This window comes from Candoia aspera, chromosome 2, assembly GCF_035149785.1.
Source record: "Candoia aspera isolate rCanAsp1 chromosome 2, rCanAsp1.hap2, whole genome shotgun sequence".
Lineage (NCBI taxonomy): Eukaryota > Metazoa > Chordata > Lepidosauria > Squamata > Boidae > Candoia > Candoia aspera.
This window is the reverse complement of record NC_086154.1, coordinates 113,402,614-113,520,775: the sequence shown is the minus strand read 5'-3', so window position 1 is coordinate 113,520,775 and position 118,162 is coordinate 113,402,614. Positions and strand designations below refer to the sequence as shown.

Genomic DNA, 118,162 nt, shown 5'->3' with positions numbered 1-118,162 from the left:
TAATATAAAAGATATATAGCTCACTGGATACCAGTGGGGTAAGAAAAGGTTGTTCAGAATGGTGAAAATAGGTTTCAGAAGAAATCTAAATAAGATTGAGGGGAAGGGGGATGAAAGGAACAGATAAAAGTGAAATGTACATATTGTCAGATTAAATACTAAAATCTCCCCATGAGTAGCAGATGCTTGGTTTCACATAGCTGATTTTCAAAACAGACATTTCAAAGATGACTATATGAATTAGTTAAAAATAATTCAATCAGTAAAATACAGGAATTTTAAATGTGTGAGCCTAACAGTCATTTTGGTAGTAAAATATACAAAATAGAGTGATTCCCCTAGCATAGCACCAGGGGCTACAAATTGCCTATAAAATAGGTAAGTGCGGATCTCCATCTGCATTAACCAACCTCTCTTTCCCATGCAAACTATTCTTATAAGCAAGAACATAATGGTTCATGCATGCACTCCCCTTCCTCCTTTCAGCAGAAGCAGTAAAAAAAAAAACAGGATGGAGAAGGAGTAATCAAACTGGGAAGGGAAAGGAAAAAGGAAACAAAGTTGCATGGGGATGAGCAGCAGGTATCAGGCAGAAGAAAAGAGATTCTCCTAAGTAGCAGTTTAATCTTTCAGCCAAGCTTCAAAGGCACCCAGCATTTTTTCTGCATCTCAGTTCCTTTCTGCATCTCAATGCCTTTCTCCTCAGTAGCATCTTTTATAATGACCAGCAAATATATGACTTCTGTCCCCCAACCAATTCAGTAAAACCTTCGTCATCTGGTAAATATGGTACTTTCAAGAAGATGTATGATGCGGCTAAGAGGACAGTCTTTCCCCAAAGAAACACCCTCTTGGCACCTCAGGCAATGCACTACAGTCCCCCAACCAGATTCAGTACAACTGCCATCAACCCTAGTCTGCCAAGAATATGGTGGTGGAGGGGTTATAGAAATCAGAGACCAACACCAAGAGAACCAGCTTAGGGAAGGGAAAGCTACATGATGGTCCAAGGAAAGATGCATGAAAATATTATGATTGAGGCCATGAGAGCCTCAATTCCATGAGAACCATTAAGAGACACACAAGACATTATGGAAGGAGATAAGCTTTGCTTTGAACTCACCTTCCATGAGTTTGGTTCTGATTAAAGGACCTTGTCCTGTTTGATTACTTTGGTAATAACTCATCCAGGCTTTTTACATGATGTAAAGATATCCCCAGGTTTACCTGGGACTCAGCAGAGATCTCAGTCGACCACAGCTGCCTGTGTAGGAGATGCATTTGCAATTTTCAGTCACTGGGCAGCTCCATGTTCTGTGGGGCAAACACAGATGCTCCACACACACCAGGATTTGTATAGCAAATCTGTAAAGTGTGGTTAATACAACTATAGTTTTAAATACCACAGTAGCATGAATGAGCAACTTTTCAGATGATTGTTAAAGATATCCACACTACAAATGTGTTTGTTGTGGAATGTACACATAGGTAGTGTTTGCTGTATAAAGTGGAGCTGCCTGCACTTACAGTTCTTAGGTTCACATACAGGGCCCCCCAGAAATCCCAGTCACATAAAATAGGTGATCTGATTTCATCATCATCATCATCATGTGTTGAAATAAACCATTTAGTGAGAGGGATAAGTTCTATAGCTTAAGGAATGCTGTCAAGTAGAACCAGTAGTATCTGCAGAATAATTAGAAGTGACAGAGCTGCTCAGAGAAGAGACATCGCCAGGAATGGAGGTCAGCAAGAAGATGAGAAAGCGAAAAGGCTTTCCCCCCAACATTTCAAAAGCAATATTCAGTAGTTACCTAGTATTGCTTTTGAATGGAATAGAGTGCAAGGTCTACTTGTTGTTGTTGTTGTTATTGTGAGTTGCCGGCAAGTCGTTTACGACTCATGGTGACCCTATGTATAACAGAACAAAATGTTGTTTGGTCTTGCGCCACATGCCTCGCTGTTCCAATGTTTGCACGAGAGATAGAAATTAAATTGCTGTAATGGTAAAGCAATTGCTTAAATACAGTAAAATAAATTCTAAGAAAAATCTAAATAAAACCAGTGATCTAAGCTTCTAGCCCAAGAGTTAATCTGGTTTCTCTGGGGAGAGGGGATCTTTTTCTATATTTTAAAGCAATGAATTTGTTTAATGACAAGGGAAGTGCTGGACTGAACTGGTTCAGGCAGTGGAACTTTCCAAGGAAGAGTTCAAGAGTCTATTTCACAAAAGAAAAGGAGGTCTAGGTCTAAGTTTAAAAGAAAGATTATAAAAAATTATAGTCCTTTATACACAATGTATGCTTTTAAGATGCTAGAGGTACTCCCCATTCTTACATACAGAAATCAAGGTCCATGTTATAACTTTGCTTATGTATCATTCTGTTATGCAAGGATATATTTCCCTTTGCTATCCAACTATCCACTATAACACTTAGGGAAAAAATTGGATCTGTAGTACCAATGTGCTGACTAGTACCAAGATGAACTTCTGTGTCTTTGGTAATTTCCCTTGATGAGTCTTGAATGGCTCCCTAGAAGTAAAACAGGATTCCAAGAAGAGGTTACTTATATTCATCCTGAAAAGAGTCCTGAATAATTCCTAGAAAAAAGTAAATAGAAGCATATTTATACTAGCTACATAAAGTAAAGCTGTATGAATTATGCTAGAGATGGGTAAAAGAATGCAGTCCTTTTTCTGCATCAGTCTATTTATAAACCTGTGTCTGTAGACCTTGGAACTCAATATAAAAAGGTAGGTGAGGTTTATTAATAATGTACCGCTGTCCGAAAAAATAAAAACTTTACAAAATAGTTGTAAGAACCCAATATCATCCTGGAAGAAGGCAATGGCAAATAGTTTATGTAATGCTGCCAGAAAACCTGAAGGGATGCAGTTACTTGAATTTGAGCTCAGCTTAAGGATCTCTCCCTCTCTCTCTCTCTCTCTCTCTCTCAAGTGACTTTATAGAGAGCAAGAGTTGCCCCCCTGGACAGTTACTATTGTTAAGTTCCTTCTCACCCAAACCAGATCTTAATATCTTGATGTCACTTATCATTTATGTTTAGAGAGAGCTGAATCAAATTTGTAAGAAGGAGCTTCACATTATACTGGTTTTCATTTTGATCTTTTTTTTTTACTATCTAATTCATTTTGCAAGAGCTTAATCTTACCAAAGCTCACTTAACCTTTCCTTTGTGCTCATCTAAAATAGCCCTCTATGCTTGAGATTAAATTCTTATGAGTACTCCCTAGGTGGATATCCATCTGAAACAACAGAGGTAGGTTCTCATAACAACACTGATCTAGATAATTGCATTAAAATCAGTATCTAGGATCTATGTCAAGGGCTCTATTTCTATAATTTTCAAGAGACTTTTCTACAATTACTGTATATCACATTTGCTTTTATCTAATATATGTTCAAGACATGTTCCACTGAAAGAAGAAGGACAGTACTAGAACAATTCCAATTTGTAGACATCTGGAATGTATTAATTCCAATGTGCTAATAGAGAAGCCAGAGGGGGAATCCATCAACTGATAGTTACTTTTCAGCAATTCAAGGGAATCAGCTCACTGCCAGGGGCTTTCCTGTGTCTTGACTGATTAATTAATTTAGGAATTTCCAGATGAGAGACTGGTGGCCAGGTGGGAATACAGGTTGAAGTAAGAAGCTGATGGGGGAGGATTTAATATCTCAGAACCCTTCTGTTTAGGTCTTGGCTAACCCTAATCCTTATACTGTAATTGAAATGTAGAGACTGGTATGAAAGAGAGAACAAGGGAAGGTGGGTCTTATGGGAGAGGGGTGTTCTGAGCTCCACTCATGGAAGGGGACTTCATCCAAAGTATGGTTCAGTACTTGAAATGCTCAGGTGGATCAATATTTTCTATATGAGCCAATAAAACTAATAAGTTAAAATATAATTCCCATACAGGTAGTCCTCACTTAACAATTGTTCATTTAGTGATGGTTTGGACTTATGACAGTGCTGAAGAAACTGACTTATGACAGGTCCTCACACTTACAACCATCGCAGTGTCCCCCCCAGTCATTGATCACAATTTGGGAGCTTAGCAATCAGTTCACATTTATGACTGTCACAGCATCCCATGGTACGTGACCACCATTCCCGGACAGGTTCTGGCAAGCAAAATCAATGGGGAACTGCATGATCTGCTTAACAACCATGTGGGTCACTTAACACCTGTGGTGATTTGTTTAATGACCGCTGCAAAAAAGGTCATAAAATTGGGTTGGATTTGCTTAATGACTGCTTCACTTAGCAACCAAAATTCTGGCCCCAATTGTGATTGTTAAGTGAGGACTACCTATAGTTATTTTAGCATTTTGGATTTCTTCATACACTCCCATTCATTGGCCCACTGACTAAAATGGATTTAAAAAATAAGAGAGAAAAAAGTATTTAGGGTACTTCCATACTTCCATTTACTAAGCCTCAAAAAGAGCCTGTTTGGTGTAGTAGTTAGGGTATCAGGCTAGAAACCAGGAAATTGTGAGTTCTGCTCCTCCCTTAGGCACAAAGCCAGGTGGGTGACCTTGGGCCAGTCCCTCACTCTCAGGCCTAGGAAGGAGGCCTGGGCAAACCACTTCCAAAAACCTTGCCAAGAAAACTGCAGGGACCTGCCCAGGCAGTCACAAGGAGTCAAGACTGACTAGAAGGCACAAGGAAAAAAAACCCACCCTCAGAAACAGTCTGAAGACCCTTGACTATCTTCAGTCCTACAGATCTCACAGTTCTGGGAACAAACAGCAAAAATAATTGCCCCAGCCCAAATTGCTGCAGGTCCTGCAATAATAAAAATATGTTCCCCATAAAAATTCTGCATCCCACCCTAAGTTCTTGCTTCATGTTGCATGAATGTGTCTGGTATGCAAATTAAAAATCCCAGCAGTTCCTATGCTGGGAGCTCATAAGATGTTAAGCTATCTTTTCCTTGAGACAGTTGAAGCCCAGGAGCCAGGAGATGTGGTAAGATTCTTTCAAATGGGAAAAGCACCTCAAAGATTGAGTCACACCATTTAAAAGCGTTAGTTTTGAATATACCACATCTGAGTTCCCTTTTCCCTAACAAACCATATGGCTCTAGAGCTAGAGCTGTACAAAAATTCGGTCCAGGATTTTTGTACAGAAACGTCTTTAGAATTATTCAGGAGAAGACAAGCAGGGGCTCAAATTAACAGTTTGCCCCAGCCTCTCAGAGTCTTCAAAATGGATCTAAGAGGGGCATCTTAATTTAAAAATTAATTGAACCCAGTTCCAGAGTTCATAGAAATCTTTATTCCCATGACTGCCCTGTAGAGAAGAGAATCTCACTCAGGGAATAATAATGCCCACCATTTGTCAAGCAGAACTTTTCCTTCTGTTCTCACTAGAAGTGGCTTTGTGGGACTCGTAGGCCCTGTTAGGCTTGTGACAAGAATGACTATGTTTATGTGCTGGTGCCAAGTGCCTTTGTTGATCAGCTTGTGGAAAAACACTGGCTGGCAGCAATGGACAAATTGGTGCTCATCAATAGTGCATTACCTCCTCCAGAGTCATGGGACTCAAGAGTGACTGAAAGGCCATGGAGCTAAAATTGAAGAAATTTTAGAAGATTTGCAAATTAGGAAGAAAGAGAAAGGGGTGTTAGCCAAAGAAACCCATAAATTAAGGGCACCGCTTTCTGAAGCTATTACTACTTCCTCTTTCTCTGTCTTTCTTGGCAATAACTACCTTTTCTTCTTCTTTTTCCTCACGAAATGATTTATTGAACTTTGGGATTTGTTTCTGTACATGCTTAGCTCAAAACATTTTGCTGCCTCCACTCCAGAAGTTCCTTAGATGGCAGCTGAATTTCCTTTTTACCCTGGCAATGGGCAAGCCACATCTCCTTTAGATGAGGGCTTAGGGAATGCAGGCCAGGCTGCACAACATGACTGATACAGCTCAGTCCTCTAACTGGTTGCTATTGCTCTCTGCCCTCTAATATCTGTAGCCCAACCAATCTTACCTCAGGGGGAATGATGTTCCAAAGAGCAGGTGCCATGGCAGAAAAGGCTCTCCTCCTGGGTCCTGCCAGACAAAGCTCCTTAGCAGATGGGACCTGCAAGTTGCCCCTTCCGATGGGATGGGTAGATGTAACTGGGGAGAGGCAGTTCCTCAGACAACCAGGCCCCATGCCATGTAGAGCTTTAAAGGTCTTTAACCACATATGACATGGCCATTTGGAAGGTAATGCCAAGAATTTCCTGGTAGTCCAACTCAGTCTGAGGTACTGATGGTTCTTCTCTTCTTCTCACCTACTATACACTTCGGATAAATGTCATGGCAGCTTGGAAATGGTGAGAGGGATACTGGGATTACACAGTTGATCAATACTATATGGGAATTAACAAATCAATGAGTTTACTCACAGGAGAATGCCTCTTCAGATGAGTCTAATCTGTACTGAATTGGTAAAGTGTTTATCCCACAGTCTGATTGCTCCTTTTCTAATTTTTCAGTAATATATTTTATCAGATTCTGAAAATATCTGCATCCTCTTCTGAGCATCTCCTAGTACTGCCCCAGTATTATTCTAGACTATGGATTTTCAAGGAAGTTTGCCACAGTCACATAATCAAAAGCCTTTTTCCTTCCTTGTCTTCCATCCTTTTTCTCCATCCGAAAAGTACAACAACAATCTATGGTTTAATGTTATGGCCTGGTTCATAAAACAGGCTAAGATAATAGCTGAGTCCCCATAACATACTGAACCAGAATTAACTAGCCCCATTTTACCCTAGACTAGTATATTGTATGAATCCAACCACAAATTATTTTTCTGAGGTATATACTCAAGGGAATCATGTTTAAAAAGTCCAACATAACAGAGAGACAGACAGAACTTCATATTAAATGTATGGGCTTGACTCCAATCCTGTGTGCATTTACCTGGGAGTAAGTTGTATTGACTACATCCTTTGCAGCCAAAGGTGGCAGACATCTATACAGTCGGTAAAAACAAGACCTCGAGCTGACTGTAGTTCCGATCACGAACAATTTAGGATCAGACTAAAGAGATTAGGGAAGACCCACAGATCAGCTAGATATGAGCTCACTAATATTCCTAAGGAATATGCAGTGGAGGTGAAGAATAGATTTAAGGGACTGGACTTAGTAGATAGGGTTCCGGAAGAACTATGGACAGAAGTTTGCAACATTGTTCAGGAGGCGGCAACAAAATACATCCTAAAGAAAGAGAAAACCAAGAAGGCAAAATGGCTGTCTGCTGAGACACTAGAAGTAGCCCAAGAAAGAAGGAAAGCAAAAGGCAACAGTGATAGGGGGAGATATGCCCAATTAAATGCAAAATTCCAGAGGTTAGCCAGAAGAGATAAGGAATTATTTTTAAACAAGCAATGCGCGGAAGTGGAAGAAGACAATAGAATAGGAAGGACAAGAGACCTCTTCCAGAAAATTAGAAACATCAGAGGTAAATTCCAGGCCACAATGGGTATGATCAAAAACAAAGATGGCAAGGACCTAACAGAAGAAGAAGAGATCAAGAAAAAGTGGCAAGAATATACAGAAGACCTGTATAGGAAGGATAACAATATTGGGGATAGCTTTGATGGTGTGGTCAGTGAGCTAGAGCCAGACATCCTGAAGAGTGAGGTTGAATGGGCCTTGAGAAGAAGCATTGCTAATAACAAGGCAGCAGGAGATGCCAGTATCCGAGCTGAACTGTTTAAAATCTTGCAAGATGATGCTGTCAAGGCGATGCATGCCAAGTGACAGCAAATTTGGAAAACACAAGAATGGCCATCAGATCGGAAAAAATCAACATATTCCCATACCAAAAAGGGAAACACTAAAGAATGCTCAAACTATCAAACAGTAGCACTTATTTCACATGCCAGTAAGGTAATGCTCAAGATCCTGCAAGGTAGACTTCAGCAGTTCATGGAGCGAGAATTGCCAGATGTACAAGCTGGGTTTAGAAAAGGCAGAGGAACTAGGGACCAAATTGCCAATATCCGCTGGATAATGGAAAAAGCCAGGGAGTTTCAGAAAAACATCTATTTCTGTTTTATTGACTATTCTAAAGCCTTTGACTGTGTGGACCATAACAAACTGTGGCAAGTACTTGGTGATATGGGGATGCCAAGTCATCTTGTCTGCCTCCTGAGGAATCTGTATAATGACCAAGTAGCAACAGTAAGAACAGACCACGGAACAACGGACTGTTTTAAGATTGGGAAAGGAGTACGGCAGGGCTGTATACTCTCACCCTACCTATTCAATTTGTACACAGAACACATCATGCTATGAGCTGGCCTGGATGAATCCAAGGCTGGGGTTAAGATCACTGGAAGAAACATTAACAATCTCAGATATGCAGATGATACCACTTTGATGGCTGAAAGAGAGGAGGAACTAAGGAGCCTCATGACGAAGGTGAAAGAAGAAAGTGCAAAAGCTGGCTTGCAGCTAAACCTCAGAAAAACCAAGATTATGGCAACCAGCTCGATTGATAACTGGCAAATAGAGGGAGAAAACGTAGAGGCAGTGAAAGACTTTGTATTGCTAGGTGCGAAGATTACTGCAGATGCTCACTGCAGCCAGGAAATCAGAAGACGCTTAATCCTTGGGAGGAGAGCAATGACAAATCTCGATAAAATAGTTAAGAGCAGAGACCTCACACTGACAACAAAGGTCCGCATAGTTAAAGCAATGGTGTTCCCCGTAGTAACACATGGCTGCGAGAGCTGGACCATAAGGAAGGCTGAGAGAAGGAAGATAGATGCTTTGGAACTGTGGTGTTGGAGGAAAATTCTGAGAGTGCCTTGGACTGCAAGAAGATCCAACCAGTCCATACTCCAGGAAATAAAGCCAGACTGCTCACTTGTTGGAATGATATTAAAGGCAAAATTGAAGTACTTTGGCCACATAATGAGAAGACAGGACACCCTGGAGAAGCTGCTGATGCTAGGGAGAGTGGAGGGCAAAAGGAAGAGGGGCCGACCAAGGGCAAGGTGGATGGATGATATCTTAGAGGTGAGGGACTCGTCCCTGGGGGAGCTGGGGGTGTTGACTGACAGGAAGCTCTGGCATGGGCTGGTCCATGAAGTCACGAAGAGTCGGAAGCGACTGAACGAATAAACAACAACAACTACTTTATCTGTACTCGGTTGACACTAGCAGAATGCTTTAAAAAAATATTGAGCAAACCAGCTTTTGCAGTCTCATCTGTCACCTTCAACAAGAGATTCTTTAAAGCTTTCCTTGCTTCCAGCCACCAAAGAGGTTTTATCAGCATACTTGAAGTTAACATTTCTTGCAACAATTTTAATTCCAACTTCTTCCAGTCCAACATTTTTCATATGTTCTGCATATACGTTAAATGGAAAGGATGACAGAACACAACCTTGACACATTTGTTTCCCAGTTTTGAACTAATTTGTTACTCTAAGTTTTCATCACTACTGCTCTGAAAAACTATAGGTGCTACACAGTTCTGTATTCCTCCTTTTCTAGAGTTGAGGAAATCATGACCTACAAATAACAGAGCATGGAGTCTTCTCAGTATTAACTACTTGCCCCTCATACTTTTGTAATAAGTTTCTATGAATAATGTAAACAGTTTTGGAGAATTGTGCGTGCCGCAGTTCAACAGAGTTCTGGAGGGATGACTGTTGATACCTGTTAATGGAGCAGCAGTTTCTGCTGGAGTATTAATAAATTCTTTATCTTACATTTAACCAGCATATCAATGTAAATATAAAAGATAACATTAAAATGCCATAATTTTAGGACAAATAACTAAGCCTTTCAGTACAGGTAGTCGTCGTTTAGCAACTGCCTCGTTTAGCAACCATTCGCAGTTACGATGGTGATGAAAAAGTAACTTTATGAGCAATCCTTGCATTTATGAACTTCACAGGTCTGTAAAACAAAGGAAAGGTGTCATAAGGTCATAAGCATAGTCATGGTTTCACTTAGCAGCCACTTTGCTTATCGACTGAGTTGCTGGTCCCAATTGTAGTCGCTAAACGAGGACTATCTATATTAGCACCTCACAAGTTTTTACCATTGCTGTGAAGATATAATAATATACGGTCTTCTGACACATATTTCTATGTATTTGATACAAATGTCCAAGACATTCCCCTTTTTTTTAAAAAAAAAGAAAAAGACAAGCGCTATTAATACAGTATCGGTGTAATTCCATCTTTCCCAACCTGGTGATTTGGGGATAATGGGAAATGTAGTCCAACTCATCTGGAAGGCCCCAGGCTGAGGAAGGCTGCTGAAATAATTACGAGCTACATAATGGTAGCCACAATGAATCTTCTTTAAAAATTGCTGTTTGCTATACTTTATTTATTCAGCAGTTTAATGTGAAGATATCCAAAGAACAGGCCTTTTGAACATTGTTGTGTCTCCCTGCTCTGGACATAACAATGTTCAAAAGGATGTCTTCAAATTAAATTGCTGATAAGAAATATTTGCAGAGGATTGTATCTATTTTGTCAGCCTAATCAGTGATGCACAACCTGAGGTCCTGGTGGTGTTGTGACCTCAGTAAGGCTTGGATGTGGTTCCCTGAGATTCCAAAAGGTAATCAAATTGTAATGTTAAAGTGGCATAAAGAGAAAATGATTAAACACAAGACTTAAAAGGAATTACAATGATTATGTTTCGTTTTCATTCCATTCAAAACCAAGTGAAATCAAATTAAACTGAAGTTTTGCCCCAGTCCCACCTGTTCTTTTTTGGAGTGTGATCCGAGCACCTCATTTTAAAGGACATGTCCTGTCCTTGCTAGGAGAAATTACACATCCCAAGAGGTGCCCCCTTGGTTTTGAGGGCTACAGGGTGGGAAGTCCTGGGGACCTGATTGTTAGAAATGTTGGAGAAAGCTAGGCAAGTCCTTGTTCATGTACATGGGATTATTCTGTTAGTTAAAACTGCCCTTTCAGGAGGGACCACAGAGCTGGGGAAATCCATTAAGGAGATGGAACATTGAGGTAATCAGGTGAGTAATCCTAATTAAGGTTGGAATGTTGTGGTTTCTCACCTTCTTATGGTGCAATTCCATTATTAGGACTGCCTTCAGGCTGTATTGTGAGCAGGTAAATGAGGCTTCTATTCTTTGATTTACAGGGGGCTTTGTCTGGAGGCAAGCAGGGTCAGTTTGGGTCTGATAGGATTAGGCAAAGAAAGGAGCTGGGTTTGACCTTGGTCACATCTGAAAGACAGGGAAGAAGGGGGTGCAGCCTCCATTTTGTTTGTTACATCTATTATCTCCATCACAGACAGACAGCTCTAAGCAAGATCCAGAAATCAAAAAGCATCCTAGAAGAAATCGACCACAAACCACTTCTGTACTGTTGTCAAGAGGACTTCATAGTTCAACTCAGAAGACTTTACATCTTAAAAAAAATGGCTAGGGAAACAAAGAAGTCTTGACCTGGCATGAAAATAGTCACCAAGTCGATGCCAGTCCCACTCCTTTTTCTTTCAGTTACCCACTGCCATCTCATCAAATAGTGCTTGATTACTGTTGGTTTTTAGTGACTTTTGGATTCCCTGCTCTGTGGAGGCTGCCAGGCACAGCAGGTGACCTTGGGTAGCAATAACAGGTTGGCTTTATGTGTGCTCCTATTTCCATGCTAATCATCTCCCCAGCCTTGAACCACCTTCATTCCCATATAGCAGCCCCAGGCCTTGAAGAGGGACTGCTGGGAGCAGACATTTTTATCCAGGCTGTAGTGCAGCAATGAAGATAAGGTGTACTTAGAGAATTCCATCAACTTTTTAGAATTGCTAGAAGGCTGTAGCCCAGCACAAACAAAGATCAGAGGTTTTAATTCCCAGCATATCTAGGAAGGCTCGGACAAAACTTCTACTTGCAATCCTGGAGATCCACTTAGTCAGTGTAGAGACTCCTGGGCTAAACTGATTAATGGTCTGTCTTGATAGAAGGCAGCTTTCTAAGAACGATGCAGAGCCCTTCATGGAATCTAGCAGGCAAAAAGGGGATCAGGAGAAGGAGAGAAACTTAACAGCAGTTTACTTAACCTGTTGTCCTCTAGATAGGGATTTTGGAGAGTCCTTGGACTGGAGAGATCCAGATTCAAGTACCCATATAGTTTACTAGATGACTTGGAACCATTTGCTTTCTCAGCTCAGTCTATTTCACACAATTGTTGCTATGTAGATAAATGTAGAGGAAGTTCCATATTGATACTATCTTAGTCTCTCAGAAAAAAAAAAAAATCAGTAGCCATATGTAACTTGCTTCTGAATCCCATATTTTTTTTATAAAGCTCTATTAATTTTTTCAACATACACATAAAATACATAAAAACTAAAAAGAATGAAACAAAGAATACTACAAGTTAAAAGAAAACTAAAAAAGTGCGAAAATACAGAAAAGAGTATCACATGGTGGCTTCCCACTTTCTACAACAAAGATTTATATATAACTCATTATCAATCACTTATTCTAATTTAAACTAAGATAAACATTATTTCTATAAAGCATTTCCATCTCTAAAACAAACTACCTCTCCGTCTTAAAAAAATAGAAAACTTTTTCTAACATAATTATTCACCTAATAAGCAAATACTCAAACATTATCCTACTTCACTAAAATTTTACTCCTCTCTGCCTACTAAAATAACAAAAAATAAATTATCTACATTTGGTTAATGACCTTTTACCCATGGTAAAATCATTGTCCCCAACACAAAAACATCAGTCTAAACCTTTAAAAGACCATCCTGATAAACACATTTAAACAATTATCTGACTTCAAAATAGACTAAGGCATTTACATATCTCAGTATTACACACAAAGCTTTCCCCTTACAAGTCTCAAATTCAGCAGCCAGCCTTGATCCTTGGTTTCAATTTTCCAGGAACACAGCCCATTGTATCTCTCCCTTTGCTCCCGAAACTCTTCTTTCTTCAGAATCAAAGTTAACTTTCCACACTCCCATTTTTCTCCCTTCACTTTTTGACTTGGAAATGTTAATCCTCATTTTCTTTTTTAAAGAAGGAGCACTATTCTCAAAGTAGTTTTCACTCTTGTCTTCTTTTTCAGGTTGTTGGTAGGCTTTAGACTCCGCAAGTTATAGGAGACGATCCAGGGCTTGGTGACGTCAAGACAGAGTTCTTTAAATATCGCTTTCATTTCTTCCATGTCTCGCCCCAGTGTGTTATCAGGAGAAAAAAGATGTAAACAAAAGCAATTCTCACAGGAAAGCAGAGGCAGATAGCTCAACATTCAACTCCACAGATTCAACGAAGTAGATCTTTTATAATCCTCAAAACATTAAGAAAATGGCAACAAAACAGCAAAAATCTTTAAATCCCAATATTAGAATTTAAATTTTAAAAAGGCCAACTTTCCAAATTAGTAAATTCCAAAAATAATGAAAATCACCAAGAGTTTTGCATTTCTTTGTTGCAAAAGGCCTCTCTTTGGTAACAAATTAAAAAAAAACACCTTGGTGTTTTAGAAATGGGGTGGGAAGATTTGGTATCCGTTTTATGGCTTTGGTGCAGCTCCGAACGTGATGATATCCGTGCCTCCCAACATTCTCAATCATGGATTGATTGCAGGGAATTTGTTCCACGACCTCCACACAAGAAAATGCTGTCCGGAGAACAAAAGGGATGATTTCCTGAATTCTCCTTACCTGGATAATTCTTCAGGCTGCGGGGACCCAGCCCGCAGTCAGAAAACGCTGTGCCGTCGGTGCTGCTTAAAAAAGCAGTACTGCTCAGTCTGCCATTCCCCACAGGAATCCCTGAATCCCATATTTTGTCCCTAACTGTAAATATGTAATCCTACAGCTCTAAATGGCACTAACTTAAGCAACTTGCACATCCCTGATTGCTTTTCCACTCATTCTCCAAGTCAATCACCATCTCATTAATTAAGTAAAATTACATCTGCACTGCTTTCCATATAACTCAGGGATAGCTTGGGCAAAGGGAACAGTAATTCTCAATCATTTATCCGAGAATTCAAATCATAAGTGATTAGAAAGCAACAGGCAGCCTATACTAGATGACCTTGAAGACCTTTTGATTCTGAAATAGGCAGCTATGAACATTGCTGGTTTATTGAAGATACTTTTCTGCCTGAGATAAAGGTCATGATACAATCCTCTTCATTTCCACCTAGAGAAACCAACTAGATGGCAGTTGAATCTTATTTCAACAATGATGGTGGGGACAGCATCTTCTCCTGCCTCTGAGGGGACTGCCCTAGTTGGTGGAGAGGAAGAGGGCAGGACTCCAAATCACACATAAGCCACCTTCACATGATACACTTAACTTCACATGATACATAGTTACATTATGATACATGGCTTGGTTAACTGAACCATGGTTACTGTAAGAGGTTGTGGGAAAGTGGGGCCTGAGGCATTTGAAGGTTTATCTCAGAAGAGGCAACTCTGTCCAGATGTGAGGGACATGGGGAAAAAGCACTTTGAAGCACTGAGGCTGGGAATTTATTCCTATAATTTTCAAGAGTCAGTTTTTACCCTAGATTAGCATTAAAGATACCTTCCAGAAATCAATGTTGTGCTTGTTTCCTTGGTTTTTCCAGCTACGTGGGGCTTGAGAATTATTAAATTAACACAATTTTTAGGATATCATGACACACAACAGTAAGTTAATCACACAGGCTTACCCAGCATGTTAGGATAAAATACGATTCACTAGCTTGTAATTCAAGATGCCATGCAGATGCAGGTATAATGTGCAATCTGAGCAAACATGTCCTCCCCCTAACGATGGGATGACTTTGGCCAATGAGTTTACACTCTTTTCCGTGAATGAGGAGGGATGAAACATAGGACCAGACCCCCACTTACAGCAGATACTGCTTGTTTAAATCAGCTGCTTCTTGTTATTTGACCACATGGTGGGACTTTTAACCAGTAACCTGTTTCTAAAAGGAAGTGGAGGAGAGACGTCAGTTTCCACTTCCAGACTATCAGGGGTCATCAGTGGGTAAGAGAAGTGGCAAGAAACCCTCCTTTGTGCTTTCAGCATAAAAAATGCTCAACAGGATGGAGTGGCCAATTCACCCCATGTTGCAATGATCTCTGCCTCCACCTTATTCAGAGAGAATTGTCAGCCTCAGAAATTTAGAAATGTTTTGCATCTAACACAGAATTTCAAACTGATTTGATCAAAAATAATCAAAGCGGAAGGAGCAGGACAGAAGGTTCCAGACACTTTTGGTACTAACCTGCTGGGCTAGCAATTCTGCAGTTGGAAATACCAGTTCCCATATAGTCTCTTCTCTAATGTACCATAGTTAGCTTCCCCTGCTCTATTTTGTATAACTCCCACTGTATCTGACAAAAATCATTTTTAATAATAATTTTATAAAAGATAATGTTATACAGATAAAACTAATACAATCTCTATAGTATGAAAATATATAAAAAGGAAAAAAGTAAAAAATTAGAAAAAGGAAAAAGAAGGAAAAAAGGAAAAAGAAAAAAGAAGAAGAAAACCACTGTCTATGATCAAACTTGTGGTTCTGAAGGTTCTCGATCTTTAAAAAGCAGTAGGAAAAAAATAAATAAATAAAATCCAAAGGGATTAAGAAGTGTGGTTTGGTCAAACCTTGAGTCCATAAAGGCTACATTGACAGCTATGAGCTCAGTGGAATTCCGTGACTCCCAGCTGTTTGCAAGCAACCTCAAAAATATCAGTTTCTGCCATCTACTCACAAAAAAACACACACAAAAAACAGCTGTCTGGGGTACATATGGGTGATCTCAAGATCCCTCCTTTCTCCAGAGAGATTTCGGTATTACAGATTCAGCATCCAGCTGCTGTTTCCGCCATAATGTCTTCTGTCCATGGGATGTCAGTTCCCCATTTCCTCACCGGAAGTCTCCACACCAGAAGTCTCCACAAAAATAATTTCTTTGAATCATGTTTATACCTTTCAATGCATATAACATTAGATGCACATAAAAACCGAGAGGGAAGGAGACAATACTCACAAATCTACTCCCAACAAAACTTCTGAGATGACTGTACAGGTTGTCCTTGCTTAACGACTGCAATTGGGACCAGGATTTCAACCACTAAGTGATGTGGTTGTTAAGTGAGGCATCACATGACCGGACCTGATTTTATGACCATTTCTACTGTGGTCATTAAGCAAATCACCATGGTCATTAAGCGAATCACATGATCATTAAGTGAATCATGTGGCCATTAAATGAATCATGGCAGTCATTAAGCAAATCAATGGTTCCCTATTGATTTGGCTTGTCAGAAGCCAGCTAGGAAGGTTGCAAATCACAATCACATGAGTTCAGGACACAGCTACCAGTTGTAAATGCGAGCCGGTTGCCAAGCACCCAAATGGTGATCGCGTGACCGCACGGGTGGTGCAATGGTCATAACTTTGAGGACAGGTAGTAAGTAACTGTTTTTAACCCCACCATATGTCCGAACCATCATTAAACGAATGGTTGTTAAGCAAAGACTACCTGTATATCACAATTGTGGTACTCTTTCAAAGAGCACTTGCTTGGACATTGTCGTTGTACCAATAATCCAACTTGCTCTTAGTGCAGTACCTGAATACTTCTAGTTTCTCTGTAATAAAACTTTTGTTTTGTTGCAAGAACAGCAACATTCTCAGTCTAATTAAAATAATGGAAAAGTACTACAGTGTTTAAAAGGGAAAAAGTCACACTGAATTTTAGTGACTAGTCGAATGCCTCAAAAGACATTTTCTGAGAAAATAACAACTTGCCATTATCAAAACATATGATAGTGGGTTACCCATTGTATTTGGAATTTTCATCATTAATTGGTGGTCAGCATAGAAGCCATGGTCTACACAGAAGATTTCTAGATGCTCTTATAATTATTTAGCTGAAGTCTAGCATGTAGCCATCAATTACAATAATCAGCACAGAAGTCTCAGATTTGGGCATGTTAATAATGTGTTTGATTCTCAATGGCTAGAGTGACTAAGAAGGAAGAGATTCAGCATCTATCCCCATGGTATCCATATGGGGAGAACGAAGTACTGAGAGATCAACCTGCTTTCATTCCTAACAATTGCTTGTATCTTTCAATCCTATGTGACTCTGCTTCATGGACAGATCATTTCCTGGTCAGTTTTAGGCTAATGCTGGTATAAATCTCTGGAGGTGTGGAAGATGAGTTAAAATGGCCTGACACAAGAGCCTGATGGATTCAGCTGACTTCCTAAATGGGTTTGGGAAATTCCCCACATTATCTGTTGGTGATACTGTCAGTCCTGGTTGATCTGCAGAATATGGAGTTGGTACAATGCTTTTAAGTGCCCCGTCTTCTCTTTCAAAGTAGCTTAGTTTGTTAGGGAGCTTAGCTGCAGATCATGGGGCAGATTGGAGATAGCTGGAGTAGAAGTGGAAGAACTGTCAGGAGAGATCAGACTGACTGACTGAGGCTGATCTGAAGGTCCACTTGAATATCTATGCCAAGGCAATGAAGGCATCCAAGAATACTTACTTTTCTGACTCCAAAATGTTTGTACAGAACTGTCTGGTGTTGCTTTCTCCATTGTGTGACAACTTTTCTATCAAGGCAACTTGGATGAATGGTTAGAAAATATGACTATCAAATATGCAGATGACAAAAAGATGGGGGTAATTGCAAACGTCTTAGAGGACAGTATCAAGATTCATGAAGATCTTGATCAACCAGTAAGAATTTCAGCAAGAACAAATACAAATATGAATTTTTGGGTAGGAAAAAAATCAAACTACAGGATTGGGGAGGGGGTAGGAGCCATACTAGGCAGCAGTACATGCAAAAAGGATTTGTGTGTCTTGGAGGATCAGAAGCTGAACATAAGCCAAATGTTGTGAAACAGCTGCAAAAAAAGCAAACACAGTCCTAAGCTGCACCTATAGTAACTAGATCAAGGTAAGTCAACATTCTCCTTTATTTCGATATGTCAATGAAGATTCTCAGTCATCCAGGTGGGATTGTCTGTAGGTTGAGTCATAGCAACTGGATTTCTTTCTTTTTGGTTGAAACATTTTGCTGCTTGTCCAAGCAGCTTCGTCAGCCTGGGCAAAGGTTGGTAAGGGGACCCCATATATGTCTTCCAGGGTGGCTGCATTGTCCCTACACCTGAATGGCTGTTAATTGTGCCATGGAGGTGTGGATTGTCTTTGGGATGTCTTATTCCCAAATCCCTCACTCATCCCCAAGTGGATCGTTAAGTGTGGCCTTCCTGGTGAACTTGTGAAGTGGTCTTAATCTTCCTGGGGACTAATGAAAGAGCAGCATGAAAAATGGGGGACAAATTGTGTCTGAGGCCTCCGCCTCTGTTGAGGGAAGGATTTTCCACTTTGGCATGAATGAATTCCTTAACCCCTCTCTCAAACCACATATCTTCTCTGTCCAAAATGTGAACATTGTTGTCCTCAAATGAGTGTCCTTTTCCTTTTAGATGAAGGTAAACTGCTGATTCTGGTCCTGTGGTGTTGCTCCTCCTGTGTTGGACCATCCTCTTGTGTAAAGGCTGTCTGGTTTCTCCAATGTAGAGCTCAGGACACTCCTCACTGCACTGGATTGCATATACTACATTGATTCTAGATAGATTATCCTTTATTCTGAATTGGTCTCACTGTAACTAGAATATGAGACACCTAATTTTAGGAAAGACATTGACAACTAGAGGATTTCTAGAGGACAGTGGTGATAAGGGACCTGGAAAGGAAAAAAAGTATGAGGAACAATTGGAGGTGTTGAATATCTGGAGCCTGGAGCATACTGCAGAGATACGTAATAGCTTTCTTTAAGTAGTTATAGAAGATAGGACATTGCTGTAGAACACAGGACAAGAAATAATAGGTTTAAATTACAAGGAAGTAGATTTCAGGTGGACCTCAAGAATAATTTCTTAATAGTGAGAGCTGTTCAACTATGGAATAGACTGGAGGTAGAGGACTTTCCTGTGAGGTTAGATGGCTACATGCCAGAAATGCTGCACTAATGGATTCCTGAATTGAACAGGAGTTGGGCTAGATGATCTCCGAGGTCTCTCCCAACCCTTATATTCTATGTTGGAAGGAAGAAGCTGGAACATTTGGTGTTACTTATGAACAATTTGTATTCTTTGCAATGGTGTCAGGTGCATCTCAGCTTGAACTCCTCCAGCACTGAGGAGTCACTTAGGAATGTAACCTTGGCAACATTTTCCTGTTGAGATTCTTTTCAGCTTGTAGAAGTTGAGGATGTGGTCAGGGTGTATGGAGAGATGAAGACTGCCACCTGCTTACTCAACTTTTGCCCCTTCTGGCTGATTACATTTCCCAGGACAGGACATGATTGAGGGAATCGATGCCTCCTTATGGGAGGGATGTTTTCTCCTTGCCTAAGAGGCAATAATAAGACCATTACTGAAGATGCCCTTCCTTGACCAAGGAGATTCATACAATTATAGCTTGGTCTCAAATGTTTAAGTTCTGAAAAAGTTGAAAAAATAGTAGCCTTATGGCTCCAACTTGGATACATTTTTCCTGGACCTTTGTCTGGGGTATGCACTGAAACTGGTTAGAGGTGGCAATGGAATTTGCAAAAATGGGATTCAAGAGCTATATGCACTTCCAAGGCCTCAAGTTACCTCTACATGTTATGAAGTCTAGTATGAGTATAGGTAGTCCCCAATGCAATTAGAACTGATTGAGAATGTATTCATCACCTCAAGAAATTGAAAACTTTATTGTATATTGTGTGTTGTGTTTCATATCACTTATGACTTATGAAGGGGAAACATCATGAATAGGAGGAAATTCCTTATATGATAAAGAAGGACCCAGAAAGTTCAGAAGCAGAAGGTAACTGGGGAATGAGATTTCTACTAGAAATAGCAGGCTAAGGGCTTTCCCCTACTTGCATCTTAAGACTTGAATCAGGATATTTATTCTGCCATGTCCCTATGACATTGCCTTCAGTTTGTCCTCAGCCCAGATATGATACTGTGTTAAAGCAGAGTTTTTCTCTTTAGATGATAGCAACCAATGGCCATTTCAGACTGAGCACAACCTGCCATGCATTGCCCACCCCCCAGACTAATGGTTTAGTGTGGTCTTGACAGCTCCTGAAAGTTGTGGGTTTGACAAATGGCAAAATGTGGGGTCTAGCTATCTGTTAAAACATCTGCTGATCACAGGGGATAGGTAGTGGGGACAGCAAATTTTATATCAATAAAATATGTAAGCAGCTTATAGAATTTTGTTACAAATTAATAAAGTTATTGCTGAATGTCTCAGGCCTTTTTAAAAAAGAAGAGAGATCAGTTTGACAAGGTGCCTTTATAAAGGTCTGGCTGCTAATACTGAAAACAGCTGGAACTTCTGTGTGTGCTTTTTGTGTGTGATGAGAAGTAGGAATAACACTTTGTAATATGCTGCATCCATCTAAGGGCAATTCTTAGCAACCCTCACAAACTAATACAGCAGCTTCTACAAAGGAACCAAAATCTACAAGATGGTGGTAGGTGCAGCATTGTGATCCAAGCCCCACCCATTTTGTATCTTTGTCTTGGATTGCAACAGTGAACTCACCATCCTGCAAATTTTGATACACATACACTCTTTGGGTATTCCTGAGCTAATATAAAGCTTGTGATACAAGTGGTACAGAGTGGTGGTGCAAAAAACTGAACCTTCTTGCTCAACTTTTCCCACCTTGGTAAAATAATATTTAAAGGGCTGATCTGTTTTTCTACAATTAGAAGGACAAAATATTGAATTAGAAATCTTCAGTAATCTAGATCAATTTTCTTTAAATTGGTGCTTTCCAGATGCACTGGATTTGACTCCCACAATTCCCAAACAGCACAGTCTTGGAGAGAAGGTGAGGTTAGATTTGTACTACAAATGTCAAGACCCTAACAGAATTATGTGTTCTTTTCTGATATGTCAAATTGTGGCCAATTTTAATAAGTGGATCCTAGAACATTCCATAGACCACTGAAAGCTTGAGAATGAACTGAAGCTATGTTGTTTTCTCATCTTTAAATTGGAGCACTTTTGGCTTAGTGAGAAAATCATGAATCTTTTTTTGGTCTGATAACACTGCTTCCAGGAAACATAATATGAGTGGACATGTCCCCCCCCCAACTATTTTCCTGGCCATCAAAGCACCAACACCCATGTTCTATTCATACACTGAAGCTGAGCAAGCCTCACTTGCCCTTCTCATCTTAGAAAAAGTGAACAGAGAGTGAAATGAAGCTGCTACCTCTCAAGATGTACCTCAGGGGGAAAGACATGGGACAAGTGAAAATATATTTGGGAGCTAATCTCCTACTTCGTCTCCATTCTCTGAAAGGGTGCAGCACTGGGACGAGAGAGAAACGTCAAAAAGGGCACCTACAGGCCAGATGAGGCCAGAAATTCCCCATATTTCCAGCCACAATGGAAGAAGATTCCTCCTAAAACTGAGCAATGAGTGCCAAGCCCCAAAGCTTTACTGAGTCAGGCAGTAGTAAACAGCCTTGAAATTTGAAATTCACAAACCATCCCCATAATTTATTACCATTCGCTCTCATTCCCCAAGGCAGAAACAACCTATCAGCAAACATCAACCCAAAAAGAAGGGGCCCCTGGCACTTAGAGAGCAAGAAAATGTAAAATGCAAAAGAATCTGGGATAAGCAGCAGCAATGAGGTGTTGTGAGTAACTCTAGCTCTGCCAGCCACTGCTCATTGCCTCTGATTGAGGTGAACTAAAATTCCAGATTCAGGCTGTGAAGCGGCAGGGAAGGCAGAAATTAAATAAATCTGACATTTTTAATAACAATTTCAAGCAACTGGCTGCCAGTGGCAGCCTCTTTCTATGGAAATGTGCAGCCTGAGGTAGATTTACCACTTTTGGGCTGCATTATTTGCATTTAATGAAAAATCTTTTCAAAAATTCTCACTTTACCATAGCATCAAGGCCCCAAGGAGTCTCATATTTCAGAGAAATTAATTCAAAAATGGTAACAAGCTCAAGATTAAAAACAAACAAAAGTTTCTGGGCATATGAGCTATTTTGTTAGTTTAAAGTGAAAGGGGGGTCTAAAGAAAGCAGTCAGTGTGCAGAGATATTGGTCCAGGAAAGGAGAACAGGATCCTGGACTGGGTCAGTTCTCTTGTACAGATGGACAGCAAGAGTTTGAGATTAAATAAATGGCTACATGTCCCATTTTACAGGGGGAAAAATCCATTTATAAGCATTCTCAAGCTGAAGAGCTGCCAGCCAACATGATAAAGAACCAAAAGAAGGAACAGTAGGGGTTTTGAAGTAACCTATCAACAGTATCTGGACAGCAGTCTAAACAAGCATGCAGATCACTTGTCAATTTTCCCCTACTATAGGGAAATGTACTGTATTTCTATTTAAATTATACTAATTATTTGCCTCTATAAATATGTATGCATAAAACAGAATGTGCAAAACTTGTCATTTTATGCCCTATTTTAAGCATTTGCTTTTACTGGACCTCTAGATTTTAGGGATGGTTAAGTATAGGAAGTTCTGCCTTGTCAGCTGTGAAATTCCATTTTAAGAGAGTATATAAACAATTAACACATAGTGCCCAGCGCAAAAAATAGATCCCTTTACTTAAAGATGTTTTCATAGCCATTAGAGGAAAGCCTGCACGTAAACTCAAGGCTAATTCCAGAACTTGTCCAATCAAAAGCTTTTACATTTGAGTTTCCCCTCCCCAAAAATGGAGAAACAGTCAAGGAGGAATTAAGTACCTCTGTTCCTGCTGTGATTAAATATAGTCCCTCCAGCTGCATTTCAGTAAAAAAAATCTTGCCAGGGACAACTTTGGCATCTCATTCCATTTAGTTCGCAGATGTAGTTTATCCCATCTCCTGCTCCCACAGTACAACAAATTCTAGCTATTTTTGAGTAATCTCACCATTAATGCAATTCCAAGGTTGCCCTCAGAAACTCCTGTCTTCATTTTATAAACTAAATATTCTGTACTGTGACATGTATCTTCACTGCTGTCAGTTTTAACAGCTAACATTGTGTGGAGGGGTCATCTAGTGCTCTAGAGAATGTATGCAAAGGTAAGATTATGTGTTTCATAATCACTATATAGGAGACGTATCCTACACTGCAACTGAAAGGAGTGTTAATATGTTTTCTACTACAGATTAAGGTTACTATGGTAACTAGGGTGAAGAGGTTGAATTTAATTGTCCCCTTTTCATGTGTTAATGGTTGCATTGCCTAAGGGGAGGAACTTGCCTGGACTTGTTTTAGTTTCAGTTTCCCTTCTGTGTAGGCTTGCAGAGAATATGCAGCTGAGAGAAATCTCTCCTCTCAGCAAACAGCCTTTAAATATGTTTGTTTTCTGTAAATAAAATTATTTTTATAGAAATGCCTGGTGTGTGACTTTTCTGATCTCTCCTGGGCCAAAGGCTTTCTAGCACTCTGCCAACAGGTTATGGGCCCAGTAAGCAGCCCAGTAAACCCAGTAAAACCCAGAGAGAATAGAGAGATCAGCTCCACATCTCATGCACAATTTAAAGGCAGATAGCAAAGACCTGTGAAGATTTTCTTTGGAGCCGCCTGGAGATTTTCCAGCAACTGCTGGTCTACAGGACAAAGAAGCCAGCTGAGGTGACTTGCAAAAGAAGGAAGAAGCCATGGCTACCTCCCAGCCCTCAGCGATGCCTCTGGAGCTCCTATCAGAGACCAACTATTTGAATTGGGCCCTGAAGATGGAGATGTATCTTCACAGAGAGAATCTTTGGCTGCCAATTGGTGAGCAAAACCCCCAAAATCCCAGTGCTGAATGGCTGAGACAGGATGAGCAGGCTAGAGCCACCATTATCCTGGGAGTTGAGGACAATCAGCTAGTCCACGTGCGAGGTATGCAGTCTGCAAAGCAACTTTGGGATGCTTTGAGAGACTTGTATGTAAAGGCAACAGCAGGGAGTAAAGTTACCCTGACAAAAAAAAGCTGTATAAAGCCTACCTTGCAGAAGGAGATAGCCTTCCTGAGCACCTGCATTATATTCAGCAGCTGTTTGTTGAGTTGCAGGAGAGAGGAATGGAATTTACACCTCTCACAAAATCCTATATCTTCCTGTCCTCACTGAATGAAACGTGGGACACGCTGATTTGTACCCTGGAGGCTATGCCTGAAGCAGACCTCACCCCATCGTATGTTACACAGCGCTTACTCGCTGAATGGGAGAAGAGAGAGGAAAGATTCCCCACCCCATCTCTTCTGGAAAGCTGCAGTACCAGAAAACAAGGGAAAAGAAGGGAACAGAAGCTGAGGCCACAGCACTAGACAGCCAGCAATGCTTCACTTGTGGTTTAGCTGGACATTTGCAGAAAGACTGTGCCTTGAGACCCAAGAGTAGAAAGGCAGAGAAGAAGAACACAAGGGCAACACAGAAGAAGGCTCTTCAGACAACCCAAATTGCACAGGTTACTGAGAAGGGTAATTCTGATATATGGGTGTTAGATTCTGGGGCCAATTGTCATTTATGTAATTGTAAAAGCTCTTTTGTGTCACTGTCTAAAACTGAAAGACAAAGTGTATCTTTGGCTGATGGGTCTGTGACCAAAATTATGGGACAAGGTGACTTGTATTTATCCTGCTTGGGAGAAACTGTAAAAGGTGTGTTGTATGTGCCAAATTTACAATCAAACCTTTTATCTGTGGCACAATTGGCTGCAACAGGGTATGTCATAACATTTAAGAAAAATGGTTGTGAGATACGTAAAAATGGAAAATTGTGTGCTACTGGTATATTAAAAGACTCCTTGTACATTGTGCAAAATGCAAGGAAGCCAAGCTGCAAGGCTGCGGTTGGCAACACACCATATCATGACCAATGTGTACACCTGATGTACAAATTTGGTCATGCTAATTTCAAGTATATAGCACAAATGCCACAGCTGACCTGAAGATAAAATGCTGCAACAAATACTTAGACTGTGTAGTTTGCAAAGAATGCAAAACACTAAAAGCTCCTGTGAGTAAGCACAGTGACAGAGTTACAACTAGACCTTTGGAAATTGTACACTCTGACATTATTGGTCCTTTTGCTCCAAGTCTTGGACAAGCAAGGTATGCAATGACCATCACTGATGATTTCTCAAGATACACATTTATCTACATCTTAAAACATAAAGATGAGGCATTTGAGAAATTTAAAGGTTTTGTGACATGGGCAAATAGAAAATTCCCTAGGCCTGTATCTGCACTCCAATGTGATAGAGGAGGAGAGTGCCTTTCTCATAAATTCAAAAGGTTCCTAGCGGAAAAGGGGATAGAACAAATTCTTTCTAACCCTTACACCCCTTAGCAAAATGGTGGTGTTGAAGCAAAGGGCAGAGCTTTGCAAAATGCGATGGAATGCATGCTTAAAGATTCACATTTATCTTTTAAGTATTGGGGAGAGGCAATATCTACTGCCTGTTATGTACAAAACAGATTGTATAACTCTGTGATTCAGGACACTCCATTCCATTTGTTTTATGGTGTGAAACCAAAGAGTGTTTGGTAGCACTGCATGGGTTCATATTCCAAAACAACAAAGAAGGAAAGGAGGCCCCACAACAAAGAAAGCCATCTTTGTTGGCTATGAACAAAGCCAAAGGAGCTACAGGTTCATAATGGGAGAGAAATTGATAATTAGCAAAAGCACTTCTTTTGCTGAACAAAACTGGGGGAGATTAAATTCTAGCTCTCCAGTTGATCTGACCACAAGAGAACAGCAAGGACTTGCTGATGGTGATCTTTTGCCTGATGAGGACATTAAACCAGAAAAACAAACTGAAGATCTGTCTGATGAGACAGATGCTTCTCAGGAAAGTGATAGGAGTCAAAATTTAAGCCCTGTATTACCTTGCAGATCTCAGAGAAGTAATAAAGGCGTTCCTCCATCACGTTTTCAGGCTGAAACAGTAAAGGCTTTTCACATATTCACAGAACCTGGTTCTTTAGAACAAGTGAATGCTTTACCACCTGAGATTGCACAAAATTGGCATTCTGCTATGCAACAGGAATTAGCATCCTTGAAAGAAAATAAAACATGGAAACTGGTAAATCTACCTCCCAATGAACGCTGTCTAGGTTGTAGGTGGGTTTTCAAACTGAAAAGGGATGCTGATGGCAAAATCCAAAAATAGAAAGCAAGGTTAGTTGCAAAAGGGTTCACTCAAAGGAAAGATTTAGACTTCGACAAGACTTTTGCACCAGTTACTAAAGGTGAATCAATTAGATTACTGTTAAAAATTGCTGCACTCAAAGGAATGTCAGTTCACCACTATGACATTCAAACTGCATTTCTCTATGGTGATTTAGACCACAAATTATACGTGCAGCAACCCCCTGGCTAAGAAAAAGGGGAGAATCTGGTCTGTGAACTGCAGAAGTCAATCTATGGGTCAAAACAAGCTGCTAGATCCTGGAACCAAAAATTTGATGAAAAACTGCAGAATTTTGGTTTTGAAAAAGGAAAAGCAGATCCATGTGTATATATGAAGAAAGACAAACAAGGCTGTATGTATCTGTGCATTTATGCTGATGATTTGCTGCTGTTCACACCAACAGAAAAACAAAGGCTTGATTTTGAAGCCTGCATGAAAAGCCATTTCACATTAAAAAGCCTTGGAACTGTAACAAATTACCTAGGTTTGGAAATACACAGGAAGAAGGATGGTAGCTTTCTGTTAAACCAAAGGGGAGATAATGTTAAAATCTTGTGAATGGAAAGACATACAGAGTTGTCAAAGAAAATTGGTTTGCATCTTATTCTGTAGTATAAAAAAGGGAGTGTTAATATGTTTTCTACTACAGATTAAGGTTACTATGGTAACTAATCATTTTGGCGGGTGAAGAGGTTGAATTTAATTGTCCCCTTTTCATGTGTTAATGGTTGCATTGCCTAAGGGGAGGAACTTGCCTGGACTTGTTTTAGTTTCAGTTTCCCTTCTGTGTAGGCTTGCAGAGAATATGCAGCTGAGAGAAATCTCTCCTCTCAGCAAACAGCCTTTAAATATGTTTGCTTTCTGTAAATAAAATTATTTTTATAGAAATGCCTGGTGTGTGACTTTTCTGATCTCTCCTGGGCCAAAGGCTTTCTAGCACTCTGCCAACAAGGAGTTCCTCAAGCACTGCCTCTCTCAGTAAGCTTGGTTAAGCTTCAACTATTTTTTTTCTCAGTCCTTCTAGCTTTAATCTCAGGCTTCAACTGTAAATGCAAATCATCAACATTTTATTAATATCCATGTCTAAAAATGTACAAGAGAAAGATAGAAAAGAGACTGTTTGGGTGGGAAAAAGCCCAATCCTCATATGTGTCCCCCATTGTGTGTGAGAAAGAAACTTCAGGCAATGAGCTTCATCACAAAGCATTCAATGTTAGCAGTACAAAGCATTTACATACAAGGGACAATAAGCTTCCCCAGGATGTTACCCAGGGTCCATGTGGAGCTTCTGAAAATCAGCTTCAGCCAAAGTGAGATCTCTGAAGATTTACACCATGGTAATTGCTATGGGAGCAGTTAGTACTGCAGCCCTCCTGCTTAGCTATGGGCTTCATCAGACTTATCTGTACACAAAGTAAGGAGAGCATTATCTGAAATTAGAGAAGCCCACTGAACTCTTTCCACAATTACAATCTGAAAAGATTCTGAATGCACCAGATGTAAGGCAGTGTATATGATTACAGTTCTTTCTTTCCAGGTATACCTAGCTGGGAACTATAGTGGCAAGGTTGGCTGCATCCTGTTTCCTGGAAAAGGAGCAACCTCTAGTGGCATCCAGCCAAACTTCAGCAACTGTTGACAAAGAACCCTGAATCCAGAAAGGATGGCTTGATATATTTGAAAATTATCTCTGGCAGGCACAAATTAAAGAGAAGCTTTGAGATGTATAAATTTCAGAAGGTGAGCTGAGAGGATTCCCAATTCCCTAGTTCCCGTAGGTCAGAAATGCCAGAAGATAAAGCCCACATAAGATTGCTAACTTTCATTAAAATGAAAACTGGTTATTGGACAATGCTTAAAACTTCCCAACTAACTAGATAGCAGCATCCACCTGACTCTTCCCTATGGGTTAGCTGATGTACTTAAAGCCAGGAAAATTGTGACCACAGGCCTAATTCAGATGGGCAGCAGTGTCCTATCCTCCAGGAAAAGTTTGCAGCTCCAGAAGAGGATTCTGCTGCACTCTTCCCCATGCTAACTCTCTTGGTCCCTTAGACCTGTCTTCTGTTGGGCTGCTTCCTCCTTTCTTTTCATGACCTCCAGTACAGCCAGTTCCTTTGCTTCTTTCTTCTGATTCCGAGCTTCAAATTCCAGCCTACAACAACCAAGAAATCCATAACTGTATGGAGATTTAATTCCACTGCACTTTTTCAAAATGCTGGGGAACTCTGGTGTGCTCCTATGTCTGCTCTGAGATGTTTCTGAGAATTTTCTTCTACAAATCAGGTGTACTGTATTCAGAAAGCAGCCAAGGGTGCTTCAGATCCAGCAAAGTCCTGGGTGGTACAATGGCCCCAGGAAAAGTATGGCTCTTTACGAAATGGCTGTTCAATACAGAGAAGGTACCCATGCTGATCCAAAGCACCCTTTCCTCTTTCAAACCCAAACATTGAGTAATTAAGTTATGGAAATTACCATGATTTCTTCCTAATTTGTGAAATGTATTCTGGTTGCAATATTGGTTAATTTTAAGGAACTTAGAGTACACTGTGCTAATACAGGCAGCAATGGAATTCTATGATGTCTAGATTAATGTAGACCTGAAACTATAAGAAAATTTTGAGCATTTGCATGATACTGTAAACTACAGACACATCTTCAGAACTGCAGTTGTTTAACTATAGATTGGGGTGGGCAATCCATGGTTTGTGGGCTGCATATTACCTCCAAAATGTATTGTTGCAGCCCTCAAAACCAAGCTGCCAAAATTCAGTAGCAAAACATTCAGAAGTGGCTGCATGGTTTTCTACTGTTTAAGGGTTACTTTAATATGCTTTAATGTTTTATGTAACTATTTAAAGACTGCCCCCACTCCCATCCCCAGCGCAAAGACAATTAGAAAAATGTAACCACACTCACTGCAGCTCTCAGAACTGAGAAACCAAAAAATCCCCCCAAACAAAACAGAACAATTCTGTGTAGGTTTTTCCTTCTTTCTTCTGTAAATTATTATTTTGTGGGTAATATAACAGGCTTAGTGCAGGTTCAGAAAAAGATAGGTTGGGTGAATGAAGAGTTTATAATAGCAGAACCAAGGCCCTATCATACCATATGCAAAATTACTCAGTCACGAGCAACTAACCTGTTCTTAATTATTCTTTTCACTATCAGATCAGTTGTAAGATTGTTGCCACTGTCTACCAGCCGGAAAATACCACGTCTCTTGGGTTCCTGTAGATACAGAGAACAGAACGAATGAAATGAGAGATGAGAACTCTCTTTACAGCAGAGTGATGGCCAGGGGTCACACTTAATACTGGCCATGGGGCTGCAGCTGGCAGAGCAGCGGTGCAAACTGGTGGGTTTAGGAGGATTCCCTTGGATTTGGTGTGTGGGTGGGTGTTATTTTATTTCTTTTATTTTATTTTTGCCAGCTACCTTAAAGACTTTATAGGATTTGTACTATGCTATCTCTGCATGGAGGAAGTTATGCCATCAGTTCTCAGGAACTGTGACTCCAGAATGCCCCATCCAAATCAAGGATGTTCAAGAGCCAAAAATAGCATTAGCGCTTTTGGTGCTACCCCTGCTTTACAGACATTCTCAGGAAGACAGCATTGATTCTTATCAAAACAGGTCAAAAAAGCTCCATGGGTGCATATATAATAGCGTAGAAAGAGTTGATAGGACAACTAGAGTTGGAGAAAGAAAGCAATGAGCAATTCACAATTGGTCACAAAGTTGAAAGCTCAAACTTCACAAACTATAAGCTATGATCCTACTGTCCTTTTGGCCACAGTCATTTAAAAACGCCTGAAAGAAATTTGTTTCCATGTCATGCATTGTGACCTGAGGTCCAGATAAGGAAAAAATAGATTTCTGTAATTCTTACCTCATATGGGTCTGATCCATCCTTGTCAGGTACCACCTCAGTCATCCCATGGCACACAAGATCCACCTACACATAAAGAAAAAGTATCACCACCTCCTTTAGCCCTTCTTAGTCTGGAGTGTAATACTGTATCTTAAGAGGTGATTCATCACATGTATGTTGTGCCACAATACAGCAGGTACAATTCACCTACATGATATAGGCAATATGTCCATTATCGAAGCCATTATATATTGGCAAATGCTCTTAAGTGTGTGTCTTCCCAACTTTCGTCTGGATGCAGTAGCCTCACCTCATATCTACTGTTCAGGTTATAGTTTTTCAGAGCATTGGAGGAAATGTTTCAGATAACCATCCCCAACTTGCTGCCCTGCAGATAGGTTGGATTGCAACATCCAGAATAACCAGGTAGCTTGATTTACAATTGGCTGGAATTGCTGTAGTCCAGCACATATGGAGGCTACCAGGTTGGGAAAGGCTGTTGTAGAACAATCAGGGGCTGCACTATGTTTATTTTTGGTTCTGTCCAGCAGATCATATGTCAAACTAATTTATCTGTTTCTTTAGTTTTCCAAGCAGTACCTGAGAAAAGCTGAAACTGGGTACCAAAATCTCAACTGGAAATGCTATTACAGACATGTCTAAAATTGTTGATGTGATAGCTGGAAAAGCTAGCACAGTATACAGGTAGTCCTTGACTTATGACCAAAATTGCAACCAGAATTTCCATCACTACGTGATGCGTTTGTTAGGCAAAATATCACGTGACCGCGTCACTTAGCGACAGCAATCCTGGCACTCCCCATTGCCATCTTTAAGCAAGTTACACCGGTTGTTAGCCGAGAACCCAACCCAATCCAAGCCATTCTGGGCTTGGTCCCTCCCAGCCCCAACTGCAGTGCAAAGCCACCCTGGAAGCCTCAGCCGCCCTAGCCCAGTCCCAGCTGCAGTTGCCCTTGCCACGCTGCGCTCTACCGCCCCACCTGACCTTTGCTGTCCTCTTGCTCCTGCTGCTGATGAAGCATGCCCAGCCTGCCCCTGGCCTGGCCTGGCATCAAGAAGCCCCTTTGCACCATGCTGCTGGGCCAGGCTGGGCTTTGCACCACGCTACGACTCTGGGGCTTTGCAGGAGGAAGAAGAAACCCTCACAAATGGCCAGCAGTTTCCAACATGAGCTGCAGAGTGCATGCTGTAAGCGCCTGCAGACTCTCCAGGCTGCTTGCCACACCGCAAGGCAGGGGGCAGGGTGGCCCAAAGGGCAGAAATGGGGGGAGATAGGTGGATGGTGGGAGTTGAAGTGCCCCTGCAGTCTAAGTGTGGGCAGGCTGCCAAGCGCCCAAATTTTGATCTTGTGACCATGGGGGTGCTACAATGGCCATAACTTCTCGAAGTCCATTTTTCAGCACCACTGTAACTTCAAACGGTCATAAGTCAAGGACTACCTGTACATGATACACAACATTTATCTCCTTGTTCCAAAAGCAGGTTTTGAATGGTTGTATACTGTTCCTAAATGTTTTTATTAATTTTCGTATTAATGAAATCACAAAGCTTTATTTTAGAGTGATATAGAGAGGTACAGAAACTGGTTCACAATCTTATCTCCTCCCCGCTCTTATGTTTTGCAAAATTACTGAGATTAGAGGTAAGGTCTCAGAAGAAGGTAAAACAGAAGTTACTGCTGTTCCTCCATTGTAATAATTGTCTGAACATCAGTGTGGAGGTGGGGTGGGCAAACTTCTAGTCCTTTTTTGTTGGTGGTGGTATTCCCTTGAGTACCCAGTCTGATGCTAAACAAATAACAGCAGTGCAATTTTCCACATCTGAAGGAAAAATGAGCAACAAAACACTTTTTTAAAAATACCTTCAAACAATGGGAAAAGGTAGAAATTCTGGCCCTGCACCCGCATGTGATATCACAGCACCACTGCTACACACCCCATGGCTCTTGTAGGTTAGAACAAGATTACAAGCAAATGAGACACCGAAAACAGAAAGATAACTTCCCCACCCTGCCTAAGAGCCCCAAGATGCCATTTCCACCATTAAGAGTATGTTATGATCTATATACCTAAAACTACATGTGTGTGTGTGTGTGTGTGTGTATACACACACAGAGAGAAAGAGAGGGGTCAGACATCCTCACCTTGAAATGATCCAGCAGATCGGCAGTGACTGAATAGGGAGCTCCAATCACTACTTCAGAAACATACTAAGGGCAGGGAGGAGAGAAAAAAGCCAGCCATAACTACACAATCCACATGTCTACCAATTATTGTTTTAGTTAGAGAACTCAGCATTGAAAGGTTCCATTAGGTAATGAGAACTTACTTTTTTGGTATGCACTAATAATATAGATCAAAGACATTATGTGTGGTTGACATCACAAAAAACGTGACCTACAAGTTCCACCAAAGAAAAATAGTCTCTCTTTTATGAAATGTCCAGAAATGCTTGGGTAGCTCCTGACCAAGATTTATGCACCATTATCTCCTATTCCCTATTATCCCAGCCTAAGTATTAGCTGCCAAAATATAATGGAACACCAACATATCATTATTTCATTACTTGTTTTACAAAAATTAAGGAGTTTGGAAAACTTTGAAGAACATTAATTTCTTTTCTTGGGAAATAAGTTTTTAAAAATGCATTTGTTTTTACCCTGCAGTTCTTTCATGGAACTTAAGGCAATATTCTTAGGTCGCTAGATCAACGACCAGGCCCAGACCTGCTTCACTTCAGGATGACTGGCTTTATTTGCTGCTTTCACTCCATATCCTAATTAGAAGAGAATGATTCTGGCCAGATACTCACCCTGCAGGCCAAAACGCTGAGGGTTCGCTCATGCACATTCATTATGGGATAGTTCTTGCCCTTATAGAGATTAACTTCCTGCAATTAAATCACAGCAATTAGCATCAGCATGATGAGATACTACATTCCCATCTCCCCAGCAGGTGAAGGTGATTAAATAATCCCCCAACCAGCCACTACAGAACTGACACTCACTTGGTCAAAGTGCAGCCCCGCAATTATGTAAGGTCGCTTTGCCATTTGGTGCACTCTCTCCAGAAAATCCACATGACCTACATCTAATGTATACATTAAGAAAGCAAACCTCCGGCACCGCATGAAGCCAATGAGAAGTAGACATGTCCTTTGCTTTTCACAAGCCTTCTATTTCTTTCCCTAGTAGCTCACAGTGGTTGTAGTTTGCAAGACTTACAATGACCAGTCAAGGCTCATGCTCCGAAATAGTTCTGGAACCGATTGCAGGAATCTTAGCCCAACACGACTGGCAAGTGCATGTCACACTGCAACTTTTAGAATCTGCGTTCTGAGTTTTCTTTTTTTTTAAGTTATGCTTATGCTTGAAATGAATGAACATTTATCCAGCATACTCTAAAGACTGAGGGGTAAGGCACAAAATAGTGGTTGAATAATGAGTAAGTACAAAATGTGGGAAGGCAGAGAGAGAGCCAGATTTATTCTGTGGGGGCTGGGGGGGAGATGGCAGATTCTGCTTAAAGCATGGCTACTGGAGGCTATTATCAGGGGTGAGTCTTCCCACTGGAGGATGTAATACAGCTTGAAAAGAGTAGCATTCCATTTTCTTGAGGAAGGCTATATGTGTCACATTTTTTCAAATTACATTCCTAGATTAAAGTAAAATCTCTTATCACACAAGGTTTTTACAGAGACAGTGGACATGCTTGTGTTATAATTCTTTTGAACTTCGGACAAATCACTAAGAATTCTCAGCTAAAAGTACACTGTACTGTTAGATAAAGAAAAGATATATTAGCCTAAGTTGCTAGTTGGAAGAACTTGGTTTAGCATTTCTAATTCAGTGGTCAAAAAAACCTGAAGAACTGGTTAAGACATGGGGTGTAGGCAGTTCCAGAAAAAGGTGTCAGGACTTCCTAATTTGCTGCAAGTAACTCTTAATTCCATTCCACCCAAAAGGAAACAAATCCAGGATACGAAAGAGATCAAAGGCACCAGCCACATAGATTATGGTATCTCCAGGTTGTGGCTCCTTGCCAGATGCAAATTGGATGATCTTCTGAGATGTTTGCAGAAACTGAGAAACTCCGGTCCAGGGACTATGGCCTTTAGGGCACTGGAAAAAGAAGAACAAGTTCAATATTTTGGCAACTATTGAAGTTATTTGCTCAGTTTTCTTCCAATATAATGCAATTTGAATTAAATATTTTTAAAAAGTTAATTCTAATAACTTCTATATTAACCAGCACTGATAAAGACCCAGAAATTGCCACAAAAAGCTAACAGACCAGTCCAAGTGGATGTATACATTCAGAGATAATAATCATAAAGAATTGGCACCATTTAAAGGAACATAACCATAATACTCTTCAGAGCAAAATTAAAACAAAATTGAAGTCATGACATCTTTGATTACCACCAAATACTCAATTAGATGTACTCAAAATGACTGTTTTTCCTATATTTTTATTTCAAATTCCATTGCCTATTACTTGGTCTTATACATACTTTCTCTTAGTTTACACGTAACTATAGAAAAATTCTACGTTTAGTAAATCATACAATATAAGCAAAAGCATGATGAAAGATTAGACACAATAAATCAGAATTTTTTTATGCTTTTCAATTGAAACAATGAATTCATTTAATCAGAAATTCAAATAATGTTCAGGGTACAAACTGGGCTAGTACTGATCACTGTCTGGCAATATCATTTATTTTTGACCCAAAGGGATCAATATCTATTGCTGCATAGATACTTTAACACTTACTATAGCAGATTAGAAAAGTGGAAGATAACTGTTAAACTCTCTACTTGTATACCATGATTATCCTCTCAAAGCATGACAGTAAAGTTATTCAATACAAGGAGTGGAAAGGCGGAGGATTTCATAGAATTAGAATTATGCTCACTGATGGAAAATATTTTGCAAGAGGACTGATCACAAGTTCCAACTTTGTTTCAAATGAGAAGGTCAACAATTTATTCCTATGTACACTTGATTTATTAATTGTAACCATTAACATTCAGAGAATCTTCATTCAAATTCAAGAGAATCTCTGATGCTAAATAAAACACTTTCTTTTGAAAGCCTTAAGACTCTGGGAGAATTATTTGGAATCTGAACTCTAGGAATCTCATTGGAACTCTTTGTGGCACAGAATTCCTTTTAGGTCTGTTACAACAAGTCAACAAAAATTGACCCTGAACATTCACAGGGGGCACTCTGCTAAAGCTACACTGTATAAGTTGCAAACTTTCTAAATAGTGTCAGAAAGGCTTTGAGCACATGGATACATAGAGATGGTAATATGTATCCATGTGCTTAAAGCCTTTCTGACACTATTTAGAAAGTTTGAAAGACAGCAATACCTAATGAGCAATGTCAATCTTTTTGGTCAAAGGATTTAGAATGATCACTATACCAATACTGCCCTCTGCCTCACCTCTCCCCCCAGCCCCCCCCAGTTCCTCTGTCCCAAGCCCCCCTACCTGTATCTCCTGACCTCTCACAACACAGCTACCTACCCCAAACACCGACAACAAGCACCCACTCTTCACATGTTCATGGACTGACTTTTGAAGTGATTTGTTTTTTACATATATGCCACTGAAATATAGTAATTGATTCTGCATTTTGTTTTGCTATTTTTAATTAATATTTGATAATTTTATAGTCTACATTTTAGAAGATTTTACATATCCATATATACCTCCCTCTTCTTTTGTTCTGACTACTTTATGTATTTTTGTACCAAAAATAATTTAACATATGCACAATAAGTGCCAGGAACTGCTCAGAGTGGAAAGGAAGATTAGCTCCACCGGGTGGCGTTCTTTGGGACTGCTTCTACAGCTTAGTACAACAATCTCATGTACTGCATGCTCATTACAACTCTGATGCCAAAGAGCAACTTATTTGTTATAAGACATATAAAGCTATACAGTTCTTCCAGGCATAATAGTAATTTCTTACATAGTGCTTCTGTATCATAAAGAAGAGGCCAAATATCAAAGATATTTCAAGTATATCTGGATGTCCTATACAGATATTCCTTGAAACCTCTGCAAAGCTTGAAACTAGCTATAATGACACCTGAACTCCTTGATTACAAAACGGCTCTGATATCCATGCTTACAAGTTTGTCCTCTTATAAGCGTCTCTAAATAAAAACAGAAAATAAAATAATTTTTCTTTTAATGATTCAGATATTTCTATAAATACATTTCCATCTATTGGTATCATGAAAATATTTCCATAGATTAGCATCTGCAGGGGAGCAAAGGACAAAACAAGTGTTCCAACACTGCTGTGCAAACTCCACCGCTTTTCAGATCGAACTTCTTTTGCAAGAAAGATTCCCAGAGCAGCTTACATACTACTACTACTACTACTACTACTAATAATAATAATAATCAGACAATCTCTGAACTCAGTTTTACATTCTAAAAAAATAACAGTGAAGAAACAAATACTTTACATGGATAGCTCACCAATATCAGACTACTCTAATCACTCTAAATTTTGGAATAGTTCCGTTAGAATTCTCATATTATCTCTGATTAAGCATAAACTTCATGGAGTGGAGGGCCTATCTGTGACGTGACTGCTGGTGCTGGTTCTTACCTTCCCTAGGTTATCTGCATGCTTCCGATAATCTGTATCTTCAGCCTAAAAGAGAAAAGGAACATATTAATGGTAAATAAATTTCACTGGACCCATTGAGCTAAGGAAGAGAACATATGGAGCTCTAAATTAGGTACGTTGGACTTGCCACTCCTCAAATTTGGTCGCTAATTTTTTTTTTTGCCTTCAGATCAGTGTTGACTCCTGGTGACTATATGGACAAGTCCATGCAGTTTTCTTGGCAGTGTTTTTTCAGAAGTGGTTTGCCATGGCCTCCTTCCCAGGGCTGAGAGAGAGAGTGACTGGCCCAAAGATACCCAGCAGGCTTCTGTGCCTTAGGCAGGATTAGAATTCAGTTTCTCAGTTTCTACACCAAACCGGTTCTCATTAAACATTTTACATCCGCGTAAAAAAAACCTCTCAGTGAAAAAGGTACAGTTGTGCAAAGGTTCGAAAGCATGCTTTTTTCTAACCAGGCCTTGAGCAAAGGGGCTTGACAAGACAGTGTGTACTCTGTCTCCATCCCATCCATCCCTAAAAGGAAGCAAAACTGCCACATTACTTTCGTTCATGTCACTCCAAACCCTCTTAGGGCTACTGGAACTGCCGGATGAGGCCTAAGGAGACACAGAATGCCTCAGCAAAGTGAATTACATTGCCTCCATGCTTCAGTGAGGTGAATTGCATGAAATGCCTGACTGTGGAAAGGACAGATACTTTACACACTTCTAGAAACTAGCTCAGCAATAATTCAGAAGCACAGTGTGGCCCTCCCGCTTCAGCCACAGAGACACACAGACTAAATACAGTATATTCTTAGCCCAATTGTCCATTTAGTAAACTGCTTCAATTTAACACTCTTGTATCAGTATTCATAAATGCCCCTGACCTAAATTAAATCTTGATCCATTTGCCAAGCAATGCAACCTGACCTCCTCTTCCCGAGTTCTACCCTTATCTGATGATCCACATAACAACATTTCTGCTGTAAGTTATTTTCTTTCCTTCTCTGCAGCACATCTGATGTGCATTGTATCCATTTCAAACAGCACTTCCCTAAACGTAAACGTTTACTTTGTTTTTGGCATCTGCTGCCTAAAAGGCCTGTATCAAGCAGCAGTAATCCTGGAACACATCAAAGAATAATTAGAGAGCTTGCAAACTTCCTCAAGATTGATTTGAAAAACTCAAAACCATTACTGCCCTCTGCTCCAAAAGCACTCATACATCAGCAGTTCAGAGTACTGAAGGAAATGAAGCACCTTAAAACTCTCTAAGCCGCTTTTTCACTTACAATGTTGCTGTGATGGGCCTTGGTCATAAGCAACATCCGGCCAACCAGATCGGTGGTGGACACTCCCTGGGTGCGTTTACATTCCCTGCAACAAGACAAGCTTAAGATGAGATAGGAATTTTGCTAACCACTATTCACAATGTTAGCGGATGTTAACTCTAAATGTTCACTCTAAATCTTTTTACTTGTCTGAGGGTATCTTGGCAGACTTTTTTTCTTACTTTTTTTTTAAAGTGTTGAGTTTTTAGCAAGAAATTGACCCATTTCTTTCCTTCCTAATTGTGGGGTTGGTGATACAGAACACTAAACCACTATTTCCCATGTTTCCCTCCTCAACCCCTCCTGTTATATTACTAATAAGTTTCATTGCTTTTGGATTAAATCATTTACAGTTTTCACTTTTTCATCTGATATATGCCATGGCTGCACAAGAGTTAAGGACAAAACCAGATTAATGGGTAAGAGTCTAATATAATTCTATGTCTGAAGCGCAATGGCAGAGTTTTTGAACAGACCACCAGGGAACAATATATACACATTTGAAATTTATAGAGGAAAAGCAAGCCACAGATGCAATGAAAAAATTAACAGGGCATTTCAGGATTTTTGAGCAGAACAACATAAATAGGACTTTACCTGTATCTCCCAGCTTTCTTCACTTCCTCATAAGTATCCTTGCCATCTGCAGTAAGTGTGATGTCATCTATAAAAAAAAAATCACTGCTGATAAATTGGAGCAGATTCCTACAATATGCACTTTAATTATGGCAAAGAGGCGTGCAAGGAAGGTTGTATTTTCTAACAACGAAGAAGGACTTTTGCTAGGGCTTCTCCTCTCGAAGATAATCAGTACAATGGATCAAGCAATGCTGTGGGAAGGCTCAGGCTGCACAGCTGCTGGAAACTTGAATGCAATTCTGCAAGCACTGTTGATCTCCATTTTATTTCTGTTCTCAAAAGCATTGTGCTATTAATCAACCCATACTTTTATGGCTTGATCACATTATATCAGTTGTGCAACTGATAAAAAGTAGTATAGAAAATGAGGATGATATATATTAACAAAGATAGCAAAATGATTTTACTATTTATTTTAACCAGTAAAGCAGACTCTTAGCATAGATAGATATAGATAATTGAATACATTGAGCTCTGAACTCACCCCCATGTACACAGAAGTCACAGTTGTATTTATCCAGGGTTTCCAGTGTTGTGACATAAGGAGCTCCTTGAACAATCTCATCTACCCACTTGATGGCCTTCACCATTTTGTATCTTTCTTCTTGAGTAAAGACAGGGGGACCTTTATGTTTGGATATTTCATCTAAGATTTAGAATAAAAAGAAGAAAGAATAAGAGGTGATTATCAGGCCTGTGTGTATATCCTATGCACCTCTTAATTTCCCACAAATTCCTGCAGAAGGAGTGATAAAAAAAAATCTGGGTAGCCTTTAAAAATTCCATAGTGAGCTTCAATTAAGGCTCACATTTGGCTTGCCCCAGGAAGCAATCTCCGACTCTACAGTACTAAAAGACGGTAAAGATTCTGTAGCTTTGCTGTTCTTCTCCTGATTAGACAAGATACTTCCGATACTTCTGATTACCAATTGCTGGAAAGAGTACCATGATGCTTTGTTTATAATAATTCTAGTGACATTAATTAAAAAAAAACATTTTATGAGGCACATGTACATTCATGTTTATTTAATTATACTGCTCATTCAGAAAGCAGCTTGTGTGAGTACAGATTTTCTTGGCATTGAATTTGAATATTTCAAACACAGAACAAACATAAATACTGATTATTCTAGCAAAATAACATAGCTTACTATTAGGGTTACCATCCAAGAATGAAAAATCTTCCAAACATGTTTTGAGTGCCAGTCTATATGCCAGATTGTCAATTCAGATTTCAATGAGGAGTCATGGTTTTCTGACACATAGATGCAGAAATATCCCAGCTCTTCCCTATAGTCTGGGGATAGAAAATCTGAATCCTTTTGAAAGACAAAGGAGGAACTGGAGGAGGAAAAAAGCTATAGACCAAGGCTGGGGAAAGGACTGGGATTCTGTCTATCTCCTCAGCAGCCCCAGAATTAATTTACTGAAGTCCTCAGAAAGCAAAAAGTCCATTCAAGGGGAATATAAAATAAAATCAAGAGAACAACTGATGGCAGAGGGATATAGTTGTCAATGGTTTTCTTGCTTACAGTTACCAGAAAGATTTAAAGTAGACAAAAGAATCCATGGTATTGAACAATGTAAGACAGAATTTGAAATGGAATTGTATACAAATGATGAACATGTAATTGCTAAAATGTATAAACTTTTATTGAAATTTGAAACAGAAGAACAAGTCAAAGAATGTAAATGGGCTAAAACTTTGATTATAATATACAAATGGAACAGTGGGAAAATATGTGGTTGAAAGGATTGAAATTTACATTGTATTATAATCTTAAGGAGAATTTTTATAAAACAATGTACCATTGGTATATGACATCAGAAAAATTATCCAAAATGTATAAAGGTACTTCATATTTATGTTGGAAATGTGAACAATAAGAAGGGTCATTGTATCATGCTTGGTGGATGTGTAAGGTAAAGGTAAAGGTTTCCCTTGACATTAAGTCCAGTCGTGTCCGACTCTAGGGGACGGTGCTCATCTCCGTTTCAAAGCCAAGAGCCGGCGTTTGTCCGTAGACACTTCCACGGTCATGTGGCCGGCATGACTACACGGAACGCCGTTGCCTGCCCGCCGAAGCGGTACCTATTAATCTACTCACATTTGCATGTTTTCAAACTGCTAGGTTTGGCAGGAGCTGGGACTAGCTACGGGAGCTCACCCCGTCACGCAGATTCGAACCGCCGACTTTCTGACCTTCCGATCGGCAAGTTCAGCAGCTCAGCAGTTTAACCCGCAGTGCCACCGCGTCCCCTGGTGGATGTGTAAAAAAGCTAAAAAATGGTGGGCTCAAATACATATAGTGATTCAGAGGATTTTAAAGATTAACATTCAATTGAAACCAGAACTTTTCCTCCTGGGACTGATGGATAAACAGTTAGAAAAGAGCCATGGAACACTGTTTTTATATATGATAACTGCAGCAAGATTATTGTATTGACTTATTAGAGAAAAGACAGTATCTACATTTACTGGTGACTGGAAGCCCCTTATGGGCTTTTTGTGTAAAAAAGAAAAAAATGTACTTGGTTGGGAGCTGCCCAGAGTTCAATATAAGATGGGCAGCTATATAAATGTCTTAAGTACACAAATAAACTTATGATTTTTGGTTTTATTAGACAGGATATATTATAGAAAGAAGAGAGACATGATGCAACTTTAGAGAGAGAGATGTTAAAATAAAATTGTATTTATAACTGCTGTGAAGAAGATTGGAAGCCACTTCTTTATAACAAAATCAAACTATATTAAAGAAAGAAAAGATAACTTACAGAAATCATTTTCAACTTTAAATGTCCAGAATGCCAGATTTCAGTAGTGAGGGAGATCAGTTAAAGAGCTGTTCAGATTTGTGGAAAAATAGCAGCTTTATTAAAAATAAAAAAAACTTTGATTTCGTTTATGTCTTATAAGATTGGTCTGTCTCCTAAGGGTGAGGGAGCAAGGGGTGAATCCTCTTGCCCCACACCTTTGAACTACATGCAAGGAGGTGCAATATAGAAATTATTTAATGTTTGCATTTTTAATTTTTTTTAAATGGGTAAAATACAGGTAAAAACATTGAGCTAGGAATGTTGCATTGCTTCATCTTTCTTTTACTGTGGTTTGTTGAAGCGTCCTGATTTTTTATTTTATTCTGTACAAGTTTGTTAATTGTGTGTACTTCAGCCTTTATGCATATCCTCCGTTTGTGCATGAGACAATAATTTTAGAATCTTTTTTGATCTATAATGATTAATTTGAACCTTTCAGCCGCATACTTCTGTTAATTGTGGTAGAATGCTTATTTGTAGTAGACTAGTATGTCTTGTGGTCTCCTGGGAGCATTACAACTTCTTAATATTTTTTCTGTTTTACTCACTAGAAAGGCAGCACAGGTTGTGAGAGCCCTATGCCTCTCATACACTGAGGTGAGGGGGTGAATGCCAGTGAAATGCCTCTAGAAGGTAGGCTGTGGCACTGGGAATTACCAAGTTTCCACCTGAAAGCAGGGGTAGGCCCAGGATGTGAAGACCTATACAGCTTCAGGAAGAGAAGTATTGAGACCTCCAGCTTTCTTCTCTATGGGCTCAGCTGTTGTGCTACGTATTATTGAAGTTTAATGGTATAAAGAATGAACTCACACTAGAGGACTGCTAAGATAAGATTGCTCTGAGATTGTTCTAAGATGAAATGTAGTTTGTTTTGATCTGGTTTAGTGTACTGTGTATGCTCCACAATTTGAAAACTATGCTTGATGGCAGTCTTTTGCAGACTCACAAAGCGCCCCAAAAGTCATGCCACTGAAATTTGGTGGCACTTTAAAGACAATCAGCAATGTGATTTTCCATATTGGAAAATAGGTTTAGCATACCAATTTCACTTAAAAACCCAAACTGCCAAAAATGTTTAAAAAGAAAAAAGATTGAAAATTACTAACCCTAACCCTCTGATGATGTTACCATGTCAGTATCATGGTCCATGACCCTCAGCAGCTGAAAAGAAAAATGAAAGCATGGCTCTTGGATCCAAACAGGATGCCTATTCCTGCTTCAATAGTGCAATATGTGAACCCAGTCAATGTGCTTTATTCAACAAATAGTTCAAACTCATAGCTTAGTAAGATATATAAATCCAGCCACCTTCTACAATAAGAATTGGTTTGGAGTATTATTGGGTGTTGTTTATTCGTTTAGTCGCTCCTGACTCTTCGTGACCTCATGGACCAGCCCACGCCAGAACTTCCTGTCGATCGTCAACACCCCCAGCGACAAGTCCGTCACCTCTAGAATATCATCCATCCACCTTGCCCTTGGTCGGCCTCTCTTCCTTTTGCCCTCCACTCTCCCTAGCATCAGCATCTTCTCCAGGGTGTCCTGTCTTCTCATTATGTGGCCAAAGTATTTCAGTTTTGCCTTTAATATCATTCCCTCAAGTGAGCAGTCTGGCTTTATTTCCTGGAGGATGGACTGGTTTGATCTTCTTGCAGTCCAAGGCACTCTCAGAATTTTCCTCCAACACCACAGTTCAAAAGCATCGATCTTCCTTCTTTCAGCCTTCATTATGGTCCAGCTCTCGCAGCCATATGTTACTACTGGAAATACCATTGCTTTAACTATGCGGACCTTTGTTGTCACTGTGATGTCTCTGCTCTTAACTATTTTATCGAGATTTGTCATTGCTCTTCTCCCAAGGATTAAACGCCTTCTGATTTCCTGACTGCAGTCAGCATCTGCAGCAATCTTCGCACCTAGAAATACAAAGTCTTTCACTGCTTCTGCATTTTCTCCCTCTATTTGCCAGTTATCAATCAAGCTGGTTGCCATAATCTTGGTTTTTTGAGGTTTAGCTGCAAGCCAGCTTTTGCACTTTCTTCTTTCACCTTCATCATAAGGCTTCTCAGTTCCTCTTCGCTTTCAGCCACCAAAGTGGTATCATCTGCATATCTGAGATTGTTAATGTTTCTTCCAGCGATTTTAACTCCAGCCTTGGATTCCTCAAGCCCAGCATGTCGCATGATGTTTTCTGCGTACAAGTTGAATAGGTAGGGTGAGAGTATACAGCCCTGCCGTACTCCTTTCCCAATCTTAAACCAGTCCGTTGTTCCGTGGTCTGTTCTTACTGTTGCTACTTGGTCGTTATACAGATTCCTCAGGAGGCAGACAAGATGACTTGGTATCCCCATACCACTAAGAACTTGCCACAATTTGTTATGGTCCACACAGTCAAAGGCTTTAGAATAGTCAATAAAACAGAAATAGATGTTTTTCTGAAACTCCCTGGCTTTTTCCATTATCCAGCGGATATTGGCAATTTGGTCCCTAGTTCCTCTGCCTTTTCTAAACCCAGCTTGTACATCTGGCAATTCTCGCTCCATGAATTGCTGAAGTCTACCTTGCAGGATCTTGAGCATTACCTTACTGGCATGTGAAACGAGTGCCACTTTTCGATAGTTTGAGCATTCTTTAGTGTTTCCCTTTTTTGGTATGGGGATATAAGTTGATTTTTTCCAATCAGATAGCCATTCTTGTGTTTTCCAAATTTGCTGGCATATAGCATGTATTACCTTGACAGCATCATCTTGCAAGATTTTGAACAGTTCAGCTGGGATGCCGTCATCTCCTGCTGCCTTATTATTAGCAATGCTTCTTAAGGCCCATTCAACCTCACTCTTTAGGATATCTGGCTCTAGCTCACTGACCACACCATCAAAGCTATCCCCAATATTGTTATCCTTCCTATACAGGTCTTCCGTATATTCTTGCCACCTTTTCTTGATCTCTTCTTCTTCTGTTAGGTCCTTGCCATCTTTGTTTTTGATCATACCCATTGTGGCCTGGAATTTACCTCTGATGTTTCTAATTTTCTGGAAGAGGTCTCTTGTCCTTCCTATTCTATTGTCTTCTTCCACTTCCACGCATTGCTTGTTTAAAAATAATTCCTTATCTCTTCTGGCTAACCTCTGGAATTTTGCATTTAACTGGGCATATCTCCCCCTATCACTGTTGCCTTTTGCTTTCCTTCTTTCTTGGGCTACTTCTAGTGTCTCTCAGCAGACAGCCATTTTGCCTTCTTGGTTTTCTCTTTCTTTGGGATGTATTTTGTTGCCGCCTCCTGAACAATCTTGCGAACTTCTGTCCAGAGTTCTTCCGGGACCCTATCTACTAAGTCCAGTCCCTTAAATCTATTCTTCACCTCCACTGCATATTCCTTAGGAATATTAGTGAGCTCATATCTAGCTGATCTGTGGGTCTTCCCTAATCTCTTTAGTCTGATCCTAAATTGTGCAATAAGAAGTTCGTGATCTGAACTACGGTCAGCTCCAGGTCTTGTTTTTAGCAACTGTATAGGTGTCCGCCACCTTTGGCTGCAAAGGATGTAGTCAATCTGATTTCGGTGTTGCCCATCTGGTGAAGTCCATGTATAAAGCCTTCTCTTAGGTTGTTGGGAGTGTTTGTTATGCAGAATGAGTTGTCTTGGCAAAATTCTATCAGCCTATGTCCTGCTTCATTTTGTTCTCCCAGGCCGTGCTTACCTGTAATTCCAGGTGTCATTTGACTGCCCACCTTAGCATTCCAGTGTCCCATGATGAAAATAACATCTCTTTTAGGCGTGTTGTCCAGTAGGTGCTGCAGATCCTCATAGAACTGATCTACTTCAGCTTCTTCAGCATCTGTGGTTGGGGCGCATATTTGGATCACTGTGATGTTAGATGGCTTGCCCTGAATTCGAATTGAGATCATTCTATCGTTTTTTGGATTGTATCCAAGCACTGCTTTAGCCACTTTACTATTAATTATGAAGGCTACTCCATTTCTTCTGTGGTCCTCTTGTCCACAGTAGTAGATCTGGTGGTCATTTGATGTGAAGTGGCCCATTCCAGTCCATTTCAGTTCACTGATGCCCAAAATGTCTATCTTTAATCTTGATATCTCACCAATAACCACATCCAATTTGCCCTGGCTCATAGATCTTTCATTCCAGGTTCCAATGGTGTGTTGATCCTTAGAACATCGGATTCGCCGTTCACCACCAGCACCATCGGCTTCTAGCCGTCCTTTCGGCTTTGAGCTAGCTGCGTCATCACGTCTGGGGCTAGTTGAACTCATCCTCTGTTCCTCCCCAGTAGCATTTTGACCATCTTCCGACCTGGGGGTCTCATCTTCCGATGGTATACCGACATATCTCTGGTTGTACAGATTCATTTAGTTTTCACAGCAAGAATACTGGGGTGGGTTGCCATTACCTTCCCCAGGGATCGCATTTAGTCTGACCTCTCTGTCATGACCCTCCCGTCTTGGGTGGCCCTTCACGGTTTAGCTCATGGCGTCATTGAGGTGCTCAAGCTCCAGCACCACGACAAAGTAACGATCCTTTGCTGAAGTTTAAAAAGAAAAAGGATTGAAAATTACTAACCCTAATCCTCTGATGATGTCACCATGTCAGTATCATGGTCCATGACCCTCAGCAGCTGAAAAGAAAAATGAAAGTATGGCTCTTGTATCCAGACAGGATTGGGTATGTTGGTTTAAATACACTTAAAGTAGGGGGAACATATGCCCCCCCATCTTTTTATTTATCTTTATTCTTTTTTCCCCTTCTTCCTTAGGAGGAAGGCAATGGGGTCTCTGTGCCTTTGTCATGTTCTAGCTGGGAGTCACTGATGCCATTTTTTTTTCAATTTTAGTTTTAGTGAATTTTTCCTTTTTTCCTACCTAATTTAAAAGAATATAATTGGGCAAACTTTGGTAAGATATTGGGATGAAAAAACTATTGATTATTTACTGTTATGGGCTCAACTTCAAAGCTATTATTTGGTACTCTTAACTATTGTTCTAACTATTATAGGAGTTTGGTTATTTTTTCCTAGTACATAAGGTGGTTAAACACATATGGGTTCTACTGGGAAGAAAATTAAGGTTTGACTCCAACTCTTACGAAAAATTGACATTGTGGAATAATTCCTATTTAAACGGCTGTAAAAAGAATTTTGGGGGAGAACTTGAGCTGAAAATGGGATTACTAACAAGTTGTAAGTAGGTAACTTCAAAATCCTTGAAGTTTTACCAAAGGAATGTAACTTACCTAATACAGCCAAATAGTACTACAGGTAGTCCTTGGTTAACTATGGCAATTGGGACCAGAATTGCCATTGCTAAGTGGCGTGGTCATAAAACATGATGTCACGTGACTACACTGCTTAGCAACAGCAATTCCAGCATCCCAGTTGCCGTCATTAAGTGAATCATCATGGGTCATTAAGTGAAGATGTCACGTGGTCACTTGTGACCTCCTGCTTCCCCATTGACTTTGCTTGTCAGAAGCCAGCAAATGGTGACCACATGACCGCAGGATGCTGCAACGTAATTGTGAGGCAGGCGCCAAGCATCTGGATTGCGATCACGTGACCACAGGAATGCTGCAATGACCAGAACTCCAAGGAACAGTCATAAGTACCACTTTTTCAGCACCACTGCAAGTTTGAACAGTCGCTGAACAAGTGGTTGTTAAGCGATGACCACCTGTATACACATTTAAAGCACTTTTAGTTTCATTGTTTGGCCCTGATGCCCCAGCAGCTTCTGAAATTCCAGAAGTGCTGATATATTGGAAAAAGCATTTATAGAGACTTAATCAACAATTTAGTATTAGCAAATGCTAACAAAAATAAATTTGAATAATATACAAGAAATATGGAATAGAGTTGAAACAGATTTAAGTATGTTGAACACAATTTAAAAACTCATTTAATTCAGCAAAAAATAATTCTTCAGACTTACTGGACTCCCCAAAGACTTTAAAAAAGCTTGGCTCTTATCCCTTTTATGCTGGAGATGTAATACCTTTGAAGGAACTCTAATACACACATTGTGCTCATGTCCACTGATAATTCCTTACTGGTTATATACTAATACTATGCTGAACCAGGTTCTAGGCAGGAAGTTAATGTTAAAAAATGTCAACGTGTTAAAGTATATTCTGAAAAACTGGATTTAATAATTTATGAAAACCTCTGGAATAACTGTGCCTGGAATGCTGCAAAGGTGATGACTATGTACTCCTGGAAAGGTATTTATGTACCACATTCTAAATTTTGGTTCAGTAAAATATGTCAAAACTCAGCCTTTGAACCAGCTTTGCTTCAACAGAGGCAAGATCAGACCAGACGATACCATATGGTCTAGGTTTAACTTTAACTTTTAATTATAATGATTTCTATAAATACATAATTAAGGCTCTTGAGTATAAAAGTAATAGAATCTCAAAATCTTGGATTCCTTTTTATTCTGTTTTTTATTGATTTCTTCTATATATTTCTTCTTTCACTCTTTTTCTGTTTTCTTTTTTTCTTCACTTCATTTAGATTTTTCCTTTTATTTGTGTAGGATTTTCTATAATAGTGTTATATAGTGTAAGTTTATATGTAAGTTTGTTACCACATGTTATCAGTTGCAATGTCTTTATAAGATCTAATGAAAAACGTAAAAGAAAAAAAACATTTCAAACAAGAATGAACAACTTTGGAGGACCAAGGATGGCACATGATCTTTGACCGACCTACCAAGGCCAGTTTCTGAAATGTGGACAAACAGGTAGAAAACATGAAGACAATTTTAAAAATTAATTTAAATGAAATGAAATATAGTTATTATTAGTCTTGGTGTATTTAATATTTTTTCCTTCTACCATATTAAAAATAAAATTCATCTCAAACTTCTGGAGAGACCTTTGGAGATATACCCAAGATTTGGTGGAGGCTGCAGGTTTTACACCATCAATCTATCTCCACCTGAAGTTCGACCATACCACTTAAATTCTTGTACTACAGGCCAAGATCCAGATACAGCCCCAGAAACTATGGAATTTTGTAGATTACAGATGACAATGTCTGGCTATATTACCAAATATGTTGGCTAAAGGGAATATGATGCTGTATCACAATTTTAGAAATTATTCTGAGGCATCAAGGCATTTCTTTCTAGCAGAACCTCTGAAAAGAAAAAGGAAAACAGCAATGCAGTTTCCTTACCATCTGTGTGGACTCCCACAATCAGATAATCTCCCATTGCACGAGCTTGTCGCAGCTGGTTGGAGTGTCCATAATGAACCATATCATAGCTACAAGGAAACAAACAAAACAAAACAAAAAATAACAAAGAAACGTCTGTAAAGGGTTTGGCATGTTAACGCTTGTTTTCACCAGATTCCACCATTAGCATGCAGAGAACATCAATCACAGCCCCATTAAACAAAGAGCTTACTCAGCAGTACTACCAACATTGCTTAGTAGAGGTTTCTACAGGAGTGGAAACTTTCCTCAGCTGCCCCTTTTTGTACATTGTCAAGAAGCACATACAAAAGGGGTGGAGCTTGCCTTGCAATGGTGAAGCTCTTTCATCATTTCCCCTCCCTTGCTCCCCTTATCTCACCTGACTACTCACAAGCAGCAAAGCATAAATTTATTTCTGATTATATTACTGGACATTTAACCATTACGTTTTTTTCTGTTGTTCTCATTCCTCTGCACCTCAAATTCTGACTTCAGTTGTAGCATCTATAATAATGTACATTCTACTACTTGGTAAGTGGAAAGTATGTATATTATCAGCGCAGGTAGATACATTTACAGTATTCCCAAAGAGCCACAAGTAAAAAGTCCAAATATGTTTTGATCTTGAAAATCCTTTTCTGACCTGAAAGGAAAAGTAAAATTGTGATAGTTGCAGAAATTCTCATTCCCTCAGCTGCATCAGTAATATATTGAACTGATGTGCCTTCATTGTGTGGGGGGAGGGGCATATGAATATTCAGTCTCCTGATTCAGGGATAACAGGAGATCAGTAAATAAAGAGCAGAGTGAATGGGAAACGGGCCTCACAGGAAAAATTCTTTAAATCCAACCCCCTTTTCAGCTATCAAGAATTCTGAGAAAAGAAAACAAAGAAAAAAAGTCCTTCTAAACTGTTTATAGGATCCAGGTATTAATGTTCCATCCGGAAAAGAAGTTTAATAGAATTTGATCAATATAGTGTTCACAAAATACTTAAGTGTATGTCTTGAAAAAGAACTTTTAAAACTCAATATACATTGGACTCATTCCTTATAATTTTATGTTCATAACACTCTTTCTGGCAATTTTACCTGATTTGGCTATTGCCTCTTTTTGTTAATATAAATATTGCCTAGTTTTTGCCTCTCTTCTGTTTTCTACCTCTCAAAGGATCTGAGTGTCTTAGCTAAGGATGGAAATGGGTTGGACTTTATATTTTCAAAACTGGGCAAGTAAAATTGATGGCATATTTCTTAAGCCCAACAACCTTTGGGAGATTCCTGGGTACAACAAATCAGAGTTGTATAAGATAGAATCCAATTTACATATCCATAGTCTATTATTCCCAAATTCCATCCAAACCTAACTGATGAAAATGCTGTACATTTTTCAGTTTGTTTTTAAAACTTCCCTATTGAAAGCTCTTGAAACTAGAAGGTTAGTGTATTTTTTGGTCATCTTAAAATTCACCTCAAATAAAATCTGAGTTTCCACAATTACATTTCTATTATAAAATTGAGTTAAACAAACAAACAAACATTTGGTGCAGCTTCTCTGGCTGATAATGATTTGAAAGAGAAAATGAAGGGGAAAAGGTAAAAGCATTCTACAAATAAATATGCCATTAAGGTAATTAATGCTGTACAGGATACCTTATTTTGCTAAGATAACAACAGGTTATCTTTTTTTCAAGCTAAAGAACGAAAGTGTGTAAGTGGAAAGATGGATTACACATTAATAAAATGAGAATACAGTTTCAGGAGAACTTCAGTCTTTCAGGTTTAATTTGGCTATAGCCCAGATGGCAGCAAATGCCAAGCAGTTTCTAATGGGGCACAAAGCTACTGTATCATATTACAATTCAGAATGAGCCATGGTGCCAGCATTCCCAGGGGTTATCTTCCAGGAGTCATATGACTTTAAATCCAGTTTCCATGACAACATCTGGAACAGTTCCAGGTCCATTTGTCCCCTTCCTCTGTAACCCAACTGGGATATTGCTGACATTAGCAGCATTTGCAGTTTAAAAATGCACCAAGAAAAAAAAACTATAGGATGTTGGACTCACTGAGGCACATGGTTATAATAAATAAATACATCTTCTATGAACCCTCATTGCCAAATACAGTATTTTCCCTCATCTTCCTGATACTACTGGTGCTGTTGATTACTTTCTCTTGTCTGATTCCATTTTGTTCATTGATTGGTATGGCCTCAACTAATTTGTTTCCTTTCTAACTTTTTCACCAAAGCTGAAAGGTCTCTTAGACATTAGTCTAGCTTGGCTCAATAAATTATTGCTACATATTTTCACTTCATCTCTGAACTCCACGGGATAATTGAAACATGGGCAAACTGCTTGAATATCCCTAGATTTACCATTATGATTTCATCTTGCTGGCACCTCCAATATATCACTTTTGCCTTCAAACGGCACTCTACTGTTGACTGTTTATAACTTTAACTATTTTCCTTACAGTGTGTTCAGGCAATAAATACTGACTGGCTTGTCTTATTCCTTTTTCCCCTTCACAAAAATCAAGGAAATTCAAGGTCTCATGCTGCTGCTGCTGCAAAACTCCATGGCTGTTGATTCTCTTTATACAGTTGTTGTTTCATGCATTCCAACAGTAGTTATCTGCACAAGCCCAAATGTTATATATTTCTGTCCCTCATATTAAGTGACTCCTGGCAACTACTGGCAAACACGCATGTTGTTTTCATGACAACAGTGCAGAAGTTGTTTACTAGGATTTTTTTATTTTTGACTTTCCAGTCTAGCCTACAGTCTTGAGAATTTCTGGATGGCTCCAATCAAGAATTAACCAGATATGACTCTGTTTAACTTTCTCAAGTTCAGCCAAGACTGGACAGGTGCTGCCACCATTATGCTAATTTGGGTAACAAATGATTATGAGCCTAAGTTTAGCAAAAAATGAATGGCTGTTCAGATGATTCAGTCTGAAATTAGGACTGACAAGATCAGGGTATCCCAAGAAATCATGTTAGGGAATACTGAATACTTCTCTACCAAGGGCTTTATAATGATGCTAAGAAGTCTACATTGCTAGGGTTGTGTTATAAGCTACTATAAAGCAAAACAAACAAACAAACCCTCTACAAATTTGTATAACTACAAAAAGTAGTAGTAATGAGGAAATAATAGAAGTAAATTTGTTTATGCCAGTTAGATTCTTTGTAGTAATTGTGTGCATGAAAAATATTGATATTACTTTCAGAGACAGCCATTATAGAGGAAGCAATTCCAGAGTCCAATGTGATCATGGAGATAACATTGACTGAGTGAACTTAACACAATAGCTATCTCTCTACTGTAGGCAACTACTGAATAATTCAATGAATGATGACCAGGTTCAGCCTTTCCAAATGTGGTACTCTCCACATTTAATTATGACCTTGGTACAATGGAACTTGTCCAACACTCTATGTGGCACTAAACTGGTGAAACTGGCTGAGTTATCTGGACATAAAGCCGGCTACAAATTTAATAAGTAACTGAAGAATATAATAGATAGCTTGTTTAAGTTACTGCTGTACCTTCTATCTAGATGGAAGCAAACAATTCTATTCAAACAGTATTTAAATAAGAGTCAGATTTTGCCTGTTTAGGATTTAAATATCAATCAGGAAAACAACAGAAATAAAAGAAACTCTCAGTTTTCATGCTACAAAAGTAGCTATAGAAGCTTCAATAATATAAAATATGTTGAATTCCAACATTCATGTTCTTGACTTTATGTATGTTGACAGAAAAAAAGTAACAGGAAACAGGCTATTTCTACAAAGTTTTGGGAGAGCAATATTACTTCCTGCAGTGGTTTCAATTATTACACTATCCCTACCCATTTACAAATACAAGTTAGGCCCATTAAATTTTACCCATTGCAATAATAGTTAAGTTAGGCCAGTGGTAATAAACATGAGTAGCTATAAACACATACTGTTTTATAGTTAAACATGGAAGCTTCCCAGAACATTAAATAATCTCAAAGTATGTCATTGTGGGCAACTCATGTTTATAAGCCTATCTAAACTCCAAAGTCCTTTTGACATAGTACAGAGAACACCCAGTCCTTTCATATGGGTTAATTCGTTTATTAAAGGCTGCCTGCTTCAGGAACAAGAAAATCAGAAGACAAAGAGAAATCAACAAGAATGGATTATACACAGCTACCCACCTACCACTGGAACTGCTGCCAAGTGCCTGACTGTGGGATTGGCAGAGTTGAAGTCAGCCCATCTCAAAAACTCAGTTGATGCCTATTGCCTTCCTATTACTTTTTTACTGCTTGCACACACATGCTCAGGTATATTACAAATCTTGTCCTAATAAGCACATCTGGCAGATAGAAATCTCAAGCATCACCCAAGTGAAGCTGTGCCAAAAGACTCCACCAAAAATGCAGAAGAGGTCAAGTGGTGCTTGCCAAAAGTTGCAATTTCAGATGAGCCTGCAGCAAACACTTCCGTGATTCAACACCACACCACACAGCACCATCATAGCTTTGCAGTAAATTTAGCTCTGGTTGGTTCTCCAGATCTTGGCGCACTACAACTCTGACCATACCTCCGGGTGGACTCTGACAGCAAAAGAAACCCAGGCTTACATGAACGAGCACCTAGTGGGAAGGAAATGCTTCCGACCAGAAAGCCTGGCGAGAAGCAGCACACTAGCCAGGAGCCGGGCTGCAGGGAAACAAGAGGAGCCGTTCAACAGGAGGAGGAAGCGTGAGGGGCGTTGCCATGGGGACCTATTTCGGAGCGGCAGCCACTCAACGCCGTGGCGAAGGGACGCCTAGACAGCGGTTACCATAGAAATGCCAAGAGAAACTTCCCAACTACAAGATCTATCTCTCTGGACGGACACTCACCACCCGTCGCACCAGACGCGCACAGGCCGGGCGGCGGCACTGAAAGGGGAGGCGCCTCCAGCAGCTCCGTTCCGCAGCATCTTGAGCAGGCGAGTGCCGGACAGTCAGCTGCCGTCCTGATCTCGCCGCTGTAGCTGGTCAGGACCTCCCCGCCACGTGATCAGGGAGGAGCCGGAGCTGCCGAAAGCGCCGCCGCGCGACGACAGGCTCGTTACGTCCCTCAGGGCCCGCCCCCTTCAACAGCCGCTCGGATTGAAACGAGGCCCCAAGCGGACTTCAGGGCTGCTGAACCGACGCCTGATCATCCGGGGCTGAAGATAGTCGTAGTTTTCTGCTGCCCACGCCGCAACTTATTGAAAGACGGGGAATTTTCGTCAACACTATTTCCCTCATCTACTGCATGTGGCTTTTTTGAAGACACATAACTTTCTTGCAGAATTACACCCTGCTGCACAATTGTTACGTGCAGCAGCCATCCATGTTTCAATGGTAGTTGAGGCACTTCCACGGTGCATAAAAACTCATCCTAAAAAGTGAAAAAGCCAGCAGGCGTACAGATCTACCAAACAAATTTCCCACCAATATACTATTTCCAGTTCTAATTTAGGAATAGAGTTGTGCTTAGAGGCAGCATTTAAATAGAAATAAGCATTGCCGACTAAAATGAGTGCTGGAACAGAGCATCTACACCAAAACCGAAAAAGGCATAGTCAAACAACAACCACCAGCAGCCATTTATAATAATTTTATTAATAATTGTTAATAATTGGCAGCCCTGAGTATTAAATGCCAACCCACCCTTAGACAGCAGAAACCAAGCTAGGCTTTGGTCCTTGTAAGCTAATTATAAAAAAAATCTCTATGAAAATAGCAGCTGTGTTTTTTCCAGTTAGCCCAGCAATCCTGATCAGCTCTAGTGCAGATGTAATTTCTTGCCCTGATTTTAGCAACATTAGTTGGTCCCCAAGATATTTTTTTAAAAAATCCATTATCAAAAGTTTTTTTTCCTCTTTGTGCCTTTTGCGCAGCCTCTGCCAAACCAGCCCCCAGAAGGAGGATCTGGACACATCTGCTGTTCCTCTCCCAGCTGCACTTCATGAAGACTTGCTGGTGGGGCCACGGGTTTCCGGCTATGACTGCTTTCTTCTTCAGGTTGCAGAGGAACAGCCAGAGCAAAGATGGGGTCCTTCATTCTACAGACAAACATGATATATGTAATATTAATGTACATGGCTACTTGTGAATTAGGTACTAAGTGCCTTGAACCAAACACACCAAGTAGAAGCTTACATTTTGAATTACTATGCAAAATATATTCCACTGTAGCAGGATCTGGACCACACCATCTTCCTTACAACTTTGTGTGACACATTCTGCCTCCAGATAAATCAAAAGTAAGTTATATTACCAAGGGCACTTGCCAGCTCATGACACTGAAACATTGGACACTGAACAAAAGTGACACTGAACAAGTTTGTTTCTCACTGACCTATCATAGGAAGGAATGGGAAGTCCCAGCTCATCCATCAACAACTTCATCACATCATCACATTTTCCATGAAGTTTTAGGGCTGCAAGATCATCCTTTGGTGTCCACTGCAAATACAATAGACTGAGGTTGTGCAAGACTCAAAGCTAAAATTTGGTTGGCTTTGGTTTTGGTTCAGTGTAGTGTGTAAGACCAGCCAATTGGGTAAATTCAGTAAATCATTGGTTAGCATGTTTTGTGAACAAACAGCCTGTGACTCAATGCTATTCATCAGATTCAGACAGACATAAGTCTTCATTTTTTTATTGCAAAAGGGCTGGTAACATATTTACCCCTTGTAAAAGAAATGGCACTTCAGCAGTTATTCAACTGGGAACAAAAACACCTGCTCTTTAGTCTGAATATATGGCATCTAATAAAATTTCTCTGAAAAGTGTTAAGTCAGAATACAATGGGAAGCTTTTGGAATACTAAGAGACATAATTAGCTCCCATTCCAAATCATCACTGCATTTCACTGGATAGAAATAGAGAAGCAAAGCCAGCATTTAAGAGGAAACAAGTGTCTGAAGGTTATCAAGACAGGACATACATTTATGAATACAGCTGAATGCTATTCAGGTTCTATTCACATTATGTTAGGATCCATTATCATGGAAATCTTACCCTAAAGAAACACAAAACTGAGTAAACTCTTGCTCCATTTAATTGACAAATCTCCAAAAGGCACAAGCATCCCTTCTGCTCAAGAACTGTTTATTCATTCTTGGTACAGTAGGAACAGAGTCTACGACCTTCTGCGTACATTGCTCTGTGGTTTCTTATCAAAAGCATACGAAAGCAAATGATGCCAGCACATGCATCTGTATATTATGCTCTACTCATAAACGGTAAGACTAAACTCACTTGCAGATTTACAATATAGAGTTTAGGGCGGTGTCTGGGTGGTTTGCTCATGCACCATAAATGTGGATACTTTTTCAAAACCTGTTGGGAAAAGGACAATAACACAAACATCTGTTAGTGCTAAAAGGTGAATGTAGCTTCTAGTTTTCAGATACATGACAACATGGTATGTCTAAATTCATATATGGAGACTGCCTCCAACGCATATTTGCAGACTTCCCAGAAAGTGAAAAGGAAGCTGGGGAGAGTAAGGACAATCATCTGCTAATGATCTCATTATTCCAAGATTCTGTGTTTCTAAGACATCTGCAGGACTTTTTTAGAAAAATTACTTCTGAATCGAGTAACATACATAGGTGCAGTATTGCAAGAACAGATGGACAACATGCAATCTTTTGTTAGAACCCAAATGTTTATATGTGCCCTATCTCAAATTCAAGGGGAAAATTATTTTAAAATCAGAATACCTGAAAAAAAAATTCTTACAAGTAGTGCCAGCTCCCACTATTACAGCTACAGCTAACAATGTAAGTCTATATAAGTTTATTTTAGAAGATATCCCATCTATCTATATACTACTAAAACTCTCATGTCTGTTTGTCTGTAACTTTTAACTGGGCAAAATGGTGCATCAGTTTTTGAACCAAGGTACCTCAAATGGGCTAATTTACAGAATGTGTCCAAAATCCAGGACCATGACTCCTGTGGAATTGAAATTTAGCAAATTTTATAAAACATTTTAGGACATAATAAAAAATGTCATAAAACATTTCCTGCGGTCAACTCCTGATGTTTGACTGTGTGATACAGTTCAATATGAATGACATGGGCTATTTCCAAGGCAGATACATCTCTGAATATCTCCCTGAATTTTTAAGAACTTTTCCAGTGAAGGTAGTACATTAGAAGCTCTGCCACTGTTGAAGGCATTGAAGAATCTGATAAGGAAATATCTCTGAAACGATGACCCAGTGGGTCATGGGTTGTCTAGTAATGTTTAACAGAGATTACCGATAGAAAAATGTGTAGAACTACAGCCTCAGTCAGTGAAAAACTAAAATACTTTCCAAGGTATCAGGAACTCTTCTCTTTAAATATGATACACCAAGGTGCATCATAATTAAAGGTGAGAAAGAAATTGAGAGAAAAAGCAGATCACAGTTACCTTGTGGACCTACTTAGCAAGTGCCAGGTGTTGAGATTCTTGTGAAGAACTTGGGATTCAAATCTGATATATCAGAATTCTCGATATATAGTCCCCACATATCTTGGGAAGGTATTGGGTTGGAGGAAAGTGATCTTAGGGTGATTTGGTACAGCTTTTATGTTCTTAAACATGAAAATCTCAAGTTCTATAACATATACAATAAATCATACCTGATATGTAAAAGATAGTAAGCTAAGCTTCGTAAAAATAATAAATTAGTGTACCATGAGACATTTATTAAAGTAGGCCATACCTACTTTAATTGGAGTTTTAACTACACAGGAGGAAATTCTTAAGAACTCCTTTCTGGTCTCGTATCGAACTATACAGTCTGCTCAAAATGTTTCAAGCAGAGCATGTTTATTTGATGCTCTTGGATACCCTCTTAAAGAAAAAAGGAGCAAAAGACCACAGAAAAACATACTAATACAAGAAAAAAACCAAGCCTGCACTTTTCTACAGGATTCACTAATTCTACTTTCTCAAACACACACAAGGGAAGAATTTGAGAATCTTCTTCTTGATTTCTTTTTAACAGTACCTGTTGCATGAAATTTTATTTCCAGGGAATAATAAATAGCAAACCATCAATTAAAGCATATTATTTTATATAGAAACTACTAAATTACTGTTTATTTTTTAATCCTGGGGGAAATAGTTTCTTTTCCTTTTCAGATTTGATTTCAGGAGCTTGATTCCTTGCTCATGTCCAGTTATTTCATAAACCTGTATTCATTAACTTTTAGCATATCTACTTAAATATACAGTATATCACTGATATAAGGAAAATGCTCAGCATATGATTTGACTGCTACTATACTACAAAGAATCTGCAAGGTTATATTGAGGGGATAATATGAAGGCAGCTATGTAATTTCATCTCAACAACTATTTTTGCAAGCTAAATCTTGAAAACTATAAACTAAAATCTCGATTAGTTAATCATTAATTTTCAGTATCTTTCAAAAAGCTTTCTCTATATAGCACAAAAGGATACACTATAAACCATAATACCATTGCAGTAATGTGCAAAGAAGATATTTCTTTCATTTTACCTTCAAGCTAGACCCCAAGCAAAGGATCACATCTGCTTTGCTAGCAGCTTCTGTTGCTGCCTCCCAGTTCAAGGGTTGCTGTAAAATACCCTTCTCCCCAAAGTGTACAATTGTATCTCTCAATTGTGCTCCACATTTATGGCATAATCTCCCAGTCTGGTGCCTGTGCAAGGCTGTGCGCTCTGTCACATCAAATACTCGCACATATTCACGATTGGGTATGCAAGATGTGCAAACCTAGTTTGGGATGGAATCATAAAATGTATTAGTATTTTTCTGCTACTGTAATGCACCAAAACCCACTTTCTCCAAGTACTAACTTCTATATACATGTTTCCATGCAGCTCAGACAGGGCTTCTCGAGGAAGTCCACTGCGCAAGTGAAGCCCATCACAGTTTTGAGACACTACATGCTTCACCTAAAAATAAAAGAAAATAGGATGAAAATAGAAACAGTATCATAGACAGTATGAAAAGACATTTTCTTCTTTTTCTTTGTTGTTGCTCAATCATATTCAAGGTACAATAGAAAAATTCTCATAATGCATAGAAAACTTTTTCTTCTTTTTCTCACTTCAGGTAGTCCTCAACTTACAATGGCAACTGGGACCAGAATTATGCAGTTGTAAAGTGTGACCGCATCGCTTAGCGATGGCAATCCTGGCAGTTCCAGTTGCCACTGTTAACTGAATCCCATGGTCATTAGGCAAGGCAACTTCCTGCCAGCTTCCCACAACCAAAGTCAGTGGGGAAGCTGGTAGGAAGTTGCAAGTCCCAGGCCTGCAGGCAGGTAAGTGGTTGCTGCCGAGTGGGGAAGGGAGTGAGGGTGCGCATGGGAGGGTGCACAAGAGGTTTGGGGAGGGTACACGTGGGTGCGAGGGGGTGTGCAAGATGCACTGTGTAGGTTGGGGAGGGTGCAAAGGGGTGCGGGAGTGGCTGGTGCTGTGCAAGCGCAGAGGGACTGGGAGGAGGGTCTGCGAGTAGGGGAGACTTACCCCAGAGACTTGCAACCTTCCCTGCCAGCTTCCCCATTTACTTTCTGGGGAAGCTGACAGGGAAGATTGCAAATGGCAATCACATGATTTCAGGGTGCTTTGCAACTGATCCTAAGTGCAAATGAGTTGCCAAGGACCCAGATCACAATCATGTGACCATGGGGGTGCTGGGATGGATGGAGCTCCAAGGACCGGTTGTAACCACCATTCATTCAGCGCTGTTGCAACTTCAAATGGTTGCTGAATGAAAAGTTGTAGGCTGGGGACTGCCTGTACTTGTTCTGTTGATTGGCAGGAGGCAGTATAATTGTTTTGAACTTATGAACTAGGTGATTAGAAGCAGCTTACAGACAGTGCTAAATACTGTATGGTTGCTTGATGAAGGCTAATCAATCCTCCCCGATCAAGTTTGAGCACCATGGCCCCTAACCTATTTCAGGTCTGAGAAATGGAAAATTTAATGACTATGCTAATTTGGATTCCCAGTACAAGAATATGAGATGCGAAATGTTGTTACATGAAGAATTTCAAGAAATAGGAACTAATTTTCTAAAAATAGATAAAGCTATTAGCACATGTCAAAATGAGTAAGTATTACCAAGGGAATGCAAGTACTGCTGGGCCAGGGCTGCCCTCCAAAAGTAAACAGGGCTACTGATTTTTAAATTCTATGGTCACAATACTTTAAAAAAAGTATTACTTTTTTTAAAGTATTGTGACCATAGAATTTATATTTATATATCACAAATACTTTGCAAAAAAAGCAAATAGGGGAGAGATGTAGAATGCTAGGAATGCTAGACCCTCTGCATATCAGTTTATATAGGTATAATAATAATTGCTTGGTTTTTAGGTTTAATAGGGTTAAGATTGTTGTAGTATTGTTAATTATAAAAGTAGACAATTTATATGTTTTTATAATTTGATTTTTATTATAGTGGACAGAAAAAGATAGAATAGTGGTAGGAAGGAAATAACTAAATAAATGTTGTTTTATGGGGGAGGGAAGTTGATTTAGAAATTTATCTTTATCTTTTTTATATAAGGGGAAGGAGCAATTGCATTAGTGATTTGTATATGTGCTAATGGAAAGATTTATAGAAATAATGTGATCTTGGTTTGATATAGAGTAAGGGATTGATTATGGAAATTGCTGTATATTCTTGCTGTTGAAAGTCAGAAGTCACTTCTTTATGTAATCTTCAAAATTCTTTTTTTCTTGTGTTTCACACGTTTTTAATTTTTCTTTTTTTCTTTTTGTAATTTTTTTCTTTTTGTAATTTTTTTATCTTTGTTTCAAACTTAATAAAGTTCTTTAAAAAAAAAGATTTAGACCAGTGTTTCTCAACCTTGGCAACTTTAAGATGTGTGGACTTCAATTCCCAGAACTCCCCAGCCAGAAAGCTAGTTGGAGAATTCTGAGAGTTGACTTCCACACATCTTAAAGCTGCCAAGGTTGAGAAATCCTGATTTAGACAGTGGCATCAACATATTCTATGTGTGTTCCCTTTTACAAAAGCATCTGGAAACAATATACCAAATGCAACAAACCTAAGAGACTGCTGTAAGAATATGGCCCCGGAAGTGCAGGACTGAATATCAAGGAGCTTACCAGTTTGTGCTTGTGCAAACAAGCAATGCTCATGTGGGTGAGTGTGGGCTCTGCTTCACTCAGATCGGTAGCCCTGATACATGGAAAGAAAAGAAGTGGGATAAGCAACAACCAGGATTCCAGTGTAACATAAGAAATGCTTCTGAACTGATTACCTGATACTTCTCCCTTTTTGCAGCATTGTCCACACCCCATTTGGACCTCTGTAATCAGGAATTGAAGCTGCCTACATTATAAGGGGTCACAAAGAAAAAGAAACTCCACTGGTTTCATTTCAAGAATACATTGTCTTGCCTGTGTATATAAGCATCTCTACCTATTACTTCCATGCCAACCCTTAAACCATCTGCTAAATTGCTTCTTTGTACCAAACATACTGCCATCACCCAAAGATCAAAACCATCCATAGTACATTTATCCACCAGCTCAACTTGCATCCCTTAAATGTTTACCCTGAACAAAAGAACGAACAATTTCCATTTTACTCTAAAGTTACAGCTATATAACTTGCTGCTTTGGCCAACCATTCTGAACGCAGAAGCTCAGCAGGGTCAGGTGCAGTGACCCTGGCAAGCCACTTTGATACTGTTTTGCTGGCTGGGGAATTCTGGGAGTTGAAGTCCACAGCGCTTAAAGTTGCCAAGGTTGAGAAACACTGCTCTAAGGACACCTAAACAGTCCATGCTGGTGACCAGTGTATTGCTTTGGAGTCCTACCTAGTCATGAGCACAATGAACAGGTCTTAGAAATCCTCATTCATAACAAAATCTAATCTTTTTAAATTTCTTAGAAAACGTATTGCAGAAAGAATAGTATTTTTTCCAAAAAGGTTAGGAAGAAAAATGAAAACCCTTTCTAATTTTTTCCATTGTTCCAGACCTTCACAACGCTAGTGTCGAGGTAATATCCAATATATTGTCAAATAAAAGCCATAACTTAAAATGCCAAAATGCTCACAAGTTGTGTTTTTACAGAAGATGTTGACCCAATTCTTTCAACTTACCTTGTTTGTCTTTGGGAGCCTTAAGGATTTTCAGCCCTCAAAACAATGCTGCTCTCACATGGCAAGCAAGATAAATAATTCAATTCTTAGAATCAGAATCTTTTGTTGCTGATGACTTTAGAAGGGACACTGATACAACCTTACCGTACTTATGCCAGCTCCTGTATATACAATAAGATGCTTAGCTCCTCGGACAACAGCAGAAAGCTTGCTGACTTTTCTGTTCAATTCGTCGGGTTCATCACACACCTAAATAGAGTAAGAATCCCATATTTTCCAAAATGATAAAATCCACACATTTCTGTACTTGCTTTTGTCCATTCTCCCCACTCCTTATAAGGAAGGTTATGAACTAAAGAGCAGTGCTGCAGAAGGATTACCTTTTAAGTCAATAAAGGGTTTAAAGAAACAGTTTCTGTTAAGCAGGGAAAAATGCAAGCAGTTTATCAAGAACAGGAAGATAACTAAGTGTATTTATTTGGAAGGCTTTTTGACACAATTTGTATTCTTCCAAGCACATGAAATGTGGATCAAAGCAGAGACTGGACTTTATAATATCAACAAGCCAAATTAGAAATTACATATTCTTGTGAGAAAGCACTTGCTCCCCTACCACATGCATATAAATCTACTTGGTACCTCAGTGAAACATGCAGGAACTATTCACTGACATATTTATCGCTACTATTTCTGCCTTTAACTATTATCTTTCTTCTTCAGAGTAGAAGAAAGAAAATTAATTGCCAAGAAAAGAGATACAGATAAACTACCAGTTCCTTTTCTGTAAATTTGACAGAAATCATACCTAGTTTTGTCTGTCAGCAAGGAAAACCACAAAATTCTCAACAAGCAAAATCAGTTCAACAGACAGTTGGGTTGTTTAAAGCTTATACAGAATAACCAAATTAGTTATAGAGAATTAGATCCAGATCTGCCCTTCTATAAACAGAAGGGCTTCAGTTCACAACTGGAACTAAAATCCAATGAAAACTTCTCCTGAAAGAAGCTACAGAAGTAACTTCCATTCTTTGTCTTTTATACACACTTAATTAATTAATTAATTAATTAACTCACTCACTCACTCACTAATGAACAGTCATCACCCTTGCTGCCTCCTTATCCTCATGAATAGCTTTTCAGATGCTAAACAAAACTTCAGATAGAATGAAAAAATGGCACAAATTGCGTTCTCTTTAACCATGAGCACAAACATCACACAGAGATTCATTCTTTGTGGCAAGTGCTGTTTATAATAAACACTTAAAGGTCAATTTACATGTGAAGCTTTTTGTATACCTGCATCTCAATAAATAGCTAATCATAAAAAGGAAAACATAAAATAAATTGGTAACAGTGGAAAAGGTATACAAGGAGATCCTTAACGAAAGAAATAATTTGATCAGAAGCTTTTAAGATGTCGAGAACCATTTGCATGTGAAGTTTTTCCTCACAAGTTTTGGACAGTATAAAAAGCTGTGCATATCTATTTGCAAGGAAAATTGGATAATTAAATATTTCTACTTTCTAAACTCAACTGAATGGGTACTAGTGGAATATAAATGCATTACTACTACTTTACAGCAGTAGTTAACTTTAATTTATATGAAAAGATAGTTATGTTATTTATCTCACCTCCCAAACAAAGAAGTCTTACCGATGTGACAGATTTATTGTGCCACATGCTTTTTCCCCTAACTAAAATACTCTCCAGCCATTCTTGAATAGATGGAAAGATAAACCTGCATGAAATTTACTGTCCCCATTACCAATCCCTATCTTGCATCTAAAGATCAGAATTGTGCAGGCGATGGTTTTCCTCATGACACTCCACAGAAGTGAAAAACTGACTTTGAAGAAGCAGAATAGAAAGAGTATTGACATCTTTGAACTTTCATGTTGGAGAAGACTCCTGAGAATACCACGGACAGCAAAGGAAACAAATAAATGGATCATCAAGCAAATCAACCCAGAGGCACAAATGGCCAGGCTGAAATTATCATACTTTGGACACATTATGCAAAGATCTCATTCTCTGCAGAAGTCTATAATGCCAGGAAAGGTGGAAGGAAAATGAAGAGGTCAACCAGCCGCAAGGTGGAAGGAGTCAGTTACACTGGTGATGGGGGTTTTTTAATTGTATGGCATAGCAGTTCAGTGTTCATGCTGCTTTTTCTTGCTGGGAAATCCTTGTGAGGTCCAGCAGCCAGATGTGTAGACTATTAAGCCGTGACAAGACACACTGCCCGGGGTGCACCACGAGAAGGCTAGTCTACATTGCACCAAGTTGGGCTGAGAGTGTGTGACTGGCCCAAGGACATCCAGCCGGTTTTCATGCCTAAGGTGGGACAAGAACTCACTCCTGGTTTCTAGCCCAGCGCCTTAACCACTAGACCAAAGTGGCTCTTGTGGTGATGGGTGAACCATTGGAAGACCTGAAGCACCAGACTGGGGACAGATCCTCCTGGAGAAAATCTATTTATGTAGTCGCTAAGAGTAGACACTGACTTGAGGGCACCTAATCAATCGTGCATATATCCAGTCACTGCCAATCACCTGACTGCATCTCAATAGATGACAAAGCTTAGTCGATTTTACACACCTTGAAGCAGGTCTTGGACCTGGAAAAAAGAATTTAACGCTGGTCCAGCTAAGGCCACTTAACTCTATCAAACTTATGAGCTGAGGATGAGATGAAGAAAATATCATAGGCAGAAAAAATATCGCCAGAGCACGTCTGAGCCGTACGAGTGAGAAAAACCCCTCAGGCAGTGAACCCATCAGTGCACTGACAGCACAGCTAAAAACGTACCTACCTCCTCTAGCCGGCGCCGCAGCCTCTCCCGCTTCTTGCGAAGTCGCTCCAGGTCCCGCACCATCTCTTGACACCCAGACAGAAGCATCGCCTCGTCGGCGCTCCGCTCAGCCGCGGGCTTGCGCAGGATCCGGGACACCTGGGGTCGAACGAAGAAACAGCGAAAGGGAAGGGGCGTGTTGCCAGGCAAGCCCGCGGCCGCACCGTGAGAAGCACCGCCCTCCCCGATCTCCGGCAACCCCGCAGTACCTGCCTCCGTCGCTCCCGCTGCTCTTCTTGCCGGAGGAATTCAGCGCGAGCCGCCGCTTTCCGCTCCGACCGACTCAAACTTCGACCGGCCGCCATCCCCTCGGTAGTTTCCGGGTTCCTATCGGCCGAAGCGAAGGATTCGGATACTTCCGCTTCCGGCCGCTCGAAAGGGATGACGCTCAGCAGCAACTGCTTGCTGCCCTGGGGATGCAAATGATGCTCGCTGCCGCTGCCAGGCTCTTCGTTCCAAGATAGAAGCCTAGGACGCAGCCCTAACAGCTACTTCCGATTGGGCTCTGCCTTCCAATGTATAAGAGAAGGGCCTTTCAACGTACAGATGCAACAGGAAAAAACGTCGACGCTCTACCGCCATTTCTATTACCTCCATAGAGAATAGGGCCGGATTGCTGCTCACTCCTTGCTGGGGAAAATGCGCTCTCTTTCGGATTGGGGGTTTAAAAACGACGCTGGCGCGCACTGTGCGGTGATTGGGATGTTCTGTTCGCACCTTCTCCGAGACCTCGGAGTTGGAATGTGGTGGCCGCGTGTGAAATGCTAGCGCGCGAACTCTGGTGCTGCTTTGCCGCATTAAACCAAATTCCATTACGCGCAACGCAATCTCGTTTCAAGCGCAAGGTGTTCCGTAACGCCGCTTACCTTGGTCACCTTATTCCCGCAACCACAGGCTACTGTCTGCTGCTGAACGTTGCATAGGAATATAGCGGGAGACAGGTGGTTGTTTATTCGTTTAGTCGCTTCCGACTCTTCGTGACTTCATGGACCAGCCCACGCCAGAGCTTCCTGTCGGTCGTCAACACCGCCAGCTCCCCCAGGGACGAGTCCATCACCTCTAGAATATCATCCATCCACCTTGCCCTTGGTCGGCCCCTCTTCCTTTTGCCTTCCACTCTCCCTAGCATCAGCATCTTCTCCAGGGTGTCCTGTCTTCTCATTATGTGGCCAAAGTATTTCAGTTTTGCCTTTAATATCATTCCCTCGAGTGAGCAGTCTGGCTTTATTTCCTGGAGTATGGACTGGTTTGATGATCTTGCAGTCCCAGGCACTCTCAGAATTTTCCTCCAACACCACAGTTCTAAAGCATCTATCTTCCTTCTCTCAGCCTTCCTTATGGTCCAGCTCTCGCAGCCATATGTTACTATGGGGAACACCATTGCTTTAACTATGCAGACCTTTGTTGTCAGTGTGATGTCTCTGCTCTTAACTATTTTATCGAGATTTGGGGAGACAGGTTGCTCACAGTATTAAGGAACCTAGCTGTTGGGGAATGCGAACTAAGCATTTTGTTGGTCTCGCTTGAGTAAGAAATACTCAACAAGTGGAATGGTTGTTGATCGCTTTTTTCTTTTCTTTTCAAAATACAACGACCGAAGTCAAGGCTTAGATAACCAACCACGTCACCTTATTTAGTACCATTGAACAGTACAAAGGAAGATTTGGAACAGTGAGAAATAGGCCTCATATTAAGGGAAAGTTTAAAAACACTCTTGGGCCTCTTCAGTTCTGCATAAACTTTCATCAACCAGTTTGGTATAGTGAACTAGTATGCAAAAGCTTATACTTTAATATATATTATACTTTACTATAATATACTTTATATCTTTAAAGGACCTGGAGATTTTACTTGTTTTACTGCTGCCTACCGGTAATGCCATTCTCTTGTATTTGTTACATGAAAGCTTAAAGTTCCTACAGCAGCAAGTTAATGTATCATTTTGATTGCATTGGGGAAAAAGTTCACATTTTCTAAAGTAAGCTTGCCAGTGGCCATGTTTGCACAACTTACTGAACCACAAATTAGCCAACTGCATTTTAGCTTAGGGTGTTGGTTTGGGTTGTGTTCAATGAGTCATATGAACCCAGCAAATTAGGTTGCGTGAACCATGCCTAAGTAGGTCATGTAAATGCTTCCATTTTTTTTAGCACTAACTACCCTTTGCTCTTCCTCTTTTGTTAGAGGTATGTTCTTCCCATCCTACATAGCTCCGGATAATATCCAGCATTCCTTTATGGGAAGTGACCTAATTTTCTTAAATTAAGTATGCTATACTTGATAAATTAATGCAAAAATATTTGCTTTATTCTAAATCCTATTATGTATTAGCCCAACTCTAGCACATAGCACAATAACCAGAATGGTACCAGTGTTTCAATACAATTGAACATTTTAAAAATATGCTATATAAAATCTAAGCCTGGCTGCTTTATCCGGGCTGCAAAAATCTAGACAATCACTAGATGGCAGCAAATAGCCATCTCTTGTTTAGTGGTCAACTGGATTACTGCACCCCAGATATGTCAGTCCTAGTTTAAGAGCACAAGACTGGTGATTTGCATATTTAAATACATTATTTAATGCTTTCACGTTTTTTTAAAGTACAGGATGATCCAAACATAGGGAGATTTATGGAAAGGACAGTAATCTACTTCATGAGAAAGGAATATGCAGTTTCCTGTACTGTAGTAGATAAAATACCAATGAATATGCTATCTGAAGAAGTGTATTTGTCCACCATGAAATGTAACTTATTCAATGTTGGAGGAAAGAGATCTCTAATAGAAATACAACCCTGAGGGAAATATTCTGGACAGCTTGCAATAAAACAATTGCACCAATGTTTTGAGCTGGAAAGGATTCCTGGGAAATTCCTAAAACCAAACAGAAAAATAACGACTTTTCAAGCAGCAGGGAGATTATGTACGCAGACTCAGCCCACAGACAATTCCACCTGGATGACTGATAATCTTCATCGACATAATGTATGCAAACAGTTAAATCTTGAAAGTTCCAGTCAGCAACAGAAAACAAGTCTGGCAACCCAAACCCGCTCAGTAATATCATAGGGGCCAGCCTCTTTAAAGATGTTTATTGGTCATATACAAAATAAAGAATGCTTCATATCAACAAACATACACTATATACATAAATAAATTAACAACACCTCCACTGGGGCTATGGCAACAAATCCCCAACAGTTATCTACAGATTGAAAAAGGACAATAATTTAGCAATAAATACTGATTAATTACTTGGGTTCTACTGTTGTACAGGAGAGACCCAGGACTTGACAGTATGCTTTTACACCCCTAGCACATAGAATTCATCTCCAGTTGTATCAGCTTTGGAGACTGAATTTCTTATTTTCAAAATGTTCCTCCCCAACCTTTTAAACAAATATTTTAAAGCAGTAGTGAAGTCATTTCAATTAATATTTTTAAGACTATTTTCAGCATCTGGAGAATGGGGAGGAACAGTCATCGGTTCATTTCATTAACTACACCAAATACAATTTATCTTGTTTCTCCATGATATTCCAGTTTGACAAAGGGTGTAATAAATTCAGCGCAAACTGCAGGTGAGGACAAGGGCAAGTAGCACTTGAACCTGCATGGGAATCCCAAACACCTTTGCATAGCCAGATAGTAACATGTCTTTACTGGGAATTAGGAGACTACTCACTCCACTGTGCAGCGCCTCTCGTTTATACAAGTGTCAGCTGCAAGCACCCAGAGCTCACAAACTGCGTATCAGATATGGAAGGAGAAAACAAGTCCTCAGTACTTGGAAGAACCTGCCTGAAGCTCACAGCTAGACCACTGTGTGATCCTTTCTGCATAGGGAGGAGCAAGACTCTGTGTTAGCAGTCACAGCTATTCACTGTTACATTAGAGGAAACAGCAGCAATGCTATTAAACCAGAAAGGAACATTCCTGCACATTAATAATTATTTTACTGACAAAATACAGTTTGAGATATCAGAAAGAGGTGAAAGGCAAGTTGTCAGAAAGTGCTTCTATCTTCACTGGCACAGAAGACAAGGTACCACTTGAGCACATTACTAGTCCAAGTAAAAGTAATATATAGATATGCCAGCTCTGCTCACTGCTAGATTATAGTGAAATGCCATCCTACTTCTCTGGAATGTGCCAGTGTACATCAGATGCAAAAACCCATCGTGTATAATATACTCAAAGATCAAGATCAATGACACAAGGAACACCAAAGTTGTAATGTCTTCTATGCACAGTAGTACATTCCCTCCCGTTCCTGCATCTATTCCAACCAGGAACATATTCCCCAAGGGCAAAATCTGAGTAGCCTCCACCCATTACTAACAATCACATTCCCCAGCTCTTAGCCTGCAGTGTTTCTTACTTTTTTCTGGAAAGAAAAAGTTGTTTCATTATCCAAAATATCACTTTTACATAATTCACCACGACATAAATGTCCCTCCCCTTCCCACCCCCCCAAGCCAGCCACATGTGGGCGGAATTATACTTCACGGAGCTGTTCTGCATCCAAGGAGAAAGCAAAGCTCTCCACCTGTTGCATCAAGCAAAATGCCCCATTAAAAAAACAAAACAAAAACACCCTTCACAGCAGGAAAACCAAACAGTCACCTAGAAAACAAGAACCATCACACTCTGAATGCTATATACCAGAAAAAGAAATTGAGGGGGAAGGGCTTGAGAGGGGAATCTAGGACAGAAAAAAACTCATGAACACTAAAAGGAAACAGACTGAAAGTGAAGGAAGATGGGAGATGTGAAGGGTTCCCTTGTCTTCTCCTCCCCCACCCCCAGCTGGAAGATTTACCATTGAGTTCTGGAGCCAAATTTGCTCAATACATATCCATTTGCTTATAAGAATGTCTTCCAACCCATTCAGATGAGGATACTGTCTCATTTCTCTAGCCCTGAAAAGCGCAAAAGGTGCACCTTTAGAGGAAAAACTCAGTCTTATGGCACCTTAAAGATGAACAAATGCATTATGGCATAAATATATGTGGACAAGTCAACTTCAGTGGAGGAATGAAGTATTAACCCAAATTGGCCAACTAATATACATATTGTTTGTGGAGGAAAATGTTATTGTAGGCAGAATAGATGAAAACTAATTGCAAGAAATATAGATTGCAATGATTACATTATAGCTCAAATATATTTTTAAAAATTTACAGTGACCACAGACTAATGTGGATAATGTAAATACCTTGTACTGGGTTACCAACTTTGCAGAAAATGGAATCTGTAGTATTAGTGTGCGCGTGTATAAGCTTAATAAAATTATTAGTCTGTACTTTTTTGTATCTAAAATGTGTCTGGGTATTTATATACATACATCAGAGCCAATTTAATATCATCTCATGGATCTGATGAAGTAAATTCTAGTCCACAAAAGATGATGTAATAATACTTGTTGGTCTTTAAAGTGCCATGACACTACTAGTTTTGCTACAAAAACCAACCCAGCTATTCTTGGGAAATTCTAGAGGACAGACATTCTTTATCAGAGGCTTCTCATGGGATCCAAGATCTAGATAGTAAAACAAGCAACCCAGGAAGAAGAAGCACCAAAAGAAATCTAGCCAATTCTAAGGAGCAAGGACTGCCAATCAAGAAATGTCTAGGATGATATGATCGTGGGACTGAAGAGATCCAAAACTATTAATTTGGCTGAAAACAAATTTCTATTCCAGAAAGGCAGCCCCACCCAGAGCTGTATTTTAATAGTATGGAACTATCCCCAATGTCTTCACCCTGCTTTCCATGGGGCAATGAGCAAATAGAGCACAGAGAAGCATGCCAAAACAATGGAGAGGCAAATTCTTGAGTTAAAACAGCAGACAACTCAGATGTAAGAGTAGTTGCTCATCTATCCAGGTCACATAAACGCCTTTCATGCAATTCTCAAAGGAAGCTATGACCAGGAGACCTAAAATTTCAATCCAGAACCCACCTCTTGTTTATAAATTTGATGGTCAGAAAACCCGATTTACACACTATTGTTATTTGCAAGTTTGACACGAAAGCATAAATATTGCTTATTTAGGTTACAACTGTTTGGTTTTCACAGAATTTGGATTTCTTTGGCAAGGACTAGAAAGTGGAAGGCAATGAAGGGAAGAAATTATCTACAGCTTAAGGATGGAGAGGAAGATGCGAGGAGGTAGAGTGATCTGGAACAATTAAACATAGGAAAGTTCTGGCCTAGTAATTCTACACAGACCTGCATTGGTTTCTAAGTCTTTCAAATTAGCAGTGATAAACAGACCCTCTGGGGAATTATCAGATTGTACTAGCCTCAATATAGCTCAGAGCAATTTATTCCACACAGGTTCAATTATTTTTAGGATCCAAAACCTAAAAGCCTTAGTAAGGCAAGGCTTAACAATGTGCTTAACTGTATGTAGCAAGCTGTTATCTGTTCCTTCTAAATCTGAAATAAAAAAGTAGCAACTAATGTGGCAAATGTGATTTCTGGTAGAATTTGCAGCCAAGGCAAGTGGATATTCATATCAGAGTGTCTTGTCATTTTTCTCTCTTTCTCTGCAGTTTGTTGTTCTTTGTTCCTGTGCATCCCTCAGCTGTACCCTGCACATCTGTAGCTCACATATGCAAAGAATGGCACAAAAGACAATAAACCCCCCCTCCAACCTGCTGTGTCAAAAGGGCAGCTGAGATACTGTAAAGAACTACTGCTGAGTACAAGAACCCTTCCTTCCATTTCAGGTGAATAGTTTACAGAGGACAGCGCTCTTGCAGTGGGTAAAAAAAGGGAGTTCTGGCAGATATGATGAAGATATCTTGAAGGCAAGTCCTCATTCAAAGGCATTTTTCCCTCCAGACTTGCAGTATACTCTAGGCCAGTATTTCTCAACCCTGGCAACTTTAAGATGTGTGGGCTTCAACTTCCAGAATTCCCCAGCTAACCTTGCTGGCTGGGGAATTCTGGGAGTTGAAGCCCATGCATCTTAAAGTTGCTAAGGCTGAGAAACTCTGCTCTAGGCAGAGGAACTTTACCAGTTAATAGTTACCAGGAAGATGACTTTCAGGGAATAGATTCTCAGCTGAGTTTTGTTGAAAACTGTTCCTGGATATGTTCTGGGTAACAATTTGCCCTAGAGCTCATTTGAATTTATTACCCTGCTTTAAAAGACATTAAAGCTTCTTTCTCTTTCTAACCATGAGGCCTAGAATGTATTTGGGAGTTTTTGAAAAGCCACAAGAAGTTTTTGAGCCCAGCCTTAGCTGTGGAAATTTCTAGAATCCACTAGCTGTATCATTATAACAAAGGTTCTATATCTGCTAAACAGAAAATGGCCAAATAGGGTGTTCTCGAGTGTTTTGAATATACCAGTACTCAGTGCTTACCAGGTGTCAGTAATTGTGCTCACGTTGATAGCCAGTTTTCTGGTCAAAATGTCAGGTTTTAAGTGCCCACCTAGAGTGATAGTCTAACAAAGAAACAAACTCACATCTCCCGCTGGATAACACACCCATCACTCCCTCCCTATGGACCAACCACTTCTGGCAAGCAACAGAGAAGGTAAAGCAACTTTCTCTTTCTGTGACTGGCTCTTTCAGAGAAACTAAACTAGGCTTCCCATAAGACTATGTATCCAGAAGATAAAGCAATGAATTTGAACTTCCATGGGTCACATTGACCATCACATGCTCTTTAGCCCTTACTGAGTTTCTGGCTTAGATCCCTAAGTACTGCTCAACATGCTAAAAAATAGAAGGAAACAGGTAAGGGATAACAAAATCTCTGTAGTATTACCAGTAAAAGAATCCTGCTGGAATAGTGGATCTTCACAAATGCTACATACAGTCCAACCCCAGGAAACACAGATTTTGCGGACCCGTTCGTAAGACATGCTGTCAATTCCCTCATCATTTCATGTTCCTACATTAACAGCAGTGGTCCTTTCTACCCCACTACCATTGCAACTCTGGATTCAGCCTTTAGGAACACCCAGCCAAAAAACCAATTTTGGCAATTGTAATACAAGTGACATGATATAATGCAACACTGTCTGCCAACCATCACTAAGCAGTTTTGGTAACATCTTAAAAGAACCCATTCTTTTCAGGCTTCAGATTCAGGTAATTTTCTCATGAGACAGAACCTTCAAGAAGGTCTACTGGCAAATGCCCAAGAAAACCTGCACTCAGCCCAGGGAAAGCCAAACGAATGCTCACAGGACATCCACATAGCAAAGTGGCCACTGGCACCATCACGTCACAGCGCCACACAAGACCTCAGAGCACAGACAACTAAATACAACAGGAACACAAAAGAAGCAGATGGGGAATTCAAGAATAAGTCACTTTTGGTACAATTGCAAAAAGATATCAAACAGGACTAGCCTCTTTTTTTGCTTTTTTTCCTATGTTATTTATAAATAAAAGTCTAATAACTCTTTATAAAAACCAACCTCAGAGCCACAAAGACTTAACGAGAAACTTTTAAAATTAGAATTTTCTGTCTCCAAGAATATGACAATCAAATATTCTCACCTTCTCAGGCTAAAAGGAGACTGTTAAATAGAAGTGCTTCACCGAATTTTAGATTTGAAACTTAGATAATTTAATAACTCTTTAAAATGAATGCTTCTCTTTTAAATAAAGGGCTATTTAAACTACATAAACTAGTTGTGTAAACCATCACACTAGAGACACTGGATACTCTCCAAACACAGAAAACAACTAGTGATTTTGGTCTTGTTCAGTGCAACACATTAGGCACAAAACTGGCCTGTGGTCACTATAATACAACCCACTTCTTCTGGTAGGTAGATACAACAGTGCTCATTCCTGGCTACTTTCCTTCCTCTGCAGCACAGACACCAGGAAATAGTTGTTTCCCCACTTCCCCCTCCTTCAGGAAAAGTCCTAAGGAATCCCGTCTTCAAACCTAAAAGGCGCAACTAGATGGTAATGTAAAAATGGTTACACAAACTACCCCCCGATACCAAGCAATTTACAAGCAGCAGACTGGACAGCTGACTCAACCCTGGAAGAACGGTACTGAAGTCATCACTGACAGTAGGTCTCTCAACTTCCTATTACCTCTTCCCTCCCCTTTGAGTTATTCCTCCCCAAGAATGCATTCCACGCTGCTGATAATCTCTTTGGCAAGAGTACTGAGGTCCTTCGGCCTCCATTTCCAGAACACACTAGGTGGAAGGTTCTGCTCACAATGGAAGGGTTGTGTTACCATCAGTCACACCAACCAGAACAAGCTAAAAACAAAGCAACTGCAGTGACAAGCAGGCCAGCATGTGCCTGTGTGGGCTAGGCCATCTGGGAGAGGGTTGTGCTTTGGGGATTCCGGATGAGCTTTGTGCCTAACTGCCCTGCACAGACAAGCCCAGGCAGTGCTCGTTTTACTAAGACCGGGCGTCCGTTTTGGATTTCACTATTGTGATAACGCTGGTGGTGGCAACTTTGCCAGGAACAAGGGGCCCCATGCTGGAAGCAAGTGGGCCCCGGGCAGGGGTGACAGGGCTCCGGGCAACGGTCCGGGCGAAGTTCTGCAGTGCCTCGTACTTGGAACGCAGGGCATCAAGTTCCATTTTCATGCTGGCGTTCTCTGAAGCCAATTTCTCCACTTCCTGCTGAAGTTCTGCCTTCTGTTTCTCCAATTCTTCCTTCTGTGTCACCCTCTTGACACGGCAGCTGGCAGCATATCCCCTGTTCTTCAGGGTCCGCCTGCGTTGCTTGAGTTGGATTATCTCTTCCTTAGATAAGCCCCGCAGATGCTGGTTCAACTCCCGGACAGACATGGTCACCAGCTCTTCATCTGTCAAGCTGGTCCCATTCTCCCCTGGCTCCCGCTTCACCTACAGAGACAGCAGAGACATGTTTTAGTGGAGCTCTGGTTGCCTGCATGCCCAGCTAACCCCAAGTTTTGCCTTATTACCTTCAAGGCTTTGTTTCCTTTGTTGGGGGTCGTCATAACACGCAAGCCTTCACAATCAGATTCTGTAAGACAGAAAATGGCTAGATGTTACCAAAGTCAAGTTCTAGATCATTCAGAGGCATCTATATATACTCAGAGACTAGGCAGGAAAGTGAGCTCCGATACAGGTGTTCTCTACACAGCAGTGAACCAACTGAGGGACTTACATGAGCTCCTGACAAATTCTGTCCCAGTCTCTGCCAACCCCACAGCTTTCTATAAATCTTAAGAGCAAATGCTCATGAAGAGGAAGATTTGGAAGTTTGGGAGGAGCTAGAGTAGGATGAAACCACATTTAAAAATAGCCTGGCAGCCAGGGTCCTGCATGGCTGTGCTGAGCCAGTCATGCTGACTCAGCACATTAGCAGCCCTGCTCACAGTGCACACCTTACAGTACAGCCTAGCAAGAGAGCTGCAGTCTAAGAGAGTTGCCAAGGAATTACTCTACAGACTTGATAGGGTCCAAAGCAACAGTACATTCTCATAGTGGTAAGGAAGAAGTCTTCAGAAATATTCCCTATGAAAGAAAATGATGCCGGTTAATTAATCCATTCTGCCTGAAGTATTCCTTTATCTGGAAAACAGAACAGCAAGACTAGAGGGTGGAAGGAGAGGACAAGGAGGAGGGAATAACGGGAAACACATAAGAACCTTAGAAAATTGTCTGTCTCCAGGTTATACAATACTTGAATAGTCATTACTGAACACAAATCTATTACTGTAGTTCTAATAATCTGTCTTCTTTTGAATAGCTTTTCCCATGCATGTTAATAGGAGAATGGTGGTAGGTTCACAAAGCAGAAAAAAAACAAAACCATCTGGGTGGGATTCTGACCAGCAATATAGAAGTTAAATACTTCCATTCATTTCCCTGTCCAGTTGCTTCCTTTCATATTGCCATCTTACCAACAAAACATTAGGACTAAAAAAACCAAGATAAAGCATTTTTTTAGAGATGCAGATAAAAATCATCCACATTCTTATGAAATCACCTATTAGTTTATTGTATGCATGTTGCATTGTTCTAAATTTCCAGATAATTTATTATTTAGGAAATGTGTGCCACCAGTAACTTATTGTTTATTATTATTATTATTATTATTATTATTATTATTATTTCAGAAATTTTTCTGGAAAGTGGAAAATTTAAGGAACTTTTAAAAAACATAGCAATTATGTTTCCTCATTCATGCTTTTAACATCTATTATATAGGTCTTGATGGGGGGAATTCAAATTATAATACCAATATTCACAAGAAACAGAGCTTCTCTGAGATAACAGGTACATCTGCTAGCAACTTTATGTTAGTGGAATACAAACTGTAATCTTTATTAATAACTTTCATTTCCAAAACAATACTGAAACCACTATTTACCATTTCAAAATAGAATTCACAAGAGATCTTACACACACACACACACACACACACAATTACATACAGAGTAATCTTGCCACCCGCTGTGGCTAAGTAAACCAAAACTACCCGCTCAAGTTTCCCAAACAGAGGAAACCAAATACTTCCATTCTGTTGTCAACATTCAACCTGCAACTGTGTGCAAGAATAGTTACTTTCTCTTAAAGAAGGCCTGATATCTCCCCATCTGATTTAGGGAAAAATTACAGGAGGAAGAAAACTTCTATCACTGTAACACTGCTTGAAATATTGGTTAAATAAATGCTGGGGCAAACACATCTATGTTCACCAAAGTATTTATTTTATTTTTAATTTTCCAGCTTTATTGAAAAACCACATTGTAGGTGATGTAGTAAATCACCTTTTACTACCTTTAACTATTCCTCTGGAACAGCTCAGAAGCCACAATTGCTTCCCCCCCCCCCAAAAAAAAGTGCTTCCTAAGGGGGGAAAATTGGCCCAGGCAGATCTCAAGCATGGAGAAACCACCATGGATAAGAATTTTTATCTTTATCTCCCACTGATGTGCCTCAGCGCGTGTTGGCAGCTGGCTGACCATATCTGAGCTCAAAAGCTAAGCAGGGTCTAGACTTATATGGGAGACCACTGGGGCATCTCAGGGCTCTGGGGCTGGACATCAAGTCCAAAGACATCTCAGAAGAAGGCAATGGTAAACCACTTCCATAGTGATGCCTCCCAAACTGGATGGATGAGGTTTACCTTTTACCTACCGAAGCATATCATCAGTATTTACATAATAAATGCCTCTCTCACACCATCCAGGTTCTTGTTTGCTGAATGTATAAAACATCAGTTCACATTTATAGCAGAGAACCAAGACAAGCTAGTGTCAGCAAAAGCAAAAAAATGGTCCCCCAGCAGCACCCCAGAAAGCATGGCTTCAGCGCTTTCCAAGATCACTAATAAGCCAGCCAAACAACTCAGATACTCCTAGAGCACTGAAAATTGCTGACAAGCCGAATTCTTGTGCCCAAAAGACATGGCTACAGTCACTGATTAAAGCTCTATCATACTTAATATAGTGGGGCACAACTGTCTTAATGGGACCCCACTGCCTTATTTTTGCTTTTGCAGCTAAGAAGGAAGTCTGAAACAGTTACTAATCATAAAATAAGACACATACTGTATAGCTTACTGTGCTTTACTATCAAAGTTTTAGATCCATAACTTGGGAGCCAATATTCCAAGCATATGGGTAACACAGTCACAGTCACTGGTAGCCAGGTTTTCTGATTTAGGGAAAAATTACAAGAGGAAGAAAGCTTCTATCACTGTAACACTGCTTGAAATATTGGTTAAATAAATGCAGGGGCAGACACATCTATGTTCACCGCTGTATTTATTTTATTTTTAATTTTCCAGCTTTATCTAAAAACCACATGCAGCCATAGGAACCATGAACAAAACTGTAAACCAAGTATGGGGAGTCACCTATCCATCGAAAAGTCAAAGTACTGATTGTCTAACCTTCACTTCTTTCCTGTATGGGTTTTATCTGTGACATGTGTTAAATACCATTGCTAACCCTCATGTGAGAAGAATATGAACACAGACAACACAACAAAACCTGTATGACCAAAAACATATTTGATATCATAAATCCAGTACAGGTCAGAATATTAAGAATCCAAATGAATAAGGATTATTGCTTATGAAAGCAGCTTACATTTGGGAAGACAGAAGATTGCACAAAAGGACTGCAAACTGAATGGGGCTGATCTTCATTGTTAAAAGTGATTGGTGTAGATTGCTGTGTAGAAAATATGAAATATACTCATAGGTCCAGGAGCTTTGACAGGTGAACACAGAAAAGTTCTTTACTTGTCCTAAACTTCTAAAGATTAAGAATCTTTTAATACAAGGAGTATAATATCAGATTATGGAGGAATTATCAATATCAGATATCACCCATGTTCAATACTGGAAAGTTACATTAAAAAAAGGAAATCACTAAAGAAAGCGATCATGAAGTGGGAAAAACATATGAAATTTTTCACATTCTATATTCAGCCTAAATTAGGACGGCACAAGATCTTTCTACAGGCCTGACTTGCTGCCCACAGAAGCTGGACTTGTTAATATCTTGCAAGAAGGACAGCCAGAGAGAATTGGCATCCAGACAGAGACAAACTTGGTCTAACTCCCTAGACTGCTGATTTCTCAGCTTTTTGACAGCTTCCCGAAGAAAGATCACACTGAAAAGTGCCAAGTGCGACGGCTGCAAAGGAAAAAAGTGCAACCTCAACACATTTTGCCAGGAGTCAAAAAGGCCTGCACTCAGCACAAGTACCGCCAATTCTTTGCTTATAACAGAGCTGACAGCAGAATGCATGATTCAACACAGGCCCCATTCTCAACATTCCTGGTTCAGAGAGCTATGCCATCAAACTAGTGTAAACACAATGACATCACCCATTCCAGCAGTAAAGGCAGCACCATCACAGGAAGAGGCAAAGCTTTAAGAGATGAGAAAGAAAATGGGCTACAGAGAATCAGAAGCTGAGTGGGAGGTTTTTCCACAGGTGTAGTGTAAAAAGCAATTTCCACACTATCTTGTTCTCATCTACATGTATATGGCTCCGTTGTTTATATATTTAGAGAAACTTACCTACAAGTAGCTTTTCAATTAGCTTTCTAAACTTACATTGACATTTTAGCTAGAGCCCTTTCTGGGCAAAAGAATGTGGAAGGAAATGCTAGTCCAGTAAAATTTCTGTAAAGATACCATCACTAGTGAATCCTGCCTCTTCCAACTCAACATGACTGGCCCCAGTCAAAGTCTCCCAAATGTACATAATGTTTCAACTTGCTTTCTATCACAGTACCTCTTACTCAGCAGAATGGAAACGAAATCAAAATTCCATTCTTCCTACATATCTTTAGAAGACTGTCAGCCTCACACCATTCCTATAATTGAAACACTATTAGGTATGGATTTAAACCAAACACATTTATTTTGCTTCCTGTGTGCCACAAGTCACACAGGGCAATGCAATTCTGTAAATATTCAACGCACATTAAGTTAACCAAATAATTTCAGCACTTACCATCCACTGGCCCATTTATCTCAGATTTGAGGTAAAAGAGAAATAGTGGGAGGCATTTCAGTTTTTAAATCAAGTTCACCTTCCAATTATCTTAGCCCTGTCCATTTCAGATATGACTGGCTTATAATATCACAATTATTCATTTTTCTCAAAAAAGATATATCACAAAAAGATTTTTTAGATTTTATTTTAGAACCACAAGAAAAAAGTATCTGTCAAAAGGGCATTATACTAAAGTGGCTGGCTCTTTTACCTGCAATACATCTACAGATACTTAGTATGCCTTCACTATTCAAATTTATTTAAACAGCCATTAATACCTAAGCACTAACAGACTGGCAGAAGACAAACTGCCCTCTGTAGGTGATGATGGAAGAGCTCTGCTGTGGTAATTTCCCAGAAGGGACTCAACAGGGAACAGGATGCACTTGTTGCACATCTGTGCTTGGTGTACTAATGAGAAGTCTGGAACTGCATTTCAATGTCCTCTGCATTTCTGTGAAACAATATGCCAAGATCTTTTCCAGAGCCCTTGAAAACACTGTTTGTCCAAGAGACAACATGAACTACAACAGAAGGAGCATTCCCATAAAGCTATGGTTTTCAGGACCTATAATTATTATACTAAGGTTATCCAAAACAGAAGAGTCGGCACCTGTATGCACAGAGAGCATAAGGACACGTCAGCACCTCTCCCGTCCACTCCCCAAAGGATTCCCAAAGCTCCATAAACCATCTTTGCCAAGTTCATATTCACACAGTCTCCCTCCTTCTCATTCACTACAAATGGATACAACAACACTACAGCAATGCTAAGGATCAGCAACTGTCACAAGGACTTAAATATAGACTAGTTGAAAGAAAGGGGATCTGAGGTCAAGTCTGACTACCACACAAAATGATGAATCAGCGATTATCTCTTTGGATTCCCCTCTTTCTTTTTGCCCAGTCCCCTTAATCTCAGTTAGTCCCCATCTCTTTTTGTGCAGCATATACTTATGGGTGACCTCATGTTGATGAGTCAGCAGTGTCTGGACTCTGCACACAGAAGGCTGGGCCAGGAGATACAACAGGGTAATTTAGTTGACCTCATTTGTACACTCTGTGAACCCCCCCCCTCCTGAGCCCCACCCCAAATACATTCGGCCCTTTCCTCCCTTCCCAGACACCTGATGAGTCAGCACGGCAAGCCCTTTTCACACTCGCAGACATGGCTGCACGTCCTCGGAGCCGTACACAGACAGAAGTGTGCGGGAAACAGCTTACCACCCTGCTACTTTCTCAGATCGTGAGAGCGCACTCAAGCTATATAGTCCAAGAACAAGTGGGGAAAGGCCCGACTTCTTCTTTCAACCCCACCTCTTGAGAAGAAAACTCAACCACCATGACAATCCCGGAAAAAGAAAGGAGCCGGGGAGCGACGGCATTTCTCTCCCGTGATCTGCCGCCGCGGGCAATAAGGACGGCCACCCACGCCGCAGACCCACTCAGAGGGAAACAGGCAGGGAGGGAAGGAGGGAAACCCACCCACCTGTCAGCCTCGGAAAAGGAAGTCAGCGAGCGGAGGAAAGACGGGAAAAGCGAATCTCGGCGGGTGAAATACGGAATCACCTCGCCCTCCCAGCCTCCCACCCTGACACACGCACCCTCCTCCGAGCCCGCCAGAACATTCCCGGGTGGAAACAGAGTCGGGAGGGGGGAAAGCCGCGATCGCTCCCGGCAGCCCGAGTCCCCGCGTCCAGGGCAGGAGGCGGTTTTTCCAAAAATAAACACCGCGGGGAGCAACGCAACTCCAGGGAAGCCGCTCGCCCGGGAGAGAAGCACTCTTCCCTAGGAAAGCCCCCCCCACCGCGCTTTTAATTCGCTTTCCTTCTCCTCCTCCCCCCGCCTCCCCTTCCTTTCTTTCTCCCGCTCTTGCGGGGGGGCACTAGCCTTCTCCCCAGCCCCCTTCAAAGGGGACCGGAGCCCTGGGCTGCTCGTGCAATCTCTCACCCTCCGCTCGGTGCCTCCGGGGGGGGGGTCCGGGGCGGGGAGGGGGAGGCCGCCACGCACAGAGGGACTGAGAGTCCGGGGTCCGCCGCTACCGCCGCTCACGGACACGTCACGTGATGTTTGGGTCACGTGCCTCCATTCATGAAGCCGTTTCGGTGCAGCCGCCCCGAGCCTTCAAGGGGAGGCGCCCAGAGGTTCTCTCGCCCGGCTCCCCCTCCCCTCAGAACAATAATAGCGGGCGGGAGCGCGGTTGTGAAGCTGGTGGGAAAAACAAGTGGCTCACGTGCCAGGCGCGCGCGGCCGGGCGGGTGGATCCAGGACGTCGAGGCTGAATCTGAAAGGCCGATGGCGCGAGACGGAGTAGGAGCCGCGTTCTACGCGTAGGCCCCACTGTGTAGCCTATAGTATCAGGCAGCGAGTGGGAGGCTTTGATTCCGCGGCCGGACCACCCAAGATCAACCTAGGCTAGGCCGGCTTTACAACTCACAGAACCTCCTTTTTTGGAAAGCTTCTACAAACAACTGTTTCCTGAAAGAAGCCGGTCTTGCGAGAGGGTAGGTGGAAGAAGTAGAAAGTGGCCCTGGTGGGGGCTGTAGTTAAAAAAAAAAAGGTCCAGTTATGTATCCTTGTCTCTTCCGTTTGCCTGAGCGCAACGGAGACGAGACTGAAGGAAGAATGTTTGAAAACTTGATTTTTAAATGATAAACAAGCATATTTTTAGAAGTGAAATAAACTAGGTGGGAGCAGGCGTGAACAGAGTTACAGGACACTAAATTCAGTTATTACAATACTGCGAATAAATTTTTTTAAAGGAAAGAAAACGGCATGGATGCTTTCCTCCTTGAGCTGTGATTACTATGCAGCGGGAGAAACAATTTTGCATACCTGCCGAGGTACTGTTGTCTAATGTTAGTTTGCATATTCCAGAGTAGAGCTAGACATACCCCAACTGACTTGACTCAAATCGTAACTGCTAGAGAAAGGTGAGTTGCCGGTATTTCTCAACTACAGTGATCCTTAAGAGAAGTGGGGGGGGGAAGGAGGGGGAGGTAAGTGCTGGTTGTTTTGAAAGTCATTAGAAAGCGGTGTCTGAGGGGATAGTTAGGTGCCCAAAGGAGCCTGGAAGGTTCCAGAGAGCAAGTCTTGTAGCTGATAACATCCAAATTTGCAAGACTTAGGCCATTTCTTCATTAGTGCTTTATAGCATTTTATAGCATTATCAGCCATTGTTGTGGCAATATAAAGCTTCATTACTGTTATATTAGCAAAGCAATGCTTGGATGAGGCTATAAGATACAATAAATGGCTTTAGAGAAAATGGCCTTATAATATCTTTTTAGATACAGTATGGAATGTCAGGCAGGTTTTATTATCCAGCTAATACTAGTTAGTAAAATGTGGTACCTGATCCACGATTTCATTGTAAGCAAGCTGCCTAAACCAGCATTTTAAATTTTTCTACATGAGGAAGACTTGCTTACTATAATGTTTTCAATCCTGTCCCTTACAGTATTTTCCTCAGTAGCACTCTCCCCACCAAGAGCAAAGAAATCAATCATTTAATAGTTCTGCAGCTATCCCCAGGTACCAGAGCCATGTAGATCCAGTCTTCTGCTATTAAAAGGGGAAGCAAGAGAGGGAAAATGTTAGCCTGCAGCCATGTTTGTGCTTTGAGCCTTTTCAGTCTGTGGGTGTTTTACCTGAACTGTCAAGATGTTTCTGCTTCCTATTCCATAGTCCAGTTTGTACCAGATTTCAAACAGTTCCTCATATCTCCAATACAGATTCAGTGTCACACAGACTTTGAGCAAGTACATTATTCCCAGAACTGCCTAAACTGGCTTAGGACCAGGCATCTATCTCTAAGAAAAGCCTTTGCCATTTATCTGCATCCCCCAAAGCATCAGGTATGCTCAAGGAACAGAAGTTCTAATGACTTCTGTTCCATTAATAAAACAAAAACTGTATTACCTGGTTGAAATGCCTTTATGCACCTACCAACCACCCAGGAAATTGAACTGGTCATAGTTGGATCATTGGCTGATTCACCTAATTTATATATCATATGGGAATTGCATTGAGATGCAAGTTATAAGTCTCTCTTGTCTTTCATTTCTTCAGCAACCAGCCTGTAAACCTCAGTCTACATTTCTAATGCTCATTTTCTGGTGCTGTCCTTCCTCCCCAAGGAGTACCTCCCTCCCTTCCCCACATTTGTATTAAGTCTTTGCTGTGTCTACACTTTCTCAAAACTGCGGAAATTGTAGAGAGCAGTGAGGTCTGGGCTGAAAATGCTGATGCAGGAAAGTAGCACTCACAGCTGTTTCTTGCTTAGGTGCCTGGGACAGGAATACTGCAGTACACTCCAAAGCTAGAGATGAGGCAAAGGTAAACTATCTAGCAAAAGGTCTCAGAGACCCTGAATCAGATTGATTCCCAAATCTGCAATGGGAAACAAGGCTGTCTCCTTTGAGTTTCACACGTATTATAAAAATAATCTCTTGCAAAAGTGAGTAGAAGGTGTATTTATGAGGAGAGAGAGCAAAACTGGGGTGATACAATGCTGCAACTTCATAAGGCCTCTATCCTCCAAAATTTGGTCTGCAAAGGTGTCTGTCTAAATACACTAAGTTGTTAGTGGTTTTCTATAGCACAGTCAGGAGAATTGTAAGCAATTATGGCTATTCAGGTTGAAAAGCCTGAGAGAACTGATGGTCAGATATAAAAAAGGTGACGATGGCTCAGTGTATGAAACTCTGGCCCACATTAAACAAAGCCACTATAGACCTACAGATATGAAATAGGCTTCCCCACAGCTTGTTGCCCTCCAGATGTGTCTAGACTACCAATAACTGTCAGCTGTGCAGAATACAATTTATTATATTCTGTCTGACACAGCCAGAATACAATAAATTGGGGAAAACAATAGACCTGCCCCCTTGCTGGAACTTTGAAGCCTACCTAAGATGCTAATTTAAGCTTCCAGTGTGGGAAAACAGTTCACATAAATACTTTCTCTGGGTTGCCATTAGCTCTAGTGCTAAAATAATATCTGGTATCGCCAGTTTCTCTGATACCACACTTTTTACATTGCAAAGTATGAATAGTTTGTAATTTCCTAGATAATATAATTCATTTCTATTAACTATCAATATGGCTTGTTTTTCTTGAACTTTTTGGATATATAATATAATAGCTTATTGAAGTGGATACCAGTATGCCTGCAGGTACTCCCTTAATGTTTGCTTAGTATCCTACTTCATCTTTCAAAATTATTTCGTTTACAACTGTACAAAGGATGCAGTTGCATTAGCCTCATAGGAAACCTTAGAGAATAGGAGTAGGCACAAACAGTGCTTCATCGGGGGTAAGGGACAGACATAAAGGATAATAGAAAGCATTGGAAAGTGGGAACAGAACATCTGCCCCAGTTTGCCTTTTGAAAAAAGTGGGTTTGAGAATATTTGTATCTATCAGGGCAGCCATTTTGAGAATGTCATCCCACCTCAACGACTATTATGGGAGCCCCATCCCAGCCTCTCATCATTCTAAATGGGTCTGTACAGGTCAAAACTATGACCTGTACCTGGAACATAGGTTTGCTCAGTCTTTATCATGGTCCAGTCATGAACTAGTTCTGAATACACAGTCTCTGAAAGCTGGGACTTTTCTTCCCTGTCATTCTGCGTTGCTTTTTCATTTTTCCTTTTCTACATGATAGGTGTAGGACAATGTTTCAGTAGATTAAAAGCCTCTTGAAAAATGCCAATAACCTTTATGTGATAAAAAAAAAATGCAACCAGAATCTGTATTATAATTGAAACTTACCATACTGCTAAAGGCCACATTAGATATACATATATGCACATATGCATATACATACAGGAGCCGCACATGCTTTTCTTGTAGATTTTATTTTGTATCAAAAGCAACCATCAGAATGAAATAGCAGGTAGGAGTTGGGGAGACCAGAGGCTGGTAAAGCCTTTAATTCCAAGCTGTTTCCTTTTTTTTCTGGAAGAACAGGCAGTCCTCTCACAATAAAATTTCCACAATGAGCAGAAAGGGAAAAAGTAAAGAAATTCCTCTCCCATTGGGCCTCTCATTTAAAAAATTAAAGAGTCAAGAACTGTCTGTTCCTGTAGTTTGGCCCTAAAGCATTTCTATAATGGTAGTCTTAGTTGCTTAATCTTTATGGCCTGTTTTTTTTAAAATATGGAGTGAAAAAGAAATGGCTTAATTTATTTTAATCATAATCTCAATTCTTCATCAAGATGGATCATTTCTGCTTATCAGTCTACATGCTATAATGCTTATGGAGACAGCTATCTATTGCCTTTTTCAATAATAAAACTAAAATGTTATATAAATACTTGAATCATAAAGCCAGTGCCTAAAATTGATGTACTTTTTGTGATTTATTATGTATGTACATACAATATATTATTCCTCTAATAGGGAATTAGTATTGCTCTATAGGGAAGATAGTATTGCTCTATCAGCTTGACCTACTTATTCCTTTCTGAAACAAAAAGATATCCTTATATACTATTAAATATATTTTAAACCACTTTGTATAAAAAAGCTTCCCAAAGCAGTTTATAAAATATAAAATATATAATATCTTTAAAACAATATTATAAACACACAAAGCAAGCAGCAACACCCTCATGCAAGGTATTTACAGGCAAATTACAGATTTAACTGTAATTGGAATAGGTAGATGGCTAGAATGGGATGGATCAGAATTTCTATCCTGGAACTTCTGGTGAGGGATTGGCAACTTGAGACATTTCCACAATCTCCATGGTAGACTGGGCAGTGCGGATCTTTTTTCTTTGGGCTCAGGCAGGTCTCCTTAGAGCCCAGAAATGTTCTCTGGATTAAAGAGAACCCCAGGAATCACCCCATTTGCTCTCTGGACGGCTGGACGCAGCCAGAAGACTGCAAAACAGCATTTCGCGATCAACTGGTGAGCTAGCAGCCAGGAGGTAGGGTTGCCATCTTCTTTTTTTTTTAGGTAAGTTTATTATTTTTTAATTTTTCAAGATACAATTAAAACACATAATGCAGAATATAAGACCGACAGAATACAAGTCTAAGAAAGAAACAAGAAAAACTAAAATGGTGCAGGAATAAATAGAAAAGCATATCAGACAAATGGCTTCTGACCTTTTCCAGCACAGATATAAAAGTACATAAAGTTAATCTCTTACTATTAATTAAACATTTAGTAACGTTATTTCTCTAAAATCAAACCATTCAATCATCAAAACCCAAAATCAAGACTTTTGATTCTTCTGCATTACAAGCAAATAGTCCAAAAGCAGCTTCCAGATAGAAGCAAATCCAGTTACAGTGTTTTCTCTTATCAATGCTGTCAGTTTTGCCATTTGCGCTAATTCCATCAACTTAATCATCCAGTCCTCCATTGAGGGAATTTGTGCATCCTTCCATCTTTGACCGTATAAGAGTCTTGTTGCTGTTATCATATACCGTATAAGAACAGAGTTCCATGTTGCTTTTCAAACTGCTGGTCCATCAAACTCAAGAGAAACAGTTCCAGTTTCAATTGTAAGTCCACTTTAAGAATCTTTTGAATAATACTACGTATTTGGTTCCAGAATTTCTTAGCTTTTCCGCAAGTCCTCCATAAATGATAGAAACATTTCCAACAAACATTTGATACCCCATTATACATTTTAGACAGCTTATCAAGAGTTAAATAACAACGGTACATCATTTTATAAAAATACTTTCACATTATAATTCAAAGTAAATTTCAAACCTTTGTTCCACGTATTCTCCCATTGTTCTATCATAATATTGTACCCAAAATTCTTAGCCCATTTAATCATACAATTTTTAACATATTCATCTTCTAAGTTCAATTGCAACATTTTATATATTTTCTTAATAAGATGCTCATCGTTTGTACAAAGTTCCATTTCAAATTGTGTTTTTTCATGAACAAAATTATGTACTTTCTTACCAAATTAAACCATTCTGACAATTGTGCATAATTAAACTAGTGACAAATATAACCTTCTAATTCTAGTTGTTCCCTTGTTTTAAATTTAGGTATCCCTTCTTCAAAATTCAGCAAATCTTCATATCTCAGCTAGCTTGGTTTACCTGTCATCTCTCTTCTGAAAAAAGCTTCTTGAGGTGACAACCACATAGGTACATTAGGAGACAATATTGGCTTATATTTATTCCAAACCCCCAGTATGGCACCCCTTACAAAATGATTTTTAAAATCTTTATTAGCTTTAACTTTATCATACCACAAGTAAACGTACCATCCAAATCGGAGATCATATCCTTCTAATTCCAATAATTTCATGTCCTCCAAGGTATCTTTCTTGGAGATATCTTTCTGCCATTGTTTAAATGGTAGATCTGTTGTCAAAATTGGTATTGTCTGGAACAAAAACAACATCTTTTCCTAAGCATTGCTGAAGCCTTAGACAGACTCAAAAGCTGCCCACCCCATTTCTAAAACACTATTTTTTTTCCTTTTTTATTTGTTATTAAGGAGAGGGTTTTTGCAACAAAGAAATGAGGAACCTCTTGGTGATTTTCATTATTTTTGGAAGTTATTAATTTATTAATTTGGCTTTAATATATATTTTTTCTTATTAAATTGTATTGTTGGATTTAAAGATTTTTGCCTCTTCACTGTTATTTTTTCAAAGTTTGAAGAATTATAAAAGAATTACCCACTTCGTTGAATCTGTGGAGTTGAACTTTGATCTGTCTACTTTCTTTCCCCGTGAGAACAGCTTTGTTTATTCTCACTTTCGCTTTCATATCTAATCAACATTTTTTTTTTCCTAAAGGACTTTCTCAGTCTTTTGCCTAATATGGCCCTGAGGCACTAGAGGGTGACGTAATGTTCTGTGGAGGGACATGGAAGATATTAAAGATATTTTCAAGGAGTTTTACCTCAAGGTTATTCATATTCTGGAGCACCTTTTAGAACTTGTGGAAACTAAAGTCTACCAACAAACTGAAAAGGATGAAAATGACAAGGGTGAAAGTTATTTTGAGAATAATGTTCCTGTTTCAAAGAAGAAAATGAGGAGTAGCATCCCAAAGCCAAAAAGTAAAAGGAAGAAGATTTGCCTTTAGAATGTCAATATTGAAGAAGGAAAAGCTTTCGGCATAAAGGGAACGGAAATGGCTGAACTCCTTGAATATCGAGACCGAAGACAAGATCTAAGCCTCAAGGGATGGAAGGTCTTTGAAAATGAGCTGGACTGTACAAGGCAGATCAAGATTTGCAAGGAGAAAGCCCTGTGTGTAACACTGAGGTATATAAATGCCTTAGTTTATTTTGAAGTGGGTTAACTATTTAATTGTGTTTATTAGGACAGTCTCTTAAAGGTTTAGACAGATGTTTTTGTTTTTGGGACAATGAATTTATTTTGGGTAAAAGGATATTAAAAAGGTTATTGTTTAAATATTTAATGGTAGAGATATTATGTTTAACTATATAAATGCATTGATTAGAAGTAAAATTGTAATGAAGAGAGAGAATATTTGATTATCTGTCTATTAGGTGGAAGAAATTACGATAAAAATGTTTTCTTTATATATTCTTCTTGAGGGAAGAATAGTTTGTTTTAGAGGAATTGTTATATTAAGAATGGAAGTGCCTTATAGAAGTAATGTTTATTCTAGTTTAAATTAGAGTAAGAGATTGATATTATCTATATCTTTGTTGTAGAAAGTTGGAAGTCGGTATGTATGTACTAAGTAGTATGTACTTTTTGTATTTTCACCCTTTATAGTTTTTTTTTCTTGTAGTCTTTATTTCATTTCTTGTAATTTTTATGTATTTATTGAAAAAAAATTAAATAAAGCTTTAATTAAACAGAATTTCTACCCCTTAGAGCTTGCAATCTATAAAAACCATAGAAAGGGCAGTAGGAAGTAAGATAGATACATGCATTGCAGGCAGAAAAATAGCTGTGGAAAGAGTGGTGGAAAGTACTGCATGTTCCTAATGTGAAATCTATGAAATGGAGTTCAGTTAGTATTCAATCCTGGAGAAAAAAAGAGCAGCTCAACAAATTTTTGTCAGGGCAAACATTGTTCCAACATGAATAAATAGATTTTCTTTGCAAATCACCAATCTCTGTAAGCTCCTCCTCAATTCTAAAATTAGGAAGTAGTTGAGTTAGGAATAGAGTACTGAACACATAAGTTTAGTTTGTATCATAATCTACAAATATGCATGCTTAGAGTTTTTTAGGCTGTACAGAAAAAAAAATCACTCAAACTGCTTGGGAGAAGGGAAGGAGGCACATTGGAACGTAACACAATTAGTTTGCGTGAGAAAAAATAAACATTTGTTAAAAGGATTAAAAGCTCCTATTTTCTTTTAATAAAAGGATTAAAAAACCCAAGAGACAGCTGTGTGTCATTCATCAAATCCTATGTACCCAGAGGATTGTCAGAGTCAAGCCTGCCTCTGACTCGGAAAGCAGAACTCTTTCAGAGTCAGAGGAGGAATTGGAAACTTACCAGGCTGAAACCAGGAAAACGAAACTCCAGGATGAGTCAGCAGCGCAGGAAGAGTCCAAGGCGCTGATTGGTCAAGATTCGGGAGAGGATTTGAATCCTCCAATCAGCGCGCGCCAACAACGGGCTAAAAAGCATGCGAAGGAAAAGGCAGCCCAATTGGCTGCAGGAGGTTCCAAGCATGCCAAGGATCGGGATAAAAGGCAGCCGCACGAAGAGTGAGCTGCCGGAGACAACCGATCCTCCAAGCCTCCAGTGTTCCCGGAAGAGTACTTACCTGCGTCAGAGACAGCGTCTGTGGCCAAAGGGGAATCAGTACCTTCGCTCCGCTCTGAAGAGGACTTGAATCCTGCTGCTGCCATTGAGGATCCTTTGCTTGCCGAGCCCAGCAGTCTCAGTTTTGCTTCCAGTCTTGAAACTCCGCGATCTTCCAAGCCGCTTCTTCATGCCTCAAAACTCCAGCGCTGCCGTGTGCCTTTGGGTTCAAGCAACCGTGCTTCGTATGCTCAGTTGTGTCCAGGCATTTCATACCTATCTTGTTCAGGATCTGGTATCCAGCCCAGTCCAGGGCTTCCAGCTGAGTCAGTCGTGTTCCAAGTTCCCAGCCTTGCTCCAAGTCTCCAGTCCAGAGAATCCAGCCTAATCCAGGGCTTCCAGCTGAGTCCAGTCTTGTTCCAAGTTTCCAGTCTTGTTCCAAGTCTCCACTCCAGAGATTTCAGCCTAGTCCGGGGCTCTCAACTGAGTCTAGCCTTGCTTTGAGTTCCAGTCTTGCTTCTAGTCTTCAGCCCAGTCCAGAGCTTCAAGTCAAGTCCAGCCTTGTTCCCATGTCCTAGTCCTCCTTCAAGGTTCCAGTTGTTGCTTCCAGTCCAAAGCAAGTCTCCAGCTACCCAGTGATCCAGTGCCAGAGCAGTTCCAGTATTGTTCCCATTCGAGACCTGTTGCCTTCAGCTTCTTCAGCATTTTGCGTTCCAGTCTCATCCAGCCTCCAGTTCCCAGTTAGAAGTCCTGTTCCTCTGCCTTGTTGTGGCCCAGTTGGGCTCATTGAACCCAAGTTTTCGTATATCAAGGACTTATTTATCGTAAATAGTTATTTAATAAATAGTATTTTTGATATTACTCCGCCTGGTTGCATAGTCTGAACAGGACAAGGATGCACCAATCACAGAACTGTTCAGTCAGAACCACACAAGATACATTGGGAGAAAAAAGGGTGAGGCATTTAAAAGAAAAACTTGCCAGCCGTTAAGCACAGGGGTTGCTCTATTATGCTTTGGGGTTGTATGACAGTGGCACAAGAGATATTGTGTGTGGAAGGAAGAATGGCCTCAACTAATACAATATCAATATATGCTGGATGCTAATATTCCACAATCAGTGAAGATATTGTAGGAGAAGAGATAAACAGTACATTTTTAACATATTACAGTTGTTAATCAATAACGTATTTATGTCTCGTATAAAACCTTCTGCATAACCACCTTGTTTTCCCCTCCATCCCTTCTCCTGCCTTATCTCAATTTAAATCTTACATAAGTTTAGCCACTCCATGCATCTGATGAACTGTAGGTCGTGAAAACTTACGCCTTGTAATAAAGTATGTTAGTCTGAAAAGGTGTTACCAGACTTCTGATACTCAGTGAAGAAACTGAAACTGAAGAGGTTGCTAATTTCAGCAAAACAATCCAAAACGTATCACAAAATGAAACATGAAGTATTTAAAGATAAAGGTTTTAGAATGGCATTCACAGTCCCTAGACTAAAATACTGAAAATCCACAAAGTAAGTATTGCATGAAATATTGCATGCAAAGATACCTAAGAATATTTACAAGCTAGAAAAGTTCTGTGTGGAAGAGTGGGAAAAAATTTAGCTGAAATGTTTGGAAGCTGTTATTTCTGCCAAGGCATTGTTACATAGTCCTCCCTGAAAGGGTGTCCAATTTCGACATCTGCCATATTCAATTTTGAATCATGAAAGACTGTTTAGTATGGATGCAAATTTGAAGAAGGGGGGTGCATGAAAAGGTGCAGTGCAGGTCAGGGGGTGCGGGGGTGCGGCACAGGTCAGGAAGGGTGTGCGAGTCGCTGGCATGGTGCAAGCACGGGGTAGGGAAGCTGTATGGGTGTGGGAGACTTACCCCAGCGGCTTGCAACCTTCCCTATCGGTTTTCCCATTGACTTTGTGGGGAAGCCAGCAGGGAAGGTTGCAAATGGCAATCACATGATCCTGGGGTGCTTGGCAACCCATCATAAGTGCAGACATGACCATGGGGGTGCTGTAACGGTCATAGCTTTGAGAGCCAGTCATAAGTCCCTTCATTCAGCACTGGCATAACTTCAAACGGTTGCTGAAAGAATGGTCTTAATTATAGGTCCCATAACCCATCCATAGGCAAATCCATAAATCATTAACATTTCAGTCCTGGTATCAGCAAAAAGTCCATAAAGGGATCCCAGATTTATACAAACATGTCTTATTTTTACCTTGATCAAACAAACCAACTTTGTACTCCTTCCTTTTGCTTCTAACTATCTTAATCTTTAGTTCATTCAGATGCTGTTGTAGGATTTGATCTCTCTTCAATTTTTCTTTTTCCCATTTCAAAGGTTTCTTCAAGGCTTTAATCAACTTCTTTTGTAAGTAGAGTAAAAAGTCCTTATCCAGGTCTATCTCTTGGCTTCTCATTTGTATTTCCACTTCAGTTGTTTTCTCTTACAGTCCATTTTTTTCCAGTATTTCTGCAAATTCTTTATGATTTTATATTTCTGTATCAGGCAACATTTGTTTCATCTCCTTATGTTGTAAATCTTCCAAGATGTTCCCATTCACATCAGTAATTTAATATCTTTTGGACAGTCTATTCATAGAAGCATGCATCGTTACAGAGATTGAAGTTGCTATTTTTTTACCTCATTCTTCAAAAATTGTGTGAAATATTTCAAATGTCATAGCATTTTCTGTCATTTTGGAAGTTCCAACACTGACCAAAGACAAGAGATAGGCTTTTTACTTTTTTTTCCCTTTCTGCCTGGAATCTTTACTCCCGTCTAGCGTTCAATTTCTAAAATCATAGTCTCAAATCTGTTTTGACTTAGGAAGGACTAACAAATTGGTTCCCACAAAGGTGGCTTATTTATATAATTATTTCTGAAATCTTATAGCAAAAGTACTAACATTCCATTATTCCAAGTTTGTCTGGTCCCTTAAGTAATTTATAAGTTTCTTAAATCATTTAGTTTTTTGCCATTTGTTTCTAATTCTTTAAGTTCTTAAGCTTATAGTTAATTTTTCTCTTATTCAAGAATGAAGGTAAGCTCACCAGGTGGCTTTTCAAACTTGTCATTTTGACGATCTCTAATATCCTTTAGGTAGTTGAATAGGTAATTTCTGAAAGTGATTAGAAAGTGAGTTAGCGAACTCAGTGTCCTTTAAAAGGCTGCACTGCAGTTGAGAGCATGGTGGTTCCCTTTGTCTCCCAGCACTCAAACCCATGGGAAACTGCTGTCCTGTGGTCTCTTCATAAGGAGAAGCCATCTGGAGCACATGCATCCTACGTAGAGCATGTGTAATGGTATGTGGGAATGACCTTGGGAGGCAGGGGGAAGAGCCATATCCAGGGGAACAGTCGAACAAGCAGCAGCTGAGCCTACAAAAGGAATGTGAACATGGCAAACATCTCAGAAGGGACCCTCCCTAGTCTCTTGGTGTGATAGAATGTGAAGGTGACCTTGGAAAACAGGGAAGAGATGCTGCCTAGGGAACAATCAGATAAAAGAAAAGGAAGTCCACGAGAGGGTAACAGTCTAACGAAAAAACTTAGGAAAGACCTGCCCTGACCATTCAAGCAATAAATAAGGAGGGCAGGACATTTGTACTTTCAGACTTGCAAGAGTCTGTTAATGTCAGGGAAACAGGTGAAGAACCACGCTGAGCCAAAATTCCAACTACAGTTCTTTATTGCTCTTGCCATTAAACAGAATCTTGCCAGACTAAAGGTACTGACCTATGGGTAAATATTCAGCAATGGCTTTAAGGTTGGATTACCTTGAACCTCTTAACTTTCCCACCAGCAGAACCTGGACTGAGCAATCCTTTCTTTCTGGAATGTGCCTCCTCCTTCTTGGGAAGGAGCACCAGCTCTGAAATCCACCACAGTTAATGTAACCTTACAATAAAGCAGAATTGGTCCATCTGGTTGTGCTTCCTGTCTGGACTACTTCGCTAGGCTGACAGCATGTTACAGCAGTCCCAACTGGATGGTGATCAAGGTAGGAGTTTTGTCACCAGGGCATCCTGGTTCAAGTAGGATCATAAATGGCACCCCTGCCAAACTGGGCAAAATCCCCCCACCAGTCAGGAATTACACCTGCTGCTTTATCAGGGGTCAACAGTCTAGGAGGACCTCCAAGTAATGAACCACCTCCTTCAGGAGGAGTGCAACCCTGTCCAGAGTAATTACTGGGGCCGTAGTTATTGGATTGCCCAGGTATTTGACAAAGCACAGTTCCGTCTTGGAAGGATTTAATCAGACCTTGTTTCACCCCATCAAGATCCTCAATCCTGGCATTGGAGGCACTTCTACATTATTCCCCACCCAGCCCAAGGTGGCAGTGCATAACTTGGTATCACCAGCATACTGATGATACCTTACCCCAACTCAGTGAATGGCCTCCAACAGCCACCTCACATTGATGTTAAATAACACAGGGAAGAGCACCACGTCCTGGGGAATCCAACTCAAGTTCATACAAGTCAAGTGGTGGGCCCCATAATCATCAACCATTCTGGTGGTAGAAACACCACAAAACGGGAGGAAAATTGAGAAGTTCTACATGTAAAACGAGCATATTAGCCTTGTGAAACAATCACCAACACAAATTACAGGATTTAGAAATGTCACAGATTAAAGTACAGCTCTATGGGTATATAGATTTTACAAACTAAAAAAAAAGTGAATATCTGTATCTCCCACTTTGAGAAAGAAAGAATTCAGCCCTTATCTGTTTGGAAGCCAGATTCCCAGCTGCTTGGGCAAAATATTAGCTCTCCCATTTGAAAAGAGCTGGTATTATGCACCAAATCCATACAATAAACACACAACCTACACACCAAATTTCAAGTGAGAAAATCAGACTTTATTCTCCAAGGAATTGGGGAGAGAAGGAAAAGCAATGTGTCTTTTAGATTCTTCCAAAATTAACTCGTTCTGAGAGCACCAAAATAAGAAAATCCAGAGCGAGCCTAGAAACAAACATAAATTGCTTCAAACGTTATTTTAAAATGTGTATCAGCTTCAACCCTATAGGTATGTGATAATCTGAGTTACTGTATATGTTCAATTTCTTACATTTATTTATTTATTTACATGCTGTCAGCTTCGTTCTAAATTCAAAATCAAACTTGTCATTACAACCAGATCTTCCTCTACCAGTTTTCCAGGATGCAGATAAGCCACTGCTCCACTATATTTCTTCTCCCTCACCCCATTTTTGTTCCATCTCTGCCATTCAGGGAGGTGGGAAAGGCAAGGCCTTTGGTTGCTGGCCAAGTTTCATTGTTGAAGGGAAAGGTAAGAAAGGAAACACCTGAGGTTTCAACTACTGAGCACTTTAATGCAATCAAGCTACAGAAGTCAAACATAACTTTAAATTGAGGAATGTAGACTGTTTAGTGTTTCATGCATAAAGATTTCCAGAAAAATAGTACCCATACTGGCAGCAAGTGCCTAGAGCAAAAACATTTTTCTCCTAATTCTTCAACCATTTGGGCAGCCATAAAAAGTAGGTAAAAGGTTCACCCCAGTAGAGTCCTGCTTCATATTCCTTGGGAATTAGTTTAATTCTGAATTGTTCTCACTTAATTGTTTAAGAAGTTTCCTGAGTTCAGATGTAACAAGGAAATGTGGCTTGTTTAAAGACAGAATGGCTGTTTCTGAGCTCTTCCTTCGGGTGTAAAAGAATGCTTTGGCTCATTCACAAAATCTCCTGTGGTGCATGTTCCAGAAGATAGAAGAGTAAAGAGACAAGAAAAGATTAGAGAGTCTCCGCAGGAAGTGGACAAAGATCAAATGGTACAGAATAGCTTTTTGTAGGCACAATCACCACCTACATCTTCAGGAATCTTGGGCTCTTCAGCAAGGCCTGCATGCTGAAGCTCCCAATTAGTCCAGAACACGTCTGCCTCCGGGATATGAAGAGACTTAAGGTCTACAGATAAAAGCTAAGTTATGCTTTCCTCAGCAGAAAAATATTTTACTCAAAAGCAGTATATAACACAACAGTATCCATGGGCTGGAAAGGGCAGGGAGCATTTTAGAAAAGCAAGACTCTGGCATTAAAAGAAATAGAGCTGACTTCCCTGCACCTCACTATAGTAAGTTCTTAGATTTCAGGTCTACCCGGAAGGTACACCTCACAACTATTTTTTCTGTTTTACAGCCTTATGCAAGCTTCAAATCTCAGTCCTTATCTATTAGAAGAATGCTGTGAATTAAAATCCAATAGATAAATCTGTGATTAGATCACAAACGCATCTAATTGTTACTCATTCTTGCATCATAGTACTGTTTGGTTATTTCTGACACTTGTACCAAAATGTTAATACCCTGTGCTACTCCATTATGAAAGTCAAAATTATGTATGAATAATCCCCCATGCAATTTGAACAACTTCCAGACGTATGCTGTAGCAGATTCTGTATCTAGATGAGATTTCTTATACCTTATATACTAGAAACTTGCGCTACGCCTGCATGAAAGTGAAAGATTTAAGTCTTGGGCAAGTCCAATTTAGGTAGTTGGAAATGAGAGAGAGCTCTGCTAAAGACTGTGGAAAGTTGCTGCCAGTCAGAGTAGACAGTATTTGGCCAAATGGAGGAACAAACTAATCTTTCTTTTTAAACAGATTCTTATGGAATCAAGGGACTATGGACAAACTACTGTAGATACTCCTTGCAGCCTATTACGGGAGATAAGCACAGACACATAACCTATATGAAATCCAAGAGCAGTAGAAGCCATTGTTTGATTAAAATGGGATACACTGCAGAATCAAGATTTGAAGATTCTGCATCTGTGTGTGTGTGTGTGAGAGAGAGAGAGAGAGAGAACGTTAAGTGTCAGGCTCTGCCTGAGACCCAATAAAAACACAGACGCTAGAGTAGACTTTAGGTTCTGGTTTTATTTGGGAATAGAATTCATGCCCTTAGAAAGCTGAGAGTGAGGGGAGCGCGCCGGAATGGGATTTAAATAGCCCGCGCTGGTCAGCGCTCCACCCCACCTTACCCCAGGTGTGCCCCACGAGTCCCAACAGTTCGTCCAGGTGAGAGGTCGTCCAGCCCCGGGCATCACCTCGATCGCCTTCCTGTGCAGTGATGATCCATTGCCGGGCGATCAGGCTTCTAATTCCTCGAAAGCCCAGGCGCGCCCTTCCGAACCTCACCTGTTCAGTTGTTATTCAATTTCATGTCAGTTTCCTTTTATTGTTGCTTCCTGGGCTGCCGGCCTCGGTCGTTACATTGTTTCTTTAGACCCATTACTGCTTTTTTGTGTTTCTCTATTGCCCTTGCCTTATCAGCCAGAGACCCATAATCTTGTATTGTCATGCGAGCCGTTGCAATGTCACAAACATCGCAACGGCGATCATGACATACTGCCCCCCCTGAGAAAATCAAGCCGAGGGTTTGGAGGGATATGCAGTATGGAAGTTGCGGATTAGCTCGGGAGCCTGGATGTCGCGGGCAGCGACCCACTCAGGGTGTGGAAAGTGTTTCCATTTTACCAGGTATTGGAGGGAGCCCCGCAGCTTGCAGGAGTCGAGTACCTCCTTGACCTCGAAGTGTTGCTGTCCGTCTATCATAACTGGTGGGGGGGGGGAGTGCGTGGGTGCCACCAGGAGTCACTTGCCGGCTTGAGTAAGCTGCAGTGGAACACCGGGTGCAGCTGCTTTAAATTATGGGGCAGGTCCAAGCGCACCGTGACTGGGTTCACAATTTGTGTCACCTAGAATGGCCCAATAAATTTGGGGGCTAATTTCTTGGATGGTTGCGGTGATTTAATGAATTTGGTGGATAGGTAAACCAGGTCCCCTACCCAAAAAGTTGGTTGTTGGCACCGGTGCTTGTCTGCCTGCAGTTTGTATGCGGTTTGTGCCTCTTTAAGCGCGTCCTTGATGACGGGCCAGGAATCTGAGAGTTTGGAACCCCAGTCACAGGCGGCCACTGCTGGGGACAGGGGCTGAGGGAGCTCGGGGATGGGGACGAATTCCCGACCTGACACCACCCCAAAGGGGGTTTGTCCTGTGCTTTGATGTATCGCGTTATTGTATGCGACCTCTGCAAATGGGAGTAAGTCCACCCAGTTGTCCTGGTGGTAATTTATATAGGAGCGGAGGAATTGTTCCAGTGTGGCATTAAGGATCTCTGTAGATCCGTCCGTCTGGGGATGCCAGGAGGTTGACAGGGCTTGCTGGGTACCTATTAGTTTCAAAAAAGCCCGCCAAAACCTCAAGGTAAATTGTGTGCCCCTATTGGTCACCAAGCGGGAGGGGCAGCCGTGGAGGTGGTACACGTGTACCAGGAAGAGTTTCGCCAGCTGTTGTGCTGACAGGATTAAGGCACAGGGGATAAAATGGGCTTGTTTTGAGAAGTAGTCTTTGACTACCCAGATGACCGTTTTCTTTTGGCTGGGCGGTAAATCCACGATGAAATCCATCGAGATTTCATCCCAAGGGCGTGAAGGTTCAGCCATGGACTGCAGCAGCCCCTGGGGTTTACTGGCCAGTCGCTTGGCCATCGCACACACAGGGCAGGACGCCACATACGTTTTGACGTCCTTCCTCAGCGAGGGCCACCAAAATTGGCGTCGAGTTAGGTGGAGGGATTTTAGGAACCCAAAGTGACCAGCCTGTTTGCTGTCACGCGACCTGCTGAGGATAGTCGGTCTTTGTGAGTCAGGGACATATAACCTTCCCTCCACCCAGGCGAGGTCCTGTTCCATAGTCACTTTGTTAGGGTTGGCGAGGAGCCAGAGATCAGATTTTAATGCTGTTATAAAATTTGTACGTAACCCACCTGGCATCTGTGGTTACCTGCAGCTCTGGGCGGGCTGCGCTGGAGTCATTTGCAAGGGGGGGGAAGGCTGTCCCCGAGCGCGGCTCCGGATGACAGCCGCTAAACCCAATTGGGAGTCAGAAAGCACAATCCCTACGACGTCAGAGATAGGCTCCGCATCCTGGGGTAGTCAGGAGAGTGCATCTGCCAGGAAATTTTTTCCTGGGATGAACTTCAGCTGGAATTTGAACCGGCTGAAAAACTGAGCCCAGCGTACCTGCTTGGGGCTGAGGCGCCGGGGCGTACGGAGCACCTCAAGGTTGCGGTGGTCTGTCCAGACCTCAAAAGGGCAAGTAGCCCCTTCCAAAAGGTGACGCCAAGCCTCCAGTGCTGCTTTAACCGCAAATGCCTCTTTCTCTCACACGTGCCAGCGCCTGTCTCGGAAAATTTCTGGGAGAGATAGGCGCAGGGCTTCAGGATTCCGGCAGAATCCTTTTGCAGTAGGATAGCCCCAATTGAAAAGTCGGAGGCGTCAGCCTGCACAACAAAAGGCCGTTTGGGGTCGGGGTGGGACAGGATTGGCTCCGCTGTGAACAGTGCTTTCAGCCTGTCGAAAGCGGTTTGACAGTCGGGAGTCCAATTAAGTACGGCCCCTGGATTTTTGACCTTGCGCGTCTCCCCAACGCCTTTGGTCTTCAATAAATCGGTCAAGGGCAGGGCAATTTCAGCGAACCCTTTTGCGAAGGACCTATAGAAATTTGTGAACCCAAGGAAACTTTGAAGCTGGCGCCGGGTGCATGGGCGCTCCCAGCTCAAAACAGCCTGAACCTTCGCAGGGTCCATTTCTATGCCCTTGCCTGAGATTCTGTACCCTAGGTAGTCCAAGCGCGACTTGTGAAATTCGCACTTGGAGAGCTTAGCGTAGAGTTTGGCTTTCCAGAGCTTAGTGAGAACTTGTCTCACTAATCTCTCGTGTTCCCTCTGAGTCTTAGAGTAGATTAGGACATCGTCTAGGTAAACCAAGACTCCTTTGAACAGATGTTCATGCAGCACCTTGTTGATTAGTTGCATGAAGACCCCCGGGGCCCCCGCAAGACCGAAAGGCAGTACCTTGTACTGGAAGGAGCCCAAGGGACAGTTGAACGCTGTTTTCCACTCGTCCCCCTCCCTGATGCGAATTCGGTAATACGCCTCGCGGAGGTCGAGTTTGGAAAACACCCTTCCCTTTGACAAGTGTGCCAGCATGTCTTATACGAAGGGGAGGGGGTATTTGTTTGACAGGTAGGCGGAATTTAGTCTCAGGGTGCCATCCTTCTTCTCCCGGAATAGGACGGGCGCTCCAACCGGTGAGTTTGCCGGTTCGATGAAGCCCCTAGCGAGGTTTTTGTCTAAAAAGTCCCGCAGCGCCGCCAATTCCCTCTGAGTCATGGGGTAAATTTTGGGCTTGGGTAGTGGGACGTTTGGGAGCAGTTCAATTGCACAGTCTGTCTTGTGATGGGGTAATTGGTCCGCCTCCTCCCCCCCGAAGATGTCGGTGAAGTCCGAGTATTGCTCCGGCAGTTCTTCCGGGGTGGGGGGGAGCGTGGGCTTGGTGGTCGACGATCTCAGCCCTCCCCACAGTCAAAGCGGAGGATTTCTCCCTTGCTGGCGCCTGGTAGAACCTGTCCTCGAATGTTATCGAACGGGTCCTCCAATTAATGTAGGGGTTGTGGCGGGTTAGCCAGGGGATCCCCAACACCACTATGGGCTTGCCTACCAGGGTGACCACGAAGTCTATGGTCTCCTTGTGGGTGCCCATTTTCAGGGTGACCTTCCTTGTACCCTGGGTGGCCGGTCCCCCCCCCCCGCCGTGGAGCCATCGAGTTGCTGAAAGATCAGCGGCTTTGGGAGGGGGAAGCAGGGTAGGTTTAATGCAGCGGCAATGCCCAGGTGGATCAGGTTTCTGGAGCACCCAGAGTCCACCAAAGCTCCGACCGCGATGGCTTTGGAGCCATAGGTCAGTTCAATTTCCCCTGCCAGGATGGGACAATCCCCACTCACCCTGGGGGTGTCACGCCCATTCTTCACCACCTGCCCAGCAGCGCTGCTTAGGGCAGGTGGAAGGCGTTTCCCGCCGGCTGCTCCTGGGTGTCCAACACGTCCCCTGCAAGGTAGGCATCCTCTTCCTCGTCCGGGGTCGCTAGTGCTTCTGTCAGCCATCTAGGAGGGTTGGGTGGCTTGTGTGGCGCCTTCTGCATTGGTCTGGGCAGGCGATCTGTCGTTCTGGCCTTGAGGCATTCAGCTGCCCGGTGGCCCGTCTTCCCACACCTGACACATTGCCCGCGGGCAAACCGACGTTGTTGCTCCGCGTCCCATGTCGAGCCCGACTGTGGAACTGGCCCTTTCCCACTGGGAGGGGGTCTGTCTTTCTCGGTCGCTAGCATGAAGGTGCGCTGGGCGTGCTCAGCCTTCCCGGCAAGACAGATCCACTCGTGCAGGGAGTCTGGATCGTCTCTGTATAGTGCCCATTGCAACACCTCACGGTTGAGGCCATCCTTGAACATGTCGATCAAGGTGGCCTCGGACCATTCCGTGATTTTCCCCGCTAGGACCTTAAATTCAAGGGCGTAGTCTGCCACCGCTTTTTGTCCTTGGCAAAGTCCTTTAAGGGTACTCTTGGCCCTTTCCTTTGCCAGGGGGTCTTCGAAGTACCACTTTAGAGCGGCTAGGAAGGTGTGGAAGGTAGCCAGGGCTGGGGCTCCGGACTCTGACATCTGGACGTACCAGTCCGCAGCCCTGCCCTTGAGTTTTGTGGCCACCGCCGAGATTTTGGCCCCTTCCGTTGCAAAGCAATGTCCATATTGTATCATGTAGTTCGTGGCGTTCATCACGAAGAACGACAGGTTCGTGGGGTCTCCGTCAAATTTCACGGGAAGTCCTTGGCAAACCCCCCAACTTGCGAGACCCCCACCTGTGGGTGGCTAGGGATGACCCCCACCGGAATGGGACCACAGGGCCCTGAGAAAGAGTCCCGTGCTTGGCCCCTTCCTCTCGGGGTTGTCGATAGGGTAGGTGGGGTGCCATGATCCCCCCCTACCCCCTGTGCAGTAGTGGTCTTTGTGAGCTCGCTCATCACTGATACCATGGACTGGAGCATGTGTTCCAGGGCTTGTACCTTGGACTCCAGGGCTCTGAACCTGTCGGGTGTGACAGGGTCGTCCATCTTCAGTGCTGCCGGTTGCTGCCCAATCGGCAGTCCCGCGACTTCCCTCTTGGGCGTTTGGGGGTAGTGGAGTCTCTAGGTGGTGTAGGATGCCCCCGGCCGGGGTCCCGTTACGCCATCCCACGTGAAGAGTTGTTGGCGCCCGATTTCCTCTTCCATTGGGGCTCTCCACTCTGGGCTGGAGCTCCAGGTTTGGAGCTGGGGTGCGGTGTGGGCAGGGAGGGAGCCCGTGTCCCATCTCGGGTGCGCCGACTCCAGAAGCTGTCTGGTCGTCTCTCCCACTTGCTTTGTGTCTTTCGCACCTCCAGTCTGAAGCGCCGACTCCATGGCCGTTCCCGGTTCCGTCATCGCCGGTGTTCTCTCCCGCAGAAAAATTTTCCGGTGGAGACCGGCGAGGTTCGTTTTAAACGACTCTCAGCTTTATGTCAGGCTCTGCCTGAGACCCAATAAAAACACAGACGCTAGAGTAGACTTTAGGTTCTGGTTTTATTTGGGAATAGAATTCATGCCCTTAGAAAGCTGAGAGTGAGGGGAGCACGCTGGAACGGGATTTAAATAGCCCGCGTCGGTCAGCGCTCCACCCCACCTTACCCCAGGTGCGCCCCACGAGTCCCAACAGTTCGTCCAGGTGAGAGGTCGTCCAGCCCCCTGTGCCCCGGGCATCGCCTCGATCGCCTTCCTGTGCGGTGATGATCCATTGCCGGGCGATCAGGCTTCTAATTCCTCAAAAGCCCGGGTGCGCCCTTCCGAACCTCGCCTGTTCGGTTGTTATTCAATTTCATGTCAGTTTCCTTTTATTGTTGCTTCCTGGGCTGCTGGCCTCGGTCGTTACATTGTTTCTTTAGACCCATTACTGCTTTTTTGTGTTTCTCTATTGCCCTTGCCTTATCAGCCAGGGACCCATAATCTTGTATTGTCATGCGAGCCATTGCGATGTCACAAACATCGCAACGGCGATCATGACAGTAAGTGAACAAGACTCAGAAACACAGATTCAGCTTTCTGCCTGACTATGTAATTATTTCTCATAGTCACCTGTTATACAAAACTGTTGTGAGGGTAACTGGCAAAGAAACTTTGAAGGAAAAGTAGGGTTGAAAAATGTAAACAAATCATCTGTCAAGCTCAAAGGAAGTTACTGTAGCTACCCACCTAAGAGAAATGGCTGATAAAACTACTTCCCCTCAGCCCCCAAGAACACTGCCCTATCTACTATACCTTAATAATTACTTCTGGAAGCTTAAATCCCTTTCTCCCAGCAGCTTGGGTCCACGATACCTCTCCCCTCCCCTGCTTAAAACAATTTGTGCTAAAGATTCCCTTCAAAGAAAAGGAAAGCAGGATCAGGCAAGGCCTGGGTCTCTTCAGTACTTCTTGTTGCCAGGATTCTTCTTGTTGAACAGGCTGACCTTGTTGGCAGAAGAAGACTCTAGTTTCACTTTATCCATTAAGGTCTTCTTAATGGCAGCTGGGGAAACCTTCTCCTGGTCAGCTAAGCACTGTAGTTCCCTGTTGAAGACAGAGAATGTATTAGCAACTCAGAGAACACAGCCCAAAGGGGGGCACTTCTTTTCTCTTTGTGCAAGCACACCTTGTCCTGATGCAGGATGCCTCCACAGCATTGATGAGCAAAGAGCGGAAACCACCGCTCTCTAGGAAGTGAATGGCATAGATGGTAGCACCTCCTGGCGAGCAAACATTGTCCTTAAGTTGTCCAGGGTGCTGCTCAGAATCCAACAGCATCTTGGCAGCTCCCTACAGTATTGGGTAGACAAATCAGAGGCACGTTAGAGAATAGCAGCAATACGTTTAACCTGTACTTAGCTAGAACTCTGAGGGGAAAAATGTAAATTATGGCAGATACAGCCCTTTTCCTTAAAACCGTAAATTGTCCATTGGATTCGAAAAATTATGACCTGTCTCACACATGACTGAATGATCCAGTACTGTCTCTGTTTCTTCTGCTTTCATTGTTGGGTGGTACAGGGTGCTTCTTTCAATTTCAAACATCCAGCTTTTAAAAAAATAATTTGACTTTTTTCCCTATCAAATATCAAGAGGCAGAGTAGTCATAATGACCACTCTGATGACCACAAGGTAAGATACAGACCAACAAGGCTTGAGCTCCCAATCGGACTGCTAGCCTGCGAGGAAGGCCCATCTTCACCCCTCCATCCGCAAGGGCATCCAGAGCCGTGAATGCCTAGGAGATCAATAGTGAAAGAGAAGTCAAGGTAGAAGTTCTGGAAGTGGAATTTATTTTTCTGATTATCTAAATTAGAGTTCCTCAATCTAGTGCCCTCCAGCTGTGCTGCATCTACAATGTCACAACTCCCAATCAGCATAGACTGAGGCAATTGTTGTATTCCAGAATTTTAGCAATGGATCCTCGTAGGTGGCCTAGGACAGACTGGAATAAACTAGAACGCCAATGGCTCTGATGACATCTAGGAAATCTAACTCTCAGTATAAAGCCTGATTCTCAAGTATTGCAAGCTAATCTGCCTCCTCTTAAAATTCAAGATACTAGTTACATTTCTGCATACAACTCCCCCACCCCTCACCCAATTCTTTTACATTCTTTTTGGAGAATACAGGAAAGACATGGCACATACATAAGCAGGTCCGCTACCACTGAGTCCTGTCACAGCATCTATCAAATCTTCTTCCACTTCAGTGCAGAAGCCCACACTTGCCATCAGCTGTTCTAAGAGCTTCCCATCTTCCACTTCTGCATGAGTTCCTGTGGCATAAACGGTGGCCCCTTCTCGCACAATGACTGGTGTATTGGTCATGCACCTGATCACTTTTGGGGTGGGGCAGAAGGCAGAAAGTTTCTTGAGACGAAAAATAAGAGAAACAAATGAGGATATTTAATTCAGAACTTTTAAAAAAAAAATTAGCTCTAGCAAGTGGTCCAGAAAATTCAACCCTGCCTTTTTCAGGTTACAGACATGTGGAGAAGAGCCAGTGCATGTTCATTTGGTACACATACAGTGTCTCTTCAGATCTTTAAAAGAAATATAGCTAGGTGAGAGCAGAGATTTCAACCTCCCTGTGCTCATACTTGTTATTCAAACATCAGAAAATTCTTGCAGAAGAAATAATTAAAATTTTAAAAGCAGGTTATATCTGCATTCCCCAACTTGGTGCTCTCCAGATGCATTGCAACTCCATTTTCCTAACTAAGATACTGTTCATTCTAGGAGTTGTAATCCCAACACATCTGGAGGTGCCAAGTAAGGAAAAGCTAAGTTATACATTAGTCACATCTGCCCATGGCAATTTAAAGAAGCGTCCATAGGATGGAAGCGCTCCATGTTTCTACACCCAATGCCGAGAGCACCAGAGGAACTGAAGGAGGCACATGCTTAAATCAAAAGTATGGGAATGCCAGTCAGCAACAATAAATTGTCAAGGTAGATGTTTTTTTTAAGACAGCAATAGCAAAAATCTAACCGTGCCTTGAGCATTATATTTCCCCAGGGAAAGCTAGCTTATTTTACAAACATCTGCTTTTTATAAAGTCTTTTCCTAACAAAGTAGATCCCAGACCAAAGCTGGAAGACATCTGCGTTACTTCTACAGTGCTGAACAAGCCAGGTGCCAACTCAATTTGAAAAAATAATTCCAGATGTGTCAGAATGATGCAAGCTTCATAATATTCATGCCCGATAGGCTAGCCTCACGCTGATATCACCAGAACATTTCCAAATTCTCTTAATGATCCAATGGTTTTAAAAAAGCAAACAAATGCAGGTTGCTTGCAGGTTACTGTGTCTTCATGCATGGTGACAGCAGCAAAGTTTTAGCAAGGCCAGGCATCAAGGGTAAATGAATACTGTAGGTGAAGGCAACAAGATCTTTTAAAGACTTTGCTCTATAGTGAAGAGAGGAGAGTTCACCAAGTTGAGACAGCAACCGTTATCAAACCAGTCTGGTAGTTAAATGCAAAACATCATCAGTCATGCCAAAACAGGCTTGGACCTAATTTTAAAGGCAAGATGGACACACTGATGAGTAGTTTGGAAATCTCATTGTTGGTTTAGCTCCCCACAGCTAAAGGAAGGACAAGTAGCACAAAGCTACTCAATAGATGACCCACTGGAAGATACAGCATCACAGAGCGCTTCCCCTTCATTCTATAAGACCAAAGCAATTATATTTGTTGCACTGTCACCACCAATTTCTAGTTTGTCCTTCAGAAGAATCTGCTAGCTGCCCTTTCCTTACACAGCTCTAGGCCCAAAAAACTTAATAGAGATGAGTGCTGATTCTCACCTTTTCAATAGAATTGATAGTAACACCAGCAGCACACGAGACCACAATATGTCGATCTTCTATGTCTGAGCCAATCTCATCCAAGATAAAGGGAATTATGGGAGGCTTCACTGCCAGAAACAGGACATCACTGTTTTTAACTGTCTCCTTGTTGCTTATGGTGAAATTTACACCCATTTTCTGGAATTAAGAAGTTGCACAGCAATTGTTGAAGCATCTCTTTCTTTGTGCTCAGACTACAGCAAGGACAATTGGATTAGACTTGGAACCAGGCAGAAGTTGGGCACACATTAATTTTCCTAGAACTACAAAGGCAAAATGAACTTGATACATAATAGGTTAAAGCCAAAATAATCCCACATCTTGATTTTAAACAGGCAAAAAATGAGACAAATGTAGAGATTCAGCTGTTTCAGATACTGGGGTTAGGGTGAGGTTTTTTGGGCAGAAATAACTTCGCCAGCCTGCAGCCAATCTGAGATACAGAGATTCTTGGGAAGAATCATATATGCTGTTTGGAAAGTGTTCAGTATCTAGAAACATCCTTATCACCTTTTTGTAGTTCATTAGCTGCACCCTAGCCTAGACATACAGCCAGTGAACTAGTTTCAAATTATTCAGGGTTACATAACTGCACTTATTTTTATATGGCACTAAATTTAAAAAGAATTCAGGAACTCCAATGGGTAGAAATATGTCCAAGAATGTGAGTTAGTATATAACAATGGAGACAAATCACACCTATCAAATGTGGTTAATTGCCCAAAAGAATTTGGCTTTAGAGACCTTTCTCCCTTTTTTGTCTCATCAGAAATATGCTTGGCAGGACCTAGCGAATGGCATTACAGCTGTGTTACCCCATTTTGGAGAGGCCTAACAGGCTTCTTCTTCCTACTTTTAGACAAAAGTGAACCCAAAACATTTGAGTGTAATCTCTTCCATTTTAACACTTATGGTAGTGCTGTTTTACTATGTGTCATGATGAGTCTAGCATTTACTTTATATATTTATAATGAATATTTTATAAATACGTATGACTATGTAATTTATATATTTATAATGAATATTTTATAAATACGTATGAATATGTAATCAGAAATGCACATAACCTCAAACAGTCTGCAGTTTAAGACCAAGTCTGATCTCAACCCGATTCTATGAATAAAATGTTTCTAAAGATAGAAACCAAGGACTAAACAATGAATTATGTACAAAAATGTAACATCTAACTCCTTTACCAATGCCACCATGAGCGATGATAACTGACAGCTGTGGTGATGGGATGTATTAAATCTTCTCCATACATTTTAAAATGTGCATTTGCAAGGGAAGACATGCCCTTGAAGCTAATGGGAAAAGGATTATGTGCTCCTCCTGGCAAGTATTTCCACACTCAAATATCTCATCCTAAAGTTATTCTTCAAGTGAAAAAAGAACTATCAAATTATATGCTTTTCTGAGTAACATGTAGGTCTACTATTTTCCCAATTTTCCTACTTCTATTTTATATCAGTGAAATGTTTTCCAACTCTAGTAATAGAAAAAGTTATGGCTGGGAAGTTTAGTTCCTGTAAACATAACACAGCTAAAAAAAGCCTAAACTATCTCAGTACATGGATGAAGCGTGCAATGCCCATGTTCCCGCTGGAATTACAAGCCAGTATTCTGGTTTACCAGTAGAAGTACGCTGCTCCCTGTTGTTCCTATCGCACCCCTTGGATCCCTCTGCTAGTAGGCATGGCTTTAAAAAAAAAACCTTGCGTGGCTCTGTGGGTTGGTTACTATACTGTACGGACTAGGAATTCTACTTTATTCCTCTTGGAACAAGCCAGACTGGTACCACAGTTTTGTTCTTGGCATCAGAATATGGGTTGTTCCAAGATGAACAAGCAAGATTCCTGTCAAGCTACACGAGGAAACCAAACCAAAAAAACACCTGATTTGTTAGTCGTGTCCACTGCCAGAATGAGATCAATCAAAGCAGCATGCACATCACGTACAAAAATGTTCTGTATACAAACACAGCTAACAAGAATTTTATGAAAGTTTTGAGAGCAGAAAAGAGGCATTTTAATATTTCAAATGCTATAACCTACCCTCAAGCCTGATACTGTTGGGAGATCAGTGTCTGGTGAGCTTGCTGTTATCTTGTGGGCAGCCAAAATCCCTAGAAAAATAAATATTGAGTTTTATTTTGCGATAGCTTCCTACACCTTATTCAGCTGAGGATTCACCTCTTGATTATTTCCAGAGGCATAATTAGTGTTTTACAGGCCGCAAAGCAAACCTTTTAGATAGGCTCCTCCATTGGTGAGAGAATTCAGATGCAGGCCGAGAACAGGCAGGAGAAAGGGAAGGGGAAGGTCGCACAGCTACTTCTTCCATGCTATTACAACAATGGAGACCATGTGAGTGTTCCCCTCACCTATTTAAAGTATCATTTTTCCCCTCCTGCTCAACCATTAGACTCATAGGGGACCCATCTCCTTTCCACAGAAGCCTCTCCCCTAGCTGCCCAAAAGCCTTTTTCTCTTAGGCCCATCATAACTGCGCTGAACAAATCGAGATGACCACTAGAGGGCATTAAAACATTCTGGTTTTCTGTATCTTTTTGCTGCCATCTAGTGATTGACTACATTTTTGCTGCCCAGCTCTGGTACTGTAGTCCTACACAATCAGGTTTGTTGAAGGCCTAGGGAACAGTTTCAAACAGGAGCCTGGCACAGCATCCTCTGCCTGCAGGCCACAATGCAGTACTCTTCTGTCTTCACTATATTCTTGCCAGCATTATCACCTCCCTTCTCAAGGCACCCATTCCATTTTTCTGTCAGTATAATTTTCACTACCTTTTACCCTATTGTGGATTTTCATATTTTTTAGGTAAAGGGATATTCAAGTCTAAGGGATAATATACAAACAGGCAAACTTGTCTAGAGTGTTTTCCTGCGGAACTACACCCTTGAGAACTTTGTTTCTTAAATCTGTGGTAAGAGCTGTGCTGTCTTTTGCAATGTTTGCAGTTTTCTTCATAACCAGTAATACACTCTTCTAGCCCCTAATTATTCAGTTTAAAGTTTTGTAAGAAAAAAACTTCTAGAAATTAGGCAGGGCTTCCAGGGTTCTGGTTGCTGTGATATGAATATTTAAATGCAACAAGGATTCTCAGAAAAAAATACAGCATACATATATCTGCTCTAGTTTCTCATTAATTAGTATTTTTTCCAACAATGCATATACTGCAGTGAAAAACAAGGTAATCTGGACAGAGTGGTGATTTATATGGTAATATGTATCCCAAAATCAAAGATGAGATTAGCTTCAGAACTGTATCTAACTCTGTTGTATTCCAACAAAAACAGCACTATGTCTTCATTAAAACAATTATCATCACACAAACATATAATATACTTGAGTCAAGGGAAAAAAATATAATCTCAGACACAAATTGATATGCATAAACCACAAATGATTAGGATGAAAATTCAGTACCATTTCTAATATTTTAGAAATATCACATTAAGTTATGGTTTGATTTTTTGTTTTTTAATCCGTTCAATCATGTCCAATTCCCAGAGACTGCCTGAACAAGTCCTTGCAGTTTTCTTGCAGGTTTTTCAGAAGTGGTTTGCCCTGGCCTCCTTCCTAGGGCTGAGAGAGGGACTGGCCCAAGATCACCCAGCTGGCTTTGTGCCTCAGGTGGGACTCGAACTCCCGGTCTCCCAGTTTTTAGCTTGATGCCTTAACCACTACACCAAACAGGCTCTTATGGTTTGATTACCTATGGTTACTTGAATAACACACAATTGGCTTGGTCTGCACAACATACTAAACCAAAAGCAAGCAAATCACATTAGGGTCTAACACACCGTGCAAACCTGAAATAAAGTTGCAGAAATAAATATAAGACTGATGTACCAATGAGCATCCGTTTATTGCAAATCAGTTTCAATTTCTTGCACTTGCCTACCTGCTGCTGTGAAGCCCCTCGCCAAGGAAAAGGCAAGCTGCCCAGCACCGATGAATCCCACACTCATGGTAACAACAGTTTCTATAAGTGACCTAATGGACACCTAGTATAAAAAAGAGAAAACGAACTAAACGTGCCAGTGATAGTAGTGTAACTCTATTGCAAAATACAGGAACCGTCTTCAGGCTCTGGACTGGATTTAGGGAATCGGTAGATTCAAGTATCTGGGATAAAAGGGCTATTAGAAAGGCTACTGCAGGATCCAGAACTATCACTCACACTCAGCTTGACATCTCAGCTCGTTTCATCTTTTTCCTTTCTTGGTGCCGACTCCACCTCCCACCTGCTGCTCTTATGCCACTGCTCTCTTTTCTTCCCACCCCTACCGTCCCCGTCCCTTGAACGCGATCCTCCATTCCCTTCGCATCGCGGGTTGATCCCTTCCATGCCCCCCACTGCGTGCGTCTCCTCGAAGCCAGTTCACCCTCTAGCGAACATACCTGGAGCTGCCCACGTGGCTTGTTCGGAGTCGGTGAGTGGGGGGAGAAAAAGAAGGGATGGCGCCGTCGCGTGGCAAAGCGCAGGACGGAGATAATCCCACGGCCAATCCAAATGAGGGGGTGTGGCGTCCTCATCCTCTCCTTCAATCAGTTGCTGAGAAAGCGCATCGCCCGCTGGCTATTGGAGTAAGCTTTGTTTGCAGTTGCATCAGTCGACCCTCAACGGAGGCCGGGAAGGAGTACTTCTTCGTGAGATTCTCAGGCTTTGTTTTTGGCCGGTAGTGACTGCTGCGACCTGGGCGTTTCCTTAGCACCATACAGTACAGCTTCGTGATTGCGCTGCCTCCTGGGAATTGTAGTCTCTGATGAAAAATCTTGAGTTGTTTGAAAAGATGGGTCATAGGAAAATCGTGGTACTGTACCTGTTAACTGCAGTACTTGACTGAAAGTGTTTGGAAGAAACTTGCTTGGAAATAATATCATTTGATCTAGAACCCTTACTTTCTAAGTGCAGTGCTGCTAATACATATTCGTTTTGTTTTTTCAGTAAGGTCTCTTTAATACAGCATCTTGGAAACTGAAAGAGGAATTTCCAACCCTCATTTATTATTTTCGTTAATTAAGGAATAGTTTCTTTGAATGATCTAAAATGCTTCGTCACAGGTTTCTTTCTATCTGCGCTAAGTGGTTGTTTAGTATCTTGATTGTTTAGGTCTGTTCTCCCTTCTATGACTTTACCAGCCTCCCCAATCTCTCTATTCAATATAATTTTTATTAAGAATTTTAATTACAGTAGTAAAAACTAATACAAACTAAACTTAGAGAAAGAAAATAGGATGGAAAGAAATAATAGTGCAGGAAAAAAGAAAAAGAACAAAGAACAAATACAGTATAATAAAGAAAAATAAATATATAAAGAAGTGACTTCCAACCTTCATCACAAGTATAAACAAATTTAATAACTCTTCCTCCCCTATAAACAGATATCTCTTCCTCTCATATCCCATCCCAAACTTGTTGTTCCGAAGGTCTCTAATAGCTTTAAGATAGTTTTTTTCATTAATTTTTATTGCTTTTTAAAATAATGACAGAAAAAAAGAAACAATACACAAAGATATATACATTATCAAAAATAAAAGAAATACATAAGTGCTTAAAAACGTGAGAAAAATATAACAAAAAGTAAAATAAAATGTATCATTACAACAGTAAACGATTATAGCTTTAATAGGCAATTCCAAAAGTGATTAGAAAGTGAGGTTTGTGAACTTAGGGACCTTTAAAAGGCTCTGCCATATTTGCGAGCAAGATGGTCGATCCCATTGTCTCCAGGTGCCCAAACCCATGGAAGACCGCTGTCCTGTAGTCTCCTCGTGAGGAGCAGCCATCCGGAGCACATGTGGGCAATCCCCCATCCTCTCCTTATCTGGAGAGGTTCCAAGGGTCCGGTCTACTCACTGGTTTGCTAGACATCCCCTGGAAGTCTGCTAATTCAGCTTTGCAAATGCTCCTTGGCATCACATGAGCCCTAGAAATATTGTCATATTAGGATAACATTAATTATTAATAATTATTAATAATTTATAAATTAATATTAACAATATTAGCATAATAGAAAACTTCTTTAAACTACCTTTTTGCCTTTGCCTTTTCTGCTGATAGAAACACAGTAGTGTTATCCATTTATTTTCATTGTTTCCCATGGTGTTGTTTATTTTTATTTTTTGTCTCTTTCATGTTTTTTGTGGAATACTAACCTTTTTCAAAGGGACGCGGTGGCGCTGCGGGTTAAACTGCTGAGCTGCTGAGCTTGCCGATCAGAAGGTCAGTGGTTCGAATCCGCGTGATGGGGTGAGCTCCCATTGCTAGTCCCAGCTCCTGCCAACCTAGCAGTTCGAAAACATGCAAATATGAGTAGATTAATAGGTACCGCTTCAGCGGGCAGGTAACGGCGTTCCGTGTAGTCATGCCGGCCACATGACCATGGAAGTGTCTACGGACAAACGCCGGCTCTTTGGCTTTGAAACGGAGATGAGCACCGCCCCCTAGAGTCGGACACGACTGGACTTAATGTCAAGGGAAACTTTTACCTAACCTTTTTCAAAGGGTTTCCTAAGGTCCAGGCAAGACAAAATGTTAGGGGACTCCCCCTGTATTCCCAGTTGTATCATGAATATACATTTCCTAAATAAATGTTCTAAATAAAGAAATGGGTTTTTAAAAAAAGATGGGAAGATAATAGATAATATTAGATACAGCTATTTGACTACAGTATAGCATAGTCTGGATTTTCAGAAGTACTAGATTGAATGGTATCAGTTCTAAAAAAATGGCTAGTATGGAAGCAGCCAGCTTTATGTTCTAATTCACTATAATTCAAAAATACAACCACTCTACCAGTGCAAGCTAAATAAGGGAAAATATAAATGAAATTCAGCCAATGGAACCTTTTCTTTCTATTCTCTTTTTAAAAATACCTATTCTGAAAGAAAACAGAATTTTGCAAACACCATGTCACACTGTGTGGTTCTGGCAGAGGTGGTAGACATCAGTTCCTTCTATCAATTTATTTTTGTATTTAATGTAACAATTAGAAGTGTAATTATTTATACAGAGATGTAAGCTAAAATTATTGACAGAAGACTGAAATATTTCATAAAGCTTTAAATGTTATTATAAATATGTAGTTTATACATCAACCATAATTAAAATTAGTAGCTTTAGCATAACACTGTTTAAAAGTAGCGGCAGGCAGGATTGCACAATGGTGGGGGGAGCATGGGGTTTTGACAATGTAAGTTCCCAGTGGCTGACCGCACACTTTGGAACATCTTCTTTCTCACAGACAGAACACACTCAACTGTCTGGCCTTCAGGCAGATGCTTAAAACCTGATTAGTCCACAGAGCGTTTGGGTGCTAAAGGTGTATGGGTACCTAGTCATTACACAAGTAGTTAATGGACTTTCTTCCTTTTGAGTTTTGTGAATTATATACTTTTGATGTTTGTCAACTGCCTTGAGTCAACAGACATAGGTGGAACAGAACATTTTGTGTGAGAGGAAGATTTTTAAAAACTACATTAACACAAATTACAAGGAGACAGTAGAATGGAACAGAGTTTCCTGCAATAGGCAGCAGATCCCCATAAAAAACTCCTGCAACAGTGATTGAATGATAATTCTGAATTATTAATTCTGAACATCCAGACAGAATATAATTCCAGGAGGTTCACGCCTTCCTGGTCTGTTATCAACTATGATAACATCTGTTATAATTAAGTCAGCATGTCTCCCTGAGCTGTCTAGCTATCAGGTTTCACAACTCATCCTTATCCTGTTGATTTGTATTCCTATTGAATGTATAGAGCATAGAGCAATCCTGGGCTGATAACTAGGGCAAGGATTTCTATGACCTAAAAATGTTAGAAATATGCAAGCATTTATGACCTTTAAATATGACCAATTAAACCCAAAATACGACTTTTAAAGCAAAAATATAACTTCACACTTTTTCTGAAATTAGCACCCAATTTTAAAAAATCTTACACACACACACACAAACAAATTAAAAAGTTTATTCTTCTTCACTTCCAGTACAGAAGTGCTAGTATTGAAGGAATCAAATGAACATTTTGAGAGTAAAATGGTCATCCCTGGATTAGTTTTCATTAACAGAATTGCACTGGATGACCACGTGCATCTTGAGGTTATCAAACTCAGAACTCCTTCTCTTGTCCACCAGTATGTTCTCTTGTCCACCAGTATCTGGAGAAACTCCGTTTGACATCACAAGAGGTTATAGGAACAAATTTGAAAAAAGCAAAATCATCTGGAGAAAATTCTGGCTCGATGTCTTCAAATTTTGCTTTGAGTCCATTTAGAACATTACTTATTTTGCAAAGTGTTGAATAACCCAGGTTAGAATGCAGCACTCTTTGCAATTATCACTAATTTTTTCAGCCACTTTCCCCTTTGCTTCCTTTAAATCAGTTTGTTTTACAATGTTCAGTGCATCACTAAGTTCCATTCCTACAGTTTCAAGGCGGGTGATTGCTCTTGATAATCCACTGAAGTTAGATCCTATATATGCTAAGTTTCCAGCCAAGGTTTCAGAAAAGGAATCTTGCACAATCTTGATTGAGGAAGATTCACAACAGTCAAATTCTTTAACTATCCGTTGCAAGGAAGCATAATTTGTGAAATAATACACAGCCGCATCTAGCCAAGTCCCCTAACATATCACAACAGGTTGGGGAGGGAGAGCCAAAGTAGGAGCAATTTCTTTGAACTTTTGTACTTGAAGTGCAGCTTTAATGAACACTTTTTTCCCATTCGAAATTATCTTATCTATATCAGAATAGTTGTTTCAAATCTCTTCAGCCACTCTGTGTAAACCATGTGCAAGGCATGTGATATGGATCATTTTTGGATAAAGAAGTTTAAGTCCCTTGGCTGCTTTAGTCATGTATGGAGTGGCATCTGTTACAAAGAGAGGGATATTTCCCCTTTTTACACCATCTGGCCAGAATAGTTTCATAGAATCATCAAAGAGCATAGCAATAGTGGAATTGTTTACTTTTTGTAGAGTTTCACATGTTAGAAGAAATACTTCAGCAGGCTTGTCACATTTCAGAGTGCCAATAATAACATTGGCTACGTATCTTCCATTTACATCACTTGTTTCATCTATTGAAACCCATATCTTACTCTTGTCAACAGCAGATCTTCTCTTCATAGCAGGAAGAGATGTAATTTTTCCTTACAGTTGATTCGTTTGGAATCGGGTGACTGGTGTACTTCTCCAAAAAATGCCTGAGGCTACCACTACCTAATTTCCTTAAGGGAATATTTGAAGTAACCATCATTGTACAGAGATCCTTACAAAATTCTGACTGGGTATTCGATGAACCTGCAGTTGAAGAAGAAGCTCTCTCAAAAAGGAGACGTTTCCTGTTCTCAGTGAAGGTAAATCTTGCTAAACAGCTCTTGTGTTTTGCAGTGTCACAATGTCATTGAATATTACAACGCTTTTGGGCCAATACTTTAACTTCACACAATTTACAAAACAAAATATCACCATCATTACTGAAAATCTGCTCCCCAAATTCTTGGACAAGACTTTCACACTTGCTGAACATCTACTTTTGGCATGTTGAAATCAGATTGCAGCTCTCATGTGACTCCATCACCTCAAACACACACACACCTGAGTTGGGAGCAAATGAGAATAAAAAAAATAAAATAAAAATAGGCAAATTCTCACTCTTTTTTTCAGGCCTGGTCAGGGGAGAAGCCTGCTGAAGTCATTTTAAAAAAGGTTGCTCTCCCTCTCTTACATACACAAACACAGAGCCCTGAGTTGGGGAGCAAATAAGAAAAAGAAAAAACAGGCAAATTCTCACCTATTTTTCAGGCCTGGTCAGGGGAGAAGCCTTTTCCCTTTCCCTCCCTCCCTCATACACACCCCTGAGTTGGGAGCAAATAAGAAAAAGAAAACAAAACAGGCAAATTCTCACCTTTTTTTTTAGGCCTGGTCAGGGGAGAAGCCTTTGTTCCCACCTTTCTCTCTCTCTCTCTCTCACACACACACACACACACACCTGCCTGAGTTGGGAGCAAATAAGAAAAAGAAAAGAAAACAGGCAAATTCTCACTTTCTTTGCTGGTTCGAACTTGCTGGCTTATCAAGAGGGTTGCCAATGACCAAAATACGATGTTTGTTACAAAATTAAGCAGAAATATGACATAACACCTTTAAAAAAGTCAAAATATGACTTTTCAGGCAAAATAAAAAGCATCTAATTCTCACCAGATTACTCTAAAACATGTTTTAACTTACTTATAAATTCAAATAAAGGTTTCAGAAAAAGTATGACATGTCATAGAAGTCCTTGCCCTACGTGATGACAGAGGAATCACCCACTGCAGAAGAACCATTACTAATGTTCGTCTTCAGTGTGTGCTGCATGGACATCAATTTGCCACTTTTTTGGTGCTCTCACACAGCTTTCTGTGTCACTTGACTTTTTTGTTTTGTGACTTTATAACGTGGCAGCTGCGTTGTGGATGAGAAGCTCTCAACCCCCAGCACCCATAATATAGCCTCAGAATTGAAAATGGGCCAACCAGCCAGAAGGTTGGTGTCTCTTTCCCTAGGCCATGCCAGATTCAAACCAGTGAGGGCAAAAAGAAATCAGGTTCCTCCCTTCTCTGTTTCCTTTCAGTTTGCTGAGAATTTTTCTCCACTGTCTCCAGTGCCACAGAATTCCCATGTTCCCACCATTCCTGGCTTGTCTCTGGAATGCTCCTTGTGGTCCTTAATACTTCTGGAGCAGCTGTAGTCACAAAGCTACCTACCTGTTGGGTTATTTGTTTCTATATAGGTCTGACAGGCAGGTCACTATCCTGGTCTACATCACTAGAACAATGTAGGAAATAGGAAGAACAGCAGCAACACCACTAGAGAAATGATGGACCTGGAACACTCTAAAGTGATGCCCTGGGAGGAAGGCTTCCATACGGAAGGTCCTGGTCTTCCTGCTGTTGCTAGGGAAAGCATTACTGTAGGTAATAACTGCCAGTCAGACTTGTCTCTGCCTGTTGGGATATTTGTTTTTACAAGGGTAGAGCTGAGCTGTACTGTTATTTAAAGGTTCTGACAGATGCCTAAACCCACTGCTCTAGCCATCTATCAAAACTTGCCTTTTCCTCCTCCTGCCCCCAGCCAACATTAAGGGAAGTGATTGGTAGACGTTCTTCCTACTGGCAAGGAAATCTACCAATCCCTGTACCTGAATTTGCCCTACAGTAAGTTAAGACTGAGAGCCAGTTTGGTGTAGTGGTTAACGCACCAGGCTAGAAACCAGGAGACCATGAGTTCTAGTCCCACCTTAAGCACAAAGCCAGCTGGGTGACCTTGGGCCAGACACTTCTCTCAGCTCCAGGAAGGAGGCAATGGCAAACCACTTCTGAAAAACCTTGCCAAGAAAACTGCAGGGACTTGTCCAAACAGACTCTAAGAATCAGACACAATTGATGGCCTCATCATCAAGGCAGAATAGAGATGATTAAGTAGACAGACGTAATTAGGCTGGCATCCTTTTGTGCCACCTCATGGACTGGAGGAAAGCATGTTAAACCACCAGCTCTCTGGATGTGCCCATTTCTCTGTCAAAACCAGTGATACAGCCAAGTCTATACATGATCTACTTAGATAAGGGCTTTTGATTTTGAATCCTATTTCATACTTTAAGGCTTTTTTGCTTTTATTTATTGAATAGAAAAAATATTTAGAAATATAAACAATTATTAGAGTTATAAAGGAAAAAAAAATAAAATTAAAGAAAACTAAAAAGAATCCCAAAATGTACAAAGCATCTATTGATATGGATGGATGGATGGATGGATGGA

General features: G+C 40.8%; 4 protein-coding genes across 8 annotated transcripts; all 4 read right to left on the bottom strand.

Moving 5' to 3' along the window:
* Positions 1-27,279: 27,279 nt before the first annotated feature.
* On the bottom strand, positions 27,280-53,805 carry PCYT2 (phosphate cytidylyltransferase 2, ethanolamine). 3 transcript variants are annotated; one of them, XM_063293308.1, is made up of 13 exons: positions 53,658-53,805; positions 48,745-48,833; positions 39,213-39,374; positions 38,687-38,753; positions 38,051-38,135; positions 36,757-36,801; positions 34,106-34,244; positions 33,131-33,213; positions 32,936-33,013; positions 32,268-32,333; positions 30,122-30,187; positions 29,372-29,460; positions 27,280-28,384 (listed from the first exon to the last, which is right to left on the bottom strand). In XM_063293308.1, the coding sequence occupies exons 1-13, from the start codon at positions 53,735-53,737 to the stop codon at positions 28,264-28,266; spliced, it is 1,170 nt and encodes a 389-aa protein (XP_063149378.1). In that variant the 5' UTR covers positions 53,738-53,805; the 3' UTR covers positions 27,280-28,263. The 3 variants fall into 3 exon arrangements, with proteins under 3 accessions (XP_063149378.1, XP_063149379.1, XP_063149380.1); XM_063293309.1 differs by lacking the exon at positions 53,658-53,805 and adding an exon at positions 46,131-46,185; XM_063293310.1 differs by lacking the exons at positions 48,745-48,833; positions 53,658-53,805 and adding an exon at positions 42,655-42,718.
* An 834-nt stretch (positions 53,806-54,639) lies between these two features.
* Positions 54,640-65,145, bottom strand: SIRT7 (sirtuin 7). The gene is made up of 10 exons (XM_063293287.1): positions 64,985-65,145; positions 64,737-64,874; positions 62,068-62,172; positions 61,076-61,146; positions 60,921-60,993; positions 58,634-58,732; positions 58,314-58,550; positions 56,052-56,132; positions 55,147-55,253; positions 54,640-54,850 (listed from the first exon to the last, which is right to left on the bottom strand). The coding sequence occupies exons 1-10, from the start codon at positions 65,078-65,080 to the stop codon at positions 54,649-54,651; spliced, it is 1,209 nt and encodes a 402-aa protein (XP_063149357.1). The 5' UTR covers positions 65,081-65,145; the 3' UTR covers positions 54,640-54,648.
* A 2,709-nt stretch (positions 65,146-67,854) lies between these two features.
* Positions 67,855-81,350, bottom strand: MAFG (MAF bZIP transcription factor G). Its single transcript, XM_063293286.1, has 3 exons — positions 81,226-81,350; positions 74,712-74,773; positions 67,855-74,631 (listed from the first exon to the last, which is right to left on the bottom strand). Exons 2-3 carry the CDS (start codon positions 74,745-74,747, stop codon positions 74,179-74,181), a joined length of 489 nt encoding a protein of 162 aa, XP_063149356.1. The 5' UTR covers positions 74,748-74,773; positions 81,226-81,350; the 3' UTR covers positions 67,855-74,178.
* A 21,121-nt stretch (positions 81,351-102,471) lies between these two features.
* On the bottom strand, positions 102,472-110,967 carry PYCR1 (pyrroline-5-carboxylate reductase 1). Of its 3 annotated transcripts, none has more exons than XM_063293283.1 (8): positions 110,753-110,967; positions 110,253-110,355; positions 108,382-108,452; positions 106,286-106,465; positions 104,620-104,841; positions 104,115-104,207; positions 103,596-103,759; positions 102,472-103,513 (listed from the first exon to the last, which is right to left on the bottom strand). In XM_063293283.1, exons 1-8 carry the CDS (start codon positions 110,885-110,887, stop codon positions 103,369-103,371), a joined length of 1,113 nt encoding a protein of 370 aa, XP_063149353.1. In that variant the 5' UTR covers positions 110,888-110,967; the 3' UTR covers positions 102,472-103,368. The 3 variants fall into 3 exon arrangements, with proteins under 3 accessions (XP_063149353.1, XP_063149355.1, XP_063149354.1); XM_063293285.1 differs by having other exon boundaries at positions 110,253-110,344; positions 110,753-110,776; XM_063293284.1 differs by lacking the exon at positions 110,753-110,967 and adding an exon at positions 110,639-110,695 and having other exon boundaries at positions 110,253-110,344.
* Positions 110,968-118,162: the final 7,195 nt, after the last annotated feature.

Excerpts from the sequence above, each read along its gene's own strand:
- PYCR1 (XM_063293283.1), bottom strand. The coding sequence starts at position 110,887 with ATGAGGACGCCACACCCCCTCATTTGGATTGGCCGTGGGATTATCTCC. Across the intron at positions 108,453-110,252 it reads GAGGGGCTTCACAGCAGCAG|GGATTTTGGCTGCCCACAAG; the intron begins GTAGGCAAGTGC and ends TTATTTTTCTAG. Across the intron at positions 104,842-106,285 it reads CTATCAATTCTATTGAAAAG|AAACTTTCTGCCTTCTGCCC; the intron begins GTGAGAATCAGC and ends TTTCGTCTCAAG.
- MAFG (XM_063293286.1), bottom strand. The coding sequence starts at position 74,747 with ATGACGACCCCCAACAAAGGAAACAAAGCCTTGAAG. Across the intron at positions 74,632-74,711 it reads AAGGAAACAAAGCCTTGAAG|GTGAAGCGGGAGCCAGGGGA; the intron begins GTAATAAGGCAA and ends CTGTCTCTGTAG.
- SIRT7 (XM_063293287.1), bottom strand. The coding sequence starts at position 65,080 with ATGGCGGCCGGTCGAAGTTTGAGTCGGTCGGAGCGGAAAGCGGCGGCT. Across the intron at positions 60,994-61,075 it reads CAAAAAGGGAGAAGTATCAG|GGCTACCGATCTGAGTGAAG; the intron begins GTAATCAGTTCA and ends TCCATGTATCAG. Across the intron at positions 55,254-56,051 it reads TCTATATTGTAAATCTGCAA|TGGACACCAAAGGATGATCT; the intron begins GTGAGTTTAGTC and ends TTGTATTTGCAG.
- PCYT2 (XM_063293308.1), bottom strand. The coding sequence starts at position 53,737 with ATGCTGCGGAACGGAGCTGCTGGAGGCGCCTCCCCTTTCAGTGCCGCC. Across the intron at positions 34,245-36,756 it reads ATGCAGATAACCTAGGGAAG|TGCCCTAAAGGCCATAGTCC; the intron begins GTAAGAACCAGC and ends TTCTTTTTCCAG. Across the intron at positions 32,334-32,935 it reads TCAGCGTTTTGGCCTGCAGG|TATGTTTCTGAAGTAGTGAT; the intron begins GTGAGTATCTGG and ends CCCTGCCCTTAG.